The 144179-nt window shown below is 39.2% G+C and overlaps 4 protein-coding genes across 8 annotated transcripts; all 4 read left to right on the top strand.

The window, feature by feature from the left end:
• Nucleotides 1-17731: 17731 nt before the first annotated feature.
• LOC133831207 (protein SHOOT GRAVITROPISM 6) lies at nt 17732-96602 on the top strand. 4 transcript variants are annotated; one of them, XM_062261412.1, is made up of 51 exons: nt 17732-17878; nt 17978-18068; nt 18165-18219; nt 18317-18448; nt 19280-19351; nt 19605-19695; nt 19806-19901; nt 20308-20386; nt 20519-20582; nt 33127-33230; nt 33436-33541; nt 39235-39324; nt 41367-41444; nt 41585-41652; nt 41732-41831; nt 41914-42090; nt 42493-42582; nt 42693-42758; nt 43049-43147; nt 43242-43316; nt 43784-43843; nt 44372-44461; nt 44958-45079; nt 45336-45465; nt 45626-45705; nt 51959-52094; nt 52557-52638; nt 73143-73291; nt 73945-74025; nt 74124-74224; nt 82370-82608; nt 82706-82815; nt 82964-83092; nt 83281-83355; nt 83428-83561; nt 83693-83765; nt 83848-83979; nt 84323-84510; nt 84590-84712; nt 84830-84890; nt 85011-85106; nt 93456-93556; nt 93997-94102; nt 94386-94499; nt 94633-94707; nt 94800-94898; nt 95098-95169; nt 95251-95336; nt 95454-95547; nt 95705-95812; nt 96076-96602. In XM_062261412.1, the coding sequence occupies exons 1-51, from the start codon at nt 17839-17841 to the stop codon at nt 96235-96237; spliced, it is 5181 nt and encodes a 1726-aa protein (XP_062117396.1). In that variant the 5' UTR covers nt 17732-17838; the 3' UTR covers nt 96238-96602. The 4 variants fall into 4 exon arrangements, with proteins under 4 accessions (XP_062117396.1, XP_062117397.1, XP_062117398.1 ...); XM_062261413.1 differs by having other exon boundaries at nt 84389-84510; XM_062261414.1 differs by lacking the exons at nt 17732-17878; nt 17978-18068; nt 18165-18219 and having other exon boundaries at nt 18313-18448; nt 19218-19351.
• A 9315-nt stretch (nt 96603-105917) lies between these two features.
• LOC133831208 (UDP-glycosyltransferase 73C3-like) lies at nt 105918-108051 on the top strand. The gene has a single exon (XM_062261416.1). The coding sequence runs from the start codon at nt 106439-106441 to the stop codon at nt 107933-107935; it is 1497 nt and encodes a 498-aa protein (XP_062117400.1). The 5' UTR covers nt 105918-106438; the 3' UTR covers nt 107936-108051.
• A 233-nt stretch (nt 108052-108284) lies between these two features.
• LOC133831209 (UDP-glycosyltransferase 73C1-like) lies at nt 108285-110862 on the top strand. Of its 2 annotated transcripts, none has more exons than XR_009892440.1 (2): nt 108285-110331; nt 110445-110862. XR_009892440.1 is itself a non-coding variant. In XM_062261417.1 (2 exons), the coding sequence occupies exon 1, from the start codon at nt 108489-108491 to the stop codon at nt 109959-109961; it is 1473 nt and encodes a 490-aa protein (XP_062117401.1). In that variant the 5' UTR covers nt 108285-108488; the 3' UTR covers nt 109962-109966; nt 110095-110862. The 2 variants fall into 2 exon arrangements, 1 of the variants encoding a protein (XP_062117401.1); XM_062261417.1 differs by having other exon boundaries at nt 108285-109966; nt 110095-110862.
• A 1576-nt stretch (nt 110863-112438) lies between these two features.
• Nucleotides 112439-114198, top strand: LOC133831210 (UDP-glycosyltransferase 73C25-like). The gene has a single exon (XM_062261418.1). It carries the CDS (start codon nt 112501-112503, stop codon nt 113971-113973), a length of 1473 nt encoding a protein of 490 aa, XP_062117402.1. The 5' UTR covers nt 112439-112500; the 3' UTR covers nt 113974-114198.
• Nucleotides 114199-144179: the final 29981 nt, after the last annotated feature.

Below are 144179 nucleotides of genomic sequence, written 5' to 3' on the forward strand. Positions count from 1 at the left end.
TTATAGACCTGGTTGTAGGAATGTCTTCCCCCCAATTCAGGGAAGTTACAATCAAATAAATACCTGAATTAATAATACAAATTAAATGCATTAATTAAATAACAATCCCATAAAAATAGGGATTCATCACACGGTTTTAACGAATCCCAAAGAAATAGGGATTTCCTAACATTTTTTCCGTGTGGTAAACGCATCATCAAGCTTGAACATTGTCTCAGTGCGCATTCGAGATCGCTCATAGCTTCGAGCTCATCATTCCAGTTGTTGCCTCCTCCTCACTCGCTAAGTCGATCGAACTCGTCCCTCGGAGAAGGTCGGTATCCTCGAGCCTGCACCTCATGCTCGAACACTGATAGCAGATCTGGAACTGTTGGACAATTTATACAAGTGTACTACTAACACTTGTTATTCCTGAGCTTACTCTTTACGAGCCTACATTTCGAGGCTATTTATGCAATCTCGAAATTTTGGTGTAACATACACTTATATTGTAGTTAGTGTAATTGCAAGGGTCAATGTTTCATCTGCTTTTGCTTTTAATGAGGTTAGTACTTGATATCTGCATTTGTTTGTGGCTGGCTTTATTTATCTGGCACTATGGTTAGCATTCTTTAGAATTTTGATGCCATGGTCACGTGGATTGAGTACTCTAAGGATAAGAATCATATTCATTTTATTACATTTTATGCATTTTAGTAGTTTGTGATCTCTCTAAGTGGATTGTCAATTGACCTAATTAAGTTATCTCTGATATCTTTACGTGTTTATCTCTAATATCTTTGTGTGCTTATTGCTGTAATTTTATCTATAATATTAGGAGGAATTGGAAAGATTAAGGAAATTGGTTGTCGTATGTACACTTATGAACGCAGTGTTAGCAAGGTGTATTTTGCATAATTATCTCATGGGTATCGCTCATGATGAAAGTCTTATTGCAGAAATTGATAGACAACTTGATCAAGCAAATAGATAATCAATTGTTAACACATCAAGTTTAATAGATGAATGTAGTAGGGGAAAAATGTTAAGAGAGCAAATATCTGCTGATATGTGGAGAGATTATAGTTTAAATAATTAATGATCTAACTTTTTGGTATTTTTTTGTATGTTTAATAATTGTAAATTTTAATTTCGAATTATACATGTTTCTTATATAGATGGAAACTATTGAAGAGACAAATTAATATATGTATTTGATATTAAAAATGTGTTAGTTTCAATTAATTAGTTTAGAGATGATTTAATATTAATATTAATTGAAAATTAAAAAAAATATTTAAGATTTAACAAATTTTTTTTATCTAGCTTAAGATTATTTTTAGTGGAAAAAATATTTATTATTTTACAAATAATTTGTTTTAGAAAAAAATTAAAATAAGAAATTATATAAATATAAAATTTTTATTTGATAAATAATTCATTTTCCCCTTTAATTTTATCAAAAAATAAAACATGAAAAAAAAATTATAAGAAAATTATTTTTTTCCACACTTTTTTTCTTTCCTTACCAAACATAAGAAAATAGTTTTTTTTCTTTCTCACACCTTTTTTTTCCTCACTTTTTCCTTAGCTGTTTTTTTTCCTACCAAAATCTTAACTCCAAACAAGACCTTAGAGGTTGATTGGTATAGGATTTAAATATAATTTTATGTTTTTAAAATTTAAAAATTGTGGGACCTACAAAAAAAACTTGATTGGTTAAACATTTTTGAAAACAAATTCAATTTTATTGAAGAATTTAGAAAACGAAAATTTCACGTTTTCAGCATAATTCTAAAATTTCATGTTTTCAGTTTATTGCTACTTTTTTCTTATTCCAAAATTTCTTTTTTCATGTGTTTTTTTTTTCTTTCTACTTTTCTTTTCTTTTCTTACGATCTTACTTTGATTTATTTTTCATTTCATCATTTTTACAAGTCAATCTACTTATTTTTATAAAGTTATTTTGTATTTACTTCCATTTATAATTTATAGCCATCTATATAAATTTAGTAAAATAATTAATTATAAAATCATATAACAAATATAATTTGATTCTAATTTACAATATATTTGCTAAAGAAATTCATCGAAAAAGAAAAGTATTTGATCAAATAAAAATTACAACAAATAAATAAAAAAAATATTTCACTTCAATTATTATTATACTAAAAGTAAAAAATATATATAATTACATATTCAATTTTTAGATTTTCTACCAAACAATTATTCAATTTTATAAAAGTAAAAAATAGTTAGCTGACAATACAATCAATTACATTTTCAGAAACATATTTTCAGACACTATATCTAGATTTTTATTTCAAAATCATACTTTTTCAACATACAGTTTTTAAATCACTAACCAATCATGCCCTAAAAAAAAGTAACATTAATTTAGAAAAAAAATCAAAATTAATGACAATGCAATATTATTATGAATTTAATCAATGCACTATTATTAAATTTGAATTTATCAATATAATTAAATTTTACTTAATTAAATCTATTGATAAATCAAAATTTAATATTATACAACCTATGTATATAAATTATATAAAGTTAAAATAATATTCAGATTGAGCTGAACCAATCACGTATTCAGTTTCTATTATATTTTCAAATTTAACACCAATCACAGATTCAGTTTTTTAAAACTCAAAACCAGTTTACTGACATTAAACCAATCACATTTTCATAAACATGTTTTTAGTCACTAAATTCAAATTTTCATTTCAGAATCACACTTTTCAAAAATACAGTTTTCTAATCACGAACTAATCAGACCCTTAATGTTTGGAATAATGACAAATAAGATAAAAATACAAAAAATAAAGGAATATAAATATATGTCTATTGTACTAGTTCACAATTTCGTTACTAAAATAAAAATAGGAAAAAAAAAATAGAAAAAAGTTTGATAATAAAATAAAATTTGTCAAAAAATAAGGTGTTATGTGTTGACGCCGCTTTTCGTCAAACAGTGAAAGAAGAGTACGTAAACAATAACTGAAAATGGCCAATTGAAATAAAACAATGAAAACACACGATTTTTACGTGGTTCAGCAGTTAAATCTGCCTAGTCCACGAGTCTTTGTTATTAAACTCAAGATTATCTCTAGGAATTCTTCAAGAATGAATTATCCAGAGTTTTCTCTCAAGGTTCAGCATTTCAGTCCTTTACAATGGTGCATGCCTTCTCTATTTATAGAGAAGGCTGCAGAATACTATCCCACATATTTTGGGTAGTTACTCTTTTCGTATAAATAAAATTAATGGCTTTAAATGCCTATAATCAGATATAAAAGGAAACGTCTCCTGAAGATCAGGGGACGTATAACTGACCAAATAATATCCCATGATTCTAGGGGATTTACAATAATAAATGAGGGTTACATCTCATATTTATAACACTTGTAGATATTCAAGGTGGTTATCGCGTATCTCTAAGGCTTTAGCCTCCCAGGTTTCCCGTCATCTATCAAGCTAGAAACATCTCCCGTGGCCACATGGCTTTCGAGATCGTATGTGCGACGAGCTCGGGACCCCTGATCTGAAGTCGTCCCTGAAGATGAGTGTGTTCCCGGAGCTATCTTTCGAGATCATGAATACTTCGAGGTCACCATACTCGAGGTCGTCTACATCCTGTACGCTCGACATACAATCCTGGAGCATGATTCCATCCTTATGAGTCCGCTTATTTGCGAATCCAACTTTCGAGGTCATAATTTGCATAGCTCGAAATCTGGGTGTAACATCTTGCCCCCTCAAAAGTATTTGTTCGAATCCTGAGAGAAGGAACTTTTGAACTACTTTCTTTGAGAACTGTACCGTCATACACTCTTGAAAATGGACACGCGTCAATTGGGTATTGCTCATTTTTGGTACTTGAGTACCTTGGAAACACGTCCACGATCGTCCGTCTGACACCTTTTCAGCGCTATCTTGTCATTGATCCCTGACCATTGGATTTTGCAAGGATTTTGTTCAACGTTCCAGATTAACTCCTTTTTCCCACCTATATATACAAGACCCTACTCTTCGTCTTCATTTTTACCTTCGTTTACCAAAAGCAAGAGAAGAAAAAAAAAGAAACCAGAGACCTCATAACGTTTCTATTCTGTGCATGTTTTCTCGACCAAAGAAACAAAGAAATCCTGGTCTGTTCGAGTCAGTGAGTTCTTATTTGCAACCTCTTCTTCAATCGACAATCTCTCTGCAATCGCCATTATTGTGTAAGTAAGCAATCTTTGTTTTTCCATTTTGTCAGTTTTCATTCATGTTGTTCTTGCTGTGTATGTGTTTATGCTAGTTTACATCCTTAGCATAATACGATAGGAGGTTTTGATTCGATAGACTCTTATGCTTTTTAGACTTCCGTACTGGATTTACATCACTGGCTTATACCCAGTTTTCATATTTGAGTGAGGTTCCAATTTTCTGGGTTTTGAAAAAAAAATTTAGGCGACGTTTCTTGTACACTAAGTTTTCGGGTAAAAAACATGGGCCTTGATAAATGCACGAAACCCAAGCCTGCCTTTCCTGGTTAACCGCCACTCTCATTTCCCTTGATTTTCGGGATTTTCAAAATTATCCATGCTCCTTACTTTTTCGTGGAACGCACACCCTGACTCTTCAATAAGGGTCTTAATACTTAGCTTATTTCGCTCCTAAACCCCCGAGCTCGCAACTTTGAGCTCGGAACTCTTGCATGCATGGCCCTCACCATTTTTTCTTTCTCGCTAGATGTCACAGAATCTGGAAAGATGGTGGGGGTCATTGCTGGCAATCCCTTACGAGCCAAAATCTCCGAGCCCAGAATCGCTGTTTGCCCGGAATCAACGTCAGATAAGAGAATACGAGCTTGCGCGTGAGCAAGAGGACATTCGAGCTCACTACCGCCGTCAGATGGACGAAGTCATAGAGGGGAAGAGGAGAGTTCTTCGGGAGGCCATCTATCCAGAATTCAATTCAGGTCCTAGGCCGATTCCTCTCGATCCTGCTTTAAGGGTTACTGTCGCATACCACCCCGGAGAGCTCAAATTTTCACTAATGGGGGAACCTTCCTCCTCGCGGCCGGGGAGAGAAATGTTTGAGGCCAAGCACTACTGGAGCTCGGTCACCACAACTAGCCAGATAAGTGACATCCTGGCTTTCCACGACCTTAGCCTGTCAGGCTCGCTGAAGTGTCGACTTCCGGCCAACCTTGAACGAAGCTGCTTTGCCCCTGGGGGCCGCGATGCCAGTGTGAAATACGCGGCCTGGAGCCAGGAACAGGAACATATGAGGGCAGGAGCTCTGTTTCCCTTGAAGTCTTTTTTCAAGGACTTCACAGATTTCGTTGGGTTGGCTCCGTTCCAACTCAACACCAACTCTTACAGGGTATTGTCTGCCCTGAGGTCCTTGTACCACGAGATGGGGTGGACAGGACCTTCGCCTCAAGAGATCTTGTATCTCTTTTGTCTGAAAAGTAACCCCTCCCGAGCTCGGGGAGGGGATGGCTTTTATTACCTCTCGAGCTATCCCAACGAGAAGAAGGTCTTTGAAGATTTTCCCAATCATCCGCCCGATTTCAAAAGGGCCTTCTTCTGGACAGATGGTCTGTCCCCGTCTCGACACTATTCGTTCAGGCGGATATCTTTATTTCTGTGCTCGTGACCTTAGCTCTTAGATCCATACTTAATAGAAATATGTTGTCTTTCAGCCAATTTTCAGCGTCCCACTCCTAACGATACAATGAAGGAGCACAGAGAGACCCTGCTTCAACTCCCCCGTGGCAGGAGGTCTCTCCTATACCTTTTACACGAGGACAAACTCCGAAAGTGCGGACTTTTGGAGGAGGGCCAGTCCACCTTTGACTGGTCCAATGTAAAATATGAACACTGGGAGCAGGTGCCCCTACCCACAGGCGCCCTTCCTCAGAGGAGAGAAACGAGGCCACCTCTTCCAGTTCGCCCAAGGAGCCCGCTGTCTGGGAATGAGGCTAATGATGAAGCCTCGAGCTCGGATTCGGATGAAGGTAAAGTCCTTCCTACCTCGAGAATGTGGTCCCCGACCTTACTAAAACACAGGCCCAATAGGTTAGTCTCGTGTCCACAGGATAGATACCACTTCTACATATGGAGTTGGGTAGATGACTGCGTCCATAGGTTTGATAGTGGGCTCGGGAAATACGACACCATGTATACCTCGGACGAGATGTGGAACGGGATAGCCGTTCAGTATGGGACCAACGATTATAGGGACCTTTCGAGGTTATCGCCCACATATAGAGAAGGCACTCCCCCCGCCTCCTCCAAAGACGGGGGAATTTCCTGGTCCCCAAGTTCGAGCTCGGGGGAGAGTTCCAGTTAGATTTTTTCTTTACCTGGTTTCCCTCTCTTTGCAAACTTATTATCATTGTCTAACTTATTGGAACTGTGCAGGTGCCATGAATCCCGACCTCGACGCTGTGCTCTTTAGCGATGGGGGAGCTGGCGCCCAGAAGAGCAAACGTCCGAGAATACCACGGAGGTCCGACCGACCATCCAAGGTTCCCAGACGCCACGAGACGACCCCCACGGCCCAGACTAATGCGAGCACAGCCAAGGAACCGACTGTCCAGGTTGATGCGTCTAGCTCGACCGCGCCCATCTCGCTGCCTCCCACCGAAACCCAAATAGAAGTTGTTTGGCCCCCGAAGAAACCTTCTACCTCCAAGGTTCAGCTGCCAACGGCCCGAACTCATATTGAGGAATACGTACTTGCTGGCGCCGCTGGGACAGAAGGGGCTGTGCTCAGCTCGGATGTCCTTTCTCGAGTGGGTCAGAGCTTTTCTGGCTTCGGCGCCGACCACTGGGATCTCGTGCACAAGGCCTCGGACTGCAATACTCTTTATGATAAGAGTATCGAACTCACCGCCGCGGTAGCCTTCGTAACTCTATTTTAAGTATTTATGCCTCAGTTCGCAATTCTGATTCGTTCTTTGTGTTTCAAGCCCTTGTCGTTTCAGCACAGCTCAACTATAAACTGACCAACGAGGTGCAAACGAGCATGTCCCTGGCCCAGAAGTCGAAGGATCTCAAGCTTAAGATGGCTGACGAGCTCAAAGATTTGAAGTCTGAACTCGAGAAAATGAAGACCCGTCTCGAGGAGTTGGAGAAATCGAATGTCGAGCTGGAGCAGGCGAAGACTTGTCTCGAGAAGGCCAATGCCAAGCTCGAAGAGGAGAAATCTGCCACCTTCGACTTCATGGAAAGCGAGAAGGCCCGCCTCCTGGAAGAATATAAGGAGCAGAAGGAGAAAGCGGTCGACCAAGCCATGTACAAACTTTGGGCTGATAATGCCGACCTCGATACCAGCTTCCTGGGCCCTCTCGAGGCCACATATGTTGAGCGGTGGAATGCCCGTCTTGAGGCAAGTGAAGCTGCTCGAGAGGCGGCTCAGAAGGATAGCCATGCTATTCGTCCTGGAGGGTCCGGTGATACTGATGCTGAGAAGGCCATGGATACTCCTCTTCCTTAAATCTGATCTCGGGGAAATCATTTATTGGGGCTGCGTCCCCCTATTTTGTAACTATCTTAATTTATGCCCACGGGGCTGATACAATTTCTTTAAATATTACTTACATGTGCTTTACATTTCTTGGCTCGAAATATTTTACACATTTTCTGTTGATGAATTAGTTATGTTTATTTATTCATACAAACATAGTTTGGATTTTAGGCTCGAAGCTCGATGCATTCATGCATAGTTTGTTCGAATTATCCTCTTCTGACCTCGTTATTTATCAAGGTCGGATATTACTTTAACCATGAACCTGAAAGTACTTATATGGTATGTAACGTATATGATTTGGTTATATCTTTTGTTTAGTCACTTTTCCTCATCCTCAGTTTTTGCTCCAAGGTTAAGAGTTCGAAACTATTTTTCTTTAAGATATTCCAGCCGCGATCTCGACTCATCTCAAAGTAGGTTTAGGCTCCTACTTATTATCGATTAATTTTTTGGCTGGTTTGTTCCAAACCTGTTAGGTTTGCACCTCTGGTTAACTCCAAATGTTTTAGGTTTTTGATGGTTCGGTTATGTCCGAACTATCTAAGCTCGCGTATTTAGTTACATCCAAATACTTTATGTTTTTGATAATTCAGTTATGTCCGAACTATCTAAGCTCGTGTACTTGGTTACATCCAAATACTTTATGTTTTTGATAATTCGGTTATGTCCGAACTATCTAAGCTCGCGTACTTGGTTGCATCCAAATACTTTATATATATATATTTTTTATTTTTTTAAGCTGATGGTATATATACCAATGATGCCCCCTTAATATCCTATGAGTGTGACCATAGCTTATTAAATTAAGAGAGATTGCAAAAATAAAAAACAAAAAGAGATTACATAATGAACAAAATAGATCTTTTATTTGATGGAATTCAAAAACAGACAAGCTAATACATATAGAAAATCATGGTAACAGGCAACACACTTCCTACACTACTGATAGTAAGGTCTAAGGTGTTCGCCATTCCATGCTCGCGGTACTAGGCTCCCGTCCAATCTCGCAAGTTTGTATACGCCAGGTCGGATGACTGACTCTATCTGGTATGGTCCTTCCCAGTTCGGCCCGAGCACTCCAGCTGCTGGATCTCTGGTTGCTAAGAATACGCGTCTCATCACCAGATCTCCCATTCCGAACTTTCGATCTCGAACCCTCTTGTTGAAATATCTGATAGTGCGTTGCTGGTAAGCAGCATTTCTCAGCTGAGCCTCTTCTCTTTTTTCTTCGATCAAGTCTAGGGTTTCCTCGAGCTGAGTATGGTTTGAACTTTGGTCGTAGGCTTGAGTTTGGATCGTTGGGATTTCAACTTTGATGGGCAACATTGCCTCGCAGCCGTATGCTAAAGAGAACGGGGTATGTCCTGTTGATGTCCGAGCTGTGGTCCTATACCCCCAAAGGACTTGAGGCAATTCCTCGGGCCATCGTCCCTTTGCTTCTTCCAACTTTTTCTTTAGAGAACTCTTGAGAGTTTTGTTAACGGCTTTGACCTGACCATTCGCTTGAGGGTGGGCCACTGATGAAAAACTCTTTATTATACCGTTCTTCTCACAAAAACTGGTGAATAGGTCGCAATCGAACTGGGTTCCGTTGTCGGATACGATCTTCCTTGGTACTCCATATCGGCACACGATGCTCTTTACAACGAAATCAAGGATTTTTTTCGAAGTTATGGTCGCCAATGGTTCAGCCTCCGTCCATTTCGTGAAGTAATCAACGGCGACTACAACATATTTTACTCCGCCTTTGCCAGTCGGGAGAGAGCCTATGAGGTCGATGCTCCATACCGCGAAAGGCCATGGGGATGTCAACATGGTCAGTTCGGATGGCGGAGCTCGGGGTATCGTGGCGAATCTCTGGCATTTGTCGCACTACTTCACATACTCGAAAGAATCTGTTTTAATGGTTGGCCAGAAATATCTCTGGCGTATGATCTTCTTGGACAGGCTATGCTCCCCGGTGTGGTCTCCGCAGAACCCTTCATGAATTTCTTCAATGACTTTCTTAGCTTCGGGGGGGGGGGGGGGGGGTACACATCTAAGCAATGGCATGGAATATCCCATTCTGTATAGTTTTTCGTCTAAAATGGTGTACCGAGGAAGTTGATACATCAACTTTCGAGCCTGATTCCGATCTTTTGGAAGAATTCCGTTTTCGAGGTAATCGACTATCGGGGTCATCCAGGTTGGCTCTGTTTCGATCATACACACATCTTCCTCTTCCGGCTCACTAATGCTGGGTGTTGATAGGTGTTCTATGGGTATAACGTTTAGCTCTTCATTTTCGGCAGAGGTGGCGAGTCGAGCTAAGGCATCTGCATTTGAGTTTCGTTCTCGGGGAACCTATTCGATTGCATAAAACTCGAAATACTCTAATGCGGATTTTGCCTTCTCTAGATAAGCTGCCATTCTTGTGCCACGAGCCTGGTATTCTCCCAAAATTTGATTAACTACGAGCTGGGAGTCACTATAGCAATGTATAGCCTTAGCCTTGAGCTCTTTTGCTATTCGTAGTCCCGCGAGTAGAGCCTCCTACTCGGCCTCATTATTCGATGCTTTAAAGCCAAATCTTAAAGCGGAGTGAAATTTACTCCCTGCGGGGGTGATCAGAATAACCCCTGCCCCTGCCCCGTTTTCATTTGACGAGCCGTCGACGTAAAGTTTCCATAGCTCGTGGGCCGTGGTTATTACCTCGTCGTCGGCTATTCCAGTACATTCCACTATAAAGTCCGCCAATGCCTGTGCCTTAATGGTTGTCCTCGGATGGTAGGTGATCTCGAACTGTCCGAGCTCAACAGCCCATTTAAGAAGTCGACCTGAAGCTTCTGGTTTAGACAGGACCTGTCTAAGTGGTTGATCTGTCAGTACATGAATGGGATGTGCCTGAAAGTAGGGGCGGAGCTTACGAGATGAATGAATTAGACTAAGGGCGAGTTTCTCCATCAATGGATATCTTGACTCTGCCCCCAATAATCTTTTACTGATGTAGTAGACGGGTTTTTGCACCCTCTCTTCTTCTCGAACGAGCACCGCGCTTATCGCGTGTTCGGTGGTTGAGAGGTATAGGTACAATACTTCTCCCGTCTCAGGTTTTGACAGGATGGGTGGTTCAGCTAGGTGCTTTTTGAGCTCCTGAAAGGCCAGCTCACACTCCTCTGTCCATTCAAACTTCTTACTTCCTCTCAATAAGTTGAAGAATGGAAGGCCACGATCCGTTGATTTCGAGATGAATCTGCTTAGGGCTGCCATCCTGCCAGTCAAGCTTTGGACATCTTTATGCTTCCACGGTGAAGGCATGTCAATCAGGGCCTTGATCTTGTCAAGGTTAGCCTCAATTCCACGAGAATTCACAATAAAGCCCAGAAATTTTCCCGAAGATACCCCAAAAGTGCACTTCTGAGGATTTAGCTTCATGTTGTATTTTCTGAGTACGCCGAAGCACTCTTCGAGGTCACTTCTTACTTCCTCTCAATAAGTTGAAGAATGGAAGGCCACGATCCATTGATTTCGAGATGAATCTGCTTAGGGCTGCCATCCTGCCAGTCAAGCTTTGGACATCTTTATGCTTCCGCGGTGAAGGCATGTCAATCAGGGCCTTGATCTTGTCAAGGTTAGCCTCAATTCCACGAGAATTCACAATAAAGCCCAGAAATTTTCCCGAAGATACCCCAAAAGTGCACTTCTGAGGATTTAGCTTCATGTTGTATTTTCTGAGTACGCCGAAGCACTCTTCGAGGTCATCAATATGGTTCTTGTTAAGTTGAGTCTTGACAAGCATGTCATCAACATAAACCTCCATGTTGTTCCCAATTTGTTCCGAAAACATCATGTTTACGAGCCGCTGGTACGTGGCTCCAACATTCTTGAGTTCGAACGACATGACATTGTAGCAGTAGAGCCCTTTATCTGTGATGAAGCTCATATGTTCTTGGTCGGGGGCATGCATGGGAATCTGGTTATATCCAGAATAAGCATCCATGAATGACATCAGGCCATGCCCTGCCGTGGCTTCCACGAGCTGATCAATCCTTGGCAGCGGAAAACAGTCTTTTGGGCAAGCTTTGTTGAGATCCGAGTAGTCAATACAGGTTCTCCACGTCCCATTGGGCTTTGGGACCAACACCGGATTGGCCACCCAGTCAGGGTAAAAGGCATCCCTAATGAAATGGTTTGCTTTTAACCTGTCAACTTCCTCCTTTAATGCTTTCTTTCTGTCTACGTCCAGCTGTCTTCGTTTTTGTTTCTTCGGGGGGAAGCTTTTGTCTATGTTCAGTGCGTGGCTCGCTACATTTGGACTTATCCCCACCATGTCTGAGTGTGACCACGCGAAGACATCCTGGTTTTCCTTCAGAAAGCAAATTAATTGATATTTTGTCTTATCTGGGAGGTGTTTCCCGACCTTCACCTTTCTCAAGGGTTCAACTTCCTCAAGCTGAATTTCTTCGAGCTCCTCTAGAGGTTCGAGGTCAACTTTCTCCTCAATCCTTGGATCAATCTCCTCGTCGATTTCTAAGACCGTTCCATCTTTATTTTGTATGATAACAAGTGCTTGAGCACTCGTTTGCTTCTTTCCCCTCAAGGAGATGCTATAACATTCCCTCCCTTCCAGTTGGTCTCCTTTTAATGTCCCGATTCCGCTAGGGGTCGGGAACTTAAGGGCCAGATGCCTTACAGATGAAACTGCCCCCAGCCCGACCAGGGCGGGTCTCCCGAGCGGCACATTGTAGGCAGATGGTAAATCTACTACCACAAACTCCATTATCTTGGTCATCGAGACTGGGTAGTCTCCCAAGGTCACAGGGAGCTCAATGGATCCCATACAGGCAGTTCCTTCTCCTGAAAAGCCGTACAAAGTAGTTGCACACGCCTTCAGGTCGCGAAGGGAGAGTCCCATTTTCTCGAGGGTTGCTTTGTAAAGAATGTTGACTGAGCTCCCATTATCTATGAGAACTCGGCAGACTCTTTTGTTGGCGAGCTTAAGAGTAATAACCAGCGAATCATGATGTGGGAACTGAACATGGGAGGCGTCCTCCTCAGTGAAGGTTATGGGTTGTGTTTCAATCCTCTGGCTTTTAGGGGCCCTAGGTTCGGGTTCATAAGGAGACCCGTCCCCTGTCTTAAGCTCATTAACATATCTCTTTTGGGCATTCCTGCCCCCTTCTGCGAGATGAGGCCCTCCCGAGATGGTTATTACGTCCTCTCCATCTATCGGGGGAGGGGGGGGGGCTGTCCTCTTCCCGAGATCGGGAGTTATTATTTTGTGTCGTCGGAGGCGCGGCTACTCTCTGGCTTGCGGCCGTCTGACCAGTGTTCTGGTTTTTGACATACTGCCGGAAGTAGCCTCTCGAGATCAACCCTTCGATCTCGTCCTTCAGTTGTCGACATTCATCAGTTGTGTGTCCGGTGTCTCTGTGGAACCGGCAATACTTACTGGAATCCCTCTTAGATTTTTGATTTCTCATTGGGTCCGGACGCCTGAAGGGGACCTGGTTTTCATTAGCCAGGTATATGTTTTCTCGAGACTCATTGAGCTCGGTGTGCACTTTATAGATGGAGAAATACCTCTCTCCTTTCTTTTTCTTTCCTCCCTCAGCTTCGGGATTATTTCCTTCGTTCTTTTTCCTCTTGGAGGGATTCTCCGAGGTAGGCTGTGGAGCTGCTGGGTCAGCCGAGGTTGAGGCAGAGTTGATGTTTATTGTTGTAGTTTCGGTCTGCGAGGTCGCTTTGAGCGTAGACCTCGCCTCTTCTGCATTGACAAATCTCTGCGCACGTCTGTTAAACTCGGTTATCGACCTCACCGGTTTCCCTTGCATGTCATCCCAAAGGGAACTTCCGGGTAAAACACCGGCTCGGATAGCCATTAAGTGCCCACTGTCATCCACGTCCCGAGCTCGGGCGACTTCCAGATTAAATCTTGTCAGGTAACTTTTCAGTGTTTCGCCCGGCTGTTGTCGGACGTTAGTTAGGGTGGATGCCTCTGGTCTGACTCCCATCATAGCTCGGAACTGCTTCTTAAAGTCTCTAGACAACTGCTCCCATGAAGTTATTGAGTGTCTTTTATATTTTTCAAACCAACTTTTGGCAGGTCCTACCAATGATGTTGGAAACAACATGCACCTGAGCTCGTAACCCACGTTACTAGCTCTCATAATAGTGTTGAATGTGCTCAGGTGACTACATGGATCGGTCTTTCCTTCAAACGTTGGGACGTGAGGAATCCGAAACCCTTGAGGAAATTGAGTGTCAGAAATATGGGGAGCAAACGGTTCGAGCTCCTCATCTGAGTCCTCATATCGACTCAATCCTCGTTCATTCTTCAAAAGCCTAAAGGCTCTTTCGAGCTGATCGATTCTTTCTTGGACTGGGTCAGTAGGAGGTGCTGTCTGGAATTGACTGTCATTGATCGTGATTCCAAGCTCGCGTCTCCGCGAGGGATCTCTACGCCTATTCAAGCGATCCCTCAGGCCCGGATTTGTTTGATTTTCATTCCCCTGACTCTGATTCAGATGATTGCGTAGGTCGGGACGTTTCTTGCGATTTCCAGTATTCTTACAACCTCGGTCGTGTTTGCTTACGGACCTGGTCTCTCCGGATTCGTCACTGGTGAGACTCATTGCTCGGTTGTTTCGCGATGGATTCTTTCCACGTCGCCTTGTCTCCGCGGTGCGAGACCGAGACGTCTGACTTCTCTCAGATGGAGCGCCTCTCCACTCCTGGAAAGCCTCCCTGTTTCCTTTTCCATCCCCTGCACGCCCTTGATCCTGATCTCGAACAGGTTGAGCGTTTATGCGGGGTGGCGAAGGATATCTTATGGGTGACGGAGGGAACCGTATAGGCGACGGTGGCTGCCACCCTTGTCGCGGCCTAGAGGGTCCAGAATTTGCCCGAGATGGGTTAGTCGCGTTCGGTGCGCTCCCGGGTACCTGAGTCCGAGCCTTTGCGGGGGTTCGGTTATTCTCAGTTCCCGCAGGCACTTCCACAGGCGAGTTAGGTGGGACCCGAGCTCGGGTATTCCTCTGGGGCCTAGGAGGAGCAGATGGCTCTGCTAGCGCCGAGGGTTGAGTTGGTCTTCTTGTGGCAGCATCCTTTCGCGGACGCCCACGGGGCCTCCGGGGAGGAACATGCACGTCCCTTGGAGGAGGGACTTGGTTCTCGCGCGGAGGCGGGGGCTGAGCCACCTACGCCTCTGCGGCTATCCTAGTCAACTCCTTATTCCGTTTGTTGGCCTCTGCCAACAGCTATTTCAACTGCTGGTTTTCCAGTTCTACAATAGGAACGTAACGTTCAGGATTGTAGTACATATCCTCATCCCTTGGTGGAGGCAGTGGTCCCCGGGAATTAGAAGACCCACTCCTCTCCTCAACGTCCGGGTTCTCCATTGGTTGTTTTCCAGGACGTCTTGGGTAATTTCCTTCAGGGGTGTTCTGATTGTTTGTGGCCATGATTTTCTCAGGGATGAATGCTTAAGGCTCTCAATGAAAGCACCAAACTATTGACGCCGCTTTTCGTCAAACAGTGAAAGAAGATCACGTAAACAATAACTGAAAATGGCCAATTGAAATAAAACAATGAAAACACACGATTTTTACGTGGTTCGGCAGTTAAATCTGCCTAGTCCACGAGTCTTTGTTATTAAACTCAAGATTATCTCTAGGAATTCTATAAGAATGAATTCTCCAGAGTTTTCTCTCAAGGTTCAGCATTTCGGTCATTTACAATGGTGCATGCCTTCTCTATTTATAGAGAAGGCTGCAGAATACTATCCCACATATTTTGGGTAGTTACTCTTTTCGTATTAATAAAATTAATGGCTTTAAATGCCTATAATCAGATATAAAAGGAAACGTCTCCTGAAGATCAGGGGACGTATAACTGACCAAATAATATCCCATGATTCTAGGGGATTTACAATAATAAATGAGGGTTACATCTCATATTTATAACACTTGTAGATATTCAAGGTGGTTATCGCGTATCTCTAAGGCTTTAGCCTCCCAGGTTTCCCGTCATCTATCGAGCTAGAAACATCTCCCGTGGCCACATGGCTTTCGAGATCGTACGTGCGACGAGCTCGGGAACCCTGATCCGAAGTCGTTCCTGAAGATGAGTGTGTTCCCGGAGCTATCTTTCGAGATCATGAATACTTCGAGGTCACCATACTCGAGGTCGTCTACATCCTGTACGCTCGACATACAATCCTGGAGCATGATTCCATCCTTATGAGTCCGCTTATTTGCGAATCCAACTTTCGAGGTCATAATTTGCATAGCTCGAAATCTGGGTGTAACATTATGGACTCATGATTATCATTCTTAAATGATAAATTTTTAAAAATATGACTTTTATACTATTAATGTACAAAAAAATGAAAATTATACTTTTCTTAATTTGTGTGAGAAAATTTATTAAATAAAAAATTAAAGTATGAGAAATACAATTAGTAAGTAACTAAAATATGGAAATGCCATATTTTTTTTTTATCATAGTTATGTTTTCTTTGATTTTGAATGTAATTTTATTTTATTTTTTTCAATTTTTTATTTTTCCCTTCATTTTTTAATTATTTTTTTCAATTTTTTTTCTACCAATTTGTTCTTTCATCTTTTTTTTCTTTCCATTTTTCCATTCTTTTTATTCATTTTTTTTCTTTCATTTGTATTGTTTTATTTTTTTGTTCATATTTTTTCAGTTTTCTTTCATTTTTATTTTTATTTTTTTCTTTCTAGTTTTTCTTCATTTTCGTATTTATTATTTTATCCTTCCATTTTTTTTTTCTTTTTTCACACATTTGAGCTTTTTTTCTTTATTTTTTCTTCTTCCATTTTTTCATTTTTTTCTACCAAATTTTTCATTCATATTTTTTTTCTTTCCATTTTCCATTTTTCTTCTTCTTCTTCTTCTTCTTTTCATTTTTATTCATTCATCTATTTTTTTCCCTTTTTTTCTTCATTTTTTGTACTTATTCTTTTCTCATTCCATTTTTTTTTACACATATTTGAACATTACATAATTATTTTACTATTTTTTATTTTTTATATTTTATTATTGTAATTTTTTTTTATAGTTTTTCCCACTATATGTAAAAAATTCAAATCAATTTTTTTATCATTTTCTTTTTATTGTAACCCTTATAGGAACACCAAAATTTGGAAAGAAAACTAATAAAAATATGAAAACGTGAATGGGTAACCAGTTTCCCTGATGTGAACATTCAAATATAGAATAAAATTATATGAAGAAGATGAGAGAGAAGAAAAAGGGGATGGGTCTGATTTTTTTTCCTATCTTCAGATCTGTAATCAGATCTGTAGTAACTGGGTACCTTCCCGTTCTTTGTGTGTATATTTCTGGGGGTAACTGGTTATCTTCACGTTCTGATGTGTATGTATTTTTATGAGTTCTTTATGGTAACTGGTTACCTATGTTACTAAAATCATAGTTACTTATTCTTCAATTTTTAATAAAGTGTTATTCCTCTTTTTTCCTTCAAATTTGATGTTTCTTTTCATATTTAATATAGTAAGCTGTCACCATTCTTATAGTAACTAGTTACCCCTCTAATGGCAGAAAATTACTCATCTTAGGATAATTGGTTACCCCTTCTGGTACATGTTATTTAACTAGTTCTAGGATTTTTTTTTACATAAGTGTCAAAAATCAATTAAGTAATTAGTTACCTTACCTAGGATTTGAAAAAAGAAACGTATAATTTAAAAAGAAAGAAAAAAATGTTTATAATAAATAAAAATAAATTTAAACACAATTCATATTACAAAAAAAGTGCAAAATAACCAAAAAAAATTTAATATGAAATTAGTAATATAAAAAAACCAATCTAAAAAAATAATAATTAAATTACAAACATACCCTTCAAAATTAATACAACTTGATTAAGATTAAGACTATGACATAAACAAACTTTTATATAAAAATATGTGAAAATAAACCCATAAAAGTGAAAATTCTTATAAAAAGTCATAGTTTTTTTTGTTTGAAGAAAAGCCATATTTTTGTACACTAATAAAAATTCCATCTAAAATGTAATTTCCTCTTCTTAAAAAAATGTGTTATTTTTAGTTAGAAAAAGTTAATAAAATTGTGCTATATTTCAATAAAAGTGTTAAAAACTCCCAATATTCTTTAATCCTCCCAAAAATACTCCAGCCCAATTCTAATTAATCCTTGCTGGAAGTGACAGCAGGGATGGGGTGTCCAAGTGTCTCGTACTCGTAGAGTAGAGTCGTCTTCTTCCGTTCGTCTCTTTTCTTTTCTTCATGAAGTTTCGCTTTTTGATTGCTTTTTCTCTGTTTGAAATTTCCATCAATGGCGTCCTCAAGCTCGGGAAGTTCAATTCCTGCACCAGGTAAGCCCTTTCGAAATGTGATTCATCAATTATTGTTTGGTTTATTTTGTAACGCCGTCTGATCTCAGAATTGCGTGTTTCGGTGCACTTTTTTTACAGAGGCCCTTCAAGTTTTAGTGTCCTCTCTCGCAGATGAATCTCCTATGGTCAGAGACGCATCCATGGCGTCTCTCAATGAAATTGCTTCGCTGTACTTTCCTTTCTATCTCTTTTTGTACTCAGTATATGTAGGACGTTTTTATAATTGTAGTTTGGACATATGAATCTAATCAGTGTGCGATTATAGGAACCCTCTTTTAGTTCTCGACTGTTGCTGTTCAGTTTCTCGAGGAGGACGTCGGGTATTTTCAGTTTCTTTTTTTTTTCCTTGGAATTAGAATGGAAATTAGCATAATCTCTCATTTTTCTTGAGCGTGAATTGGTGTGTGAATGTTTCAGCGGTTTGGGAACATGGCTGGGGTTTTTCAAGTAATGGCATTTGGAGTACGGGCTTTGGACAAAAAAGACGTTGATCCTTCTTTCATGACTAAGCTCGCTAAGATTGCCACATCAGAGATGATTTCCTCAAAGGTGCGTGTTGTTTTCCATGTCCAACAATGTGTTTAGACCCATAGGCACTATATTTTTTTTTCTCTACAAATGATTTATTTGATGGTTTGATCAATTCAGATTTTAGCGTGTTAGAAAGAAAAATGGGAAATCTGTTTTTTTTTGGGGATTAGAAATGGGACTTGTGTAGTTGCCAAGTACTTCGGTGGGCCCTAGTATCATTTATGCGCATGCTTCTCACTTAGGCTGCACAACATTTTTTGTTATAGTACAAAGATTGATCATTGGTTATTTTGTATGTTTGGTCTAATCTAAGTACCAGCATGTGGAAGCTTGTGAACGGTGCTTGCTCGGATAAACAGCATTTTTATTTTAATTAAATTAGGATTAATTATTGGTTAGTTTTGTATAGCAATTTCAGCTTGGCGTAGTGAGCTCTGAGCTATATCACTTGCTAGTTTTGAAGTTACAAATAGATTTTTAGTGCTTTGTAAATTCTGTTATATTACTGGATTGCTAATAATTCTCTGATGCTATGATAAGAAGCTTGTTTCTTTTTAATTTTGTAACTTTTGGCTGTAGAGTTGAAGTAGTGGTGAGTTAATCATTTGAAATTTGTATCTTTTGAATTAGTAACATGTTGGCTGTAGGGTTAAAGTTGTGGTTGGATAGTGGATACTTCACTAGTTACCAGTTGGCACTTGGCTGGCCAACCTCATGAAGTAACTGTTTCTGTAGATTTTTATATTAGCTGCAAATAAATTCATGCAAGTTATATGCTTTATTGTAGATTTCATGTCTGTTGGCGAATTTGTGAAATCGTGCTTACGCTTCATTGAAATGCTCTTGTAGGAGCTTAATACTGACTGGCAAAGAGCTGCAGCTTGGTTGCTTGTTTCAATAGGCTCACATTTTCCTGATCTAGTAAGTGTGCTGATGAAACTTGTCTTGTCTACTTTCATAATGGGGTAGTTTTGAGCAGTGCCCGCACATTAAACTATAATGCTTATTGCTGTTTATTTTGCCTATTTGATGACACCTTGGCACATTGTTAGTTGTTGGCTTATCCTTTAATCTGTTATCTTTTAGTCCTCTCTAGCTATCCCTTCTTTATATTCTTCTTCGTCGAATTTCTTTGCCTTCTGTACAATAAACTCTGCTTCTTCTGAATTGGCAGATGATGGAAGAAATATTCCTTCATTTGTCAGGGCCAAGTTCAGCATTACCTGCTATGGTTCAGACCCTAGCCGAATTTGCCTCTGCTGATGGTTAATATTCATTTTCTTTCTTAGTGTTTTTTGATTGGGATGAAGGTTTTGTAATGCTTTTTGTCTTCTTAGACTGAAATGTCTACAATACCTTTCAAACTGTGTTGAAGCATTGCAGTTCACACCACGATTGAAGGGTGTACTATCACGAGTTTTGCCAATTCTGGGAAATGTTCGAGATATCCATAGGCCAATATTTGCTAATGGTGCGGTAAAATTCTCTGTGGACTTATTAGCAAAGTATGCTATTTTTGATGTTAGGTCAATAAAATGATTCCTTTCCATTTATGATCATGTATTTTTTTTAACAAACAGAACTGAGATATTGTAATTTTGTATGAATTGCTGTGTTTTGGCATATAATTGAAATCTGTGTTAACAATTTGTTTTCAATTTAGGGAAACATAGAACCATTCTTTAAATGTTTCAAACCTGTCAGATGTATGGGGGAAACGGGGGAGGGTAAGGGGGAGATGGAGTGATTTTTAATTCTATTTTTACATCACCGTGTTTGACAAAAGTTGGAACAACATGTTATGCATCGCAGTTTGTATTTCTCTTTTATCAGTAGATCTGTTAAATGGTTTTAGTAACTTTTCTTTTCTCTCTCAGCATTTAAGTGTTGGTGTCAAGCTGTTTGGCAATATAGCATGGACTTCCCTTCACACTCACCTCTAGATGGTGATGTCATGTGAGATCAATCATTTGTTGATGTCATCGTAGTTATTATTTTGTATTTTTGTTGTAGTTTCTTTTTTGATGCTCTTGAATATATAATTTCAAACCCGATTATGTTTAAAATGTTATTTATTTTTTACTGCAGGTCATTTTTGAATTCTGCGTTTGAGCTTTTACTGAAAGTTTGGGCATCTTCACGGGATCTAAAGGTTTAAATTTGTTCCTTCCTTCCTTCCTCCCTCACCTTTCTCTTTTTTGTATTCTTTAATTCTTAGCTTTCATGCTCTCATATTATAAACCTCAGGAAATAAATTTGCTGCCTTTCCCCCCTCCCCTTTTAAAAGCTAGCATTCTCCCATATTTTGAATGTGATAGAACAATCCTAGAGTAGAAAATTATCTATCACAGAATAGAACACAAGATACTGAAATCCCTCTCAGAAATTCTTTATTGAAGATGAAACAGTAGATACACCTAGCTTTTGAGAGGCTAGACTCTCCAATTACAACCTTTCGAGAGGGCTGCTCTCTTCTAGAGTACAATCTCCTCTATTTCCAAGCTGCCCTCCAAAATGAATCCCTCCCCTATTTATAGGTACCAGACAAATTTAAACTTAATTGCCAGCTAGGATTAATACAAACCAGACCTTTAGAACATTAAAAGAATAAACTAATTACAACTACTGTTAAATATAAAACAATCCTTATAGTTGTTTTGTGGCCTCCTAGAATATACTAAATTAATTGGAGGCTTATCATTACTCCCCCCAAACACCTTCACCTTGTCCTCAAGGTGAAAAGAAGGAAATTGCTCCAGGATAGCGTTGTATGACTCCCAGGTGGCTTCAAAACCAGGTAGATGCTACCATTTGATGAGGACTTCTGAAGGAGAGAGGGCACTAGCATTAGCAAATCGGAGATTCAGAACTGCTTCAGTTTCTGTTTGTAATTCGAGATCGGCTGTGAGTTGTGGCGGAATGGTGGGCGTGGCTGGTTCATTGCCAATAGCTCGACGAAGCTGAGAGACATGAAAAATTGGGTGAATTCTGGCGTGTTCAGGGAGCTGGAGCTTGTAAGCTACTGATCCGATGCGCTGAATGACAGGAAAAGGTCCGTAATATCGTGTTGAAAGTTTTTCGTTGGAGCGTTTAGCAAGAGAACATTGTCGGTAGGGTTGTAGCTTGAGGTAGACCATGTCTCCCACTGAAAATTCCAGCAATCTTCTCTTGGTGTTAGCTTGGAGCTTCATTTTGTGCTGGGCACGAAGAAGATGCATTCGAAGAGCATCTAAAATGGCATCTCTAGTATCCAGCAAGTCATCTATGGAAGATACCACTGCAGTCCCTTTTTTGTAAGGTATGTAGAGTTACAAAATTTAAAATAGAAATAGACACATTCAGTGTTGGAGAGAGGAGAGAGGAGAGAGAAAAAGAGAGAATTCTAAGAGTTTTTCCATGCACGTTAAGAACGGCCATGGTCTTTCCGGCCATGGTTGGCATCAAAACCCCACTGGTTTTGGGAAGAAAGAGGGCCACTACCCCACTGGTTTTGGCCTAAAAAAACAACCTGGATCCTCTGGTGACCAGGGGCAGCAAAGATACTGGAGCTTTCGTACCATGTATAAGGTGTTTATGCTCACCTTATCAAACGACGGGGGCTCTGTTAGAATATGCGAGAGGACTCGATTATCGGGTTATGAAATAGCTGTAACACTGGACGCAGCTTCATTGCTTATCGAATTGCTGGAAGAACTGCAGAACAAGGAGGAGAAGCATAGGGTGAACTTCAAGAGATCTTTTCGAAACAATTCAAATAGCTGTTTTTTGGAGAGCTTTCAAAATAGCAAGGGGGCGTTTATCAAGATATTGGTCCTGAAGAATAAAAGGATGTCCATGGTGATAATTCCGGAGGAAAGACAAGCTAGGGGGTGGAATGAGGTTGCAAGGTGTCTCAGGGGGGTTCTAAAAAGACAGCCTGCAGAAGAATGAGAAACAGAAATCAAATATGGAGGATAACGAGTCTGTTAGGACTGGTGCTTCGAGGCCTTCTTACCCGAACATAGTGAAACAGACAAAAGAAAAAACGAGAAACCAACCTGGTGGTAGATACAACGATTCAGATCATGGAGGAGGAATGAAGGCAAACGACGGGGGAATGAAGGCTAACGGCGGGAGGAGCAAACACGTAAAACAGAGTCATCATCTAGCAAATAACAGCTTCCACAAAATAATACAGAATCGGGGCACTAATAAGCTAAGGTGTTGGGACTTCTTACCAAAGGGGAATGGGAGCTTCAGACCAAGGAACAAGTTCCCGAGAGAGAGAATGAAACAGAAAAACTTTCACGAATTTTTACAAGCGGAAAACTGCGATAAGGACTGGAACAGGGCTCTAATAATGTTTAGAGATAATAGTAAGGTGGGATGGAGTGTTGTTTTCTATAATCTTTCTCGAGAGACTAAGAGGAAATTGGTGGCTAGCCAAATGTATGATGATCGAATCATAATCTGGTGTAAGAATGAAGAAGAGATGGAGAGTTTGCTGAAGCTTCACAAGAGTGTAATACCAGGTACGGGGGCCACGGAGATCTCTTTTAGTAGATGGTCCATTGAAGAACAAAACAGAGATATTAAAATAGACTGCAGGAGTTCTTGGATTGGTGTTGAAGGACTACCTCTGAATTTATGGAATATAAAGATCATGAGGAAAATTGGTGACATGTGTGGAGGCTTGCTAGATGTGGAGAAGGATACAGCAGAAAAAACTTAAATCATTTGAGACTCAAGATGGAAGGGGATGAAGAGGGTTTTGTACCTAAATATATTCGGCTCCAACATGATGGTTCTGAATTCTCCTTAAAATTATTCAGACTTAATGATTGGGGTTATAGATTTCATGGTTTTCTCAATACAATATGGCAGGAAGAGGGAGTTGTATTAGGAGTTGGATTGAACGGCGACTCTGGGGGGAGGAGGTCGTCGGACAACAGGTTCCAGTACCGTCTGTCGGTGGAGTGGATGTTGTTGATGGCAAGAATTCTGGCGAGGAGAAGATCGAAGGGCTCTGGAGTGCAGAAATCGAAGGTGACGGCGCAGAGGTCGAGGTCGGGTTACGAGAGACTCAGGATTTTGAGCCGCAATCATTAGCCATAAAGGGGAGGCGATTATTCCCAGTAGAATCGGGTGGGGGAATCGAGGCTGATTACAGCAAAGAGCCGCAAGCTTGCACGACTTCAGAGAAATTCAGGGAGGAGAATACGATTAGTCTTCACAGGGTTTTTAATCGTATTTATTGCTCACTCTTATTAAAGGAACCGGAGCCTAGGTTTTATTTAAAATTAAATATTAACCAGAAAGAGTTGGGCCAAAGGGGGTCTGGGCTTGGCGGGCCTTTATCTATTTTTCTGGAACCTAGGCAGGAGAGTTGGAGAATAGAGAAATGGGCCCTTAGGGGAATGAATTCATTTAAACTGAATAAAGAGCCAAGGAGGGAGATAAGGGGGAGCCAACGTGGCAGCTGGGAAAGGAAACTTCATGTCGCTGATGTGTCAAATGCAGAATGGTCCAATATTACCCAATTAAGAAGGGTTCAAAAAGAAAGGGAGCAGATGGATTTTGTGAGGGGCTTTTTTATTAACAACCTCAGGAAAGTTAGTCCGACGGCTAGGATAGCTTTTTCTAAGGCTGCAATAATTTTTTGGTCTGATTTTGTCAAGACAGCAAAGCAACAAAAGAATTCAGTCTTGTTAAAAGACGGAACAATTCTAGAAAATGAGGAGGAAAAGGTAGAAGGGCAGCTGATTGTTTATAGAAGGAAAAAGAAAGATAGTTCTAAGGGGGTTATGATGAATCCAGAAATAATGAAAAATAATATGGAAAGCAATATAGAAGAACTGGAAAGAATTGAAGATTTTCAAGAGGAAGGCATGAATGATGATAGCTCGGAGGGGTGTAGTTCAGAGGAGGAAGATGACAACTCTATAATTCCTACAGAGAGAGTAGAAGAGATTTTACCAGATATGAGAAAGCTATGGAATAGTGGAGATATGGAAGAGTTGGGGGATGATATATCCTTACAACACAGATCCTATAACGGATATATGAGTGGGGCATCAAGGAAAGAAAGTACGGAGAAAGGGGGAATGGAGCCAAGTCAGAGTCACGAGAATGATTGGAGTAAGGTATCTGAATCGTTGAGTGAATTGGGGATGACGGTGGTAATTCAGAAAACAAGGAGTAGGGAACTGAAAAACTTGGCACGTAACATAAATTATGATAACAAATCTAAGAAGAAAGGGGGGAAGGGGACTACAGATAAATGAAGATCTTGACATGGAATGTGAGGGGATGTGGGGCAGCTGAGAAACGAAAGAGTATTAAGGCTACAATATGCAAGATTAACCCGGATCTTATTGTGTTATAAGAAGTTAAAAGGGAGATGGTGGACAGAAAATTTGTTGGAAGCATTTGGAGGTCTAGATTTAAAGTATGGTTTCTACTACCAGCCATGGGGAGATCAGGAGGTACTTTAATTGTTTGGGATTCGAGAAACATTAAAGTGTTGGACTCTTTAGTAGGAGAGTTTTCTATATCGGTACTTATTGAAGCTGAGGGTAAAGAACCTTGGTGGTTTTTAGGAGTCTATGGACCCAGTAGATATGGTGAGAGATCTGATTTTTGGGATGAGATAGCAGGATTAAGTGCTATATGTGGGGATAAATGGTGTTTGGGGGGTGATTTTAATGTAGTTAGAAGGCTGGAAGAGAAGTTAAACAGTAGAACCGTGACTAAAAGCATGAAGCTTTTTGATGATCTAATAAGACAGTTGAGACTTGTTGATCCTTAGATGAATAATGGTCAATTTACATGGTTAGATTTTAAACAGCACCCAATTTGCTGTAGATTGGATAGATTCCTGTTTTCTAGCAGATGGAATGAGATATTCCCATTTATTAGGCAAGAGGTACATGTTAGAATTGTTTCAGACCATAACCCGGTTGTTTTGGACTCCAACCCACCAAAGTGGGGGCCAAGCCCCTTCCGCTTCGACAATATGTGGCTAGAACACAGTTCTTTTAAGAAGGAATTTGCAATATGGTGGAAGAATGCTAGAGCAAAGGGTTGGCCAGGATATACCTTTATGGAAAGACTAAAAATAATTAAAGGGAAGGTGAAGGAGTGGAGCAATAAGGAATTTGGAAGCAAAAAGATTCTAAAACAAACATTAGAAAGGAGAATCTCTGAGCTGGATAGATTGGAAGGAAGTGACTGCTGGAGCTTACAATTAATGGAAGAAAGGAGATCACTTAAGAAGGAATGGCAACAATTGCTTTTCGAAGAAGAGAGAGGAATTTGGCTGAAATCTAAATGCAAGTGGGCTAAAGATGGGGATGCAAATTCCAAGTTTTTCCATCGTTTGCTAAATGCCAGAAAGGCCAAAAACTTCATCTCCAGAATTGAAAGGGAGGATGGGGCAATATTGGAAAAAGAGAACGAGATAGTAGATGAAATCACTTCTTTTTACACTAATCTGTATAGTTCAGAACATCGAGAAGTGACTGGAATCGAGGGAATAGAGTGGAAGGCAGTCCCGGACTTCCTAGTTTCACATCTGGAAAGACCGTTTGAAGAAGAGGAAGTGAAAAAGGCAGTGTTTGAATGTGATGGGGACAAAGCTCCAGGTCCAGATGGCTTCTCAATGGCAATGTACTAGAGGAATTGGGATATCTTAAAAGGTGATGTGATGAGGGTGTTTAAAAGGTTTTCAGAAGATGGTATTATCCATGGGAATATGAATGAGACGTACATTTGCCTTATCCCCAAAAAACTGAATAGCTGTAAGGTGAAGGATTATAGGCCGATAAGCTTAATTACAAGCTTGTACAAGATAATTTCCAAAGTACTGGCTATTAGGCTACGAGGGGTATTGGATGACACTATTTCTGAAACTCAGTCTGCTTTCGTGGACAATAGACAGATTTTAGATTCGGTATTGGTGGCAAACGAGGCGGTGGAGGAATATAGAAGCAAAGGAATAAGTGGTATAGTTTTCAAAATAGATTTTGAGAAAGCTTATGACTATGTTGATTGGGAATTTTTAGACATGGTACTAGCAAAGAAAGGATTTGGCCATAAATGGAGGAAGTGGATAAAAGGTTGTGTATCCTCAGCATCTTACTCTATATTTATAAATGGAAGACCGAGAGGGAAGTTCTATGGGGCAAGGGGTCTAAGGCAAGGGGATCCGTTATCACCTTTTCTATTTAATTTGGTAGTGGACGTACTTGGAAGGATGGTAGACAAAGCTATTGAGTCCTCTCTTTATAATGGATTTCTTGTGGGGAGGGAGAAGGTATCGGTAAGTCATTTACAATTTGCGGATGATACGATATTCTTCATTAAAGATGAAGGTTCAGTTCAAAAGTTATTTGATATTCTAAAGACTTTTTGCTCTGCATCTGGGATGAAAGTCAACATGAGTAAAAGTCAAATTTTGGGTTTGAACATGGAGGAGGTGGTTGATTCTTTGGCGAGTTCGGTAGGGTGTGAGGTGGGTCAGTGGCCCTTGAAGTACTTAGGGCTGCCTTTGGGGGGGCAATCCTAAGAAACAAGCGTTCTGGGATCCAGTTCTAGCAAAATTTGCGAAAAGATTAGATGGGTGGTAGGGAGCGTATTTGTCTCGAGGGGGTAGATTAACTATTATTCAATCTGTTTTATCATCCCTACCAACATACTTCCTGTCATTGTTTAGAGCACCCAAAACTGTTATCAACGTCCTTGAAAAGATGATGAGGGATTTCCTTTGGGAAGGGGGTGATCTGGGTGGGTGTGAGCATCTGGTGGCTTGGGAAAATGTGTGTAAACCTCTTTTTCTAGGAGGGTTAGGTATTGGGCAGTTGGAAGCAAGAAACAAGGCTTTTTTGATGAAGTGGCTGTGGCGATACCCGTTGGAAGACAAGACCCTTTGGCATAAGGTGATCAAAAGTAGATATGGGAGAGCTAATAATTTTTGGAATACGAAAAGAGGGGATTCTTTGTCGTTTAGAGGTCCGTGGAAGAGTATTGCAGCATTGTATGATGTATTTCTGTCCAGGGTCTGGTTCAAGGTTGGTAATGGGAATAGAATCAGATTTTGGGAGGATGTTTGGGTGGGAGATGAATCCTTTATGAGACTATTTCCTGATCTTCTGCAGATTTCTAATGGGAGATAAAAAAGTATAAAAGAAATGGCGGGTGGGGGAGAAGGCTCGTCAATCTCTAACTCTGGATGGGACTTTCAGTTCAGAAGACACTTGAGAGATAGGGAAGTCCCTCATTTAGTAGGTCTGCTTCAGCTTCTTGAACAGATTTCAATTCTTGATGTGGTGGACGATTCTAGAATTTGGTCTCCAGGATCTAATGGTATTTTTTCTTGTAAAAGTGCCTTTCAAAGTTTAGCTTCAGACCAGTATATTACACAAGGAAATTGGGCTAAGACGCTGTGGAAATGTTGTGCTCCATCTAGAATCAAAGTGTTTGGTTGGCTGTTAGCTTTGCAAAAGGTAAATGTTCAAGTGGTAATGCAAAAGAGAAGGCCATACCAGGTGTTGTCTCCGGGCTAGTGTGTTTGCTGCAAGAATGCTGATGAATCTCTTTCACATCTATTTCTTGAGTGCCCATTTAGCCAATGTCTATGGAATAGATTATTGAGAGAATTTGGTTTAAGTTGGTGCATGCCAAAGAATTGTGTTGAGCTCTTGTCTTGTAAGATAGCTGGGGGGAAGAGGTCTGCTAGATTATGGACAGCTACAGTAATGGCTATCTTTTGGGCAGTATGGCTAGAAAGGAATGGCAGAATTTTTGACAATATAGAAAAGAAGAGTGAAGAAGTGCGGGATAAAGTTAAATTTTAGGTTGCAACATGGGTCTATAGGACAAAATTCTTTGAAAATCTTTCATTTCAAGATCTTCACAGAGACTGGGGCTGTATTTTGTCCTAGGAAATTTCCCAAGACTAGAATCTGATCTGATCTATGACTTGTATTTATTTTCTATGTAAAGGCTTTAATTCTGTAATGGTACTACGGTTTTCCTCCGCCTTAAGTGAGGGTCTTTAATGAAATTTGGGGGTCAATCACTGATTGACCTTGTCTCTTTTAAAAAAAAAAACATATAGAGCCTTGAATGGGGGTATTTTTTAGTGAGGAATGGTAGGATGTGTTATAGGAGTATTCAGCCCATGCCACCCATTTCGACCATTGCCTTGGCTGCTGGTATGTAAAGCACCTTAGATATGTTTCTAAACAGCAACTTAGCACCTTGGACTGCCCATTAGTTTGCGGGTGATAGGCAGTGCTTTTCTTCAAAGTAGTGCCTTGTAATTTGAACAGATGGCTCCAAAAAAGGCTTCGAAAAATTCTGTCTCTATCGGAAATGATGGACTGAGGAACACCGTGCAATCTAACTATTTCTTTCATGAAGGAATCAGCCACTGAAGGAGCAGAAAATGGATGCTTAAGTTTAATAAAGTGTGCATACTTAGATAGACGGCCAACCACCACCAATATAGTGTCCCACCCTTCTGACTTGGGTAACCCTTCTATGAAATCCATAGTGACCTCATCCCAAACTTGTGCCGGCAGTGCTAAGGGCTGCAACAAACCAGCTGGTGATGTAGTGAGAAGTTTGTTTTGCTGGAAAATGGAGCAGCTTTGAATGAATCGGTGGACATCCTCATGGAGGCCTTCCCAAAAGAGTTCGACAACCACTCGTTTGTAAGTTTAAGTTCCCCTGAATGGCCACTAAATGGGGTATTGTGGAATTCTGCCAATATTCGAGGAATTAATGTAGACTTCTTTGGGATAACCAAGCAATTTTTGTAGTGGAGAAGGTCGTTGTGCACTTGAAACCCATGATGAACCTTACTGCCTGTTTTGACATCATCCAACAATTGTTTCAGCACTAAATTTGCTGCTATTTCAGTTGCTAATTCGGGCAACAGGGTCCACTCCAAAGTGACCATATTATCGAGTGAAGCGATGTCCACCTGCCTAGATAAAGCATCAGCTACTTTGTTATGGGCATCTGGTCTATACTTAATCTCAAAATCCATCCCTATTAACTTGGAAACCCATTTTTGATATGCTGAACCTATGACTTGCTGCCTTAACAGAAGCCTTTAACTTTGTTGGTCTGTCCTCGCTATAAACTTGCGACCGAGCAAGTATGGATGCCATTTAGCCACTGCATAAAATATGGCCATCAATTTTTTTTTCATAGACCGGCTTCCTACGAGCTTGGGTGCCCAGAAATTGACTGATAAAAGCATGTGGTCTCTGATTTTGTAACAGTACAGCCCCTAATCCGTGTCCAGAAGCATCGGTTTCTATAACAAAGGGCTGAGAAAAATCAGGTAATGCCAATACTGGGACTTGAGTCATAGCTGTTTGGAGTTGGTGGAATGCTTGTTCAGTGATTGTTCCCCACGAGAACTGATCTTTTTTCAGCTGGTCAGTTAAGGGTTGAGCAATACGGCCACAGTTAGCAACAAATTTTCGGTAATATCTAGTCAGACCCAAAAATTCGCGGAGAGCTTTGATAGTTTTAGGTATTGGCCATTCTAGCATTGCCTTGATTTTGTCAGGATCAGCTGCAACTCCTTGCTGAGAAATAATATGACCGAGATACTCAACCTTGGGCTGGCCAAAAGTGCATTTCTTTTGATTAGCAAGAGTTGGTGCGTGCGCAAAAGAGCCAAGACCCGCTTCAAATGTTGTTGGTGTAGCTCTGTAGTCTTGCTGTATACTAGTATGTCATCGAAGAAAACCAGTACAAACTTGCGCAAATAAGGCCGGAAAACGTCATTCATAAGTGAATGAAAGGTGGTGGGAGCATTAGTCAAACCAAATGGCATGACTAGGAATTCGTAGTGGCCATCATGTGTTCGAAATGCTGTTTTATGTACATCTTCCTGCCGCACTCGTATTTGATGATAACCTGATTTTAAGTTCAATTTACAAAAAATGAGAGCACCATTTAGTTCATCAAGGAGCTCATCTATCACCGGAATTGGATACATATCTGGTATTGTAACCCAATTTAAGGCGCGGTAGTCGACGCAAAATCTCCACGATCCGTCTTTCTTTTTGACAAGAAGGACTGGACTTGAATAGGGACTAGAACTGGGCTGAATTACTCCTACTGGAAGCATCTCTTTAATCAGCTTTTCAATCTCAGCCTTTTGAGAGTAGGCATAATGGTATGGCCGCACGCTTACAGGGGCAGTTCCGGGTTGTAGGGTGATGGCATGTTCATGGGAACATTTCGGGGAAAGACCTTCAGGCATGGCAAACACATCAGAAAATTGAGTAAGAATTTTATCTAAAAAATCTTGTACCTGTCGTGCTGAATTGTTGGCTTGGCGTCAGGGCTGATGTAGTTGAACTCCAGGAGGATGCCTTGCTTCTCCATTTGAAGAGTTTTGGCCATTGTTTTGAGAGACACCATTGATCTGTCCAGCGAGGGATCCCCTTGAATTAAGACTTTCTGTTTTCCTAGCTGGAACTCCATTGTTTGTAGCTTCAAATCAATGTTGGTCATGCGAGGAGTAGCCAACCATTGTAACCCAAGAATGATATCAGCAACTGCCCAAAGGTAAGGGTAAGAAATCATCCCATACCTCCACACCTTGAAAATGTACATTCAGATTTTTGCAAATTCCTTCACACTTCAAAGAATCTCCATTTGCCAAAGTAAACCCCATACGATTTGGTGTCAGCTATCAAAATCTGTAATTGGGTGACCAGAGTTCTTGAAATAAAATTATGGGTGGCTCCCGAATCGATGAGAATTACCTCGTTCTTGGGCCCTATTGTACCCATAATTTTTATGGTGGAGTTTGTGGATAGTCCAGCCACGAATTGGAAAGATACTGCCACATTTTCCTGTACTTTAGTAGCATCTAATGCCATGTTTTCCTTGCTGTCCTCCTCGGATTCAAGGTCTGAGATGTTGTCATCAATCTCCGCAAGTCCCATGATCACTTGAAGCTCTCTTTTCTTGCAGCGATGGCCCGGAGACCACTTATCGTCACAGCGAAAACATAATCCTCTTTGTCGCTTAAGATGGATTTCAGCATTCGTAAGTTTGCGGACTGTTCTTGCAGCTGTGTCATGGAAACTTGGTCTGGTTGGATGAGCGTAGCGTTGTCTTGTAACTCTGTTCTTGTCCTCGATGTCTTGCACGATCTCCATGGCTTGGGTCGTAGGATTCGCAACTCAGCCCTTAAGGAAGGAATTAAGCTGTTCATGAATGTACTAAGTTGTACGGCTGGTTCCATAGTCCTCAATGGGACCAGCAACCGAATAAATTGTTTCTTGTAGTTCGAAACAGACCCATCTTGTTTAGCCGTTAGGAACTGATCATACAAAGAGCCCTCTTGAGTATCTTGGAAATGTCGTAGCATTAAACGCTTCATCTCATCCCAGCTATGGATGGCTCACTTGTTGCTCTCATATTGATACCAAAGGAGAGCATCTCCAGAAAAGGATATGAACGCAGCCTCAATCTTTTCTTCCTCTTCATAATTATGGCAAAGGAAAAAACGTTCTGCTTGTAGAATCCATCCATTCGGGTTCTCTCCATCAAAAGTTGGCATTTTGAGTTTCCTGAGACAATTCTCATGTCGAACACGAGTCTCATGCTGTCCTCTGTCACAAGATCCTCGTTCAGGGTGCCAATTCCCTTGAAATTCTGCCTTAGGAGATGTTCCCATCGATCGACGCCGGAATTCTGGTCTTTCCCCACTCTACCGAGGCTCCCATGGCATCTCCAATCCTTGGTTCTGAACTTGTTCATGGCTGCCAGAAGCGCCAGGGATCACTCCTCCTGATTCTTGGACATTTCTTGATCGTTCTTGCACGTGCAAAAGGGTCTTGAGTTGTTGCTGAAGGTTCTCTTGCAACTGCTGCTGAATCTTGCTTGCCAACTCTTGCATAGAAGTCTGTATGGACCCCTTGATTTCTGAGATCTCAGTCTTCAGTGCTTCGACATCTTCCTCTATTCCAGTCGAGTCACCCTTGTCCGCAGGTTTCTTAGGCGCCATGTCCGCAGCTCACTGCACCAAATTGATAGAACAATCCTAGATTATTGAAGATGAAACCGTAGATACACCTAGCTTTCAAGAGGCCAGACTCTCCAATTACAACCTTTCGAGAGGGCTGCTCTCTCCTAGAGTACAATCTCCTCTATTTCCAAGCTGCCCTCCAAAATGAATCCCTCCCCTATTTATAGGTACTGGACAAATTTAAACTTACTTGCCAGCTAGGATTAATACAAATCAGACCTTTAAAACGTTAAAAGAATAAACTAATTACAACTACTGTTAAATATAAAACAATCCTTATTTATAGTTGTTTCGTGGCCTCCTAGAATATCATAAATTAATTGGAGGCTTATCAGAATGTGTCTAAAAGTGTGAGTTTTTCTTTTTCCTGATTATCTTATGTGATGGCCATGTTTTCTATGAAATTCACCTGAAGTTTAAGATGAAAACAGCATGATTTATTGTATTATGGTGAATGACTTAAAATTTTGTGATTGTGAGTTTACAATCTACAAATAATGTCTGGAAAGTGATAATTATAAAAATACCTTGTTTCTGTATTAGCATAATGTCCTGTCTGAATATTATGTTTGTACTTCATGTTTCAAATTCTTTACTGATTTTTTGTGTGTCCAATTATTTTGGTATATAGTGATTTTTTTTTTTTTTAAAGATTCGACTATCATCTGTTGAAGCTCTGGGTCAGATGGTAGGTTTGATCACCAGAACACAATTGAAGACAGCTTTACCCAGACTTGTGCCCACAATATTGGAATTGTAAGTGATTTTAATTATAATGCCTCAAAAACTGTATGCATTTGTCATGCTGTACTGTTCACGTGTCTTGCTGCTCAATTTTTGATAATTGTTTGGATTGGAACTGCTTGTGTAGGTGGTCTTACCCTTTAACTAACATCGATACATCATTAAATTCATGCATGGAGAACGAATGTTTACAGTGCAGTTTTCTGTTTGTTCTCAGGTACAAAAAAGACCAAGATGTTGCTTTACTTGCCACGTGTAGTCTTCACAACCTCTTAACTGCCACTTTGTTGTCCGAAAGTGGTCCTCCTTTGCTTGATTTTGAGGTGATTGCATTTTGTATTCTGCTTGTTTTCATAACCAAGGTCTACCGTTTTTCTGTATTTAAAATCTCAATTATTTTGGTGGAAACAAATATCATTGTTAATGACAAAAACAACATAAAGAGTGATGTGGCATTTTCATAGTAAACTAAGGAGAGACCCACACCTGTTCTTCTTTTTATGAGAAAGTTCAATGCATTAAGCAAACTAGAAGCAAGCAGCTCGAAGATTGTTTTTTATTTTCTAATTTAATTTATTATTATTTATTATTTTTCTGGGGATGAGTTACTAGTATAGAATGAAGCTCCACTTTCTTTGATAAGTTGCTAGAATGGAGCTTTGTTATTGATGAAATATAGAGATGATTGATTGTGATGAAAACTTGATAATTTTATTTATTGAGATCACCGATTTATATAGGCTATACAAGAATAAAAAACATAAAGGCAGAATATACACAATTAACCAAAATATTCTAAGGAAAGAAAATAATACACAAATCTTCCAGCTATATCACACGGCAAGCCTTTGATTTCTTAGCTGTCAATACTCCCCCTCAAGCTTGACTGTAAGTATTGATAAGTCCAAGTTTGTTTATAAGGCAATCACATACTTTGTCAGATAATCCCTTGGTAAGAATATCTGCAAGTTATTGATTAGTGTACACATACTCAATTTAGATAATTCATCCATCAATTTTTTCTTAATAAAGTGACAGTCTACTTCCACGTGCTTCGTTCTGTTAGGATGGATTGGGTTGTGAGCAATACTAATAGTGGACTGGTTGTCACAGTACAGATGAACTGGAGCTTCATATTTAATCTTTAATTCTTCGAGTAGTCTTTTTATCCATATTGCCTCGCACACTCCATGAGCAATGGCTCTGTATTCATCTTCTGCACTACTTCTAGCAACAACTGTCTGTTTCTTACTTCGCCATGTTACCAAGTTGCCCCATGGTAAAGTACAATATTCTGATGTAGATTTTCTGTCATCAATTGGTCCGGCCCAGTTTGCATAAGTGAATACTTTGACTTTTCTCTCAAGAGTTTTCTCGAAAAATAACCCCTTGCCCAGAGTTTGCTTTAACTACATCAAAACTCGATACACAACATTTAGGTGACCTTGTTGTGGATTATGCATATATTGATTTATTAGACTCGTGACAAAAGCAATGTTTGGTCTAGTATGTGAGAGATAAATGAGCTTTCCAACTAATTGTTGATATCTTCCTTTGTCGACTAGTTCTCCTTTAAGGAGTCGGTCTTTGTTTCGTAGTTCGATTGGGGTTTTCTAGCCTTACAGTCTAGCATTCCAGTTTCTTTTAGGAGATCAAGTGTATACTTTCTTTGTAATACAGAAATACCTCGTTTGCTCTTAGCAATTTCCATACCCAGAATGTATCTCAGTGCTCCAAGGTCTTTGACTTCAAATTCTTTTGCCAATAATTCATTGATCCAATTCATCTCTTTGGTATTTTTGCCAGTGACTAATATATAATCAACATATACAATCAGGACAATCATCTCTTCTTTTCCCGAGTGTTTAGTAAATAGAGTGGTCCTGTGTGTAGCCAAGACCCTTGACTATCCTTGAAAAATGATTGAACTAGGCCCGAGGAGATTGTTTCAGGCCATAGAGAGATTTGTTGAGTTTGTAGACAATCTTAGGAGTTTTTTCTTCGAATGAAGGGGGTTGAACTATGTAGACCTCCTCTTCTAGTCCACCATTTAAGAAAGCATTTTTTTACATCTAGTTGATGTAACTCCCAATCTAGGTTAATAACTAATGAAAGTAAGACTTTGACAGTATTGAGTTTAGCAACAGGAGCGAAGGTTTCGGTGTAGTCAATTCCATAGGTTTGAGTAAACCTTTTTGCAACTAACCGTGCTTTGTATCTTTCGATAGATCCGTTCGCATTATACTTAACTGTAAATATCCATTTGTATCCTACCACTCTTTTATCAAGTGGTAATTCCACTTATTCTCAAGTTTCAGTTTTTTTAAGAGCTCTCATCTCTTCATGGACAACTGTTCTCCATTCAGGAATCTCGAGTGTTTCGTCAATATTCCTAGGAATAACAATGTCTGACAAGCTAGATGTAAAAACTTTAAATGAAGATGACAAATTTGAATAGGAAATAAACTTGAAGATAGGATATTTAGTGCACGACCTAGTTCCTTTTCTCAAAGCTATAGGAATGTCTAGATTAGAATTAGTGTTTGAGAGAGGATCACCTGACACATCTGGAAAAGGAGGATCTACCACCGGATTGGTCTCTTGACTGTGCTGAGGGTTCATGATTTGGTTATTTCTTTGTTGCCTAGATTAAACACGCAACTCTTGTTGTTGATTTTATGGATGTATATCTATTTCAACTGACTCAGAAGATGGAGCAAGATCTTGAGACTTTGAATCTGCTAAGGTTTGAGTCGAGTCAAAGTTTGGGTACTGTATAGAGGAATCGAGCGAAATTTCTAACCCCCATGACCATTGAGCTTTATTGTGATGAGCGTTGTTCTCCCCTTGAAGCGAAGTGGGAGAGAAGTATGGAGTATCTTCAAAGAAAGTGACATCTCAGGAGACATAAGATCTCTTTGTGAGAGGACAGTAGCACCTATAGCCTTTCTGAGTGGGAGAATAACCAAGGGAGATTGTTTTAACTACTCTTGGGTCAATTTTAGTACGATTTTGTGGATGAACATGAACAAAGGCTTACACCCAAAAGTTTTGACAGGTAGAGAGTTGGAAGAAATATGAGGATAGGAAGCAAGAAGAACAGAATGGGGTGTCTTAAAATGAAGAGGCCGACTAGGGAGGCGGCGGTAAGAATAGCATCGCCCCAAAAATACTTAGGAACGTGCACGGTGAAGATTAGGGCTCGGGCCACTTCTAAACGGTGAAGGTTTTTTCGTTCAGCCACACCATTCTATTGAGGGGTATCGACACAAACTTTGATGAATGATGCCTTTTTGGGAGAGATAGGGACCTAAGACAATTAAAATATTCTGAGTCATTGTCTGTGTCCGTACTATACAAATAGATGTTTGAAATTGTGTTTGAAGCAAATTATGGAAATTTTGAAATACACTGTGTATCAGACTTGTGTTTGAGTAGATAGACCCAAGTGAAGCGTGTGTGATCATTAATAAATGTAACCAACGATGTCCATAGGAAGTATTGACTTTGGAAGGTCCCCATAGATCACTTTGAATTAAAGAGAAAAGACATGTTGGTGTATAATATTTTTAAGGAAAGGCAGATCGAGTATGTTTAGCAAATTGACAAATATCACATTGGAAAGACTCAATTTTATTATTTAAAAATAATGCAGGAAACAAATATTTTAAATATGAAAAACTCGGGTGTCCGAGTCGATGATGCCATAACATAATTTTTTCTTTATTTGAAAGTAGAAACAAAATTGGATAAACTTGACAAACTAGGGAAACTAGGCTGTGGTTTTATTTGTTGATGATTTTTCAAAGAAATAAAGTCCATGAATCCTAGCACTGCCAATCGTCCTCCCCGAGGATAGTTCTTGAAATTGACAGGTATTGGAAAATTTTTTAGCAAGACAACTATTATAAGTAGTTAACTTACTAACAGAGATTATGCTGCATTTTAAAGATGGAACAAGAAGGAATGATTTTAGTATTAAGGTAGTCGACAATCTTATTTGACCAATACCTGCAATTAGAGAAGGAGTGCCATGGACAATCTTGACACTCGAATTATTTAAACATGGACAGTAAGATTCAAACAAGTGAAATAAACCAGTCATGTGATCAGAAGCACCTGAATCAATTATGTATGGTGTTTGAGAATTTTTTACAGTAGAAGAGAGATTACCAGAGTGTGCAACAGAGCAAGATGTAGTATGAGATCCAGAACCAAAAGGAGAATTGGGAGTTGAATGATTCATAAGAGTATATAAATGAGCAAGTTGTTCCTTACTGAATGGAAATTGAGTGGTGCCTTGAGTGATGTCGGATGAAGTATCATTGGTGCTCGATGTCTGAGTTTGGTATGCTCTTTTGTCATTGTGACGTCGAGGAGCCTAGTTGGCTGGTTTGCCATGAATTTCTCAGCAGGTAGAACGAGTATGTCCATGGCATTAACAATGGTCGCACCAAAGTCTCTCTCCCTTGCGGTTTGGCCTTGGATCAGGATTGAATTTCCATGGGAACCAGATTTGGCAGCAAGAGTTGATCCTTCTAGAGATTGGGAATCCAAAGCATTAAGCATGACTCGGCGTCGTGCCTCTTCACGACGAACCTCAGAAAAGGCTTCTTCAGTATCTGGGAGAGGGGAGCGACTGATTATGCGTCCTCGAACCTCATCAAGGTTGCTGTTCAACCTAGTAAGAAACTCATACTCTTTCCTTTTCTAATTGTTGTCACTGTATTATACTGCACGCAGTACATAGTGGTGTGGTCTCGAGATAGAAATCGAGTTCCTACCATAAATCTTGTAAATCTGAAAAATATCGAGTCACAGGTAGAGTAACTTGTTTGATTTCTTAAAGTTTGGTTCGAATCTCAAATATTTGAGAGGTATTCCCAAGGTCAGAATACATTTTTCTGGCAGCATCCCACACTTCTTTTGCAGTTTTGAAGAACAAATACCTGCGACTAATTTTTGTATCCATTGAATTTATTAGCCAAGCAAGAACAATGGAATTTTTAGCTTGCCATACCTTATAAGTTGGATCATCCAAGGGAGGAGCAAGGAGGTCGCCGGTAATGTAGCCAAGCTTGTCACGACCGCATATGACCATTTTGACTGATTGTGCCCATTCCAAATAGTTCTTACCTTCGAGCTTGAGTGTTGTAATCTGAATAGAACCATTGTCGTGGTTGTAGAGGGATCCCATGGAGCTGTTGGACTGAGTTAGGACCTGGGAAGTGGTATCCGAATTAGTGGAGTTGGTGGGGCTAGTGGTTTGGGACGTAACTTCTTTGCTGGTTGACATCACTTAAAAAAAACTTGTGGAGAAGTTAGATGATTGGGCTGGGCCTATGCAAGTTTCTCGGCTGGGCCAATACTAAGTTATGGACCTCCTGGAATAAAAAAAATTATGAAGCGATTGAAATCTTCTGGGTTTGCGATAGACCTTCGTGCGAGCGATTGATGGAGGTGCGACTTCGTAACCTCGTGACAGAGCTGGTGGAGTGTGTGGCGACTGGAACAATGAGATCGGAATGGAAGATGCCTGGAAGATGAGATCGAGATCGGACTGGAGTGTGCGACTGGAAGATCCCTGGTACACCGAGATCAGAGCCGAGTGATCCGGATGACTTCGTCGAGAGCCCAGAATAGAGAAAAAAAATAATGGGTTGGGTCGGAGATGGTGCGCTGGAGCCGGAGAGGGTGATCGGAGTTCGAACCAGAGGAAAAAATGGAGAAAAATGAACCTTAAAGCTTTGATATCATGATGAAATATCGGAAGAAAATATAGAGATGATTGACTGCAATGAAAACTTGATAATTTTATTCATTGAGATCATCGATTTATATAGGCTATACAAGAATCAAAAACATAAAGGCAGAATATACTCAATTAACTAAAATATTCTAACTAAGGAAAGAAAATAGTACACAAAATCTTCCAGCTATATCACACGGTAAGCCTTTGATTTCTTAGTTGTCAATAGTTATAACTACTTATTTTTTGTGGGTGTACACTGTACAGGAACTTACAGTTGTTTTGTCAACTCTCCTTCCGGTGGTTTGCATCAACAATGACAGCAAAGAGAATTCAACTTATTCAGTTGGACTGAAGGTGTGATTACCTTTGTCAAATGCATTTTTTAATACGTTCTGGTTGATAGTTTGGTTTGGTATCTATTTTATAATTATTTCTGGGCTTTTAACAATCTTAGAATGAGACTTTTGTGTTATTTTGGAAATGTAGTTTGAAATTTATGTTGTCTTATTCATTATTCGGTTCTCGTTAATTTCCTACATTATTTTATTTTTTGGATAAATGACATTTTCTCCATGAACTATTGCACTTTCTAGTTTTGTCGATTTTTGTTTGTTGTAAAAGTACTTCCTGAATTATTAATATTTTTTTTTAAAATGATCATTCCGTTATCTTTTTGTCTTTTTTTTTTTTGGAGGAATTACTAATGTGACTCATCATAAATATGATTATCATATTTTGAGTCATGTGAAGCATCTTCACCCCACTGCAACTATTAACCTCATGACAAATTGCAAACTACAAAATCAACCATTTACTGTTGAAGTGGTAGTTACTAACTGACAAACTTCACATTGAAAAATGTCTATTTCAAAACTACAAAGGAAACAAATTTTAAATATGAAAAAGTAAGATGTTCTATCTATGGTGCCATATCAATTTTTTTTTTTCAAAACAAAACCACAACTTGTATTATTATAAGAAATAGTATAAGCAAACATTAGGAAAAGACCTAATGATTAAGAACAACAGGACATTACAAAAGATATTACAAGAAAAGCCTAGTGGCCATAGGACATCTTTAAGCTCATCAACATTGAAAAGCCTAGTGGCCACCCAATGTCTAACTCTTTCCCATAAGAGTAATGATATGTGCACTCAAAATATACACCCAAACATTACACACAGTGATGTGGCAGTTTGGCCTAGCCAATCACATTTATTAAAATTGGGGCCCACTGTTTTTTAAAAAGCAGTCACACGTCACTGTGTGTAATGTTTGGCTGCATATTTTGGGTGCACATATCATTACTCTTCCCATAAAACCTCTGCGCATACTTCAGCATCTTCAAATATTCTTTTGTTTCTTTCCAACCATATTGCTCACCAAATAGCCACTACCCCAATCCTTCATAACACTTTCTTTGCTATTGCCTGGAACAAAATGAATAAATAAACTGCTACAATTGTTTTTTTTTCTTTCAGATCTTGTTCAGAATTGGCAGTGCATTTTGTAACATGTTTTTGTAGCTTTCTCTTTTCAAAGTTTGCCTTTGACAGTTCTCTGTTGTATTTCTTTTAGGAAATTTTGCCTTTATTATCCTATTTTTGTTATTTTTGAGTAGTATGTTTCTGTACTCCAAGCTACTCCTTGTATTATTTTTTCTATATCCATAATACAAATAGTTTGTTTTGTTTTCAAAAAGAAGAAAAAAAAGAGAGGAATAAACAGAAATAAGAGAATCTTTGAAGACTGAAAACTTTGAGAAGATGCTGTAAAAAATTACGGCATTAGGCCATTGGTATGATGAATTCAAAATTATATATTTTATATTTTCGAAACATAACATCGAACTTGAATTAATTGGAGAGAAAATATGGTTAGGTGCATGGTCCCAAATTCGATCCCCCACCCCCCAATGTCACTATTTGATGCCATTGGGGGCAGATTCCTGCATCTGTGCACCAAGGGCCCATGGGATTAGTCGAGGTCTGTGCAAGCTGGCCCGAACACCCACAGTTCTCAAATAAAAAAAATTGGAGAGAAAATACAGAGAATAAAAAGTGACTGAAATTAGCCACTAACAAGCTACACACTTAAAATACAGATAGGAGGAGAAAACTTAATAAGTACAAAGATAGCTTCTATCTCTGAGAAAGCCAGAGAAAGGATTCCTTCAAACTCTTTTACATTATACAACCTAAGGACAACCCAGCGTCTAATATTATCCCATCAGCACTTTTTTTTTTTTTGCGTTGGGAGCCCATAAACACACTTTGTTTCTTATTGTAGGTATTCAAATATTCTTTTGTTTCTAATTTTTGTGTCTGATACGTCATCTTTGATATACTTAACCCTTGGTGAATATTGGTGGTTATTAACTTTTGTTATTGTGCAGACATATAATGAAGTTCAACATTGTTTTCTGACAGTTGGCTTGGTATACTCAGAGGATTTGTTTATGTTTCTTCTGAATGTGAGTATTTTATAATATTTCATGATTATTCCTAGATCTAAGCATTGCCTATCTATTATAATGGTTGTAATCTTATTGATTGATGTTGTGACTAATTCTAATTTTATCGTGGTCTTTTCTTTTTGTATTTCTGCAACCAGAAATGCAGGTTGAAAGAAGAACCTTTGACTTATGGTGCCCTATGTGTTTTAAAGCATCTCTTGCCCAGGTTTCTTCTGCTTCCCACATTTGTAATTATTATTATGATTCTCATACAGGATCTGACTTTATCGTGATTTTATTTGGAGGTTGTCTGAAGCTTGGCACAATAAGAGACCTTTACTTGTTGAAACTGTAAAGTTCTTGCTGGATGAGCAAAACTTAGGGGTCCAAAAAGCACTTTCAGAGGTATTTTCTTTATCAGCTGATAGTGATACGGGTTTCTAGCAATATCAGTAGAGGAACACTGACTTGTGTTGCTCTGGTGTAGTTGATTGTGGTTATGGCTTCGCATTGCTACTTGGTTGGTCTATCTGGTGAGTTGTTTGTAGAATACCTTGTGCGGCATTGTGCTCTAACAGATCAGGATAACAATGATCATCAGAGATTTAAGGAAGTCTCAGTATCAGGCAAAGCTTATGTTCCTTTACAGCGCAAGAGATTGGAGGTTTTTATCTGAGTTGTATATGTTTATATATCTATATATATACATACGTCTTTTTTGTAAAAGAAACGGAAACTTGTATTAAATGAGTAAATAATTCAAGGATAGTGAGTTGTTTATATCAGGAGTTATAAAACTTGATTGTTGACCTAATATAATTGGGATTATAAACTTTTGTTTAAGAGGTCCAAAATTTTTGGCGATTCAGCAACAAAAAGATTCTTGGTAATATTTTGTCTTGAAAATATGTTTTAAGCTAAATCTTACATTACAGATATGTAAAACTTCCCATTATTCCATCAGATTTGTAGATGAGATGCCATATGTTGCTTAATGAATTTTTTTTCTTTCTTAATTTTTTTTTTACATTTGTAGCGATTTCTGATACAATATTGTTTTTGTTAGGTGAAAATTGGGTCAGTTTGTTTGATAGAGTTGAGAGCAATCTGTGAGAAAGGTCTTCTATTGCTCACTATTACTATCCCTGAAATGGAGGTATATCAGTTCAATGCTACATTTAAATATAAAATTCTGATTTCATTTTCATTAACTGAAGGTACATGTGAGCAAATTAATTAAAAGTCTAATGATAAACTATTCTGCAGCATATTCTTTGGCCCTTTCTGTTAAAGATGATTATTCTACGAGTTTATACTGGAGCTGTTGCTACAGTAAGTTTTATTCTACGACCTCATTTCCTATTGCTTTTTCTGTGGAAATTATTTTGACTCATGTTTATACTGGTGCATTGTCAACTATGAGTTTTTTTTTTTTGTGTGTGTGGAGCTAAACCAGTTTTTTTTTTCCTGGGTATGACATCATACATGTGAAGCTTTATTAAAAGCAACCACTGTCTTACTCCTTGGATCTGCATTTGGCTTGTTTTAGAGTATATAGATATATGTACTCTGTTCCATCATCGTGATATATTTGTATTGCAAATTTTGTACTTCTTTTACAGGTTTGTAGATGCATTTCAGAGTTGTTCAGGCATCAATCTTTGAATGGTAATGCCATGCTTAATGAGTGTAAAGCTCGTGCTGATTTACCAAATCCCGAGGTAAAACTTAAATATGTTTTTAATCCATCATTATGTAGTCCTTGTTCAAAATCACCAAATATCTCATCTTTATAATTGGCGTGCTTGTGATCAGGAGCTCTTTGCCCGCTTATTGGTACTCTTGCATGATCCTTTGGCCCGGGATCATCTGGCAACTCAAATTCTGACAGTAAGATTGGTTTTCCCTGCTTGACTTTTGTTTACTATTTACATGTATAGAGTTTTTTAAATTGAGCTGGAATGGAAGTTTCTTCTACAAGACCTGAATACTAACAGAAATGATCTGAATTCAGTGTGTACTACTCTTAAGGTATGTTTGGTTGGGGGTAATGAAATGGAAATGAATTTATTTTCATTCTATTTCTTTGTTTGGTTGCAATTTAAAGCATTGGAATCCATTCTAATGAAATGACTTTTCCACTATTTTGGTGGAATAGTTATTCCTTGCAGAAATGGGAGGAAAGTCCATTCTAATGTACAATGAAAAAAAATGCATATTAAATTTTATTTCATTCCTATTCCCAAATTCCATTACTCCCAATTACATTCCACTAATTCATGGGAATTTTGTGTCTTGTGCATGGATGTATTGCATTTCTCTATGTTAATCTCTCTCTTACTGGTATTGCTCTGCAGGTCCTTTGTTACCTAGCACCGCTTTTTCCAAAAAATATTAACTTGTTTTGGCAAGATGAGGTACAGTGTAGTCAATATTGATTTGAACTTCGAAGGTTCATGTTTGAGTTCATTTTCTAATGCATTTGGACCTCTGATGGTGGTTGAGTTAGATGATGTCAGTTCTAGACGTAAATATATCAAATGCAACAATTACTTTATGGATATATGCAACTCAGTTTCAAATAGTTTTGTATGAGTTTTTCTTGAGGTCATGTAGGCATTGCGTGGCTATATGGATGTTCAATGCTGAAATGCTTAGAATTTTTAGGCTTTTTTTTTTGTTTCTTCATGCTATATAATGATTGGTCATTCTGGAAGTACTTTGATACTTGAGCTTTTCTTTTCTGTATTAAATCATGAATAGCTTACAAAAAATAAAGATACATTGAGTGAAAAAGGGTGCATTAGCTCTGATTCAATATATCATCTCTAATAGCACCCTCATCATGCTTCAGCAAATGTTGTATTTCAATTTGACCCTTTCTTTATCAGTTACAAGTAACATAAGATAGTACCTTATTCATTTTTTTCTTTGGTAAGCTCTAGATTCCAAAGATGAAGGCCTATGTCAGTGACACTGAAGATCTAAAGCAGGATCCTATGTATCAAGAGACTTGGGATGACATGATAATAAATGTGAGTATTATTGATGTTCAGCTTTGATATATTTTTCTCCTCGCTATTTTTAATTATGACTTAAATTTTATGGTTTGCTTACTTATCACATTTGGTATCACTATCATAAAAACTGTGAGGGATTGGGAATGTTTTATGTCGTTTTAAAGTTTGTTTTTGTTTTGTAAATTTGGTTTTATGTGCTTCAGTTTCTGATCGCGAGTCAGTTTGTAAGCTGTGGCTGTGTGCGTCTGGCTTTAGGCACAGTTTCTTAGTTGTTTTCCATTGATAATAAGATTTATTATTAATAAAATAGTTCCCATTTCTTAGCCAATTTTTTTAAGCTTTCCTCTTTCTTAGTAAACTAGGCACATTGTTAGACGACTAATCTTCAAGTTTTCCAGCTCAAATTAAGTTGATCCATAAAAATCTTTCTTTTAAGACATAATAGTGTGTAAAACTAAGGCCCTTCGAAGGGAGAAAGATTACTAATGTGTTTCTTTGATTTTGAGTACAGTTTCTTGCAGAATCTTTAGATGTTATTCAAGATGCTGAGTGGGTGATATCCCTTGGGAATGCTTTTACCAGACAATATGAGCTTTATACTTCTGATGATGAACATTCTGCAGTTCTCCATAGGTATTTATACTTCAATGTTGAATTATTTGTGTTAATTAGTAATCATGCCTGAAAGTGAGCACTCTACATTCTGCACTAGTATTTATGTTTTGTCATCCATGCAGCTATATTAGATTCAAGGTAGTAATGTTATGTGCTATATACTTTATTATGTTCCTTTAAAGGGACTTTCTTTTCCCTCATCGTGATTGTATATTGGTTTATGATGGTTTTAAACTTGATAGTCTGGGTCAATAATACAATCTTTCTCTTGCAGGTGCTTTGGCATGCTGCTCCAAAAAGTTAGTGACAGGGGTTATGTTCGCAATAAGATTGACTGGATGTACAGACAAGCTAACATCACCATTCCAACAAACAGGCTTGGTTTGGCAAAAGCTTTTGGATTGGTAAGTATGGTTTGGGGTATACTGACCATTTTCTCCATTTCATGTTGTAAATATGCTTGGTTTGGCAAAAGCTTTTGGATTGGTAAGTATGGTTTGGAGTATACTGAACATTTTCTCCATTTCATGTTGTAAATATGACATTACTTCTTATTGCCTCCAGGTAGCAGCATCTCACTTAGACACTGTCTTGGATAAGCTGAAAGACATTCTAGATAATGTCGGCCAGAGTATCTTTCAGAGGTACCTATCCTTTTGGAGATTTTCTCTCCTCATTTCTTTTTTTTTTGAAAAAGAGATGGAGGCCTTTGTCTTAGACTGATCTCCTCTCAAATAGATTGAGAGCCATATGGCGGAGGAAAACCGTGGTAACACATGCCAACAAAAGTAAGGAAAAAACACAAAAAAACAACCAAGACACCAAAACAACCACCAAAAGCCCCAAAGCCCGCAAACACTAGAGCCATAAGTTACCTCATTCCCTACAAAGATCCAAAATGGAGACCACCTCAAAACATTTAGATCTATTCACCCAAGTTGCAACCCAGTTTTACCTAGCAAAAGACATCATCAAATATTCTAATGTTGCTTTCAAGCCAAATAGCCCAAAGAGTTGCCAACAAGGTGCTCTGCCACAGCCGAGACACTCTCTTGCCTCCCTCTGACCGGCACAAAAACAATTGAGAGCAAGAAGGGGGCATACACCAAGAGACCCCAAACTCAACAAGCACCTTACCCCACACCTCCCTAGAAAAACAACACTCCAGGAATAAATGTCTAGCCGACTCTTCTGCATTCTTACAACAAACGCATTGGTTAGGAGATAAGCTTTGAAAAGGTCTTCTCTGCAGGTTATCGTGCACATTTAATCTATTAGTGAAGACCAACCAACCAAACACTTTAACTTTTGAGGGAGAAACACTCTTCCACAACTTCTTTGCCCACTTCTCTTCTGGACCCAAATGGGTGCAACTCAACCTCCAAAAGGCCGACTTACAAGAGAACAACTCGCTAGAGTCTGGAAGCCACACCCTCCTATCCTCCAGAATCGTCGTTATAGCAACATGCTCTAACAACTGAAGCAGCTGAGCAAGACTAGAAGCCTCCCTATCAAACAGATTTCTCCTGAAACGTAAGTCCCAACAAGGCCTCCTAAAGTCTCCTCACCCCCAAAGGCAACCAAATCCTTGATCAAATCGTTATCAGCCTTGGACAACATGAATAAATCAGGAAATTGAGATTTTAAAGGAGCATCATTGATCCAACCGTCCTTCCAAAAGTGAATCTTATCCCCTGTCCCCACCTTGAATCTGACCAACTAGCTATATTCCTCATACATAGCCGAAATATCTTTCCAAGGACCCCAAACAGACAACCTCAACCCTCTACCAATATCCCAAAAGCCTCCATCGACTCTATACCTGCTCTTCACCACCCTATGCCACAAGGCCTCACTTTCCAAAGGAAATCTCCACAACCATTTCATAAGAAACGCCTTATCAACGTCCTTGAAAAGATGATGAGGGATTTCCTTTGGGAAGGGGGTGATCTGGGTGGGTGTGAGCATCTGGTGGCTTGGGAAAAGGTGTGTAAACCTCTTTTTCTAGGAGGGTTAGGTATTGGGCAGTTGGAAGCAAGAAACAAGGCTTTTTTGATGAGGTGGCTGTGGCGATTCCCGTTGGAAGACAAGACCCTTTGGCATAAGGTGATCAAAAGTAGATATGGGAGAGCTGATAATTTCTGGGATCCGAAAAGAGGGGATTCTTTGTCGTTTAGAGGTCCGTGGAGGAGTATTGCAGCATTGTATGATGTATTTCTGTCTAGGGTCCGGTTCAAGGTTGGTAATGGGAATAGAATCAGATTTTGGGAGGATGTTTGGGTGGGAGATGAATCCTTTATGAGACTATTTCCTGATCTTCTGCAGATTTCTAATGGGAGACAAAAAAGTATAAAAGAAATGGCGGGTGGGGGAGAAGGCTCGTCAATCTCTAACTCTAGATGGGACTTTCAGTTCAGAAGACACTTGAGAGATAGGGAGGTCCCTCATTTAGTAGGTCTGCTTCAGCTTCTTGAACAGAAATCAATTCTTGATGTGGTGGACGATTCTAGAATTTGGTCTCCAGGATCTAATGGTATTTTTTCTTGTAAAAGTGCCTTTCAAAGTTTAGCTTCAGACCAGTATATTACACAAGGAAATTGGGCTAAGACGCTGTGGCAATGTTGTGCTCCATCTAGAATCAAAGTGTTTGGTTGGCTGTTAGCTTTGCAAAAGGTAAATGTTCAGGAGGTAATGTAAAAGAGAAGGCCATACCAGGTGTTGTCTCCGGGCTGGTGTGTTTGCTGCAAGAATGCTGATGAATCTCTTTCACATCTATTTCTTGAGTGTCCATTTAGCCAATGTATATGGAATAGATTATTGAGAGAATTTGGTTTAAGTTGGTGCATGCCAAAGAATTGTGCTGAGCTCTTGTCTTGTAAGATAGCTGGGGGAAGAGGTCTGCTAGATTATGGACTGCTACAGTAATGGCTATCTTTTGGGCAGTATGGCTAGAAAGGAATGGCAGAATTTTTGACAATATAGAAAAGAAGAGTGAAGAGGTGTGGGATAAAGTTAAATTTTGGGTTGCAACATGGGTCTATAGGCAAAATTCTTTGAAAATCTTTCATTTCAAGATCTTCACAGAGACTGGGGCTGTATTTTGTCCTAGGAAATTTCCCAAGACTAGAATCTGATCTGATCTATGACTTGTATTTATTTTCTATGTAAAGGCTTTAATTCTGTAATGGTACTACGGTTTTCCTTCGCCTTAAGTGAGGGTCTTTAATGAAATTTGGGGGTCAATCACTGATTGACCTTATCTCATTTAAAAAAAAAAAAGAAACGCCTTGTTTCTCAAGTCGTAGTTACCAATACCTAGACCACCATGACCTCGCGATTTACAAACATCCCTGGTCAGAACCTGATTTAGCCGCACCCTCCCACAAAAAATCATGCATTAATTTCTCCTAAACCCCCATTACACCCTTAGGAATACGAAAAAGAGAAATAATACACTGGAATAGAAGATAGAATTGATTGAATGAGAGTCATCCTTCCACCCCTAGACAAGAAAGCATACTTCCACCCATCTAGACGTTTGGCACACCTAGAAATAACGGGCCCCCAAAATCCCTTGGAAAGAGGGGATGCGCCCAAAGATAGTCCCAAATACTTCATAGGCCAATGATCCACCTCACACCCGATTCCCCTAGCTCGAATATCCACTGTCTCCTCATCCAGGTTAATCCCCAACAACTGACACTTCTGCAAATTAATAGACAGCCCAGAGACCACTAAAAACCTTCAAAATATCAAGAAGAACTGGCAAGGACTCCTCATCATTCACTAAGATCGTATCATCAGCGAACTGAAGGTGACTGACCTCCACATTATCCTTGCCAAATGTAAACCCTCTAAAGGCTGCAACACTCTTAGCCTTATCCACCATCCTACCCAAGACGTCAACCACCAAAGTAAACAAGAAATGTGACAGAGAATCCCCTTGGCTGAGACCCTTGGATCCCTTAAATTTCCCCTCGGTCTCCCATTTAAGCCATATAAGAACACGGAGAAGGATGTAGAGCAAAAACACTCATTCATCCACTTCCTCCAAATTTCACCAAACCCTTTCTTTTCTAGGACAAAGTCCAAAAAACCCCAGTCCACACAATCGTAAGCTTTCGTAAAATCAATTTTGAACACCCACCCTTTTTTTCCTTTATTGCGATACTCCTCCACTGCCTTATTAGCCACCAAAACCGTGTCCAAAATTTGCCTCCCCTCCACAAAGGCTTCTTGAGTCTTAGATATCGTGTCAGAAAGAACTCCTCGAAGTCTAAATGGCAACACTTTCGAGATGATTTTGTACAAACTAGTGACCAAACTAATAGGTCTGTAGTCCCGAACGCGACAACTATCGATCTTCTTTGGAATAAGACAGATATAGGTCTCATTGGCCCTTATGTGAATAACTCCATCCTTGAAGAAGCAGTCGAAGACTACCATAAGATCACTTTTCACAACGTCCCATAAACCACCATAGAAAACCCATCAGGACCCAGGGCCTTAGATCCATCACACATCGAACGCCTTATCTCCTTAGAGAAAGGCCTCTCAATGAGAGAAGCCAAGAAAGAAGGAATAGGCTCCCAAGAGATACCATCCACTCCTCTCCAGTCCCGTAGGCCGAAGAGTAGAAGCCCACAATAGCCTCTTCAATTTCAGCATCTTTGTCTAGGATAAAACCATCCTCTTTTCTCATTTCTAGAGATAAAATTCCTTGCTTTACGAGCACTAAGAATATTATGAAAAAGTTTGGAATTAGACTTAAGCCAAACACCTCTCTCCTCTTCAAAAACAATTTGTTGTCATTCTTTCTTGATCTTACATCCTTCCAAATGAGATTGCTTGTTCCACAGGCCCCCCTCCTTTATTCTATCCAGCTTGAATATCCATCTTTCCAAGGATTGTTTAAGCAATGCTCTCGATCCAAAAACCTCCCGACTCCACCCCTTGACTTTGTCTCTAATCAACGATAATTTGCTCATGAACCCATACTTCGGCCAACCCACCATCTTAGTTGAATTCCACCAAATCGGAAAAAGGCTAGAGAAATCTTTGTGCTCGAGCCAAGAGTTGTCAAATCTGAATGGGCTTGGCCCCACGATGCAGGTTTAGAGTCTAACACAATAGACTATGATCTGACACTATACGAACCACCACCTCCTGACGAACGAAAGGATAAAAATCTATCCATTAAGAAGTGAACGAAAATCTGTCAAGTCCACAACAGATAGGTCTCTGTCTGGAGTTCGACCACGTAAATCAGCCATTATGGAGTTTGGGATCCATCAGTTTCAGCTCTCTAATCAGCTCATCAAACATCTACATGTTACTTGTGTTAGACACACTTAAGTTTTTCATCACCCCTTCTAACCACATTAAAGTCACCCCCCACACACCAATGATTTCCACAAATAACACTCAATCGAGCTAATTCATCCCATAATATATCCCTATCTCCGTACGCCACAGGCCTGTAGACATTAAGCCACCAGGGATCCTTCCCTTCGGCCTCAATGAGGATAGAAATCGTAAAGTCCCCCACCAAGGAATCAATAACATTAATCCTTCGAGTGTCCCAAGCCACTAAAGTACCTCCTGATCTCCCTGAAGCCTAATGATAAATCCAAGCTCTAAATCTGGAACGCCAAATGCTACCCACAAGCCTCCTATCTACTGTTGCTTTTTTCACCTCTTGAAGAACGAATAAGTCTGGGTTCACTTTACAAATGGTCTCCTTAATCAGCTTCCGTTTTCCTTTATTACCGCATCCCTCACGCTCCAAGAAATAATCTTCATGAGAAACTTCGACACCCCTTACCTTTCTTCTTTCCTTTCTCTTAATTGACATTAAACTTCAACTTCCTTAGTTCTCGATGGTTTCTCTTAGATAGAAGTATAAAGCTGCCTACCTCTTTGTCCCCTTGACCATTAGCTAATAACATGATGCCCAAAGATTCCATGACCTTGTGAAGCCTGGACAAATCTTCTGCCTTATCTCCTTCCAAGTGCGAAGACAAGCCAAAACCCTTATCCCCTACTTCTTTATCAATATCCTCCTTCCCTTTTGGGGACTCTTCATGACCCACTACCTGACCCTCGTCAATCCCCAAACTTACATCGCAGGCCTCTACCCCTTCCTCGTTTCCTTCCTCCCACAACCTTCTAGCATGTACCACAATATCTTCCATTTCCTCCCTATCATCCTCAGACTCCTCATCTTCCGAACTACAAGATTCAGATTGACCATCTACCACAGGATAAATAAAATCTTCCTCTTCCAATTCTTGTTCGGTCAACTTCAGCCCCTCTCCTTGTCCTTCCAAGAGAAAATCACTTTCTGCATCTGTACATTTTGGCTTTCGGTAGTACACCTTCAAGCTTGTAATTGCTGCTTTTAGATCTGACCCATCCTCTCCCAAACTTTGAAGTAAAACGCACCGTTTCCTATCTCTCCTCCTTTCTTTATTATATATATGTATATTTATATATTTTCATTTATCTGTAGTTTTCTTTATACTCCCAGAACAGGAGACTGGTTTTTATTTATTTATTATGTAGCTTTCTGGAAGCTTTTCAGTTGCAGTGCAACATATACTTATAGCTCCTGAAGAAATTTATATAATTTAAATTTTAAATGAAAAGGTCAATATCTAACTTTAAGAATTCATTTCATAAGATAGGAAGAGGCTTAATGCTAAACATTTATTTGCTTTGGCCTTTGATCCTGGATGACTGCTGTAAAAATTCCAGAGTTAGCTTTCAAGCTCTTTCTTTTCATATTATTATGATTATCGTTGTCATTATGATGATGTGATTTTTATATGCTTTTTAAGAAAGTTTATATCCTATAAAGTCGTAACAATCCTCTTCTTGATTTGAAATTTGTTGCAGATTCTTGTCTTTCTTCTCTGATAGTTTTAAACCAGAAGAGTCTGATGATATACATGCTGGTTTGGCTTTAATGTATGGATATGCTGCTAAATATGCTCCATCAACAGTTATAGAGGCCAGAATAGATGCGCTTGTTGTATGTCATCTTGTCCTCTCTCTTTGTTTACAACAATTGGTATATCATATAAGAGCCAAATTTTCGTTTTGCCTAAAAGATATGCTCCATAGTTTGAGCTCCCGTGCTTAATTAATTGCTCAGACAAAATTGATACTTTATGCTGGTGGTGTAGTGAACTCAATGGTATCAATATTAACAATTTGTATGTTTTTTATTTGTTGAAACTAAATCTAAATTATATTTTTTTAAATCTCATGTGCATCTTAGTATTAGTTTAAAAAAGTTAACATTAAGTCAATTAAAGTTACATTGAATAATAAAACAGTGGTAAAAAGGTATTACTCAATATAATTTGTTCAAAATTAGGTGAGAGTTAATTTTGATAGGTTTTGTAGAATGGAGGATAATTATTGGAATTTTTAAAATAGAAAGTAAAGTATGATATCAAAACTTTTACATTGATATGAATTTCTCTTGTAGGGGACTAATATGCTTTCAAGGCTTCTTCATGTGCGTCACCCAACCGCAAAGCAGGCAGTTATCACTGCTATTGATTTGTTAGGTCGGTTTAAATTATTACGATTTTCTTTACTTTGTACTCTAGGTTTGTTTTACTTAATCACATCCAATATATTTGAAATAACCAAGAGGGGTAGTTCAGATGGTCAGGTATGTGGTTTGCTTTCACAAAGTCTAATGTTCGAGTTGCTCTTGGGTACCTACATTGCAATTGTTATAGTTTCTTGGTCCCCAAATATTGTAGGGTTAGGCGGGGAGTCTAGTTTAAATAAAATAATATATTTGAAATAGTTTACTTTGCCCCTTTTTATAATTTATTAGGCTCTACTTGTATGTTAAATAAAATAATATATTTGAAATAGTTTACTTTGCCACTACATTTCCGTTAAGAAATGCATTCTTTACATCAAGTTGGAATAAAGGTCATTATTTGTTTACTGCAATCAACAAGAGAACTCGGATTGTGTTCAGCTTAGCAACAGGAGCAAACGTCTCTTGGTAATCAATGCCATAGGATTGAGTGAATCCTTTGGCCACTAAGCTGGCCTTGAATCTTTCAATGCTTCCATCGGCCTTATGCTTGACTGAGAAGATCCATTTGCAATCAACTGTGTTTGCCAAGAGGTAGATTTGTGAGGATCCATGTTTCATTCTTTTCAAGTGCTCTAAGTTCTTCCATTGTGGCTGTCATCCAATCAAGAATCTATAGGGCTTTCTGGACCGATGTGGGAATCTGAACTTGGTCCAAGGAGGTGATAAAGGCTTTATATGTAGGAGATAGGCTTGAGTAACTCAGATAATTGTGAATAGGATGTTGAGTGCAAGAGCATACCCTTTTTCTGTGAGCAATGGGGATGTTTTGTTCATCTGACACATTTTCTTCCATAATAGGTTCAGTTCTAGCGTCTTCTTGTGTTTTTCCAAGGATGAATGCGATCGGGTATGCTTGACCTTGCTGAGTTTGTGTAGTGGCTTGTTCAATGCTTGCTAGTTGTTTCTTTCTCCTTGAGTAAGGCTGGATCTCTTTGCTTGGGATGGGGACAGACTTGAAGAGATTGAATGAGGAGTTCTTGGCTCATTTGATTTGGCTGAATAATGAGGCTGGACCTCTTTGCTTGGAATGTGGATAGGACTTGAAGAGATTGGATGAGAATTTCTTGGCTCATGTGATTCAACTGAATAGTTTGGAGTATGGGCAACGGAAGGTGTAACGCCCTACTACTCAGGGACTGTTATACTGTCTTTTAAATAGTGCTAAACTCGTTAAATGTGTCATTTGGTCATAATCGTGTAACTAAATGTGATTTAATGGTTTAGGGTTAAAATTTTTTGGTCAAGGATACAAACGTTTCACTAAAACGTTTACTGTATGCATTGAGATAAAAAAATACGTTTAAAAGGTTAATTACAATAAAAGGTTTATAACCAGCGAACCTAAGCCGCAAAATAGGATTTAACTTTAGTTCCTCTTTAAACTCTCGGCTGTGGTGGTCGAGCAGTCGCATATGTACACATCGTTACCTAAGCTCTCCAACTCAAGAATGGTCAAGCTTTCTTTTACCTTTACTTGCACCACATAGCACCCGTGAGCCGAGACTCAGCAAGAAAACTCAAACATGTTCATAAGCAGATAATATGTCACTAAATCATAATAAGCATGCCTAGCAGTAACAACTCTATTCATGCATGCAGGCAAGTACAAATAAATGATTATGGGGTCTTGCACTCGGAGTAGATGACTATTAAGTCAATCTGGGGTCCTGTGCCCTGAATAGATGACTATTAAGTCAATTTGGGGTCTTGCGCCCTGAATAGATGATTATTAATTCAATCTGGAGTCCTGGTCCCTAAGCCATGTGACGTTCTAGTCACCTGTGCCCTTTTAGCCCTGGCTCCGAGTAACTAGCCAAGCGCTTTAGTTTTCTTTGACCAATAGGTCGATCGAGCATATAATGCTCTTGTTGATTAGATCTAATCATTTCGGCCCGCATTCAATATGCTATTGACTCATAAGTCAATTCCATACAACCAGCACTCAGTACTATTGCCGATCATGACTGAAAAGTCAGAGCTTCACGATCAGTACTAAACACCATTGTTGTTTCTGACTAATAAGTCAGTGCCATTCACAAGTAAGCAATGCTGACAGACATTTACAATGCAATCAATGTCCATATATAGAGCACTCAACATGCCTTATCAATAATCATGTATGTCACATACTGGGTTTAGTTTTCTTACCTTTGGTCCAAGCACAGGTTACCAATAAACGACCCTCAAGCGCGATCCTGTTTCCAAGCCCCTAGCGGCAACCTAGTCACAACCATAATATAGAGTCCCATCAAAAACTAGTAAATCAAGACTTCTGGACCAAGTCCTAGCCTCCGGGACGTCGAATTCTACCAAACTGGGTGGTAGGATCGATCCCAAACTCTTAAGAGTTAAGTTCTAACGACTAAAACCAAATTTGGTAAAAAATGCACAGGCGGGTCGCGGCACGTCTCCCTGACAGAGAGCCCTCTGCCTGGGCTTAAGGGTGCTGGCCGCGACCCCTCCTGGTTCTGGGTTCACTCAGGTCGCGACTTCCTAGAACAAGGTCGCGACCCGACTACGAACCCAACTACTTTCTTTGTCTTCTCCCATTTAAAACCTTCCAAAATCTTATCCAAACATATTCAAATCTCAAATCAAAGCTTTCAAACATACCAATGGCCCAAAACCATCAAAATCTAAGTCTCAAACAACTCGAAAACCCATCAAAACATAAAATCCAATTAAAGCTTAGAAACTTGAAAACTCAAAACTTAAAAATTAGATTACCTCTGATTGAGTCGTTTCCCAATTAAATCCCCCAGTTAATAAGCTTCTAATCTTCCCTAGAATCGCTATGCCTCGATCCTTGCCTGAATCCGAGTTCTAAAACTCGAGTTTCCTTCGAAAATGCAAATGATGTCTAAAAGGGAATGGGAGAGAGAAAGAGAACGTTTTGAACGTTCTTTTTATTTCTGACAGCTTACTTTGAGCTTAAGTAACCTCAAGCAAATCCTAATGCTCGGGGTCCCAAAAACGCTCATAGGGTAAAATAGTCAAAATTTTCAAAATTCCCTGTTGATTACACTAACTCTCAATATATCAAATAATCATTCCCATTACCCAATATCCCAATAATGTGCTAAATACCCTATATCCCGAGTCAAGTATGGGTCCCATTATGACTTTCCCCCTAGCTTGCTCCCTAGGATCGTCTTGTGCCGAGTAACTCAAACATATCCACGTAGTAATGAAGTACCATACAAATATCACATATATGCCAAATATACCCATAATGGGCCAAATTACAACAATTGTCCAATTAAACAGAAATGAGCTCACATGCATATTTAATACAGCTAAACATGCATATCAAGTCATACTATAATATAACTCACATAATTACATAATAATGCACATAAATATCATATAATCACATAATTTCATAATTTGTCACCCTGACCCCCTAATCAAGGCCCTAAGCCTTATTAGGAAATTTGAGACGTTACAGAAGGAATTGGTGATGTTCTTGGAAGAATTGTGTTTTGAGAAGTATTCGAAGGAGAATCAATTGTATTGTCAATGAGAGAAACAAAGTCCCAATTTTGCAATTCCTGACTATGGTTCTCTCCCAAAATTGTAGAATTGGTGTAATAAGGCTGGTCTTCAAAGAAAGTGACATCCATGGAGTGGAACAACTTTTTGGAAACTGAACAGTAGCATATGTAGCCTTTTTTATTGGACGAGTAGCCAAGAATGATACATTTGGTGGCGCGGGCATGAGTTTGCTTCGGTTTGAGGAGTGAACATGGACAAATGCAACACAGCCAAAGACATGAAGGGGAATTTGAGACACAAGATGTGAGTGAGGATGTGATTCAAGAAGGATTTGTAGTGGAGTTTTGAACTTTAGGACTTGAGGTGGCATTCTATTTATGAGATAGGTGGCTGTGAGGACAACTTCACCTAACAATCTTTTTAGAACATGAGATGATAAAAGTAAGGATCGAGCTACCTCAAGTAAATGGTGATTTTTGTGTTTGGCCACACTATTTTGTTGTGGTGTGTCGACGCATGAACTTTGATGAACAATCCCATGCGAATGCCAATATGATCTAAGGACAGAATTGAAGAAGTCACGAACATTGTCAGTTTTTATTACCTAAATATGTGTTTGAAATTGGGTTTGAATCATTTTGTGTGAGTTTTGGAAAATCTGATTTGTTTCAGACTTTTCTTTTATGAGGAATGTCCAACTTAAGCAGCTATGATCGTCAAAAAGTAACAAGAACCAACATGTCCCATTGATATTCTGTATTTTGGATGGTCCCCAAATTTCCTCGTGAATGTGTGAGAAGGGATGAGATGATTGATGAGGTCTTGGGGCAAAAGAGTGACGAGAGTGCTTAGAAAATTGACAAATATCACTCTGGAGAGACTGAGGGTTTATTTTGACAAATAGGGATGGGAATATGTGTTTTAAGTACACGAAATTTGGATGACCTATACGGTAATGCCATAATATGATTGTACTGATTTTATTGGACTAGTTGACTGATGTAAGAGATTGACACTGACAAAGACAACAATGATTTCCATGGTTAGACTCGGGAGTTATGATTTTTAGCAAATACAAGCCCTTACTGAACTTTTCCTAGCCAATCATCATCCCTGATTCCACATCCTGAAAAACCCAAAAATTAGCAGTAAACTTAGTGTAGAAATATTAGAATAGAAAGCTTCGTTAGGATACCGAAATTAATGATAGGAATATTGTATTTGTATTTCTTTTCTTGCATAGATATTTTATTATTTATTGTCCTAGTTTTTAGGATATTCTGTTCACACTAAAATTTGAGGATCGAGTCTTTTCTTTCCTTCTGTATATATTCACAGCTTGTAAACTGTTTCAATATCAAGTAAAAAAATTATTCAGAAAATTCTATATGGTATCAGAGCTTGCATCTGAACCCTAGTCTCTTCTCTGCCATTTTCTTCATCAATCCCGCTCAATTTCAATGCCCTCTCCTACTGACTCCACTCCAGTCGAATTTGTGTCCTCAGAAAATCAATCCAAATCAGATCCCAGTGCCATCACTACTCCAAATCCTTCCCATGTCTTTGATAGTTCTCCTCTCCCGATTACTTGTCACAAACTCAGTAGGAAAAGCTACCTTCAATGGTCTCAATCTGTCATCATGTATATCTCCGACAGAGGGAAAGATGAATATATTACTGGTGAAATCGTAGAACCCAAGGAAACAGATCCTACTTATTGACAATTGAAAACCGAGAACAAGTTAATCAACTCCATGCTTCCTGAGATTGGAGAGAGTTTTCTTCTCTATCGGATTGCTCCAACTCTTTGGGAGGCAACCCGTGACACCTACTCAAGTTCTGAAAACACTTATGAACTTTTTGAAACAGAAACTAAACTGTTTGAACTTAAATAGGGAGACACTAATGTGACACAATATTATAATACCATCAAATGTTTTTGGCAGCAACTTGATATGTTTGAAGTGTATTCTTGGAAGTGCCCTAATGATGTTGCCTCATACAAAGAGATTGTCGAGAAAAAGAGAACTTACATATTTTTATTAGGGCTGAATAAGGACATCGATCAGGTCAGAGGGAGAATTATGAGTCTCAAACCTTGCCCATCCATCTGTGAAGCTTTTTCTGAAGTCTAAAGTGAGGAAAGTCGCTTGAAGTTGATGATATCGGACTCAACAGTGCACTCTGATGGATCTGCAATGCTCTCTCATTCCTCCTCTCAAGATGATAGAACTCGGAAGGACAGACCTTGGTGTGACCACTGCAAACGACGTGGCCATGTTTGTAACACTTGCCGGAAGATTCACGGCAAGCCAGCAGATTGGAAACCTTGATCCCGACCAGATCAAGGGCGTGCTAATGTGGCTACCACTGCTAAAGGCGCATCTAGTGAGGTCAGTTCTATCTTCAAGGATCAACTTGATGCACTGCAGAAGCTTCTTGGGCATATGACTCAGCAAAAGCAATCTACTTAACCTTCAGCCGAAGCTAATGTCAGCCTGATGAGTCCACAAGGTACAACCTCTCATGCATTTGCTGCTCACTCCAACTCATGTCCTTGGATAGTTGATTCTGGGGCATCTGATCACATGATAGGTGATTTACAAGTCTTCACCACCTTCAAACCATGTACTCAATCTCATACAATCATAATTGTTGATGGATCTCTTTCAAAAGTTTTAGGGACCGGATCTATAAAATTATCAGATGACCTTCTTTCATCTGTTCTCTTTGTCCCTAAATTACATTGCAATCTTCTATCCATTAGCAAACTCACTAGAGATCTTAAATGTGACTAAATTTTATCTTACCATTTGTGAATTTCAGGAGCTCGGGGAAGGTGATTGGCATTGCTGAATTGCATGATGGTCTCTACCTTCTCAAGGACAATTCTACAAATAAACAAGTTTGCAAGTTCAGTTGTGTTTCTAATTCTGTTTCCAAGCCTGTTTTTAATTTTGTTTCTATTCCTAGTGAAAGTCTTGTTATGTTAGGGCATTTACGCCTTGGACATCCAAACTTTGATTATCTTCAAAAACGATTACCTCATTTATTTATCAATAAAAGGTCAAAAAAATTTCATTGTGAGGTGTGCCAACGTGCAAAACATACTCGAAATATTTTTTCCAGCACTTCATATAAACATTCACAACCTTTTTCAATGATACGAAGTGACATTTGGGGACCCTCACGGGTTAAATATATTAACGGCTCTAAATGTTTTGTATCCTTCATTGATGATCACGCTTGAACAACATGGACTTTTCTCATGAAAGAAAAATCGGAAACTGATCTATTTTTAAAATATTCCATCCCATGATTCAAAATCAATTCAAACAAAAAATTAAAGTTTCGAAAACTGACAATGGGAAGGAACATTTTAACTCCATCCTTGGGCCATACTTGTTGGATCAAGGAATCATTCATATTAGTTCATGTGTTGATATTCCACAACAAAATGGAGTAGCCGAGAGGAAGAATAGACATCTTCTTGATGTTTCACGAGCTATTATGTTTTCAAAAAATGTCCCAATTTTTTTTTTTTGGAGGAAGCATTACTTACTGCTACCTACCTAATTAATCGTATGCCCAGCCGTGTGTTACAATTTAATACCCCAAGAAATGTGTTTTCCTTATATCCTCATTTCTTAGCCTTCTCCTCAGAGTTACCACTTAAAGTCTTTGGCTGTCCTTTTGTCCATCTCTACGATCACGCAAGATCAAAACTTGATCCCAAGTCTCTCAAATGTATCTTTATTGGGTATTCCAATGTTCGGAAGGGATACAAGTGTTACTCTCCAGTTACCAAGAGTCTACAACACTGGATGTTACATTTTTTGAACATCAGTCTTTCTTTCCAAGGGCTGATATTCAGGGGGAGAATTCAAGGGAATATCGGATCTGGGAAACTCTTCAAGATAATCAAGCTGTTTTTTCACAGCCTAATATCGTGACACATGAGCATCCTACTGTTCCCAAATCAACTGATCTCTTTCCCTCTTCAAAGCCGGATCCTCCTGGGCACAACCAACAAAGTCCCAGTCCAAATAGTGTTGTCAACTCGTCTACCTCTCCTTTCACAAGCAATCCTTCAGTCAGTCATCCATCAGTCAATCCTCCTTCAGAAAATACCAACAATCTTTTAAATTCATCACCCTTTCAAAATCAAGCACAACTTGCGTAGGAAATAAAGAACTTCATGTTTATACAAGTAGAAAAGTTGGGAATATAGAGGTCAACATGCAAAACAAGGACTGTTCAGACACACATCCGAGCTCTCTTGACTTTGAAAACACTGAAGGTATGGATTCCATAACTCATGAGTTAGTTTCTCCTATTGATAACGATCTTGATTTACCTATTGCTCATCGGAAAGGTGTTAGATCTTGCACTCGTCATCTTATTGAAAAATATGTTGCTTATGGGAAACTGACTCCTATGTATTGAGCTTTTGTATCTTCTCTTGATCATGTTCAGATTCCTGCAAACATCTATGAGGCCTTGAAAGATCCAAAATGGAAAATTGCAGTCGATGAGGAGATTAAAGCACTTGAGAAAAATGGTACATGGGTTCTCACTGAGTTGCCTCACGAAAAGCAGGCAGTTGGGTGCAAGTAGATTTTTACAGTTAAATAGAACTCAGATGGGAGCATTAACAGATTCAATGCTCGGTTGGTTGCTAAGGGGTTCACTCAATCATACGGTGTTGACTATTAGGAGACTTTTGCTCCTGTTGCTAAGCTTAACTCAGTAAGAGTTTTGTTATCACTTGCTGTGAATTGTGACTAGCCTTTATATTAGTTGGATGTTAAAAATGACTTTCTAAACGGAGAATTGGAAGAACTCTAAATGGAGGTTCCACCAAGACTAAAAAAACACTCCAAAGGTCGGGTAGTGTGCAAACTTCTCAAATCTCTTTATGGCTTGAAGCAGTCACCTCGAGCATGGTTCGATAAATTTGCAAAGTCAATTGTAAAGATTGGATACACACAACACTAAGCTGATCATACCTTGTTTGTAAAGTTTTCTCCAACAGGGAAGCTGGCAATTCTCATTGTTTATGTAGATGACATTATCCTAGTTGGAGATGAATCAGGTGAAATTTTGAATCTCAAAAGACTTTGGTAGAGTCACCTGCACAAGGGTTAGTAAAAACAGGAAAATATATGAAGAAATGGTGAGTTTCTGTATTGATTTAGCTAGGAATTTGAGAGCCTAGATCTCACCCACAAGGGGTTACACCCTACCAATTACAACATATTCCCTACTGAACTCCTCTCCTAACTTTTATCCTCATTCCACTATACAACTCTGCACCCTCACACACACTAACATTACCCTCATAACAGATTAGCTAACGTCTCAACTAACTATCCTTTACAGACACCTTACTGTTGCCTTTCCTGTTCCTGCGTGTGTATACAAAGGTCACTGGTAGTCTATCAATACTGCCGGCCACAAGTCTCTCCTTGTCCTCAAGGTGAAATTCAAGAAATTGGTTTCGGATTACCTGAAAATCCTCCCAAGTTGCCTCAAATTCTGGTAGGTTCGCCCATTTTATAAGAGCTTGTGGTGCTGCCTTATGAGTGCCTGGTCTTAATGCCAGCACCTTCTCTGGTTCCAAAATTCATTCCAGCTCCGCAGATAGCCCTGGAGGCAAGTCAGCAGCATGTTGATGCAGACCCAATGCGGCCTTGAGCATGGAGACGTGAAAAACTGGATGGATGGATGCATCAGGTGGGAGCTGGAGCTTATATGCTGTCGTACCTATTCGGGCAGTAATGGGAAAAGGACCAAAGTATCGTGGAGCCAATTTTCATTCAGCCTCTTTGCTACTGTCCGTTGCCTGTACAGTCTCAGTTTTACATAAACCATGTCTCCTACTCCAAACTGAACATCTTTTCTCTTCCTATTTGCTTGGACTTTCATTTTCTGTTGGGCTCGATGAAGATTCTGTATTAACAACTTCAGTATGTCATCCTGAGCCAGCAAGTTCTGCTCCACTGCCGACACTCGAGTGCTCTTTGGTTCAAAGCGTATAAGGGGTGGAGGGTCACGGTGATACAATGCTCTAAATGGTGTCATTCCAGCTGAAGAGTGGAAGGCTATATTGTACTAATATTCCGCCCAAGGAAGCCATTTGGACCATTGATTTGGCTTGGAGCTCACAAGACAACGGAGATAAGTTTCCAAGCATCGATTAACCACCTCTGTTTGCCCATAGGATTGAAGATGGTAAGCTGTGCTATGCTTGAGCTTAGTGCCTTGCAAACGAAACAACTCCTTCCAGAAAAGACTCAAAAAATTTGTCTCTGTCTGAGACGATGGATCGAGGGATTCCATGTAATTTGACAATCTCGTGGACAAATATAGCAGCTATCGAAATGGCAGTAAAAGGATGTCGCAGCCAAACAAAATGACTATACTTAAACGATCGACCACCACCAATATCGAGTCAAAGCCATTTGAAATCGGTAATCCTTCAATAAAGTCGAGCGATATATCTTCCCAAACCTGTTCTGGAATCGGCAATGGTTGCAACAAACCAGCAGGAGATTGAGCGATATACTTGCTCTGTTGACACATTGCGCACTCAGCGACAAATTTTTGGACATCTCTTCACATTCCCGACCAGTACAAGTCACTTGCAAGCCTCTGAAAAGTTTTAAAACCCCCCGAATGGCCCCCCATACTACTGCTGTGATATTCCTGAAGGAGTAGGGGTATAAACGGCGATGTGGCTGGTAGTACCAAACGTCCGTTGAACTTGAGGCAGCCTTGAACCAAGGAGTATCCCCGCTGTCCCGACCCTCTTTTAGGTCCTGCACTACCTTAGATAGAGTCGGATGTGAAGCAATATGTGCTTGCAAGTTCGGTATCGACAGCACATTAGGAACCGAAATTGCAGCCAACGAAATTTCAGTATGCATTCTTAATAAGGCATCGCCTTATTTTCTAGCCCAGGCCTGAACTGAATCTCAAAGTCATAACCGAGTAGCTTGGTTAACCATTTTTGGTGCTCCGTTGCTACCAATCTTTGCTCCAACAAGTACTTGAGGCTTCGCTGATTCGTCCTAACCAGAAACTTACGTCCCAAGAGGTATGGTCTCCATTTTTGTATTGCTAATACAATCGCCATTAACTCCCGCTCATAAATCGACTTAGTTTGCGCTCTTGGAGACAAGACTTGACTGTAAAAAGCTATGGGCCGTTGGTTTTGCATTCGCACTGCTCCCAATCCCGACCCCGAGGCATTGGCTTCCAAAACAAAAGGGGTTGTAAAGTCAGGTAATGCCAATACAGGCACTGTGCACATGGCATTTTTGAGCTGAGCAAAGGCCTCTTGAGCGGCTGGGGTCCAACTAAAAGCGTCGTTGAGTTGATCCGTTAAGGGCCGAGCAATGTGCCCATAACCTTTTACAAATTTGCGATAATACCCCGTTAGGCCTAAGAATCCCCTTAGCTCTTTGATCGATTTCGGTGTTGGCCAATTCACCATTGCCTCCACTTTACTCGGGTCCGCTGCCACCCCATTGGCCGAGATAACATGACCAAGATATTCTACACTTGCTTGAGCGAATAAGCATTTTTTTCTATTCGCATACAAACAGTGATGAGCCAACTTATCTAAAACCAGCTCTAAATGGCATAAATGGTCTTCCAACGATGAACTATAGATCAAGATGTCGTAAAAAAAAACCAACACAAATTTTCGCAAAATCTCCCGGAACACCTCATTCATGAGCCCTTGGAACGTTGCAGGTGCGTTAGTGATGCCAAAGGGCATGACCAGAAATTCGTAATGGCCTTCATGTGTACAAAATGCCGTCTTCTCAATATCTCGCGCTGCCACCCGAATTTGATGGTACCCGGACTTCAAGTCCAACTTAGAGAATACTTGTGCTCGGTGCAACTCATCCAACAATTCGTCAATCACCGGAATAGGAAACTTGTCAGCCACCGTCTCACTATTCAGAGCCTGATAATCCACATAAAATCTCCAACTTCCATCCTTTTTCTTGACTAATAACACCGGGCTCGAGAATGGGCTTGTACTCGGCCTAATGATCCCCGCTTGAATCATCTCCAACACCAATCTTTCTATTTCATCTTTTTGCACTTGAGCATATCTATAAGGGCGCTCCGAGACTGGCCTCACTCCTCGCAAGTTAATGGTATGTTCTCGTGCTCTACTTGGAGGCAAACCAGCTGGCATATAGAAAACCTTACTGTAGCGCTGAAGAAGGTGTGCTACCGCTGGTGGAAGCTCCTGATGACTCCCTACAGCCGCAATCTGTAGCGTTCCCATATGAACCCAAAATCCCATTCCCTCATGTTCCACCGTATGTATCATCGCCTTCAAAGAGATAGGCGATTTACATAAACTCGGGTCTCCTTGTAGTGTTACCCAAACCCCGTCCATCTCAAAACGCATCACCATTGTTCTCCAATTTACTTGCATATTCCCCAAAGTCTCTTTATACCCAAAATAACATCTGCACCTCCTAGTTCCAGTGGAAGAAAATCCGTGACCACTCTCAATGCTCCCAAGTCCAACTCGAGTTGAGCACATATACCCTCGGTACGCACCTTTCCCCCAGTCCCCAAAAGGATGCCATAACATGTTGTTGGAGTGATCGGAATGCTTGCTGCATTCACTACTTCCATGGAAATGAAGCTGTGGGTTGCTCCACTGTCAATAAGCACCGTTACGGGTTGCTGCCCAATGCGACCAGCCAACTTCATCGTATGAGCAGATGAAATACCCACCAAAGAATTTAAGGACAGTGTAGCCAATGTCTCCTCCGACCCCATTGCCTCCTCCGAATTTGGTGTTGGGGGTGGTGATTCCGATGGAGATATAAGCTCCTCCTCATCCAAGGTCAATAAAACCTGTAAGAACTTTTGCTCACACTCATGACCCCTATGGACCTTCTTATCACATTTAAAATAGACCTCCCTTGCCTTCTTATCTTGGTACTCTGCTTCTGACAACCGACGGGTAGGATGGGAATTCGTATTCTTAGAGACACTCGAAGTAGAACTCGGAGGGGAAGGTGTGTTACTCAGCGAAGTTGGGTTCAAGGATCTGGCACCGAATGTGTTCATGACTGCTCGGTATGGTGTGATTGGGCTGAGATTTGGTCTGGCTACTGGGACCCTAGAGCCCTGGCCTGGTGCAAAAAACTGGTGCCCTTCTTCAACCCTTTGGGCTGTCTCCATAATCTGGGCCAAGGCCACGGGTTGCAAGATATGCAGAGCCCCTTTAATTTCTTCCTTCAGCCCCTTCACAAAACTTCCCTCCAAAATATGTTCAGGGACGTCCGGCACTCGTGAAGCTAAGGCTTCCCATTTCAGACGATAGTCCTGGACGCTGGTCGTCTGCACCAGGGACATGAATTCCTCTGAAGGAGACCCAACTGGAACCGCTCGGAATCGCAGAGGATTCTCTATTTCAGCGTAGCCCAAGACGTCACCGGCCTCCTCTGATTTTCCCATTGAAACCAAGTCAATGCATCACCCTCCAACCCCACCACTGCTGCTTCCAACATCTGAGCTTCCGACAATCGGGTCAACAAAAAATATCTCTCAGCTCTATATATCCACCCATCTGGATTATCCCCCGAGAACAATGGAAGTTCCATCCTAGGCGGTCGAAAATCCATACCCAGAGCTTTGGTTGTGTACAGCGAGTCGATAGGAGTCGACGACACCGTTGGAGTTTGGCCCAACGCCGATGGAGTCGAACTCATTGGCGGAATCGGAACCGTTGGTGAAATCGGAGTAGTATTCGATGAAATATCGCCGTCCACAGCTCGTTGGTTCTGGTCTGCACTTGCCGCCGTCGAATCCGTCGTCGACTTCCCCATAGCTTGCCACATCTGAGCAAGGTGAGTAACGATAAAGTCCATCTTCTTCTCTATGGTCGGCAGGTGTTGGACTTCTGATTTGAGGAATTCAATCTCCTTAGGCAGCTGTTGGAACTCCATACGAACCTCCGACAACCCGCGGATGAACTCCGACTGAACCACCTCCAATTTCTCGTCAAAAACTTCCATCTGCAATTGTGGCTTCGGTCCCATCAGGATGCTGGCTCTGATACCACTTTGGTAGAGTCACCTGCACAGGGGTTAGTAAAAACAGGAAAATATATGAAGAAATGGTGAGTTTTTGTATTGATTTAGCTAGGAATTTGATAGGCCACCGTTGACCTTTGTGTACGCGCGTAGAGGCAAGGGCAGTAACAGTGAGGGTACTGAGCTGGCATAGTTTGTTATATGAGAGATGCTAGTGTATGGGAGGGTACAGGGTACTTGGCTAGGGAAGGTATATGTGTTTCGGGCACCAAGGGAAAAGGGAGTTATTGATTGATTGAGTGTGTAATCAAAGGGAGAGAACTAGGCTCTCGAACATCCTAGCTATTCAATGCAGACAATCATTCATTTTTCTGGCCATTTGCATTCTTTCTGGGTTCTGTTTCTAATTTTCTGTGCAGGAGACTCTACCAAAGTGGTATCAGAGCCACCGAGACCATGGGACCGAAGAAGGATTCACAACTTGAGCTGGTGGAGGATCGCTTGGAGGCCGTTTAATCGGAATTTACCCGGAGTTTGGAGGAGGTCCGATCTGAATTCCAGCAGCTTCCGAAGGAGATTGACTTGCTGAAATCAGAGGTTCAGCAATTACCGGAGATCGAGAAGAAAATGGATTTCATACTTCTGAAATTGGCACAGTGGTTACCTCAGTCGGAGAAGATGACTTCGCATTCGACCGCAGCAAGCATCGATCGTGATCGACAAGCAGTAGAGGGCGACGTTACATCGACCAAGCATCCGAGCTCACCTCCGTCGACTGTTTCACCGATCGCACACCCGGAAGCTCCACCGTCCACGGCCGTTCCAGACACATTGCTTCCGACCCAGAATTTCGGAACCGACTACAGACCTCCACGAATGGAGCTTCCACTTTTTTCGGGGGATAATCCAGAAGGCTGGATCTGCAGAGCGGAGAGATATCTTTTGTTAACGAGGTTAGCGGAACCTCAGATGCTAGAAGCTGCCATTGTTGGGCTGGAAGGTGATGCCCTAACCTGGTTTCAGTGGGAAAACCAGCGGAGACCCATTCGTTCATGGGCAAGTTTGAAGCATCAATTATTGCTTCGGTTCCGCGCAGTTCCCGTCGGAACGGTGTCGGAGGAGTTCATGTCAGTTACCCAGACGTCCACAGTTCGTGATTATCGCCTCCGTTGGGAAGCTTTGGCCTCACGAGTTCCCGACGTGCCGGAGCATATCCTCGAAGGCAGCTTCGTCAAAGGTCTGAAGGAAGAAATTAAGGGGGCTCTGCATATTTTGCAACCAGTTGGGCTGGCCCAGATCATGGACACGGCCCAGAGTGGAGGAGGGCCACCAACTGTTCACAACGGGCCAAACACCGAGAGCTTCAACACCCAGGCCCAATCTAAGTCCGATTGTTCCCTCTCGGCCACCCATGCACTACGCATTCCCGAAACCAGCACCCACTACCGTTCAACAACCTTCATCATCTTCATTTGGTGCGACTCAAGCTTCTGTAAAAACTGCAAGAAACCCACCAATCCGCCGGTTGACAGAAGCTGAATACCAAGAAAAAAAGGCACGGGGAATATGTTTCAGATGCGACAAAAAATATCACCGCGGGCACGAATGCGACCAGAAGCTTCTTCAAGTGATGTTGATTATGGATGAAGAGGAGCCAGTTCACCATCCGACTCTCCTCCCCCAACACCTGATTCTGAAGAAATCTTAGTTTCTGAGGAAACATTAGCCACCCTTTCATTAAATTCTTTGGTGGGAATAACATCAGCCCATACCATGAAATTGGCGGGACACATTGGGCAGCAGGCAGTGACGGTCCTTATTGACAGTGGAGCAGCCCACAACTTCTTATCGACGGACGTGGTAACGGCAGCTGGTATTCCGATTACACCCACCACCTGTTATGGCATTTTACTGGGTACCGGTGGCAAAGTTCGAAGGGAGGGAATATGTTCTCAAGTAGCTTTGGATTTGGGCGTTGTGCGCGTTGTCGCTGATTTTTTACCGCTGGATTTAGGGGGGGGCGGATGTCATATTGGGCATAAAATGGTTAGAAACCTTGGGTAATATGGAGGTGAATTGGAAAACGATGGTGATGCGCTTTGAAATGGCTAGAGTTTGGGTAACATTGCAAGGGGATCCGAGTTTGTGTAAATCTCCCATCTCTTTGAAAGCGATGATTCAGACAGTAGAGCACGATGGCATTGGGTTTTGGGTTCAGCTGGGTAATTTGGCAGCGGAGGTAATCGACGAACAGCCACAAACGCCACTACCAGTGGCCCAATTACTCAGTCGTTTTGAGCTGGTTTTTTCTATGCCATCCGGACTTCCACCTCCACGAGCAAGGGAACATTCGATTTTGTTGAAGGAAGGGGTGGGGCCTATTTCGGTGAGGCCTTATAGGTACGCTCAAGCGCAAAAAGATGAAATAGAGCGGCTGGTTGTGGAAATGATGCAAGCAGGAATTATTCAACCAAGCACCAGTCCGTTTTCTAGTCCCGTGCTACTTGTGAAGAAAAAAGACGGCAGCTGGAGGTTCTGCGTCGATTACCGTGCTTTGAATAGGGAAAAGGTGGCTGATAAGTTCCCTATTCCTGTGATAGACGAGCTCTTAGATGAGTTACATGGAGCCACGGTCTTTTCCAAGTTAGACTTGAAGTCGGGATATCATCAAATAAGGGTGGCAGCAAAGGATGTGGAGAAGACTGCTTTTCGCACTCACGAGGGACACTATGAGTTCCTAGTTATGCCTTTCGGCCTTAGCAACGCCCCAGCCACATTTCAAGGCCTAATGAATGAGGTGTTTCGTACTTTCTTGCGAAAATTTGTATTAGTATTTTTTGATGATATACTTGTGTATAGCAGATCACTTGAGGAACATTTGGGTCACCTTGAGATAGTGCTGGAACAACTAAGGGTGCATTGTTTATATGCAAACAAGAAAAAGTGTTTATTTGCTCAACCAAGTGTGGAATATTTAGGGCACATCATATCAGCTGAGGGCGTGGCAGCAGACCCTAAGAAAATTGAGGCAATGCAAAGCTGGCAGGTTCCTACATCATTGAAGGCGTTAAGAGGATTTTTGGGACTGACGGGCTATTACAGAAAGTTTATACGTGGGTATGGGCAGATTGCAAAACCGTTAACTGACCAGCTGAAAAAGGATGCTTTTGGATGGAATATGGAAGCCGAGGAAGCATTCAAGACCCTCAAAGCAGCTATGTGTACAGCCCCTGTGTTAGCACTTCCAGGTTTTACAGCCCCATTCATTATAGAGACAGATGCGTCTGGGACAGGATTGGGTGCGGTTTTGATGCAAAACCAGCGACCCATAGCTTTTTTCAGCCAGGTACTCTCAGTTCGGGCTAGTACAAAATCTGTTTATGAGCGAGAATTAATGGCAATCGTGCTAGCAATACAAAAATGGAGACCGTACTTGTTGGGAAGGAAGTTTATTGTGAGAACAGATCAAAAAAGCCTAAGGTATTTGTTGGAACAAAGATTAGTGGCAACTGAACATCAAAAGTGGTTAACTAAATTGCTGGGTTATGATTTCGAAATACAGTACAGGCCGGGGTCAGAAAATCGTGCGGCTGATGCATTATCTAGGCAGCACAGTGAGATAACTTTCGCTGCCATTTCGATACCCAGCATTGTATCCATACCTGATTTAAAGGCACACGTAGTTTCAGACCCAACTCTTTGCAAGATAATGCAGGATTTGAAGCAAGGGAAGGATTGCGGTGGTTACTCGCTGGTTGGGGACTGTTTGAAGTTTAAAGGACGCGTGGTACTGCCCGTGTCATCACCATTTATTCCTCTTTTACTGCAAGAGTATCACAGCGACAATATAGGGGGACATTCTGGTGTTTTTAAAACGTTCCAGCGGCTGGCAGCTGATTTTTACTGGGCTGGGATGCGGTCTGCGGTTCAAAAATTTGTGGCTGAATGCAGTATTTGTCAAAAAAATAAATATGTGGCCCAATCCCTTGCTGGGTTACTTCAACCACTGCCTGTTCCAGACCAAATATGGGAAGATATATCGCTGGATTTTATTGAGGGACTACCCATGTCGAATGGTTTTGATTCAATATTGGTAGTGGTGGATCGCCTAAGCAAATATGGGCATTTCATAGCACTTCAGCACCCTTTCACGGCAGTAACGGTGGCTGCTGTTTTTGTCAGAGACATTGTCAAACTTCATGGAATTCCTCGTTCAATTGTGTCTGACAGGGACAAAATCTTCATCAACATTTTTTGGAAGGAACTTTTCCGCCTACAAGGGACATTGTTGAAGAGGAGCACAACATATCATCCACAAACAGATGACCAAACAGAAGTGGTGAATAGATGTCTCGAAACATACCTCTGATGTTTTGTAAGCTCTAAACCGAGCCAGTGGTCGAAGTGGTTGCCGTGGTCAGAATATTGGTATAACACAGCCTATCATTTAGCTGCTGGAATGACCCCTTTCAAGGCTGTTTATGGTCGCGACCCGCCACCTCTAGTCCGATATGAACCAGCCAGCACGCGGGTATCAGCGGTGGATTAAAATCTGCAATTGAGAGACGAAATTCTGGGGTTGTTGAAGCAGAATTTATTGCGGGCTCAACAAAAAATGAAGGCACAGGCGGATAGAAAGAGAAGGGATGTCCAGTTTGAGGTAGGAGACCTCGTTTACATTAAATTGCGGCCCTATAGGCAAAGAAATGTTGCCAAACGACTTTTTGGCCCTTTTCCTGTTACAGAAAAGATCGGGAGTGCCGCTTATCGTTTACAGCTTCCACCAGATGCATCAATTCACCCAGTCTTCCATGTTTCGCTGCTGAAAGCTGCTTTGGGACCTAATCAACAAGCCACCAAGCTTCCACCAGGTCTGACCGCTGATTTAGAATGGATTCTGGAACCCGAGGAGGTGCTGGATTTTCGGCCAGGCACCCACAAAGCACCACCTCAGGCGCTCATTAAGTGGGCAAACATTCCTGCATTTGAGGCCACTTGGGAGGATTTTCGAGTAATCCAAGACCAGTTTCCCAGCTTTCACCTTGAGGACAAGGTGCGACTTCGAGGGGGTGGTATTGATAGGCCACCGTTGACCTTTGTGTACGCGCGTAGAGGCAAGGGCAGTAACAGTGAGGGTACTGAGCTGGCATAGTTTGTTATATGAGAGATGCTAGTGTATGGGAGGGTACAGGGTACTTGGCTAGGGAAGGTACATGTGTATCAGGCACCAAGGGAAAAGGGAGTTATTGATTGATTGAGTGTGTAATCAAAGGGAGAGAACTAGGCTCTCGAACATCCTAGCTATTCAATACAGACAGTCATTCATTTTTCTGGCCATTTGCATTCTTTCTGGGTTCTGTTTCTAATTTTCTGTGCAGGAGACTCTACCAGAATTCGAGAGCCTAGATCTCTCCCACAAGGGGTTACACCCTACCAATTACAACATATTCCCTACTGAACTCCTCTCCTAACTTTTATCCTCATTCCACTATACAACTCTGCACCCTCACACACACTAACATTACCCTCATAACATATTAGCTAACCTATCAACTATCCTCTATAGACACCTTACTGTTGCCTTTCCTGTTTCTGCGTGTGTATACAAAGGTCACTGGTGGTCTATCAGACTTCTTACCTAGATAAAAGATCTAGGACAACTCAAATACTTTCTTTGAATGGAGGTAGCCCGATTTAGAGATGGAATTATTATATCTCAAAGAAAGTATATTCTAGATCTTCTAAAGAAAACTGGAATGATTGGGAGCAAACCTGCAGACACTCCAATGGATCCAAACTTGAGAACCAACTGAAGTGGGGAATCAATTCTAGTAGAGAGGGGGAGTTATCAAACATTAGTAGAAAAACTGATCTATCTCTCTCATATTAGGCCTGATATCGCTTTCTTTGTCAGTGTAGTCAGTCAACATATGCATAGTCCTTGTGAGGAGCACTTGGAAGCCGTTTATCGAATTCTAAGGTATTTAAAGATGACTCTAGGTCTTGGTTTGCACTTCAAAAGGCACAACAATCGAGACTTAGAGACTTACACAGATTCCAGTTGGGTTGGAGAACTAATTGATAGACGATCAACTAGTGGCTACTGCACCTATGTTTGGGGTAATCTTGTTACCTGGCGAAGCAAAAAACAGTCTATTGTTTCAAGAAGTAGTGCAGTCAGAATATCGTGCATTGACCCTAGGTATATGTGAAGGGATGTGGATTAAAAGATTGATGGAAAGGAACTATGTGTTGTATATATTCATAGCAAGCAACATCAGGCTAACTTACTAACTAATGGGCTATCTACAGTGAGTTTCAACGAGTTAGGTTGCATGCTGGGTATGTGGAAACTCTATGCCCCAACTTGAGGGAGGGTGTAGAAAATATTGTATATTAAGTATTTACTCAGTATCTTCCTAATAAGGAAACCAAGCTGAATTATTAGAAAGTATTTAGAATTAAGCTAATTGATTTACCCTAGAATATTTGGTATTAAATACCAGATTTGTTTGTATTTGTTTATACCTGTAAAGTGCCTATTTAAAGGTCTTATTCTCTATCAATAAAGATTATCAAAGGCTAATTTTTCACAATAATATGTAGGGTCCCTTTCACTAGTGTACTTTTTCCCCTCCTGAATAACATCAGTTTTCTCACTAGTGTACTTAGGACATTGGTTAATGGTCACCTTTGACATCATGCAAATAAGAAAATGTGGTGTTGCATCAGGACATCTGCTACTTGTCCTTTGCACTAAAATATATACTGGTAGTCTGCTTTTTGTGTGGGAACAGTGCCCTGACTTGAATTTCACAAAATTTATATTTGTATAATTGTATTGTATTTAATGTAATATAGAATTACAATGTTAATCATGTAGGTCGTGCTGTCATAAATGCTGCTGATAACGGTGCATCATTTCCACTGAAAAGAAGAGATCAAATGCTTGACTACATATTAACTTTGATGGGTCGTGATGACAATAATGAAGACTTTGCTGATTCTTCTCTTGAACTTCTGCGTACTCAGGTTTCTTAATTGCTTTCGAGTTTGAAAGATCCAATTTTATAGTATTTACCAAATATTTAATTAAATTGTTTTTGTAATTATTCAAGTTGCTGAACAAAAGCTGTTCTGGTTATTACAATTGGAATTGTGAGTTGCAATAATAAGGGTTATCGGTTGTAACATGAAATGCAGAAATAATAGCATTTTTAATGTGGTGCAGTTTCACTTAGTCTATGTGGCGCCCATAGATTAAACTCATTAATGACTGTATAATCCATTGCAAACATCAATAGGCTTCAATAATAAAAAACTTCTTCTTTAACATTGTTGCAACAGGTTGAATCACTTCACAAATATCTATACTATTAAAAATCACATTCATATTGTATTCAATCATAATTAGGAGAATATCAATCAATAAGGAAAATGATTCCCTAAAATATCTACTCTAACTTGTGCTGCACGAAGTAGTAGTTATTGCAATAGTTTTTAAGATTTTGTTGTAACAGAGCAATAAAACCAGATTACACTTGAGTTGTTTGAGTTTTGATAAAAATTGCCATTGAATTTCAGTTTTGGAATTTTAGAGCTGTTTCTCAGCTTAATTGTACATCTTCTAGTTAGCTTATAGTGGAATTATTTTTTACTCTTTCTTCTCTACATGTATATTGAAGGCCCTTGCTTTAAGTGCATGTACAACATTGGTTTCTGTGGAGCCAAAACTAACTATCGAAACCAGAAACCATGTACTGAAGGTATTATTTAATATTCTTCTGTTTTTTCTTTTCCATATGTATTGAAATTCTTTGTTTACTTTTCCTCTTCCCCAGCTGAATTTTCTTACTAATGACAGGCCACCCTAGGGTTCTTTGCTTTACCGAATGATCCACTGGATGTTGTGAATCCTCTCATAGACAACCTTATTACTCTTTTATGTGCAATTCTTCTTACAAGGTATGACAAATATAACTTTATCGTAATCATGCACATAGCATTGTTTCTCGAATCTGATTTCGTTCCTTTATCCTTGTCAATGTTTTTTATTGGGTGTTTTTACCAACATTTGCTTATTTTAATTCCACCATCGTTAATATAAGGTTGTGTTTTAAAAAAGAAAAAAATACCTTATTTGATGAAGAAAGACAGTTCAATAGTCTAGGGAGACTATTGGGTTTTCAATTCTCATTTCTCACCCTTTACAGGATTGGAAACAAAATAAAATAGCATCTTATTGAATTACACTACATAATAAACTAAATAAGAAAATTAGAACTAAAAATGAAGCAAGATATCATAGCTGTGATACTTACATGTCTGATCTTTCATTAATCATTTCCCAGCTTGTCTACTGTATCTCCAAAGTTTTTTTCTTGGCTGGGCTTTTGTAAAAAATGTATAAACTACTTGCTGCTTTGTTGAAACACAAGTTACAAAAATGATTCCACTTTTGATTTTCTCCTTGAATGTCAATCAACTTGTGCATGTATAATTTGATCTTGGTGAACATTATTGTGATTATGCCAATATTTTGCTTTCTACTTTTCCATGTACCAAACTTTCCCCAAGCGTAGTTCAGTAACTAAATATGAACTATCTTCATTTGAAATAGCCCATTCTGCACGAGTGTGTAGGCTTTCATTCTTCTTCTTTCATCCTTAATAGAATACAATTCTTTTACTACTGTCTCCAAGTGTCTCAAAATTCAATTCATTGCCTCAAGGTGTTCTTCAATTGGAGAGTGCATGTATTGAAGGACTAGGCTCACTGCAAAAACTGTAATAGGTATTTTATGTGAGAAATAAAAATAGTCTCCCAACTAATCCTTGATATCTTCCCTTGTTTATTGGATCTCCTTATTTTTCATTTTCTTCCTTTAACATAAGTGATTCTGCTAGTTTGTACCTAACATCCTATTTCTTTTAAAAGTTTAGTGGTGTACTTCTTTTGAGAGGTGGAGATTCCTTTCCTAGATCTGGCGATTTCAACTTCCAAGAACTATCGTATCTGCCTCATATCTTTTAGCTTCAATTTTTTTTTCCAAGAAACTTTATTTCTCCAAGACCTTCAAAGTCATCACATGTCAAAATTATGTCATCCACAAACTATTAGAATAGCAACTTTTCTTTGAGTGTGTAGTGTGTGATTTGCTTGACCTTGTTGTATCTCTGCCTTTTAAAATACTCAACTGAAATGATCAAACAAGACTCTTGGTGATTGCTTCAACCATTGAGAGTGTTTTTTAGTCTACATTTTTTTAAGTCACATCTTCCTTTGAAAGTAGGGGGCAACTTCATACAAAATTCTTTATCTAAAGGTCCAAGAAAAAACATTATTGATGTTCATCTCATCTATTGTAATGGTCAATCAAGATTGATAGTAAGAGATAATAGAACACATGTTGTGTTTAATTTTTCCAATGGAGTGAAGGTCTTTGTGTAGTCAATCTTGAAGGTCTAAATAAATCTCTAAGCCACTTGGTTTCTTTCTTAAGAGTTCACCTTTCCTCAAGAACTACTGTCTTGCTTGTGTATAACGTACATATAGCTGTATATCTGATTCTTAGGGATTAGTTTCCTATTTTAGTGATATTATATATCTGACAGTTGTGGGTATTATCTAGAGCTTGAGTTTTAGGAGATATTCTACGGGATTTTGTATCTGACTTTTCTATATATGCTTGTATATCTTTACGATTGAAATAAGAGAAAAGTTTATCCCAAAACTCAGAAAACTACATGGTATCAGAGTTGTGACAATCTGATAATCTCGCTCTGGTTGCCTTCTCCGGCGTCGGCTACTCTAGTCCTTTGACGACTTCTCTGCCTATTCATTCCGATTAGTCGCCCATCCTCCATCCTCTTCTGATCTGAAATCCCTTCATGGAAGAAACCGAGCAAACCTCCAGGGAGTCATCCACGACTAATCCCTCTTCTGCTGCACCTATAACCTCTCAGCTACCTCCACCTACTACTGAAAGCAATTTTGTCCCCATATTAGAATTTTATTATCATTTTAATTTCAATATAATTCATAAATAAATATTTATTATGTTTATTAATTTAAAATTATTGGGCTTTGTTAGCTATATATATTAGTTGTTTGTATTAACTGAAAATTAGCTATAAATTTAGACTAATTAATTTCTTATTCTCTCATAGTTTCGTAAAATAGCTTCCCTAGTTTGTATATAAATATATGTTTATTTCTCATTGAAATATAAGTGAATACAATTCTCTTCACCTCGTGTTACATGGTATCAGAGCATTAGTCCGTAAAATTCGAATTTTGCTACAAAATTAGGGTTTTTTTTCTTTTGGGGTTTTCCATAAATACAAATTAGGGTTTAATCTATTCTAGGGTTTATTTCAGAAACCCTAGTTCTGTTGGTTTGCTATTCTCACCGCCCACACCAAAGGATTCCCCAGCCGTCGATCTCCATTCCCCAGAAGTTCGGCCGCTAGAACCCCTGCACATGGGCCCCACGCGCTGCCGCAAGTCGCAACAACACCTCCCACGCGCCGGCGCGTGAGAGCGCGTGGCATCGTCTCCGGCGACCATTTTTGTTCCGTTTGGTCTCCACTGCGTTATCGGTTGATCAGTGCTTCGTTTTTGCACACCTAGTTTCCGTAGTTGCGACTGTCAAGGTTTGTTCTAGGATCTTTGTTGTGATTCTACATTGGTTTTTCGTGTTTGCTATTGTGTTTCTTTAAGGAGATATGGCTGAGAATAAATTAGAGACGAAATCCGTGGTTTCATATGATGTGGTTCCTGTGATGTCTAAAATCACAGACCATAAACTAATTGGTTCAAATTATTTGGAGTGGTGCAAGACTGTTTGGCTTTATCTACGAAGTATTAACAAAGATGACCACTTGACTGATGATCCTCCTAAAGAAAAAGATGATTCAAGACAGACGTGGCTCAGGGAGGATGTTCACTTATTCCTTCAAATCTGAAATTCTATTGATAGTGAGGTAATTGGTTTGATCAATCATTGTGAGTTTGTTAAAGAACTAATGGATTATTTTGAATTTTTGTATTCTGGAAAAGGCAATCTCTCCCGTATGTATGAGGTGTGCAAAGCATTCTACCGTGTGGAGAAACAAGATTAGTCCCTTATGAACTACTTTATGTCCTTTAAGAAGACGTATGAGGAGCTTAATATGTTGCTGCCATTTAGCCCTGATGTGAAGGTTCAACAACGCCAGCGAGAGCAGATGTCTATTATGAGCTTTCTAGCAGGGCTCTCACCTGAATTTGATTCTGCAAAAGCACAGGTTCTTTCTGGTTCTGATGTTTCCTCACAATGTCTTTAGTCGTATTCTTCGCACGAAAATTACTCTTTTTGTTCCTCTTAGTAGTGCTTTGGTAAGTCGTGATAATTATGCGCCTAGGAAATCTTCTATTCCAACTGGGCATAAAGGAGGCCGTTCACAAGGAGTTGAAACTCGAACACTGGATTCTGGAGGCATTATTTGCAACTACTGTAAAAAGCCAGGCCACACCAAGTTTGAGTGTAGAAAGCTACAGTTTAAAAATCAGCAACAACACTCTGTTAATGTTGCAAATACTACTGATGCCACTGATAAATCCGTCCTTATATCTAGAGATGAATTTGCCAAGTTCTCACGATATCAGGAATCACTCGTCGTCATCTCCTTCTGTCACTGCTATTGCCGATTCAGGTAAATCTAATACGTGTCTTCTCTCTTCATCCTCCAAATGGGTCATTGATTGTGGTGCCACAGATCACATGATAAGTAATTACCGTCTCTTTTCCACTTTTCATTCTCACACTTCAACTTCTACTATTACCTTAGCTGATGGGTCACCATCTTGTGTTCGTGGGTCTGGCACTATTACTCCTACACCCGCTTACTTTGTCATCTGTCTTACATTTACCTAGTTTATCCTTCAATTTGTGGGTCTTTGTTAGTCAACTCACTCGTAATCTTAATTGTTGCATCTCATTCTTTCCTGATCATTGTTTATTTCAGGATCTTATGACGAAGAAGATTATTGGTAAAGGACAGTAATCTGGAGGCCTCTATGTTCTTGACATACCGCTAACTTCTTTTGCTTGTTCGAGTGTCACTTCCGCTTTCGAGGCTCATTGTTGATTGGGTCATCCATCTCTTCCTTTGCTCAATAAACTTTGTCCGCAATATAGTAAGGTATCTTTATTAGATTGTGAGTCGTGTCAATTTGCCAAACACCATCATCTTGGTTCGAGTCCACGAGTCAATAAACGTGCTAGTGTTCTTTTTGAATTAGTTCATTCTGATGTTTGGGGTCCTCCTATTTTGTCTAAACCTGGATTCAAGTATTTTGTAACTTTTGTCGATGATTATTCTCGTGTAACTTGGTTATATTTAATGAAAAATCATTCTGCATCGTTTTCTATATTTTGTACATTTTGTGCTGAGATTAAAAATCAATTTAATGTTTCTATTCGTACTTTGCGAAGTGATAATGCCAAAGAATATACATTTGCTTTATTTCATTCTTATATGGTCTCTAATGGCATGCTTCATGAAACCTCTTCCATTGATATTGCATCCCAAAATGGTGTAGCAGAACGTAAAAACAGACATCTTCTTTAAACTACACGAGCCCTCTTATTTCAAATGCATGTTCCTAAACATTTTTGGGCCAATGCCATTTCTACAACATGTTTTCTTATCAATCGTATGCCATCTTCTGTTCTTAATGGTAAGATCCTGTATAAAATTCTTTTTCCCGGCAAGTTATTATTTCTTGTTAATCCTAGGATATTTGGTAGTACTTGTTTTGCTCGAGATGTTCGTCCAAATGTCACCAAATTAGATTCTAAGTCATTGAAGTGTGTATTCCTTGGCTATTCTCGTCTTCAGAAAGGGTATAGGTGTTATTGTCCAAATCTGAACAAGTATCTTGTCTCCATTGATGTTACCTTCATGGAAAACACACCCTATTTTTCATCTTCCTCTATTCCTACTCGTCAAGGGGAGGATGATGATGATTTGTTGGTATATTTTATCACTTCTTTTGCCCCTAACCCACTTCTCGAGGAATCTCCTATTTCTGAACCTATCTCACACTACTCACGATGAGTCTCCTATTACTCACCCAGTCTCAGCCACAGCTCTTGACATGCCTCCGCCTCCTATTAAAGTGTACACTAGGCGTCTGCCTCTTGTTTCATGTCCTGCACCTGCTTCTTCGTTATCAGATCCGGTTCCAAGCGATGATCTTCCCATTGCGCTACGCAAAGGTAAACGTCAGTGCACTTATCCTATTTATTCTCTTGTTTCTTATAATCACTTGTCATCTTCTTCTTGCTCTTTTATTGCTTCCCTTGATTCTATTTCGATTCCTAATACTGTTTGTGAAGCCATATCGCATCCTGGTTAGCTTGATGCAATGATAGAAGAGATGAATGCTTTAGATGACAATGGTACTTGGGACTTGCTCGATTTACCTTCAGGAAAACGGGCCATAGGGTGCAAATGGGTATTCACTGTTAAGCTCAATCCAGATGGATCAATTTCTTGATTAAAGGTCCGTCTTGTTGCCAAGGATTATGCTCAAACTTATGGAGTGGACCATTGTGATACTTTTTCTCTTGTTGCTAAGTTGACATCTGTTCGAATGTTTATTTCAATGGCAGCTACTCATCATTGGCCTCTACATCAGTTAGATATCAAGAATGCTTTTCTTCATGGAGATCTTCAGGAGGAGGTGTACATGGAGCAACCTCCTAGTTTTGTTGCTCAAGGGAGTCACGGCGAGTCTGTTGTCTTCGAAAATCTTTATATGATTTGAAGCAAAGTCCTCGTGTTTGGTTTGGTAAATTTAGTCAGGCTGTTGAGAAATTCGGTATGCTGAAAAGTAAGTTCGATCATTTTGTGTTTTATAAACGATCAACTGCTTCGGTATGCTGAAAAGTAAGTTCGATCATTTTGTGTTTTATAAACGATCAACTGCCGGTATCATTTTATTGGTTGTGTATGTGGATGATATTGTTATTACTTGAAATGATACTAGAGGAATCTCATCTCTTAAGTCCTTCATTCATACTCAGTTTTACACGAAGGATTTGGGGGTGCTCAAGTATTTCTTGGAAGTTGAGGTAACTCAGAGTAAACAATGTATTTTTCTATCTCAAAGAAAGTATGTCGTTGATTTGTTGACTGGATTGGAAAATTGGGAGCAAAGCCTTGTAGCACTCCAATAAGTCCTACTGTGCACCTTACAAAAGATGGGGAACCATTTAAAGATCCTGAAAGATATCGCAAGTTGGTTGGAAAGTTGAATTATCTTACCGTGACTCGTCCAGACATTGCATTCTCAGTTAGTGTTGTCAGTCAGTTCATGTCATCTCCAACAATTCATCATTGGGCAGCGTTAGAGCAAATTTTGTGTTACTTGAAAGGAGCACCAGAACGAGGTATCCTGTATGCAAATCATGGGCACACTCATATTGAGTGTTTCTCAGATGCAGATTGGGCAGGTTCTAAAGTGGATAGAAGATCTACTTCAGATTATTGTATTTTTGTTGGAGGGAATTTGGTCTCTTGGAAGAATAAGAAGCAAAATGTTGTGTCACGATCAAGCGCAGAGTCAGAATATAGGGCTATAGCACAGTCTGTGTGTGAGGTAATGTGGATCTATCAGCTATTGACTGAAGTAGGACTTAAGACTTCAGTACCAGCAAAATTATGGTGTGATAACCAAGCTGCTCTTCATATTGCATCTAATCTTGTGTTCCATGAGTGGACTAAGCACATCGAAATTGATTGTCATTTTGTTCGTTAGAAAATTCAGCAAGGCTTGATCTCCACAGGATATGTGAAGACTGACAAACAACTAGGGGATATCTTTACAAAAGCATTAAATGGGGTGCGGGTTGATTATTTTTGTAACAAGTTGGGCATGATTAACATATATGCTCTAATTTGAGGGGGAGTGTTAGCTATATATATTAGTTGTTCATATTAACTGTAAATTAGCTATAAATTAGGATTAATTAGTTTCCTATTCTCTCATAGTTTCCTAGAATAGCTTCCCTTATTTGTATATAAATATATGTTTATTTCTCATTGAAATATAAGTGAATACAATTCTCTTCACCTCTTGTTACAGGCTTAATTAGTGCCTTTTACAATGTCGTGTCTTTGGGCTAATTGGTTCCTACTTTCATGCTTGATATCTAGGCCTGGCACAGCCCGCAACATTGTGCCTAGCCCAAGCCCATATTTTTCGCACCACGCAGTACTCGTACGTTCTAAACTCGTGTCGTGCTAAAAAGCCTGACCCACATTTACAGCTCTTCTAACGTGATACGGAATCACAAGTTTAGAGATCCAAATATTATAAAAATTAGTTTGAGGACCTCATATGCTATTTACTCTATAGAAAATGGAAATAATTTGTTTTAAGTATGAGAAATTTGGATTTTAATCTTTATCCTTTTCTAATCTTTTTAGAGATTGGAATCTCTGGATGTGTTATATTGATGCCCTTTTATTCTCTCTAGCTGCTGATGGTATATTATCATCGCCTGCGGTTCTCATTTGCTTTATAAAAAAATGAATATGTTTTGGAATCTAAAAAGGCTAGCTCAGATGGTCAAGCATGTGGTTTGCTCCCAGTCTAAGGTTCTACTCCCCCTTGGCACCTGCATAACAATGCTATAGCTTCTTAGTCTCCAAGTATTGTAGGGTTAGATGAGGAGCCTTGTTTCTAAAAATGAATACGTTTTGGACAGATACAATGAAACAAACAGAAACTCCCTAGATAGATTATTAGTGAGACTTTTTTTCCTTGTTCAATCCTGTAGAAATCTCAAGGTCCCGAGGAATGATAAGAAAAACATTAAAAGAAAAAAGGAGGAAATGAATACAAAGTTTTTTCTTGGATATGCAAGTAAGTTGTCGGTGTTAATGTTGATACTATTGTAGCTTTGCACATTTTCTGGAGATGTTTTCCTTATATGTACATATATACATTTTTTTCTTCTTAATGGACATTGTTCTTTTATATGTTTAACTCCTACGTTGTTCTGTGTCAATTTAGACATTGTTGTTTCCTATTCTAATTAATGTCACTACAATTTAGTGGAGAAGATGGGAGAAGTCGAGCAGAGCAGTTACTGCATATTTTGAGACAAATTGATTTGTACGTATCTTCATCTGTGGAATATCAAAGAAGAAGAGGTTGCTTTGCAGTGCATGAGATGCTTCTCAAGTTTCGCATGATGTGTATCAGTGGATATTGTGCTTTGGGCTGCCAAGGAAGTTGTACACACAGCAAGCAAATTGATCGCACTTTGCATGGAAACTTTTCCAATTTACCATGTAATTCTCCCCAATCATAACTTTTTTAAATATACATATTCTTTATATCTTCTATATACTTTCCTTATTTATTTTAATTTGTTTTTCAAAATTCCAGCCGCATTTGTATTGCCAAGTCGTGCTGCTTTGTGCTTGGGGGATAGGGTCATTACATATCTTCCACGTTGTGCAGACACTAATTCTGAAGTTAGAAAAGTTTCGGCTCAGGTATGCTTTGCCATATCTGATTTTCCATAATTCTCCAATGTGGACTCTAGTCCCTTGAATAAGATTATATAGATTTGTTTTTTCTTGTTAATAATAAATCTTTGTATTGTTTCTTTTTTCACTAACACAGCATATTATTTATGGATAGATTCTTGATCAACTCTTTAGCATCTCCCTTTCACTTCCAAGACCGTCAGCTTCTAAATTTAGTCCAGATATAGAATTGTCCTACAGTGCTTTGTCCTCTTTGGAGGATGTAATAGCTATTTTGAGGAGTGTAAGCATCCTTCTTCTTTTATATATATATATATATATATATGAACCTCCTTCGTCTTATACATTTACACACACACATATAAATATAATGATTTCCTTATCTTATCCTGTTGTATATATTTATGCTTGTTTGAAGACCTGTAAAGACAATTATGAATCTGTCATAATTCTGGTTTCCTATTTTTTCAGGATGCTTCTATCGATCCATCTGAGGTTTTCAACAGAATTGTTTCATCTGTTTGTATTTTATTGACCAAGGACGAGGTAGGTATCTTGTTAGGCAGCTCTATATATACTTGTAGCAGATCAATTTTTTATTTTGTTAATTGCTTGCAGCTTGTAGCTACCCTGCATGGTTGTACTGCAGCTATCTGTGATAAAAGTAAGCAATCAGCTGAAGGGACCATTCAGGCAGTTATTGAGTTTGTTACTAAGAGAGGGATTGAGCTAACTGAAATTGATGTCTCAAGGTTTACCCTTCAATAAAATTGTGAATAACTAAAAATATTTTGAAAAATACAACTTGAATGGTCTTTCTTTTGATAAAAAGAAGGATATAATTTCCTTATAAGTAACTCTGTTGATGTATATATGCCTACAGGACAGCCCAATCTTTGCTCGCTGCTACAAATCATGTAACTGATAAGCATTTACGTTTGGAGACACTTGGCGCTGTATCCTTTTTTTTCCCTCTTTTTTATAGAAGGGGTATTGGATCTCTTTTGTTTCTTACCTTAACTCCTTAACTCCCTGAAGATATCTTCTCTGGCTGAAAACACCAGCACTAAAGTTGTTTTTAATGATGTACTGGCTATGGCTGGAAAGGATATAGTGACAAAGGATATATCCCGACTGCGGGGTGGATGGCCAATGCAGGATGCATTTCATGTGAGTTCTATTTTTCTTTTTAATTGAACACTTCTTTGAGTAAATTTCTTGGACTATAATATTTCATTAAATCTTGATTCCCTCGAGTAAATCATAATTTTACTAATTCCATCGAAGCTCGTTTTCATTGGTTGGATCAGTTGCTATTGGAAGAGAAATCTTTATTCATGTATTTATCTATTTAAAAAAAAAAAATCATCACTGAACTACACAGGGTGTTGGAGGAGAGTGCATTATTCGAAATTGCATCAAAAGAGTTGTTGACACACTTTTATTCTTCTGATAGGTTTTAGATATGAAAATAGAAGCATCATTTTGTTTTTCTTCTTTCGGTGTCCTTTAGGCATTTTCCCAACATACAGCACTTTCAATTTTGTTTCTCGAGCACGTGATCTGCGTCCTTAAACAGATTCCAGTCCTTAGAGCTAGAGGTGATTCAGAGAAATCAGACAACTCTAGTCAACTTGTTGATGGTCAAATAGATGGTAACATCCTGCAGGCTGCTATTATTGCTCTTACTGCCTTTTTCAGGTAACTATAATCAATTGATATTTCACGCTTGAGCTCTATAATACAGCCCATGGTTTAATGCGTTTCAATTTCATTGCAGAGGTGGTGGTAAAGTAGGAAAGAAAGCTGTTGAACAAAACTATGCTTCTGTTCTTGCTGAACTTACTTTACAATTGGGGAGTTGTCATGTCCTAGCAAGTTCTGGTCAGCTTGAACCTTTAAAGTAAGCTATAAAAAGTCTTCATATATCTTGAAAAGCACATCCTCATATAATGTTTTTATCAATTCGCCGAGTTTTATCAATCAGTCAAGCATACTTGTACCACTTTTCATTTTGTAGGGCTCTTTTGACTGCATTTCAGGCATTCTGTGAATGTGTTGGAGACCTTGAAATGGGAAAGGTAGAAAAACACACAGGCCAGAATTACTAGTGTAGTGGAGTTTTCATCAAGTTTTGTAGCATGAATTAAAAGTGGTTTTAATTTATTATTATTATTAATTTTTTTTTGTGTTGTTTGTAGATTTTGGCTAGAGAGGGGGAGCAAAATGAAAATGAGAAGTGGATCAATCTTCTTGGAGAAATAGCAGGCTGCATCTCTATAAAGAGACCAAAAGAGGTATTATAATTCATGTGTTACACTCTTTTGCTCATTATTTTTTCTTTAAATCTAAGTTTTCATTTTCGGCAATTAATACAATTAGGAGTTTCATTATATTTCATATAGTAGAGAGGTATTCCCAGGTATATAATTCTAACTGTTTTACTTAAGCATGCCCATGCATGATTTGTAAAAATATTATGAGAGAATAATTCTTGTATGTTGATTTTGAGAAAAAATAGTGTACATTTATATGTTAAACAATATAAAAGATATATATACAAAATAAACTAAATCCTATAAAAAAAGGAAAGTATACATGTATATAAAGATCCTACAGCTGTAATCAAATCATAATGATTTGATTTTTATTCTGATTTGATTTCCTAAATAAATCTGTCTACAATCCCCCTCAAGCTTGACTGTGGATGTTGATGAGTCCAAGCTTGTCAAATAGGAAATCAAACACTTGCTCTGTCAATCCCTTTGTAAGTATGTCAGTTAACTCTTGATTAGTAGGCACATACTTGATACAGATAATCGCTCCATCGATCTTCTCTTTAATGAAGTGACAATCCACTTCTAAATGCTTTGTTTTGTCATGGTGAACAGGATTATGAGCTATACTGATGGTGTACTTATTGTCACAATAGAGTTGAATGGGATGTTCATACTTTCTCTTCTACTCTTCAAGTAGTCTTTTTTTCCAAATGACTTCACACACTCCATGGGTCATAGCCCTGCACCCTGCTTCTGCACTGCTGCTTGCAACAATAGACTTTTTTTTACTTCGCCATGTTACCAAGTTACCCCATAAGAGAGTACAATAACCTGATGTGGATTTTCTGTCGTCGATTGCTCCAGCCCAATCAACGTCAGTGAAAATTTTGACTTTTCGATCACTCGTTTTTTTTAAATATAGCCATTTTCCTGGTATTTGCTTTAAGTATCTCAAAATTATAGACACCATTCCGATGTCCTTCACAAGGACTATGCATATACTGACTTACAAGACTAACAGCGAAGACAATGTCTGGTCGAGTGTGTGAGAGATAGATAAGCTTGCCAACCAGCTGCTGGTATCTTCCTTTGTCAACCAGATCTCCTTCGAACATTTTTGTTTTGTTCCCAAGTTCAATAGGAGTTTTACTAGGCTTGCTTCCTAGCATTCCTGTTTCCTTTAAGAGGTCAAGAGTGTATTTCCTTTGAGACATGAAAATACCCTTTTTGCTCTTTGCAAATTCCATACCCAGAAAATACTCTAATGCACCAAGGTCCTTAACTTCAAACAACTTTGCCATCAATTTCTTGATAAGATTCATTTTTCCAATATCATCACCAGTAACAATAAGATCATCAACATAAACTATTAAGATAGTTACTTTCCCTTTCATCAAGAGTAGCATGTTTCCCGTCATTGTTGCTAAGAGCTTCTTCAATATTAGTAGGAATCTCTATTATTGACAGATTTGTCACCAATCTTTCATTGGTTTAGAAAGATGAGTGTAGCCAAGAAACTTCAAGATTGGGTGTTGCGTGCAACTGCGGGTTCCTTTTCTTAAAGCAATTGGCATGTCATTAGCAATTTCATTAGTATCTAAATTAGTACCTTTTTTCGGATCAAGCACTGGGTGTGGTGGCTGCTCCTGGTTACTAGGGATGTGTGTAAGCGGTCTCCTGGTGTAAGTAATCGAAAATGGTACAATTTTTTTAATAGTTTTTTGGTGAGGTTTGAGAATTTTGTGGAACTGAAATATCAAGATTTTGTGCCGCTGGACTTGGATTTGCCGAATTCATAGGAGAATTTGTAGGACACAAAATAGGTAACTGGGAGGAAGTTGGCAGATTTGAATTTGATTGCCAAAAATACTCCCAGTTAAAATTTAAATGTGAATTTAAATCTGATTTATCTAATGTAATAGATTTATCCCACAAATTTGAATCATCTATAAAATTCTCCCCCGAGACAAATTGTGGGGAAAAAAGATTGGTTTTCAAGAATGTTACATCTTTAGATATAAACTATTTTTTCAAAGTAGTTGAGTAACATCGATATCCTTTTTGTAAAGAAGAATACCCCAAAAATACACATTTGTGAGCTCTTGCATCTAATTTTCCACGATTTTGTGCATGAATATGAACAAAAACTGAGCATCCAAACACACGAAGATCCAGTTCAGAAAAAGTATGAGAATCTAGAAATTTTTTTTGCAATTTTTTTTTAAATTTGAGAACTTTTAATGGCATTCTATTAATTAAAAAACATGTTGTTAAAAGTGCATCTGCCCAAAAACACTTTGGAACATGAGAACCAAATAAGAGGGACCTAGTGACCTCTAAAAGATGACCATTCTTGCATTCTGAAACCCCATTTTGTTGAGGAGTTTGAACGCAAGAACTCTGATGAAGCATACCATGTTTGAGAAGAAAATTTCCAAGAACAAAATTAAAATACTCAGTTCAATATTGGTATTATATTGAGTTTTAATCATAGCATGAAAATTTTCAAAAATAGTAGAAACTTCGGATTTTTCTTTCAATAAATAAACCCAAGTAACATGCGTATGATCATCAATAAAAGAAGCAAATCACCTTTTATTAGAAATAGAGGAGACACGTGAAGGCCCCCATAAGTCACTATGAATTAGTGAAAATGGTTTTGAAGGTCTATAAGGTTGAATAGGAAAGGAAACACGAGTGTGTTTAGCAAGTAAACAAGTTTCACAAGAAAAAAACTCGTGCTTATTAAACAATTTTGGAAATAAACGACGTAAATACAAGAAACTAGGATGACTAAGACGGTAGTGAAGGAGCATCACTTTCTGCCTTCATGAAGAAGAAACTAAGACAGACAAACATGACTTATTCGGAGGCCGGTCACACACAAAATAGTAGAGTCCGGAAACAACCTTAGCATTCCCAATCGTCCGACTCGAAGTTTGGTCCTGAAAAAGACAAAGAATGTGTGAAATTGACGACACAACAAAGATTAGTTGTTACCTTTGCTAATAGAAAGGAGATTACACGACAAACTCAGTACATGAAGATCATTTGATAGAAAAAAAAATTCAATAAGTCTTACTGTACCAACACCTGCGACATGGATAAAAGATCCATCCGCAATCTTGACGAGCTGATTTTCGAAATATGGTGAATGTTTGGAGAAAAGAGAGTGATTACCCGCCATGTGGTCAGAGGCACCTGAGTCAATAATCCAAGGTGTTGACTGAGAAGACGATGCAGACGATGCAGTGATAGTGGAGAGGGTAGTGCCACTAGCCATCAAAGAAGTCGAAGATCCAAAAATAATTTTTGTGAGTTGATCGATTTGAGTCTTGGAGAAAGGCAGATCTGTTCCAGTGGTGATTGAAGGAGTGGAGGAGGCTTGAAGACTCTTACCATGAAGCTTCCAACAATTGGCTTTCGTGTGATAAAGACACTGACAATGATCACAATATTGAGCGGGCTTCTTTCCATTACGACGGTTGAAATTACGAACTACCAATGCAGAAGAAATTACCGAGGGTGGTGAAGGCAGCATCACAAGTTTTCGACTCTCCTCGCGACGCATCTCAGAAAATATAGAATCTAGAGACGGTCGTGGTTTAATACTGAGGATACGTCCACAGACGTCGTCAAGACGACTATCAAGTCCAGCAAGAAAGTCATAGGTCCGATCACAAGTGAGAATTTGACGATAAATTTCAACATCTTTAGCATCATGCCAAGTCTGAGGAGAAAATAAATCTAACTCTTGTCAGAGTTTTGTTAGCTTATTAAAATACTGAGTAACAGAAGATTCACCTTGACGAAGAGATCGGGACTGAGTTCAAAGATGGAACATTGGCGAAGAATCTTTGAGATCCGAGTATGCTAAAGAGACTGCCTCCCAAATAGCCCAAGTTGTAGGATAAAGAAGGTAAATTTTGGCAATCGAATTTTCCATGGAGTGTATTAGCCAGGACATCACCATGGAATTATTGATATCCCAAGCAGCAAAAGCAGGGTCGTAGATAGCAGGCTGAGCCAGGGATCCATCAATATATCCTAACTTGCCCTTGCCTTTGATGACTAACTGTACTAACGAGACCAACTGAGAATTTTTTTTTCACAATTTGAATGAAGAAATTTGCAGAGTTAAAGAATTCTCAGAGGAAGGTGGTCTTATTGCTGGAACAGGGACTGTGGGAGTAATTGTGGAGGACTATGGGACAGCATCTATACATGTGTCCACATCAGCGTCTCTGCTTACTCCATTGTTATCCATATCTCCCTCAACTGAAATATACTTTCAATGCTCTGATACCATAAAAGTATAAATCAAGAAGAAGAAAGATAAAAGCACAGTATGATTGAGATAAAATACTCTCTGATATATTTTCTAATAATTATACTTTTACAACTCTCATATCGTATATAAATACTATTTACATGATAAAATAATAATAACAAATAATCCTACTAAGTAGGAAAATATCTTAACAAATCCTAACAACCTTGACCACGTCTACACATTTCTTCTAGTGTAGACACGTAGCTCTTGCTGTCGTTGATTCAACTCAGGAAGACTTGTCCTTGTTTCCATGATTGGATCAGGTTACTGTTTGGAGTGAGAGTAGATGGAGCTATAGTAGAACCAGGAACGACTGAACCATTAGGAAGAGGAGTTGGAGTAGAAACAAGGACAATTGAAACATTCGGACGAGAAGGAGATGGAGATGGAGTTAGAGTAGGAAGATCTAGCAGTAACCCTAACTGTAGGGTGTCCCACTACCACTGAGCTTCTTGCTCTGGATGAGTCTGCTCCCCATGAAGCGAGGGGGAGGAAAATATGGAGTATCTTAAAAGAAAATGACATCGCACGAGACATATTTTTATTGAGAGGACAGATAACACTGATAACCTTTTTGAGTGGAAGAATAGTCAATAAAAATTGTCTTAATAGCCCTAGGGTCAAGTTTACTACGATCATGAGCATGGATATGGACAAAAGCCACACAACCAAAGGTCTTTACAGGAAGAGTATTGGTGGAAATATGGGGATAAGAAAGATTAAGTACCGAGTGTGGTGTTTGAAACTGAAGGGGCCGACTAGGTAGACGATTGATAAGATATGTGACTGTTAAGATAGCATCTCCCCAAAGATACTTTGGAACATTCATGGTAAACATAAGAGCACGTGCTACTTCCAACTAGTGACGATTTTCTGTTCTGCAACACCATTCTGTTGAGGGATATCAACACACGAACTTTGATGAAGAAACCCATTTTGTAAAAGGTATGGACCTAAAGTGGAATTAAAATATTCGGTTCCATTATCCGTACGTAGTATATAGATTTTGGTCTGAATCATACGGTGAAAATTCTAAAAGACTTGAAATGCCTCATATTTGTGTTGAAGGAGATATACCCAAGTGATACATGTGCGATCATCAATGAAAGTTGTGAACCCATATGAAGTAGTAACTTTGGAGGTCCCCATATATCACTATGGATTAGGGAGAATGTAGTCGTTGGAGTATAGGGTCTTGGAGAAAAAGAGGTATGTGTGTGTTTAGCAAGTGGACAAATATCACATCGAAAAGAAACAGAACTTTGATTAGTGAATAAGGATGGAAACAAACGTTGTAAGTAAGGAAAACTTGGGTGACCAAGTCTATAATGCCACAATATTATTTTGCTAGAATTAGAAACAGAAGCAAAACTAGATATATGAGATTGGTGTCTTATAGAATATTGAGTCTAAAAGAAATAAAGTCCATCATGAATACTAGCACTGCCAATTGTCCTCCCCGGTGTTTGTTCCTGAAATTGACAAGAATTGTACAATCTTAGCAACATAGTGATTATCAAAAGTCGGTTTGCTAACAGAAATCAAATTACACGTCAATAAAGGAACATGAAGAAATGATTTAAGGAGAAGACTAGTAGATCATCTAATGGTGCATATGAATGCAATAGAAGATAAAGTATCATCGGAAATACGAACAATAAATTTATTAGAACACGGAGTGTAAGAATCAAATAAATGATGAAAACCTGTCATATGGTTGGAAGCACCTGAATCAATTATCCATGGTACTTGAGAGCCTACTGAAGAGATTAGGGTAGAATAGAGATTACCAGAATGTGCAACAGAACATGAACCTAGATTGTTCCCAAAGGGTGCAGGTGATAGATTAAGAAGGTTGTATGAGGACAAAGAAGATTCTCTGTCGTCGTGGCGGCGAATAGGTTGGCCTTCAATGATTGTTGGTGGCGGACGATGGGTGTAACGTGCCGACCTTGATGGCACGTTACAAGCTAGGATGGCGCTCGGTCAGATGCGCACGCGAGGGTGCAGGCTGGTGAGCATGTTGATGCCTAGTTTGTACGGCAGTGGCATTTTCGTAAATATCTTCAATATTGCACGGAAATGGACGGGACTTGGTAGGTTCCATATTGAAGGGTCAATGAACGCAATGGTATGATCGGATTTGGGAGATTCGGAGAATTGGCGAGCTGGAAGCCAAATATGTCTCCCAAGCGAAAATCATATATGTTTCTGGCAGAAGGCTAAAAGCTCAGAAGGCTCTTTGTAGGGGGAGCACCTGGTGTCAGCTCTCCACCACCCCCTGGCGCAGGTGCGTCAAGTGAGCTACTACTAGTGGGGAGGACTAGTAGGGCAGGCATATGAGGACCACGAGGGGACTCATATGTCTCCATGAGTAGGAGTACTCATGGGCATTACCGGGCCACCCCGGTAGTGCGTCGAAGTGTGCTGCCAGAGGTTTAAGGGTACGGTTCCCTTGGCTTGCCGGGATGCCGCTTGCATGGAACGTGGCCCAAACCTTCGAGAGATGTCGTGGTGCGCCATGGCCACGAATCTCGACACGAGATGGCATGGGAAGTCATTCGTGGGACTTGTTAGCATGCAAGCATTGGAGGGTGCACTATGCTTGAGTAGGACAGAGGTCCAGTGTATGCTACTAGTCTGGCAGCTAGTCTCGAGGCCCTGCCAACATGCATGATGGTATGGTGCCTTGAGGATTGGACCATGGACGTATGGGAGTCCTTGTTCTGTGACGTGAGCTAATCGGATAGTATCGAATGGGGCATGACGAGAGGTGTTGGCTCTTGGCCACACATGCTACCTTGACTTGCGAATGTCTGGGTGAGCATCGATGTTGGGATTTGCCTTGCCATAGTGAGAACCTATGGACAGTGTGAGTGTCTTGGCTAGATAGCCTTGATGCATGATTGCACTCATAGATGCTTGAGAGCATGACTCAGCGAGAGTTGTTCAAGAGACGGAAGTGTGCAGAGGCACACGGTCGCGCGAAAAATTTGCCCATTGTTATTCGAATGGCTGGAAGGCTGACCTTGGCTCAGAGGAGTTAAGGTGCCGCACGGGCATTTCCGCTGTCAAAATGTCAGCCCGTGACAATGGGGCTCGCCAATGGAAACTGAGTATTGCTTAGCACGGCAAGCTCCGGTGAGTCCTAGCAGCGGCGACAACAAAGACGAGAAGATATCCTGAGCATCAGGCAGAGGACTGCGATTGCATCTGAGGTTTGAAGAGAGCCAAGGGGCTCACTGGACTGAGAGGAGGCTGCGTTCCTAGTGGTCATTGCTGGAGAAGAAGAACAAGGCAGCGTATGAAAAAGAAAAGAAAAAAAGAGAACCTTATGGCTATCATACCATGTAAAAATATTATGAGAAAATAAAAGACATAAATACAAAATAAACTAAATCCTGTGGAAAAAAACAAAGTATATATGTATATCAAGATCCTACAGCTGTAATCAAATCATAATGATTTGATTTCTTTAATAATTCTGTTTACATGTTTAATTAAAATATTGTCTCTTAGTCATTACAAATGGTATTAAATTGTCTTTTCAGAAGTTATGTACAACAGGTTAGTGACAAGAAAAATGCTTTACTGTTTGTGTGCTGTATATGTAATAAAGGCTGAGATTGTCGTGTGTTTGAGGTTTATAATTGCTCTAGATTATATATTAGAGAATCCAAGAGTTGGTGACTAAAAGATCCTACAGCATGCCGAACACAGTTCAAATTCATGATTTTTTTTTTGGTTAGCTTTTAGTTAGAGTTTACTGGCATCTGACCTACCGGGGTAAATCTATTTGATTGCCCATTAATGCCAATGATCATTTGTGAACTCAAGTGCACAGCATCCCTTGGGTTTGGCCAGTTCTTTTCTAGACTTTTACAACCTTTTTTCCCCGCTTGAAATGATTGCCAATCTTTGAATGTTGGAGAAGATGCGATTAGATCCATGTGATAGCGAATAAATATTTTAAAATTATGCAAATATATTGCTTACTTCTCTCTTCTTTTTCCCTGCTTGTTTGTCTTTTATAGGTTCAAACTATATGTTTACTTTTGAGTAAATCTTTAAATCGACAACAAAAATATCAGAGAGAAGCTGCAGCTGCTGCATCGTCCGAGTTTGTCCGGTACAGGTACTTGTAGGGAGAAAAATGGTTGAGGGGGCTATTTAAAAAGTTAATGTTTTAGGGGGGGTTTTGGATGCTATTTTTATCAAATTTAGGGGTATCTTATTTTTTCCACAATAAAAATAATATATTTTATTTATAAAATAAAAAATTTAGAGTGCTGAAGTCCCCTGTTTTAGGGGGGGCTCCATGATTGCTTAGGAGTATACTTCACTTAGTGTTATTTGAATGTGTTTTAGACATGGGAGGCCTTCATCCTTTCACGCCTATGACTTTAGTCAACATATTATTACCATAGTTAATGTGCGAGCTTCTTAATGGTTTCTATTATTTATGTATTTCTTAACTAGCAATATTGTGCTCTTTTTTTTTTTCCCCTCCCGATTTTAATTAATTTTGAGTTTTTTTAAGTTCAAGTTCTTTATTGGCTTTTCTCAATACTGCAGTGGTGGATTTGGTTCCCTGTTGGAGCAAATGGTGGAGGTGCTGTGTCAGCATGTATCAGACGAGTCTCCAACTGTTAGACGATTGTGCTTGAGAGGGCTAGTTCAGGTCTTCAAATGCTTGCATTGAATTTTTACAGCCGAACTTTTAGTTTGTAGTTTTTGTTTCAATTTTCAGTTCTTTCAAAAGTGCGAGCTTCAATTTTTCATAAATACATGCCCAGACATGTTTTCCCAGTCACACTTAATATCTGCATGCAATTCACTCCCTTCTGGGAATGTAGGAATGAGTGCTTGAAGATGAATTGAGTATCTCATTGTTTATTTTCTCAAATGTTTTTCATGTTTTTTCATTTTCGAAGAAATAATATGTTCAAATTTCTTAAATGCAGATACCTTCTATTCATATTCTGCGCTATACAGCTCAAGTACTGGGAGTAATATTAGCATTACTCGATGACTCAGATGAATCTGTGCAGTTGACTGCAGTTTCTTGCTTACTCACGGTGGGCCTCCTTTGCAGTGCATATTAAATAATTTAATGAAGCAATGTGTTTTTTTTTTCTCTCTTCAATGGATTACAGATTATTGATTTGACACTGCTCATTCTTTCTTCTTTTGTTTATTAAACTTGCTTAGATACTTGAATCAGCACCAAGTGATGCCGTTGAACCTGTTCTAATTAATCTTTCTGTGAGACTTCGTAATCTTCAGGTGCGAGAAGTTAGGTTATTGGAATAAGGACAAATTTTGTATTTTTTGTAACTTATCAGAACTTATATGTTGACTTGCTGTATTTTGAATAGGTGTGTATGAACTCAAAGATGCGAGCTAATGCTTATGCAGCTTTTGGAGTACTTAGCAACTTTGGAGTTGGTGTACAACATGACCCATTTCTTGAGCAGGTATCTTCTTGAAGCTGCTCTTACCCTGGAATTTTCACAAATGTCTCCTATTTCAATCTTGTTGGAATTCTGAGTTCCTAACAAGGGATAGTTGCTCTATTTTTTTCACTGACAACTTGCTTGCTTTTCAAAATTATATACTCTACTTTTAACTTGATATATGGTATGATACATGCTTCTCCCCTTTTTTGATAACCAGATACATATAGCTCTTCCCCGCCTGGTTCTGCACCTGCATGATGATGATGTTGGTGTTCGACAGGCTTGTCGGGTATTTTCTTACAACCTCTTTTATTTTTGTTTTGTTATTGGAAGTAATAATTACACTCGTTTTTCATTCTCTTGTGAACAGAATACACTAAAACAAATTGCCCCCTTGTTGGAAATGGAAGGATTAAGTGTGTTGCTCAGCTCGCATTGTTTCAATTCTGATCATAGGTTGTCCTTGACCTTTTATAATGCCTAGTTACTTCACAGGACGATAACTAAAATGATGGCTTTAGCCCCTTTTTTTACAGCGATGGAAAAAACTAATTCTACCTTATCTTTTTTCAGAAGTGACTATGAAGACTTTGTTAGAGAATTCTCAAAGCAATTTGTTCAGCATCTTCCTTCTAGAGTTGATACTTGCATGGCATCAATTATAAAGGTTCTTAGCAATTATTGTTAATACGACTATTGCTTTTGTGTCATCTGGAAAGAAAGACCTTGGGGACATTGTTCCTTGAGAATCTCAGATCAAACACTATTGTGTTCTCTTCTGCCACTGCAAGCTTAATTTGACTGGTATGATTTCGATGTGGCAGGTTTTCGATGCCCCTTGGCCAGTGATCCAAGCAAATGCTATATACTTTTCTAGCAGTATGCTATCCTTTTCAGATGATCAACACATTTTGGCTCTTCATTTTACGCAGGTATTTTTCAGATGAGTAATGCTAGACACACAAAAATTACACACTTTTTACACAGTGAAGTGTATTCAATTTAAGCCATACATATTATAAAGTAGGGACCACATCACTTATAATTGTGTGGTTGAGATTAATTACACTTCATTGTAAATAATGTGTGCAATTTGTGTGTCACAATCATTACTCTTTTCAGATTGATGTTGTGTCATTGATTATTATGTAGGTAAACCTAGATAGCAGTTTCAAAAGTTCATCTCTTGTTTTAGGTGTTTGGAGTGTTGGTGGGTAAAATGAGCCGCTCATTAGATGCAGTTGTTAGAGCAACATGCTCTTCTGCAATTGGTTTGCTGTTGAAATCCACTAATTCAATCTCGTGGAGAGCTGATCGACTTGATCGTGTGGATTCAAATCGGAGGGTGAATGATTAATGAGTTCGGCTGTTGAGTCTTGTTCTGCCTCTCGATACAAAAATAAAATCTCTCGTCTATTAGGCGCTGCTATTCAAGGGTTTTCAAAAAGCAGGAAGGAGTGATGGACCGTGTCCGGTATGTTAATTTAAGTTGAATGTTAAAAGGCTTTCTATTGTTAAAAAATTGTACAGTTGCTGGGGAGTAATTTACTCTATTACGTGTCAATTGTTGTAAATTATGTGAGCACGACTTTGTTAGAATCATTTTTTTTTGTCTAGAGTAGTTGTATACCTACCTAGTTTGTTTATAAATGTAATAGCGATGTTGTACAATAAAGTAGAATATAAACAATCCAGTCTCGTGAGGTTGTGGCTTTTTCTTTACGTGATAGGTTTATATTCGTTTATAGTTTATATTATCATTAGAAGACAATATTTAAAAGGTGTTAGAAAGCAGGTTTTTTCTCGTTGACGTCCTTTCATATTAAAAATAAGCTAGCAAGTGGTTAAAAAGGTGTAAGCATTTTGCTACTATTTGCAGAGTGGAATGTGACTGTAAATCACGTGCCTTACTGTTTCATTAAACCACAGAATTTTGACTTCGAAATAGATTCATTCGAGTGCAACTTCAGGTGGTATTTCCAAAAGGGTGTGAGAATTTTGACACAACTTAACCTTTGATTTACTTCAACGCGATCATTATGCAACTAGAACAAGTATAGAATAATATGTGGAAGAGCTTAAACCCAAGCCAGATTGCTTTTTTTTTTTTGGGACTAGTCTTTTATATATCAATGTCCCAAAAAAAAGGAACCTTTTCAAGCATCAAGTTGTACTATTGTCATGAAAGAAAAATAATTGCTCTTTAAGACCATGTTGAATAGCGCATACCCTTGTGGTAGCAACAGCGGCTAAATTTCCAACAGAATGGTAAAATAATAATATACTTATAGGACCGGCTTCACTATGCAACAAAGATGAGTTGGACTTGGACAAGTTGTCTATACTTTATTTATTGACGCTTCTGTTATTTTGATGCGACTATTCCATGCTCATTGTCAGGCTATTCTAGTTGAAGTTGAACTTCTCTGTTTGAAAACTGTAGACATGTTTATTTTCTATAACATTTATTCGAATACTTGCTCATAACACATATTAGACACGGAAAGTATAATCCTAATTTACTCGTATCTTTTCTGATATGGAAGAATCCAAGGAAAAGAACGCCATTTATAATTTTCATATTTATGGTCCCCAGTAAAATGTATACAATTGGCTCCTTTGTCGGTTTGTAAGATTCCAGGGATGCAGAACAGTTTTCGCGTTCTTGTACTGAAAACAGGGATTATGACGAGGACCTGATAAAGACTTCAGAATATATAAAAAAAATCATCAAATGGGTGAAAGAAATCTAGTTATTCTTCCTATATTTTCTTACTGCTTAAGGTTCTCAGTACTAAAATGGTTGCATGCGAATATCATTACACCTAGCATAGCATATATGTTATACTACATAGATTTCAGGTGTCATAATATATGAGAGAGAAATTACATAGAAAAACCAACGTACCCAGGTAACCAAATAGGAGTCGACTATAGATGTTAAATTTATTCATTTATTTGTCTTTTTTCTTTGAAATCAATGGCCGTGACAAAACGGATGTCTCAAGTTTATCAAAAAAAATAGTAATGGAAACAAATTAGAAAAACCAGCACAGGTAATAGCCATATGGAAGTGGACTAGAAATGTTAATTTTATTCATTTATTTGTCTTTTTCTTTGAATACAATTCCTGTGACAAAATTAATGTCTGAAGCTTATCAAAAAAACAGCAATGGAAACAAATTAGAGCATCTATAGAAACAATATTGAATTTGGATGTTTAGCTGAATTTTGCTCAATTTAGGTTTTTTTTTTTTTTAATTTAAAAAAAAAATAAAAAATTAGTAAGAAATAAAATAAAATAAAAATTGATGGGGACTTCAACTATTGCCGATACATTGGTTCTGTACGTGATGGAAATTGATTTATTGCAAGTTGGAGATAGTCTTAGTAAAATACACTAAAACTCTTGACCATACACCCATATTAAATAAACTTGAATGATAAATATCAAAACTTTTAATAAGACACCATCCTATACCCCTGAATAATTAGAGACCACTTAAGTGACTCTTGAATTGACTAAGGGTGCATTTGTTACTCTTGTGTTATACTCTGTATTGTATAGCATATTTTTATATAATAATATATTTGGTATTGACTGTTATTAACATGATGTATATTTATATATGAAAACAAGTATACAATACAGAGTATCAAAGGCACCCTAAGAAAAAAAAACTTCCATTAACAAATAAAAGCTAATTGGTAATTGAGGAAGGGGAGCTGCATATTTCTGTACCACTAGTTACTTATTCATTGTGTTTAACCATATAATGGCTATTCTATGTTGTGATTAGATCCAAAGTGCAATGATTTATCTGAAACTATCCATTATCCGATTTCAGATTAAAGATTTGACTACTTGCTTACAAAAATGGAAAAGTAGTTAAAAAAAACAAAAACAAAATCAAAAACTTGAATGGTTAGTGTGTGAAAGTATTTTTTTCTCCAAAAAAAAAATCCAACTACTATGGAGTGAAGATAGTGGTAGACTTGCAAAGCTGTGGTGTGGCCCCATTATAGGGAAATAAAATTCATGGTAGTGATGATTTTCATGCAATACTAGAACAAGAAGGATGTCGTACATTATGGATCTAAGCCGTCTAAACATGTTTATATATATTTTTAAAGGACAAAAAAGAATAAAATTAGATTAATTAATAATATCTTTTATAATAAAAAATATGACAAAATGTTTTTTCCCCAAATTATAGCCCTCGTAGATTTTTGCCCCCATAATTTTTTTGCTTGTCAAAAATACCCCTTGAACTATACAATTTGTGGACTTTTCCTCGTTTGGTCCAAAATAATAACGGTTTGCTGACGTGACAGTTAAAAAATATTAAAAAATAATTTTTATTAATTAATTTATTTTAAATTAGAAAAAATAATTAAAATAAAAATTGATTTTTAAATTTATTAAATTATATCAAATCCAATAAATAAAAATATAATAAACATAAATAAGTTTTAATCCAAATATAATTTAAAAAAAAACTAAAATCAATTTTAAACTAAATTATACTTTGAACTAAACTAAACTAAAATTTTATTTTTTGCTATTTTTTTTTCTAAATTCGTTTGATTATCTACGTTTGAAATATAGATTTGATTGAGTTTTTAATTTAATTTAGTTTAGAAATATTGATTTTAGTTTTTTCAAAATTATATTTGGATTAAAAAAAATTTATGTTTATTAATTTTATAGGATTTTATATAATTTCATAAATTTAAAAATCAGTTTTTATTAATTTTTTATTTTTTAAAATGATTTTTATTTATTTTTTCTAATTTAAAATCAATTAATTAATAAAAAAATTATTTTAAATATTTTTTTAACTGCCACGTCAGCAAATCGTTACTATTTTGGACGGAATGAGTAAAAATCTACAAGTGCTATAGTTCAGGGGTATTTTTGCCAAAAAAAAATCGGGAGGTAAAAATCCATAAGTACTATAATTCAAGGGGAAAATAACATTTTGTCCAAAAGAATAATATTGGATTAATTAGTTCTATCAATTATAATAAAGAATAATGTTATGTGGTGCTAATCACTATACTAATACAACTATGAGTGATGAGTCCTATATGATAAGGGAAATTTCAATTTTTATACATACTAATGGGGACAATTACATAACAATTCTAACACTAATTACAATTTCAAATTGATGCTAAACATTCCCCTATTTCCCAAAATACCCCTCTCATTTTTCCACACCAAAAAAAATCAGTATCTCACTTCTCTCTCGGTTTATCTCTCTCTCTCCCACTCTCACAAAAAACTCAGAGACGTTCAACTCCCACCTCTATCGAGCCCACCTCCATTGAGCCCCCACCTTTGTCGAGCCCACCTCCGTCGAGCCCACCTCCGTCGAGCCACCATCTCCGTCGAGCCCACCTCAGTTGAAACCAAGACCCACGGCGAAACTAAGACCCGCTCTTTCATATCTCCATCAGAACCGAGACCCACGACGATCACGAGACCCACGTCGACCCATTTCCTCCAAAGTTTGACAATCAAAGGTAAAATCTCGAACCCATTTCAATTTTTGATAGAGCATATTGTTGAATCTGTGATTTGTGGATTGTGTTCATCATTTTTTGGGGATTTTTATTTCTGGGTTTGCACCAGTAGCTCGATAGGTTCGACACATGTTCGATAATGGCTCGAGTGATCTTTGGTAATAGATAAAACAAGCTCGATAGGCTCAATTATGGTTCGATAGGAGCTCGATAGTGTAGGTAGAATGGTTCGATACTTGCTCGATATAAGCTCGATAGTGTAGGTTGAATGGTTCGATACTTCCTCGATATGAGCTCGATAGGGTAGTTGAATGGTTGAATGGTTTGATAGTAGGCTTGATATAGTTAGGCTCGATGGAAGCTCGACATTAACTCGATATAAGATTGATGGTATACTAAAGATTAGGTTTAATAGTGGCTCGATAGAAGTTCGATAGAGGTTTGATGAATAGATCGATTAAGCTCGACATGGATCGATAGGGCTCGATAACAGCCCAATATAAGCTCGATGGCAGTGTTTATTTCGGTTTTTGATGATTTTTTTTTTTTAAATTTCCATATTCTATTTGACAATTTGTTTTCTTACCAAAATTTTTTCATGTGTTGTTTCAAATGCCTAAGTTGCTTGTTCCGTTCAGTGATCACTTTCTTGGTCGAGTGACATATTGGGGTAGTAGCACTTTAAATCACATTAAGACTAGGTTTGTGGAGCTCAGGCTGCTTGAAAGGGCTAAGGAATCCCCTTTCAAGCAATTCTTTTTTGCTTCGGAGTTTAATTTCTCCGGAGTCTTGGTGCATCAACTGTTGTTGAGGAAAATTGCCAGTAACAACGAAGATGAGGTCAATTTCTTCTTGGAGTCGAAGTCTTGTAGATTCATCATGGGAGAGTTTGCCCTAGTGATGGGGTTGAATTTCAGTACCTTCCCGTCACCAGAAGAGTTGGAAAGAGCGTAATCTCAGCGACCGGTTGATAAAGGAGTATTTCAATGATGCTGAGAAAGTAAAGCTCTCACAGGTGGAGCATGCTTTCAAGACTTGTACTGTTGTGGAAGATGTGTACAAGCTTGGTCTATGTTTGTTGGTTGAGGTGGTTCTGAATTCCATAGAGGGCAAGTTGCACATATGGCGAGATATTCTGAAAATTGTTGAGGATGTAGAGTACATCTTCAGCTATCCATGGGGTAAGTACTCTTATAGGAGGCTTGATGGACCCAAAACGGGTATGTTTTAAATATTTATAAATCGCAAGCGCACGAATCGTTCATATAGAATAGTGATCGTGTAAGCAAGGATGTCGAACCCAAAGGAGTTGTCTAAAATAAAAAAGAAAACTATTTTAAACCAAAATTAATAAATTCTAACCTAGCTCCAAATATTGATGAGAATTTGTAACAAGAAAATCAAATAAGAGACAATAATAAAGAAATTTAAGACAATAAATAAAAATAATTTAAAAGTAGAAATCAAGATAGTAAAAGAAAGATTATTAAGATACTAGAATCCACAAAATGTAAGTTTAATAATATTTTTTAGTATATTGATTCCTAAGTTTTAGTGATAGTTAAAATAAATCAAACTATCATTTTCTAAATAGATTTATAATTTTAAGCACAAATTGCTTTTAAAAAGATAGGATTTTTCTTCACTTTTCAAAAAGTATAATTTCCAAGTATTTAATGTGAATCAACCTAATGAAACAACAAAAAAGAAAATAACATTATTTATAAGGCAAAACATAATATTTTTGTTCTAAGCATTGGATGTGTATAATTTAATGACACATCTTACACAAAGAATATTATGTTTTGCAAAATGAAGAACAAAGTGATATTATCTAACAGTCCAAAATATGAGATATTAAAGATCAAATACATTTATGAAGAAGAAAAATTCATAAACTTTGTTGCATTACAAGGGAAATCAATATACAACATAAATATTATCTAGTTACAAGTTGCTTCATCATGATCTTAATAATCTTATGAAAAAGATTAGAAGCACATAACTAGAATAAAAAATACAAACAAAAAAATTACAAACATAACTTAGGAAAATTTGGAGGAAAACCCCCAAATTGTTCCTCTAAAAATACATAGAAAATTAACCAAAAAGAAGAAGAAGATGAAGAGAATAGAAATATTTGAAAGTGTAGAAACTTTGTGGTATGACCTCTCCCAAAATTAAGCACACCCAAATGGTCTTGGAAATTCTCTATTTATAGCCAAAATGTTGTTTAAAATAATCAATTTAAATTAAATTTGAAATAAAGAATAATAAGAAAAGTAGGGGTAAATTTTAGGTGTAATGATGATTTTGAGGTAAAATGTGTAGAAAAGTTTAAGTAAAAAAAGTTTGTATTTTAGGGAGAAAAGGGGACAAGGGGACAAAGGGATGTTGGGCTCAAGAAAAAGTGGCATTGGTGGTTGTTGTGTTGGGCTGGAGGCAGGCCAGGCGTGGTGGAGGAAGGGAGTAGCTGCTGCTGGGCCTGGGCAAGGCCAGGAGCTGGGAGGCTGGACGGACTGGGCCGTGGGTGCAGCTGGGCCCAAAGTTGATGGAGCATCTCTGTTGAATGGAGGCAGTGTTGGATGGCTTGGCTGTAGGCGTGGGGCAGCTGCTGGGTGAGATGCCTGGAAGAGCTGAAGGCAGGAGCAGCTTAGTGTCTTCGGTGGGCTCTGGCTGGAGAGAGGAAGGTCCAGGCGTGGGGTAGGCGGCCCAAAGGCTGAAGGTGTTTCAAAAATGTCATTTTCCACTTCTTTTTCATCTTTTTATCATTTTTTCCAAACACAAAAATACCACAAATTCCCTAATAAAATAAACATAAAATAAATCATAATAAAATATTTTCACTATAAAATAAATCAAGTTAATTCTTTGAAAATATTAATTATAACTTAATTTATATTTAACATTTAAGTTCAATAATACAACATTTTTTTACCTCAAACTAAATAATAATAATTCAACTAATTAACTACAACTTTTTACAACAAAATAATTATAAAAACACACAAAAATATAGAAAATCAAAATAAACCTAATAAATTCAAAATTACTTAAGAACTTAATAAATCAATTAAAAACTCAAAGACTAAACAACAATTAGCACATAAAAAGTGGTAAAATAACTCTATTTTGTAGAGTTATCAATGATATTGCAGTCTTGTAAGAAGGACATGGTGAAGCAAAATGCCAACTATGACAACAAGAAGGATGCCAAGGTGCAGCAAGAGTCCAAGTACAGTATGTATGGTTATGCCTCGACCTTACAGTACTTGGCATATGAGGCTATCCAGCAGCTTGCGACGGAGTTTGTTATGAGCTCGAGAAACATGGTCTCGAGGATGCTTAGTTGGTCGCATCGGAGGAATAAGGATTTCACCAAGTTTGTCATCTCATCGATGTTATCGAAGAAGAATGTAAGTTATATTTGATTGACATTAAACAATTATTTTTTATATATATGGTTATCTTTTATGATTATTTGAGTTGACCAAATATTTTATATTGTTTGTAGTTGATCGTCCTTCCGATGTTGAAGCTTCGACCAGCAGAAAAAGACTATTATTTATCGTTGACAGAGGGAGATCTTCCCCTTTATCCTGGGCTTGGCCAGGATCCCTCGGAGGCTGATGAGAAGGAGGATGCAACTTTTGAGAAAATTGCGGAGATAGTTTCTCAGGCAGCCAAGATATTTGATGATGCTGCCCCAGAGGAGGAGGTTGCAGGTTCCACCCCTCTTGTTGCCCCAGCCTCAGCCCCAACACCAGCCCCAGCCCCAGCCTCAGCCTCAGCCCCAACCCCAGCCCCTGGGCTCACCGACTTTATTGAGTGGTTGGACAGAGTCGAGGGTCGATAGGAGACCCTACTAAAGAACCAGTCAATGATCCTGGACGCAGTCAGTCAGATCCTGACGTTTATTAAGGAGAAATCGAGGGGCTCCAAGGAAGATTCAGACTCAGAGTCACTGGATATTCCTTTGGACTATGTTGATGATCCAACCACGCCTCCTATCATCATTGTGACACTTGATACTACGACTCTGGGAGTCGTGATTGTCAACCCTGAGGATGTTGCGGGGGTTTAGTTTAAGAGGACTAGACGCTAAAGACGCAAGCTGGATTGGTTTGAGGACTACACCGATCCCACGAGGAAAAGACCTCGCACTGATGTAGCTGCACCAGAAGAGGAGGCTACACATGTGCTGGACCCTCTCAAGAAGCCCGATCACAATGACAATCTTTTTAACAAGAGTGACACACAAGGCCAACCTTTCTTTAGATGTTACTCCTAAGAGTGAACTGACACCAAGATCACTTTCAACATGAATGGGTGTAAACGGTTGGTCTCCGCATGTGTAAAGAACCTCCAATTTCAACCCATACATCTGTTTATCAACTTTAAGTTCCTTGTGCAATATGTCAAGAAGTTGCAAGTTCGTTACAGTGTCCTCCATCGGCATCACCATGCATTGAGGATCCTTGAAAATCCACTTACTCCCTTGTAATTCCCAAACACCATTGTAGGATACAAAAACGTAGACAATAGAAATTGTATTGGAAAAAAACATTGAAATTATCAAGAAAACTGTAATTTTTTCATAAATTCATGAAAAAAGAACATTATCAAACTTTATCGAGCTATCATCGAATTTTATCGAGTTAGCATCGAGCCCATAATCGAGCTCTTATTGAGTTAGTATCGAGCTACCATTTCATAAATCGAACATAAAACCTAACCAAAACCTTCATCGAACCCTATCGAGCTCCTATTGAGCACATATCAAGAAAACAACTACACTAAATATTCTAGGGTCCAATCGAACCCTTATCGAGTTGTCATCGAGCACAATCGAGCAACAAAACCTAAACCTATCGAGCTACAATCGAACTATATCGAGAAACATCGAGCTCATAAAAGACCTTATTCTACATACCATCGAGCTCGTATCGAACCGTTATCGAGCTCCTATCGAGCAAACAAGTTGTAGAAAACCCAGAAAAATGCAGATCGCGGAATCTCTCTAAAAAACCCCAAAACACACACCAATATAGGCTCATATCTGTTCAAAATAGCCAAAAAAAATGTAAACAAATAATACCTAACACATGGGTTTTGAAAAATTACTTTTTGGACCCTATGTTTTGTAAAATTGTTAAAATAGAACCCTAAACCCAATTTTGGTCAATGTTTTCTCAACTAAACTTACAAATAATTTACCAAACTAACAATTCAGAATAAAAATAAAATCATTCTGCTTAAAAACTGTGTTGTTATATTCAATTTTTTCTTTATCAAAATTGAGTTTAGGGTTCTACTTTAATCATTTTATAAAACATAGGGTCCAAAAAATAATTTATCAAAACACATGGTCGAAACAGATAATGAGACAAATCACATGGTCAAAAAATATATAAACATTTAAAAAAATTTAAAACAGAAAGTAAGTCAAAATATTTAACTAAAAGCGGTGAATAAGAATAATATTTTTCCTATATTTATATATGTTTCTCTAACTCTCCAACTGACTGGAACACTCCTTAGCACTTCGTCTTTTGCTTTTTTTTTTTTAATATTTTGTTCTTGTTCTTTTTTTGTTTTTGTTTTGTTTCTTTAAAAAGAAACCATTTGAAGCTCAAAGCTGGTCTTGATCATAATAGTTTTCAAGTTACAAATTCTTTGTTTTAGCTCTTTCTTGTTTATCTCATACTCCATTCTGTACTGGTTTTTTGTTTGAAGCTAAACAAACAACTGATCCTCATCATCACAGTTTTTGTTTGAGAATTCATTTTGATTTGGATTTCCTTTTTTTATTCCTTAAAGAACAAACACCCCTTTGAAGCTCTGATCAATACTACAATACTAAGTTGCCTTGTTTTTGTTTTTCATTTTTACTTGGGTTAACTCTGTTTTTTCCCCTGAAACTGTTGTAATCAAGCTTCTGGCTCTTTGGTTTGCTTGTCCTTTCCGTATAATAATTAACCTCTTTATTTTCTTTCATCAGAAAGCTATTTTTGATTAAGGTACCATCCATGGATTTTGGACTCAATCAGCTTCATTTTGTTATGATACCCTTAATGTCTCCAGGCCACCTCATACCAATGATGGACATGGCTAGACTATTAGCTCAACATGGAACCATGGTTACCATTGTCACAACACCCCTCAATGCCATCAAATTCAACTCCATGGTCGATAGAGCAAGAAAGTCCAATCTGCAAATCCAGATTCTCACTCTCTCATTCCCAACTTTGGAGGCTGGCTTGCCAGAAGGGTGTGAAAACATGTCCCAACTATCCACACGTAACTTGATCAAGAACTTTTATGAAGCCACTAACATGTTGCAGCAACCATTTGAGAACTTGCTTCGAAGCTTGGACCCTCCAGCGAGTTGCATAGTGTCCGGTAAGAATCTTGGATGGACAGTTGAAACATCTCGAATGTTTAAGATTCCAAGGATCTTTTTCGATGGGATGGGATGTTTTTCTTTCTCATGCACGCATAGATTAGAGAATAGCACAGTACTTGAGGCTGTTTCTAGTTCAGATCCCTTTTTGATTCCTGGATTGCCTCATAGAGTGGAGTTGACTAAAGCCAAGCTACCTGAGAATCTTCATCCAGGATCAGCAGACTTGACCGATGCTCGAAACAAAATGAGAGCAGCTGAAGTTGTATCGGATGGAATTGTTGTGAATACTTTTCAAGAGTTGGAAGGAGACTATTATGTCAACGAGTATAAGAGGGTGAAAGGAGGCAACATATGGTGTATTGGACCGGTTTCAGGTTATAACAAGTCAGAGTTAAACAAGGTTGAGAGAGGTGAAATGGCTTCCATTGATGTGAACCAGCTCTTGAAATGGCTGGACTCATGGGAACCAAGCTCAGTCATTTATGCTTGCCTTGGTAGCATTTGTGGCCTCAAACCAAGGCAGCTTAAAGAGCTTGGTTTAGGCTTAGAAGCATCAAATAGGCCATTCATTTGGGTGATAAGAGGAGGTGAGAAATCAGAAGACTTGGAGAAATGGATTTTGGAGGATGGATTTGAGGAGAGGACAAAAGGGAGAGGCCTTGTAATCCATGGTTGGGCACCACAGTTACTGATATTGTCTCATCCTGCAATTGGAGGCTTCTTGACACATTGTGGTTGGAATTCAACACTGGAAGGCGTAGGAGCCGGTGTGCCATTGCTAACATGTCCATTGTTTGCCGAGCAATTCTTCAATGAGAAATTGGTTGTGGAGGTGTTGGGGAGTGGTGTGAGTGTAGGTGTTGAGGCTGCTGTGACATGGGGTTTGGAGGACAAGTCCGGGTTGGTAATGAAAAGAGAGAATGTGAAGAAAGCTATAGACAAAGTAATGGATAAAGGAAAAGAAGGTGAGGAAAGAAGAAAGAAAGCAAGGGAGCTTGGTGAAATGGCAAAACGAGCAATAGAAGAAGGTGGATCTTCTTACCTTAACATGGAAATATTAATCCAATATGTGAAAAAACAACAATTGCTTAGGCTTGAAAATGCCATCAAATCTAGTTGATATGCGGAAGATAAACTATAAACTCCTTGTAATTTATTTCTATCTTTTTGTTACTTTAATGTTTTATGTATTCTTCCAATATGGATATATATAAATATATATTTATATTTATATAATCCTAGTTATCACTTTTTCTAGGAAAGCTTATTAAAATTTGAAATATGCTCGTTGTGGTATTTGTAATATCATTTTCTATTCAAATAGAATAAATTTAGTCCTTAAAAATTAGAAGGAAAAAAAATAATGAACTTCATTCTTGTTTTGTGTACAATTAAAGGAAAGAAACTTAAACATCAGTGCGAAGCTCTAGAAAGAGTGAAGATATGGATTGATGTAGAGATAAGGGAAACACTGTCCACACAAAGTCTGTTCTGGCTGTGAGTGAAGCACTACATCTTACGGTAATCCAAATTGCATACGTATGGGCTTACAACACCAAAAAAAGCACCGTTTGACAGTAGCTTGGAGCTAGCTATTTATAATAATTTGAGAAAGAAACACATCTTATACTAAGATTTCTCTTTTTTATTTAATTTTTTTTTTTGAAATTTCAATGGCTTCCCAAGATACACAGCTTCACTTTCTCATGTTTCCTCTTATGGCACAAGGTCACATGATTCCAATGGTAGACATAGCCAGAATGATGGCAGAACGTGGTGCCAAGATCACCATAGTCACCACACCAGGCAACGCAGCCCGTTTCGAAAGAGTTCTTGCTCGTGCCATTGAAAACGGGCTAAGTATCCATTTAGTCCAACTGAGGTTTCCTTCAAAAGAAGCAGGATTACCTGAAGAGTGTGAGAATTTCGATACAATGCCTTCTCTAGGTTGTGCCTCAAAACTCTTTCACGCAGCCTCTATGATGCAACAGCCAGCAGAGAAAAGGTTTGAAGAGCTTATGCCTAGGCCAAATTGCATAATATCTGACATGAGTTTGCCTTGGACAATAAACATAGCTCGAAAGTTCAACATTCCAAGGATATCATTCCCTGGAATATGCTGCTTCTGCATGTTATGCTTGTACAATGTGCACAGTTCTAAGGTTCTTGACAATATAAGTTCTGAAACAGAGCGCTTTGTTCTCCCTGATTTGTCAGACCGGATTGAGATTACCAAAGCTCAGCTACCACTTACTGCAACGAGTTCAGATCTGAAAGAATTTCATGACCAAAGAATGAAAGCTGAGATAGAGTCTTATGGAGTAATCATTAATAGTTTTGAAGAGTTGGAGCATGCATATGTCCAAGACTACAAGAAGGTGAGGAATGGTAAAGTTTGGTGTATTGGCCCGGTTTCCTTATGCAACAAAGATGAATTGGACAAGGCTGAAAGAGGTAACAAGTCTTCTGTTGATGAACATCAGTGTCTAAAGTGGCTTGATTTGTGGAAACCCGCCTCTGTAGTTTATGTTTGCCTAGGAAGCTTATGTAATTTGGTAACTTCACAGTTTATAGAACTTGGACTAGGCTTGGAGGCTTCAAACAAATCGTTTATTTGGGTTATAAGAGGAGGGACTAGTACTTCAGATGAGGTAGAGAAGTGGATCAAAGAAGATGGGTTTGAAAAAAGGACCAAGGAAAGAGGGCTGGTCATCCGCGGTTGGGCTCCACAAGTACTAATCTTCTCACACCCTGCAGTTGGAGTGTTCTTAACTCACTGTGGATGGAATTCAACTCTTGAAGGAATATGTGCAGGGGTTCCCTTGGTTACCTGGCCGCTATTTGGTGACCAGTTTCTTAATGAGAAACTGGTTGCACAAGTTTTGAAGATAGCTGTAACTCTGGGGTTGGAAGAGCCAATGAAATGGGGAGAGGAAGAGAAAAGTGGAGTCAACGTGAAGAGGGAAACTATTAAGAGTGCTTTAGAGGAAGTGTTGGGTGAAGGAGAAGAAAGCAAGGAGAGAAGGGAAAGAGCTAGAAAGCTTGGGGAAATGGCAAAGAGAGCCGTTGAAGAAGGTGGGTCTTCACACCTCAATATGGCATTGTTTTTAGAAGACATCGTACATTTAGAAGGCAATAATCAGTAGCAAGAGTAAGAAAAGAGCTAGAAGCGCTGTACTTTCTTGTTTTTTAGGAAAAATTGTTTTGAATGTTATTTGTTGATTCAAAAGTTCTACTTTATATGCATAATTTTGTTTTTCTTTGATGATCTATCAAAAGTATTTCATAAGCAGAGATGTTGTGTTCGGGGAAGACAGTTTATAAGGGCCTATTTTGAGAGAACAACCTGTGAAATCAAATCAGGAGGCCAGCAATAAAGTACAGTTTAAGGTGGAGACTGATGATGAGAATTCTAAGGAGCAATAGGAAATGGTTACTACAGATGAAACAGGAGAAGAAATCTTGGATGATGATGAGCACTACATATAACAGAGGGTGAAGTTGATCAAAATCCAGGTATTCAAGGGTATCAATTGACTAGGGTTAGAGAAAAAAGAATATCTAAGGCCCCTTAAAGATTTTGGTTTTGTTGACATTGTCATTAAGTTGTAAATGTTGGGTGATAATAGGAGTTGAGGCTGCTGTGACATGGGGTTTGGAGGACATATCCGGGTTGGTAATGAAAAGAGAGAGTGAATAAAGCTATAGACAAGGTAATGGAGAAAGGAAAAGAAGCTGAGGAAAGAAGAAAGAAAGTAAGGGAGCTTGATAAAAAGAGCAATAGGAGAAGGTGGATCTTCTCACCTTACCATGGAAATTTTTAATCCAATATGTGAAAAAACAACAATTGCTTAGGCTTGAAAAATGACATCAAATCTAGTTGATGTATGGAAGATAAGCTAGAAAATCCTTTTAATTTATTTCTATCTTTTTGTTACTATTGGAGGATTTTATACATCCTCCTATATGGAAGTATATAATCCCAGTTATATCTTTTTCTGGGAAAGCTTATTAATATTTGAAATATGCTCGTTTTGTTATCTGTAATTTTTGTTTCTTCTCAAATAGATTAAATCCATCTTTTTTTCCCACTTTTATCCCTCTGTTATGTCACCGTCACCATCGCTCTCTCTCTCTCTAGAATTTTGCTATCCCTTTCTTCACTTACCCTCACTCACACGAATCATTTGGCCATATGCAAATATATACATTATATATAAAAAATATATAATTGACTCAATATTATCAGGTGTTCTACAATTTGTCACATAACTTAGAATCTACAACTAGAAGTGAGCTTCTTATTCATATATGTAGATTAATCTTTCTCCAGTACACTTGGTTCGGCGATATTTTTTTTACTCATATGCGCTTTCAATTATATAATTGTTCTTGCAATTATTTTTTTTAAAATTAAAGGTGGGTGGCATTCATACCATTAAATTTGTATTAAAATGTATTACTTGATTTTTTAGATATTATGAATTTACCATATATAACATAGTTTGTTTTCTAAAAACTCATATTATACGCAACTTATAAAACATATTTTTACCAAACAACAAAGTAGACATACTATTGAAATTTTAGTCAAATAATGCTACTAAAATACTTAAGATACTAAATATTATCTCTTTTTACTTCATGTACGTTAAATATTATGTGGATATGTTTCTTTGGTCTGTTTTTGTTGCTTTTCTCTACTTATGTCTATATGTTTTCTGACTTTTCTTTTGTCACGTTAATACACTATTACTACAAGATAATTGACCATGCCACAACAAGTTTATTTTAAGTTTCTGTCATACAATTTCTAAAACTGGCCCTTGTTCTATGTGTAACTATGATCCTTGCCTTTTGGAGTATGAGAGAGAGAGAGAGAGAGAGAGAGAGAGAGAGAGAGGCTTTGTATGTTTCACATATATACACACACTACTCATGACGATGGCCTTTTCTCTTTTCTGACAAGAAAATTTAGGGTCTGGTAAGATTTCTCCAAGTATTATTTGGCCAGTAAAGAAAGGGATTTTTGGTCACTTTTTCGGCTAGGTGTTTCTTGGTGATGTCAAATGTACATCAGATTTATGCATTGGTTTTTTTTTGGTCTTTATTTAACTAAAATGATACAATAATTTTCTGGTTATATATATGACCATGACTCCCAAATGTTCACATGACATTTAGTACTTGAATTTGATGTTCATCTTAAAATTAATCCTCTGTTTGTGTTGTAGTATTTAGAATGCCTATAAAATTTTAAATTGTCAGCAAGCTCGTGCTACTTTCCCTACTTCATTCTTATTTTGTGTATAATTGGAAGAAAAGAAACGTAAAGGAATTCTTGTGTTGTGTACAATTGGATGAAAAGATACGTAACATTCCTTTCAAAACAAAAAAACGTAAACATCAGTGTTAAACTTTAGACAGAGAGAAGTAAAAATGTTATGGATAGAGATGTTGAAATTAATAAGGGAAACACTGTCCACAAAAAGTCTGTTGACTGCTCTGGCTGAGTGAAGCATTACATCTTAAGGGAATCCAAATTGCATACGCAAGGGCTTACAAAAGCAAACAATGTACCGTTTGACAGCAGCTTAGAGCCAGCTATTTATATAAATTTGAGAAAGAAACACATCTCGTACTAAGATTTCCCTTTTATAATTTTTTTCTTCTTTTGAAATTTCAATGGCTTCCCAAGATAAACAGCTTCACTTTCTCATGTTCCCTCTTATGGCACAAGGCCACATGATCCCAATGGTAGACATAGCCAGAATGTTGGCTGAACGTGGTGCCAAGATCACCATAGTCACCACACCAGGCAACGCATCCCGTTTCGAGAGAGTTCTTGCTCGAGCCGTTGAAACCGGGTTAAATATTAATTTAATCCAACTGAGGTTTCCTTCAAAAGAAGTAGGATTACCTGAAGAGTGTGAGAATTTTGACACGATGCCTTCCTTAGCTTGTGCCTCAAAACTCTTACTCGCAGCCTCTATGATGCAACAGCCGGCAGAGAAAAGGTTTGAAGAGCTTAAGCCTAGGCCAAATTGCATAATATCTGACATGTGTTTGCCGTGGACAATCAACATAGCTCGAAAGTTCAACATTCCAAGGATATCATTCCTTGGAGTATGCTGCTTCTGCATGTTATGCTTGTACAATGTGCATAGTTCCAAGGCTCTTGACCATATAAGTTCTGAAACAGAGCGCTTTCTTCTCCCTGATTTGCCAGACCGGATTGAGATTACCAAAGCTCAGCTACCACATATTGCAACGAGTTCAGATCTGAAAGAATTTCATGAGCAAAGGATGAAGGCTGAGATTGAGTCTTATGGAGTAATCATTAATAGTTTTGAAGAGTTGGAGCCCGCATATGTCCAGGACTACAAGAAGGTGAGGAGCGATAAAGTTTGGTGTATTGGCCCAGTTTCCTTATGCAACAAAGATGAATGGGATAAGGCTGAGAGAGGTAACAAGTCTTCTGTTGATGAACATCAGTGTCTCAAGTGGCTTGATTTGTGGAAACCAACATCTGTAGCTTATGTTTGCCTAGGAAGCTTATGTAATTTAGTACCTTCACAGTTGATAGAACTTGGACTAGGCTTGGAAGCATCAAACAAACCGTTCATTTGGGTTATAAGAGGGGGGGCTAGTACTTCAGAAGAAGTAGATAAATGGATCAAAGAAGATGGGTTTGAAGAAAGGACCAAGGGAAGAGGGTTGGTCATCCGGGGTTGGGCACCACAAATACTAATATTATCACACCCTGCTGTTGGGGTGTTCTTAACTCACTGTGGATGGAATTCAACTCTTGAAGGAATAAGTGCTGGGGTCCCCATGGTTACTTGGCCGCTATTTGCTGACCAGTTTCTTAATGAGAAACTGGCTGTGCAAGTTTTGAATGTAGCAGTAACTCTGGGGTTGGAAGAGCCAATGAAATGGGGAGAGGAAGAGAGAGTTGGGGTTAAGGTGAAGAGGGAAACTATTAAGAGAGCTTTAGAGGAAGTGTTGGATGAAGGAGAAGAAAGCTTGGAGAGAAGGAAAAGAGCTAGAAAGCTTGGGGAGATGGCAAAGAGAGCCGTTGAAGAAGGTGGGTCTTCACACCTTAATATGACATTGTTTTTAGAAGACATCGTGCAATTAGAAGGCAGTAATCAGTAGCAAGAGTAAGAAGAGCTAAAAGCAATGTACTTTCTTGTTTGTTAGGAAAAATTGCTTTGAATGTTCCTTGTTGATTCAAATGCTCTTCAGCATTAGGTTGTTTCTTTTAAGTACACGAATGGGGATAGATGGCGGTGCATATAGTGTGTTAGAGAATAATACATTTGAGGGAAGAGGATTACAATAAAATAATTTATAATAATAATAATAGGATTGAGATTACATGATTGGAACTCTTTCAAGAAGGGAAGAAGAATACAAATTCTATGCAAAATAATCCAAGAGACTTTCACAACGAAAGAGAGGAAGTAAAAATAATTAAAGGTTTTTAAACATTGTTCTAAAAGCTATTTTCTTTCTCGTAAGAATACTTTCGACATTTTATAAATGATTCTAAGGATTTATCAAACCTGCTCATACTTATAAATATAAGTATATCATCACAAATATTTTTCTTCAAGTGACCGAATAATCTTTTTTTATAGAGTTTACACTCTTCTTTGAATTTGAAACTCATCCACCAACCCTACAATATTATTAGTAGGGGTTACAACTACACAATATCTATCATCAAATTCAAATGAATATGTAACTTTTTTTTATGTTTTAAGAGCATGTTTACGTGAGAGTTATGATTATCATTTTTTTTTAAATTGTAACTCCACACTATGTTACAAAAGTTTTGATCATTATTCCTCAAAATTGTACCTCTATATTATATGTTGCATATAACAAAATATAATTTTGCACACCTTATTATTTATTACGAAGTTATTTAATCAATACATTATATTATTTATAAAATAATATAACATAGTCTTGGAATATATTATAAAGAAAAACTTAGAATTACAGCTGTAAATAAATAAACAAAAAATAGGTTTGCGTAATGTTGTGATTCTAAGACAATCTCCAACCTAAATCCTCCTTTACTTTACGCATGTTTTATTATTTTTATACTATTTATACTGTATCTTTATTTTGATCTCCATCCTAATATTTTAAATATCACACTAAAATATATAATCTCTTAAAAGTATATATTAAAGTCTCTTTATTTTATTTATTAAATACAAACAATAATTGAGAATTTACAAATAAATATTAATTAATTATATGTAATATTAATAATAATATAAAGAAAAATAATATTTAAAAATAATACACATGACTAAAATATCATCATTAATATGTGAATTAAACATTACATTACAACTAAATAAGTATTAATTAAATTGAATTAGAATAGTTCAAAGCTAAAATTACATATCAATCTATAGTAATTATCTGAACTAACATATTCATCGTACAAATACTTAATCAATGCATTTTAAAGGGGAAATTTGATTTTTAATGCAATAAGTCACACTCTGTTTGAAAAATCTCTTATCCCTATAAGTCTCTTGTTTTGGTCCTACTAATGCCGTTACTACCCAAAATACCCCTGGCATAATTTTCCCTCTCTTTTTCTCATAGTCTTCACTCTCTATCTCTTATTTCCCTCTTTATCTCTCAAACTCTCGTACACACAAAAAAAGCCAGCCACCATTAATTTGCATTTCGGATCTAGAGGCAAGTTGTGAGTCATTTCAAGTCAAGAAACTTCATTTTGGATTTCGGATCTAAGGGAAAAAATCGTATGGGTAAGTATATATTTGTTATATGTAGTGAGGAAACTTGTCTGGTTACATTACTTGTCTTATTTCGAACAGATCTGTGTATGCCTTCATGTTTTATTGCAATTTTTCATGGAATGAATTTTGGATACTTCGTGCGTTTTTTTCTGGATTTTTTTCCTGCCTCAATGAGTTTCGATGAAACTCGATAGGTCTCGATGTGTTGCATGCATGCTGGCTCGATGGACCTCGACGACCTCGATAGTGTTAGGATGTTAGTACCTCGATGGTACTCGATAAAACTCGATACGTGTAGTATAAGAGTTTAATTGGAATTAATAACTCGATGGTACTCGATTGTACTCGATAAAACTCGATACGTGTAGTATAAGAGTTTAATTGGAATTAATAACTTGATGGTACTCGATTGTACTCGATAAAATTCGATAGGTGTATAAGAGTTTAATTGGATTGTTTGCCTCGATTGTACTCGATAAAACTCGATAGGTGTATAAGAGTTTAATTGGATTGCTTGCCTCGATAGTCATCGACTGTACTCGATAAAACTCGATATGTGTGACCTCGATAGGACTCGACATATATCGATAGAAATCGATATTTTCTATTTTATGTTGTAGTTTAACTTTTTGACCTTTTTTGTTTTTTTGCAGATTCGACTATTTCCGTATTTGTTGCATTCAATGGTGTTTGGGAACTCGAAAATAGGGATTGGATTTTCATAGATGCTGAAAATCAAGTTCTGCCCGTGGACAAGGGTGTGACATATGAGCAACTACTTGACATTCTGTATGATGAGCTTGAAGTGGATAAATGTGTGCATGACTTGAAAATTGAGGTCCCGTACACATGCCTATCACAATCCGTCAAACCTACCATTATAAAAAATGATAGGCATGTGCGTGCATTCATTGGGTTAGCATCGAAATCTGTAGAGAAGCTCATTCCTCTATGTGTCACATTGATTAAGAAGGGAGGTGTAAGAAATGCATCGACTTCTGCCAGCGTTAATAAAGAAGTTCGATTTGAAGAGAACATTTCTCCTCCATGTCATGGTTTCAAAGGAACTCAAGGTGATGTTGGAACATGTGTTCTCGAGAAAAATCCAGATGTCATAGTCCATGATGATATCTCGGTTAGAGATCCTTCATATGTGCATGACACGGCGGAGTACGATCCCTATGGCTACGAACCTTATGTCAACGACGTTCCTGTTGCTGATGCAATAGATCTTGGTGGGCCAGATGTTAGGGAAGATTTTCCAACACAGAGTTCAGATGTTATGGTAGATGAAGAGCGCAGAATAGAAGATCGGCAAACACCTGGGACCAGCAGTAGTCGTCCAGATCCAAGTAGAACCGATGATAGTTTTAGATGGAGTTCTCCATTGGACTTAGGTGAAGATCGTAGAACATGGAGTGCTCCCATGTTCACCAAAGAGGATATAGAGGCCTCACATCAACATCATTCCTCAACCAGCAAAGCTTCAAGAGAATTTCACCTTGGGAAGTTCTTTCAGAACAAGCTTGAATTGAAAACCAAAGCATCCATATTTGCGATGAAGAATAATTTTGAGTTTATGGTGAAGAAATCTGGGACTGATGTGTGGTACATTACATGCAAGGATCCTGATTGTGGTTGGAGATTGAGGGGTAAGAAAAAAATGCGATCTGAAATGTTCGAGATTACTGTATACAATGAAGTACACACTTGCTCACAAGAAATTCGAGATAAGGACCACCATCAAGCATCACCGTGGGTTGTTGGGCACCTAATCAAGATGAAATGTGCTACCGATAGTACTCGATACATGGTAAACAACATAAGGGAGGACATGAAGCACCATTTTGGGGGTTGAAATGAGCTATGAGAAGGCGTGGAGATGCAGAGAAAAGGCTCTTATGTATGTCAGAGGGACACCTGAGGAATCATACTCCAAGTTACCTGGATACCTGTGTCAGTTGGAGCATAAGATCCCAGGTACAATTACTGATTTTGTAGCAGAAGATGGTCGTTTCTTGTATTGCTTATTTTCCCTCGGTGTTTCTAGGTGTGGTTTCCAGTACTGTCATCCTGTAATTTGTGTGGATGGCACATTCTTGAAGAATAAGTATGGTGGCCACATGCTCTGTGCTGTTGCGTTGGATGCAAACAACCAGTTGTTTCCAATTGCGTTTGCATTGGTGGACAGTGAGAACCATAACTCTTGGACTTATTTCATGAGAAAATTGAAGGAAGCCATAGGGGACGTTGAGAACCTTGCTTTTGTATCGGACAGGCATAAAAGCATTAATCATGCTTTGGAGCTTGTGTTCCTAGATGTGTATCATGGTGCATGTTACCATCATATCTGTATGAATGTTGTGGCAAAATTCAAAACTGACCACGTGCAAGACATCATGGGGTGTGCAGCGTACACATTTCGAAGAACGGAATTTCACAAGTTCTTTGACAAGATTAAGGTAATTGATCCGCCCATTGCTCAATATCTAGAGGGAATTGGCTTTGAAAGGTGGAGTAGTGCTTATTTTCCTGGTAACCGATACAATATCATGACGAGTAACTACGCAGAAAGCTTTAACAATAAGACCAAGGAGGCAAGGAGCTTTCTAGTCGCCACGTTTCTTGAATTCATAAGATTCACTCTTCAGTCTTGGTTTGCAGATAGACGTGAAAGAGCTGCAAAAGCAACAACAGTGTTATCACCTGAGATGGAAAATGATTTGAAGCAAATAGGTGATAAAGCAATCTTTTTAGATGTCCAAGTCCTTGCCCATCATGAATTTCTTATGGTCGATGGTAATGGTGATGGTGAGGTGAACTTGGCCACAAAATCATGCTCTTGTAGCATGTTCCAAACCATTGGGATACCCTGTGTACATGCTTTTGCTGCAGCCAGAAAAAGAAGCATAAACATTTACTCATTGTGTTCCCCTTACTATAGAATCGAGGCATTGAAGGACACTTATAAAGATACTATTTACCCTGTTGGGAACGAGGATGAATGGGTAATCCCTGATCACATCAGAGATACGGTTGTCGGCGTCCCCGCTGAGAAAACCCTTGTAGGAAGGCCTAGGAAACAGAAAGTGGGTAGGCGAAAGACAAATCACTATGCTTCACGCTGGGAAAAGATTGTCAAGCCACGTAAGTGTAGCAGATGTGGTGGTAGTGGACACAATAGGAAGTCATGTAAGGCTAGGATTTAAAATATTGTGTTATGTAATTATTTAATTGATTTTGTTGCATTTATCATATGGAATACTTCGTCTAATACTTTGTGTGTTTGGATGTCGAGGCAGACACATTATGTGAATTTAATATATTTTTATTTAATAACTTTTTCAAAAAATATTGTTTGGAAAAAAATAATATACAAAACTAACTATATGGTATACTATACAAGATGTGTAAGACAAAAATGTAAAGAGCATCACGGGGCCAAATTTTGATAGAACAGGTCAACACACCACTTGGTCCTGAAATGCTGGATGTTCTCATCGATAACAGTATCGAGTGGTAGCTGGCAGCTAGATGCTCAATATGTTTGATGGCAAACATACCACAATCCCCACAGCATAGAATTGATTTTGTGTCAATAAAAGATAAAAATAACTTTAGTTTTCAAATTTCAAAATCCACTAATTAAATAGGGGAATACCTTGTCTTAGTCTGAGGACACTCCTCTGGAGGAATGCGACAATATGAGAAAGGCTTTGCATTCTGCTCAGGATATACCTGGAGGTCCTCGTGGTCGTCAAACATGCCAGAACACCATAACAACGAAGGCAACAATAAGCACCAAGGCTTGATCGCTTCCTCCATCAGAGCGGGACCAAGCACGCTATGGTTGGAATCATAAACGTTGATGCACCACGTTGGAATGAAGACTTCAATGGTGATCTAATGTGCGGCTTTCTCGACGTGCAAGGAAAAATATACTTCGCTCACATTTTGCCTGATACAAGGAATTGATTATCATCGCCCTTCAACATTCTCAGCACATCGTCGTCCCATGTATACTTAGTGCCGGTCTCTCTGAAATGATTCCAACAACCTAGGCACACCTGGGGGAAGGTGGTGTTCATGATCGCAGCATCCTGCCAAAAGGCAGCATGGTAAAAGTGGCGTCGACGACGTAGCATGTGCAAAGCGGCATCAATATGCTAAAAAAACATAAAAATTCGTTAGTACCATCAATATATTTTAAGATTGAATTGAAAACATGAATGTAATTTACATACTGAATCCCAAAGCCAAGTCTGGACTGTGTGCAACTGTAAGAACCATGCCACACCGTGCGTCCCAGTATACACGTTGCGGTCTCTCTTATTGTCGATCTTCCCGACGATCCACCTATGGAAGCTCTTCTCCTGTTATGGGTCACACTTCCTTAGTGGTTCAGCAACTAGCCCCTGTTTATCTAGTCTGACCTTCTTTGTTGGGTCGGTGAAGTCATCAAAACGCTTGGGCCTGGGTTTCTTCCTGATAACTTCAAGGCCAGCTGCCTCCTCGGGTTGCAGTACTCGTACACTGGGACTGTTAGCATCACTGGGAGCTACAGATGTCTGGGCCTGTGGAGTGGAGGGTTGATCACTGCGCTCGTAGTCTGCAGGCAAGATATCAGACTCTGTATCTGATTTTACGTCGGTGGATCGACCTGAGACCAGTGAAAGCACCTGCGCAAACTGAGCCATGATCGTGGTATGATGAGCCATGATCGTGGTCTGATTCTATAGTAAGGTTGCCTGGCCCTCCTCAACCCTCTGCAGAAGTTGCTCATAATTAGGTTGGGCAACCTGACTAGATGAAGCTGCACAGGCCTGTGAAGTGCGCTCATCAACCCTCGGGACATCCTCATAAAAAATGGAGGCTTCCTTTGCAACTTCTGCTAGCTTCTCTGCCTCCTTCTCAGGTACCACTACTTCATCCACTGCAGTACCAGCCTCCAACTCAGGGAATAACCTGGAATCAACTTCTGGGAGGCTATTGTAGTAGACTACCTCACTGGGACGTGGCTTCAGCATGGAAAATACCACTAACTGCATAGTTGAATAACATGTGTCAGAAAACTTTAATAAAATAAATTGTTAATCAATTAATTTGTGACCTTTAACAAGATAAAATGGAACTTACTCGACGATTGGCGAATATAGGAGCCAACAGAGCTGTCGAAATAGTGATATCAGTCTTCGTAGCCCAGCTGAGCATCCTGGGAATCTGATTCCCACTGTTCTCACCGAACTTACTCCCGAGAGAAGGCATGGCCTCAAAAGCCCAGTAAAAAAGCGTGGGTGCATAGCAAGTGAAACAATACTTCGCCTCCTTCTGTTTTTTGCTTGACCCCTCTTTCTTCTTCTCCTCATAGTGTTTCAATTGCTTCTTCATGTCCTTTTGAAGGCCTTTGCTAACCTTCTTAAATGACAACTTCCCCCAAGGATACTTGAAAAAGTAATCAATATCCTCAACCATCCTCAGGGAATCTCCCCATATCTTTGTTGTCTTCTCTGGGGCATTCAGTACCCCCTCTATCAAATAGCACAAACCCAGCTTAAATGCATCTTCTGGGTTTGTGGAGGCCTTCAATGCATCTTCCAACTGACCAAAACTAACCTTCGAATCACCATTAAAATATTCCTGGATGATCCGATCACTTGAAAGATGCTCTTTCAATTCATCTGGGGACGGTGATTTCCCAAAATTTAGCCCGGTAACTAGGGCAAACTCTGCAATACCAAATCTACACAGAGTGTTGCCCAGGAAGAACTGACCCTCTTCAGGCTTCTTACTTTCTACCTTACGCAACATTAGCTGATGCAGCAGAACCCCAGAAAAACTAAACGGTTTTGCCTTAAAGAACTGTCCCAACGGGCATGCCTGTGCCCTTTCAATAAGACCATGCCTCTTAAACTGCTCTATAAGGGTATCCAAGTAGGCACTACCCCTATAAGTGACACGACCAGGAAAGTGTTTCTCCAACGACACAATAAGTTCAGGCATCTGGAAAAAAAAACAAAGAAAATGTTAAAAAAAATGTTAAAAATGTAAAACAATCTGGTAAGGCAGTTACTATCGAGGCAGAAACAATCGAGTTCTATCGAGTCCTATCGATGCCTATCGAGGTGGGTTCCAAAATCACAAAGAATAATATAATCGGGTTACTATCGAGTCTTATTGAGGCCTATCGAGGTAAGGCAAAAAAACCAAAGTCTAGTCATATCGAGTCCTATCGAGGCCTATCGAGGCCTATCGATTCCTATCGAGGTGGGTCCTAAAAATCCCAAAGTCGTGTATCATCGAGTCCTATCGATTCATATCGAGTTATGTTCTAAAATTCGCAAAGCCTTGTATCATCGAGTCCTATCGAGGTAGGTTCTAAAAATTCCCAAAGTCGTGTATCATCGAGTCCATATCGATTCCTATCGAGGTAGGTTCTATAAATTCCCAAAGCCGTGTATCATCGAGTCCTCTATCGAGTCCTATCAATTCCTATCGATTCCTATCGAGGTAGGTTCTAAAAATTCCCAAAGCCGTGTGTCATCGAGTCCTATCGAGGTAGGTTCTAAAAATTCCCAAAGTCGTGTGTCATCGAGTCCTATCGAGTCCCATCAATTCCTATCGAGCACAGTCTAATCCATTCCTCATCCTATACTATCGAGTCCTATCGATTCCTGTCGATGTCTATCGAGTTTCATGAAAATATCGAAAAAAAACCCAGATTTCTTCATTGCTAGCCCCGATCTATCCTATGAACAAAAATCAACAAAAAAAACCAGGCACATACACATATTGTAGATTAAAAATGAAATCCCTCACCTTCTCTTTCTTTGAGGTTGTTTCCTAAAAATTTGGTTGCCTTGTTCGACGTTTTCTCCTTCCCCTTCTCCGATCGTCAAGTCCGACCTTTGGGAGCCCTTGTTCGTGTTTATGGAAGACAATAAAGGTTGGGTTCTACGGATTCAATCGAGGCCTATCGATTTCAAAGTTTGCTTGGTTCGAGTATTTTGGGAGAGAATACGGAGAGTTTGAGAAAATTATGCCAGGGGTATTTTGGGTAGTAACGACATTAGTAGGACCAAAACGAGAGACTTATAGGGATAGGGTATTTTTCAAACGAAGTGTCACTTATTGCATTAAAAATCAAATTTCCCTTTTAAAATACAATGTGAACATCTTAATCTTTGATTTTTTTATATCAACCAAGAATGTTTTGAAATCGAACATTGTCATCTAACATCATTTCAACTTCTGGAATTGGCACTTCCAAGTACTCTCCCTCCTATCGAAGTAGGCAGTAAACACAGTTACAGAATTAGAATTAGGTAGTACAACTGCACAAACACTAGACTAAGACACCATTCTTAATACACAATAAAACACCTCTCAAGAAAAACAATGAGATACAAAGAATAAGGAATCGAAGGGATGAAGATTTTTGGTTGCTTGGACTGCTATTTAAAGCTAAAGGACGTCTAAAGTTGACCCATGAAATATGCAAGCAATTATTAAAAGATCTGCAACATTCCTTGAATAAAAAAATTTGCTATCAAGATAGATACACAAGCTGTTCAAACAAATGACAGTGAATAAAGACACTACGCAAGACTAGATTCATTGTGATGATACAAGTCATGTCTCAATTAGGATCCAAATCCTTTTCAAATCAACCCGTACTATGCATTTAAAGATCGAATAACAATATGCAGACTTTCCTTAAAAGAAATGATTATGTCAATTTGCATGTACAAGTTGTATGAGCAACTAAGCTAGCCACTAGTAACAAGATGAGGATGAAGAGGAGACCATAGCAAAATCTGAAAAAGGGGATCGAAGAGAAGGAAATAACATCACATTGACACCTTCATAAGGAAAATTAGAGGGGAAAAAGGTTGGAGAGAATGAGCATGAGCAGAGATTTTTTAGAATGAGCTAAAAAAAGGAGAGCAAGCGCAAGAGTGAGAATGAAATGAGAGATGGGAAAGAAAATTTATCAAAGTATTCTTTGTAACTTTTAGAAGTATTTTTGTTCATTTAGGTCTTCAAAGAATACTTTTCAAATGTTCCAAAATAAAAGCATAACATTTAGATATATTATCTCATTAAGTATGGAACCTCAAATTTCTCTTTTATTTTTCTAATACAGTGATGACCAGGGACGAACCCACTTTAGGCTCAAAGGTGGCTAAGCCCCCATTGAAGGAAAAACAAAATTACACATGGCATTGCTATTTGAACCTTATTCACACAAATATCGACCCTAACTGTAACGCCCTACTTCCTTAGAGCTATTACTAAGTGAGTTTAAAAACATGCATACAACTCGCTAATCGAGGTTTTAAGTCAAACAGTGTAATTAAACCATAAACAGAGGAAAAACTTTAGAAATAACTTCATTGCATTGAAAATCATAAAAGTTTAACACTTGGGATCCCAAAATACAGTTTGGAAACATTTACAACATATAAATTGAACCAAGTCGACTAAACGACAAAATCTAGGTTTATTTACAAACATCTCCCAAAATCCACTGGCTGTGGCAGCCAGGCTGGCCCAACATGTACATGCTGCCTCACGCCTACCACACTCATGGTCGGTTGGCTTTCTCCTTACCCTTACCTGCACCACAGAGCATCTATGAGCTAAAGCCCAGCAAGAAAACCCACAAACAGATAACATATGCAACACATATATCAAGCATATAAACAGGCCACCAATGGGCTAAACACACACGGCCTAGCCGTCCCAGGCGTTTACCAAGCCTTGGGTTTGCGGACCACGCCGTGAGGATATCCCAGGTATCCTTTTAGGGACTCGCCCTAGCAACTCGCACTCCACGTGCTCAACGCTGCTCCCGGCCCCTTGCTGTACTCAGCCTTGCACTCAACGTGCCTAACGCCATTCCCGGCCCTTTGCCGTTCCCGGCTCCCTACCGACCTCGGCCTACACCGTTCCCAGCTCTTGCCGATCATTCACATAATAGCATTCATAGCATAATAAGCAAATACAAAATTCTAGCAAATTCAGTCAAAGGGCTATTCCCTGTAGTTCAAACACATTGGGCTCAGCCCTACATACAAGCTCTATGGAAACAAGGGTTTTCTTACCTGAGTCCCGAGCTCTCCGAGCACCGATGTTCTGAGCACAGTCCTCTAACTTGAGCCTCACCGAAACCCTAGTCACAACACATTAACAACATCCATCCATCAAGTTCTAATCCAATAGATAACTTTGAGCCATAACCCTAACCTCCGGGACCTTGAATTCTATCAATCCGGGTGATAAAATCCATCCCGAGCCTTAACCATTGAGTTCCCAAGCCTAAACACCCTTGAAAACATAAACTAGCACTAAGAGCCGCGGCCCTACCCACAAGCACCGCGGCTAGCCTCGAAACAGAGGCTAGCACCTCATTGACCCCCACACGGGCCGCGGCGCGCACACCAAGCGCCACGACACGCATGAACTTCTCGGCCTCCCATGGCCGCGCACGCACATGGGTTGCGGCGCGCCCTTCACCTCCAAACCCAGAATTTTCATCATCTTCCCTGCATTTTTCCTCAAACTAACTCACCCAAAGCTTATCTAACAGACCCAGATAAACAACACAAACATCCAGCTCAGTATCAACATCAAAACCCATCAAAATCTGCTCCAAAACTCAGCTAGAATACCCAAAACAGATAAAGCTTAACTAACATGCAACCTCTAGCAAACCAGCAACAATTCTAAACATAATATTTATAATTAAAGCTTACCTTTGCAGAGCTTAGTCCCTGCGTTTGATCCTTAATCCTCAAGCTTTTAGCTCCTAAGTTTTCTCAACCCAATTCCTTGCTTTAGCTAGCTTACACCAGAATTTCCTTGAGTTTGTCTTAGGGAGTGAAAGAGAGAAAGGGATAAGAACTACCTTCAGCTAGGAGGAAATAAGTGTCGGTTCCTTAAGTTTCTAAATGTTTCCTTCCTTTGTTTTATTTAACTTAATCTATGTGGTTACCTCAAGGCACGGGGTACCAAAACGTCCCCGAGGGCAAAATGGTAATTTTTCCCAATATTCCCTCCTAGACATTCTATCCTCAAATATATCTTCAAATATTTATTTCCATATCCCGATAACCCCATAATTCATCTAATACCCAAATTACCCCTCGACTCAACCCGAGTCAGAATCTCAACCCCGTTGTGACTTTCAGGCTAACCGCTCCCCAGGGCTATCTCAGATCGTGCTGCACAGACATATCACATAAATATAACATTTATCACATTTATACCCCTAATATCCAGATGCGGCCCACATGCACATTTAACTCAGCTAAACATGCATCATTATCATATACACATAAATCCACATATTAGCACATTAAATCATTTATTGCCTTCCAGGCACACTAATCAAGGTCCTAAGCCCGATTAGCAAATTCGGGTCGTTACACTAACTTTAATTAAAAAAAAAAGATATTTGCGGCATAAGTACCCAACATTTGGGTAAAATACTCGACAAAGACCCAATCTTTTTTTTAGCAACATCCTAAAATTGTAATTTCGTCCAATTCCTTCAATAGGGTCTCCGTTAGTGGGTCATACTAGACACGTGTAGGCCCCAGATTATACCTAGGTTTAATTTTAAAAAACTAAAATTTTAATTTCAAGTTAGAAAATTAATTAAAAAGTATTCTAAACCCTAAACTAAAAACTAAAGCTAATTAGAAAGAGAGAAAAAGTTCTTCCTCCCCTTCTTTCTTCTTCTTCCACTGTCGTGCCCTCCCCGACCTCCCTCGCCAACGTTCTTAGCTACCCAGGTCCACTGCACCTTCGCCGGTCTCCCTCGCCGATGTCCTTCGCTACCCAGGTCCGTCGTGCCCTCCCCAACCTCCCCCGACATCGACCCAGTGTCGCTCGGAAGGATTTCAGGTGTCCAACGCCTGCCAGAGCTTCTCTCTATAGTTGACGCCCCAGTCTGCGGTGCGACAGGGACGAGGCGCAACTCCTCCTCCTCCTTTTTTTGTTTTTTTAATTTTTGAATGTGGGCAGTTTATGAAACTTGTTGTGTTTGGGTGGGTTTTGGCAGCAAAGATGCTACTGTGTTTGACATATGTGGGCTTTTTCTGTTAAAGGAGAAATGTGATTTTGTTGGAATCTAGAAATTGTTTGACAATGTTATTTCAAATGGTGAAGGAGAAGAAAAAGACGGGAGGATTTTAGTTTAGGGATTGGTTTTTAAATTTAGTTTTAGTTTTATTAATTTATTTTTTTAGTTTTTGAAACATTTTAGAAGTAAAAGATTTTATTTTTCTTTAAGGATTAATTTTGGTTTATTTTAATTATATATATATATTTTAATTATTTTGATTATTAAATCAGTTTTAGGATTTTAAAAATAAATAAAATTAATTTATGAAATTAGTTTTAAAAACAAAATTATTAAAATGTTTTAAAAATAAATATAAGTGGTATTAATCTCGGCCTTACACGTGTACCCAGAAACACACTAACAGAACCTTAAGTAACAGAATTGGAAGAAATTACAGTTTAAGGATGTTTGGGTACTTTACCTGCTAAAAAAAATATTGGGTCCATGCCGGGTATTCTACCCAAACATTGGGTACTTATGCCGCAAATATCCCTTAAAAAAATAACGAATTGTTCTTACAGAAATAATTCAAAAAAAAATTATCTAACCAAATGCTCCACTTTTTTGGGCTGCAACTTCCTTTCTTCTTTGTTTCATTTTTTTCTTCTTCACACACACACACAAAGTTGCTTCCATGTGATGAATGTCGATTGTTGGGCCTCCACTGGTCATACGCGACATCCCCAATGTCACCACCCAAAGTGCATCGCCAAACATTGCTAGATAATAGCTCACGAATAGGACAAAGTCATTGGTGGTGTGACTTTGACTAGATTTTATAACCAGCTCTGACCACTCCAAGGTTAGAGGTGGTACCATTGAAACCAACATTTTAAGAGAAACAAAATCCAACCACATATTCCCTATATTGTTGCCATTTTTCAGCAAGTTTGTGGGTAAATTTGCCACTTTAAAAGTTTTTTCCGACTACACCACTAGTTGTTTGGGCTTAAAAAAGTGGTACAATCGCGTCATAATCTTCTAGGGAGGTCATTTGGTATAAGGGAAGTATAAGTTTATTGCCTTTGTCGAATAAAATGATTTAAATGAACCAGTAACTTTGTAGTCACTTTACTATTTGGTTAACCAAAAATTAACTTCAATGAGTAAACCAACATGTTTTTTTGTTGTTGCTATGATTCAAAAGAAACATTCAAGTTATTTTTCTACTTTGTTATTAAAAAATTAACTATAATTCAAATGTAAATTGCACGAGTTACCAAAAAAGTGTATTCTTATTTTACATTTAAAAGTTTCTAATTACCATATAGTTACTGTTGACCCTGATTTTGGCCAACTGACACAGAGTCAAATTTGCTTGATGTGGACAAACACGTTGAAAAGAATGTGATGACGAAATAATAAAGAAGACAAGAGTTTATAGTGGTTCGGCCCCAGAATCTGGTAATAACCTACGTCCACTTGAATTATTATTGATATAGGATTCAAAGGAGTGATCAAAGAACTAGGGTTCAATGAGTTTCAACAACCTCAGAAGAACAATGAAATGTATCAAGTAGGATAACTCTAATCTCTAGTGACCCGAAAGCAAGAAAGAAGAAAAAGAAGATCCTTTTTCCTTGAGCCCTCCTTCTCTATTTATAGGCTCCAGGAGGATTTACATCAATTTGTTACAGTTATTATTTCCTAAATAATCGGATACTTAGGAAATCATGGGAGATAATTTCGGATACTATCATAACTGTATAAGATCTTTTCCGCGTATATCATTCGTACGACCAGACTGGTCGTATGAAGAGATCGAACGCCGTGACACTGGATGTCTTACTGGTCGATAGTCGAGCACGAATTCTGCCAGATGTTAGCCACGTGTACTAAATGTTTGCCATGTCATCCCTGCTTGTTTTTTGGATAACATTTGCCCCCCAAGTTTGTTTAGTGCGACCAGCAATAAAGAAACTTTAAGGAAGCAACCGTTCATATCCCCACGATGCCTGTTAGAATCCCCGTGCGTTTTTTAAAATCGTGACATAATTATGTCTAATCAAGCCCTTTCAGTTTCCAAGAAAAAAATTGACGGCTTATACACTTCCCCGAGTTTCAAGAATTAAAAATAATGATTGTTACTTTTTGGCCATACCTCGGTCTCCATAAATACCTCCTTTTTCTTCTCAAAAAGGTTTTTCTTACCGTCTTTATCAAGAACTCCAAGAACTTTGCCTTCAGAGCTTCGAAACCAGACAGTCGCCCAACTGAGGATCTTCCTGAATTGAACTTTTTCATTCTCTTCCGAACCTCCATCTTCGCCCAGGTAATCATTGTCTTTCTAAATTTTTCATTATGCCATGCACGCCGTTTCTATGCCCTGTGATTTCTGTGTTCTCGAATATGGTTTTATGAGGATTTTTCTTTTGCATAAACCTTCCATTGCTAGGTAATATGGCATCTTTATGCTTTTTATAGGTTAGGACTTAGTTTGATAGTAAGGATCATAGGCTTAGGGCGTAAGATCGACGTAAAAATTCAATCTTTAAGCTAGGTGAAAAACTGGGTATTTTCCCGCCCTTTAGGAGTCGAAACAGTTCTTTTTTAGAAAGCGGTTTTTTCTCCCTTCCTGATCCGTTTTTCAAACCGTTAATGCCGAACTTAGCGTAGGAGTAGGATGTTGTTGGTTTTTTAGGCGCGAGCAACGTTATCCCAATCTTCCACACTACTTCGCAAACTGTGTCTTATCTCCTCCATTGTCTATTTGCAGTTCTTATGCAAGACCCTTGGGGAGGAGAAAGACCCATCGAAAATGACCTCTTGGCCCAACTCCTTGAAGGCGAAGAGAACCCATCTACTTTGATACCAGATATCCCCTTTTCTCGCCCTAGCTCAAACCGTTCTCCAGTCCCCAACCAAAGAATGGCCCGAACCAAAACAAAAGCTCGAAGAAGGAATAACCCTAGCTCTTCAGGCCAGCCTTCTGTAGCCCCCTCGACTAGTGGTCGAGGCGAATTTTCTCCAGAGACCGATGTCCAAAGGCGTGCCCCCGCCATGTCGACCAGCCAGACGTGGCGTGGCACGTCGCTCCTCAAAGTATGGTGACACTGCGGATGATTGCCAACTATTTGAACAGATACAATCTGACGGGTGTGACCTTAGTCAAACCATCTATCGACCAGTGCGCCAACCTGCCAGGCGGGGCATACAGCGCCTGGTCGAGGTTCCACATTGAGGCAGGTGCCACCCTGCCTTTCCACTCGTTTTTTCAGGGGGTGGCTAATTACTTCGGAGTAGCCCCCTTTCAAATCACCCCAAACGGATATAGAATGCTGGCCGCACTCTATATCCTTTATAAGCTCAAAAAATGGCCAGTACCTTCCCCCCACGAGGTCAATTTTCTTTTTGACCTTAAGTCCAATCCCAACCAAGACGGTACGGAGTTCTTTCACTTCTGCCACCAGGAATCCGGACGTACCTTTTTGTCCGACACCACCCATATCTCCAATGTGGGGAAGTATCACCAAGAATACTTCCTCACACCTGACCTTGCTGCGGACAACCTGGCTTTCACCCGAGGAGGTAAATTTTTTTTACGCGAGTAGCTTCTTTACTTAGTGTCTTTCTGTCATAATATCTTGACATCCGTCATGTTCTAGACCCGTGGCTACGTCCAACCCCTACTCCAGGAATGGAGTCAAGGGCAACACTCTTAGCCAGCATGCCAAATGCTGATAAGAGTGTAAAAAACTTAGTCAACGAGGCCAACCTTAGACTGGTTGACCTTTGGGGCTCTTAATCTGCGACGAACGAACCTTCGGTGGGCGATGTCCAAGACGACGTGGTACACGAATAGGAGCCCGAGCAGCAACCTCAGGCGCCTCCTCGGAGGCGGCCAACTGGGGTTATGATCAGGGAACCTGCTGTCCTCCCCCGAGCGGAGGAACCTTCAGTCCCCAAGGGCAAGGGAAAATAAAAGGCAGTTGAGCCTACCAAACTTTCTGACGATTCGTCGGATGTAAACGGTACAACAATCTTGCTTTTAAATAATTGGCCAATTCCCTCTCATCTATTTGATGGGTACGGCAACTTTAGGAATGCTCCCTCTTTAAACTCAGATTTCTTCCAGGAACTAGGTAGTTCAGTAAATATTGCTACGACCAGTAGTTGTAGCTCAGGTACTTTGCTTGTAATCCTTCTACTTTTATCTCTGTTCTCCCTACAACCACTTAATCTCACTGCTCGAGTTGTTTCCCTTTGTCCAGGTATGGACTCTGGAGACTTCTTCGCTCATTACGATGCCGCCGCTGCCTCTTCTGTCCCGAAGAAGGATAACAAGAGGAATCGAGGGGAAAGCAGCAAGACCCCCTCGAAGAAGGCTCGAACAGAAGATACTCCAACCGCCATCCCTTCTAAGGAAAACATGACACCTCCGCCCCCCACCGAACAGTCGACGTCCATGCCTGTGAATCCATAGCCCTCCTCTAGGGCCGCTGGTAAGGAGACTTTGGACAACCTGTCCGAAGGCTCCCTGTCCAGCCTCGTGGTCGGGTCAGCCAGGGAGAGGATATACAAGCTCTCGAAGCACAGACGTAGCCAGACCACCATCAACGAAACTGCCTCAATGGAGGTCGGCCAAATCATCAACAGAGGGTTGAATGAGATAGTCAGCGTAAGTTATCTTCTGCTACTTCATCATTTATGTCAGACTTCTATTCCTTACTTTCTCATTTTTTGTCTTCAAGGGCTGCTGTCTCTAACTGCTAGCTGGCGCCGTGCTGGGGCGTTGGTTTCTCACGAACAGAACTTCGACTCCAGGCTTGCCCAGGCTAAGCAAGCACTTGAGGATGAGAAGAACAAGCTGCTCGAGGAGAACAAGGAGCTGTCCAAGCTGAATGAATAACTGTGTGAGGACCAAGCCACTCTCACCAAGGAGCTTCAGGACAGCCAAGGGGCCTTGAAGAGAGCCAACGAGGAGCGGCACAAATGGAGGGAAAGTTCTGTACTTAATACCCAAGAGTGTAAACAACTCAAACTCGATCTATCCACCAGCAGGGATGAGGTGAAGAACCTTGAAGAGCGGGTGCAGGAGCTCAAGGGGCGAGTGCAGGAGGTTGAGGAGGAAGGGGTCATGAACTTGAAGAAGTATAAGGAGGCCACCCTCCTCTGCTTTTATGACTTCTAGAAGCACAACCGGGAGGCCAACTTCAACTATCTTTCCGAGCGGTTAAAGAGATCTTTGATGGCGCAGTGCGCCACCCGGTTGGAGGAAGAGGAGAAGGCTAAGGCTAAGGCTCCCGCTGCCAATGCTGAAGCTGGTCCTCCTGCCGACCAGGGCACTCCCCCAAATCCTCAAGATCCTCCTGCCCAGTAAATTTTTTTCTTTTATTTTGTTTTTATGGCCCACGGGTCTGTTTGTAAAGACAATTCATTTTTATTGCTGCAAGGGTAGCTTTTTTACTTATAACTGAACAATTGAATTCGAGCAATAATGCTCGCGGTGCAAAAGCTTTTTACTTTTAATAGAACAATTACATCCGAGCAATACTGCTCGCGGTGTAAAAGATTGCTATATTGATATTATAATGTTTCTTTTATTATAATATCTGTTCGCATGACCGAACTTAGCATAGTACTTTGGTTTGATTTAACAAAACATAAATTTTGAAAAATACTCTAAGTACCGTAGCATGCTTTCACTCATTTTGTTCATGTGTTTACATACTCTTTGGTATGCTTTGCTATCGATGTACCTTATGTGCCCCCCAAGTGATTGAGGAGCTTTAGGTCCTTGGTCACTTACCTTGACCACGACCTGCGCGAACACTACTGCTCGATAGTAAACATATCACGCAATACAGCAAAACAACACACGCAATGAACAAATACTTGTAAAATAAATTTACAAAGGTTGACAAGAATCACTGGCTTCGCACAGTCCCTTATAATCTCATATTAAAAATGGACTAATCATGTCTTTATGAGTGATCTTAAAAAGATCTTACATTATAAGCGATTATCCATACAACGTGGCTAACCCTTTTTCGAAACTTGTAAAAAGTAAAAATTAATACAAGCCAGTCCTTTAGGAAGGACTGTTCACTGATAATACTTGCGCAGGTGTTCTCCATTCCAATAGCATGGAGCAAGATCTCCATTTAAGCGTGCAAGTTTGTAGGTGCTCGGATGAAAGACTTCTTCAATCTGGTAAGGTCCTTCCCAGTTTGGTCCGAGTACTCCAGCAGTGGGGTCGCAGGTATTTAAGAAAACTCATCGTAGCACCAGGTCACCGACGTTGAATTTCCTTTCTTTCACTTTTGAGTTAAAATACCGGGCGACCTTTTGCTGGTACGCAGCAACTCGGAGTTGGGCTCTTTCTCGTATTTCTTCAATTGAGCCTAGGGACTCCATCATTAGTTGGTTATTCTGGCTTTGGTCGTATGTAATGCGTCGATGTGATTCGACAGGTAACATGGCTTCATATCCGTAGGCTAAGGAAAATGGGGTATGACCTGTCGCTGTTCGATGAGAAGTTCTATACGACCAGAGGACTTCAGGTAGCTGTTCTGGCCATGCTCCTTTAGCGTCTTCAAGCCTTTTCTTCAGGGTGTCCTTGAGCGTTTTATTCACTGCTTCGACCTGCCCATTTTCTTGTGGATGCGCGACTGAAGAAAAGCTTTTGATAATCCCGTGCCTTTCACAGAAGTCGATGAATAAGTCACTGTCAAATTGGGTTCCGTTGTCTTAGAGAATCTTTCGAGGAAAACGATATTGGCAAACAATGTTTTTGATGACAAAGTCAAGAACTTTCTTGGTCGTTATGGTAGCGAGTGGTTCAGCTTCGGCCCATTTGGTGAAGTAGTCGACCGCTACAACTGCATACTTCACTTCACCTTTTCCCGTTGGTAGGGACCCAATCAAGTCTATACCCCATACTGCGAAAGGCCAAGGACTCTGCATCTGTTTTAACTCGTTTGGAGCTGCGCGTGGGATTTTGGAAAATCTCTGACACTTATCGCACTTTCGCACAAACTCCATTGAATCTTCATTCATAGTCGGCCAGAAATAGCCCTGTCTTAGAATCTTTTTCGCCAAACTTTGCCCCCTAGCGTGATCCCCACAGAAGCCTTCATGTACTTCCTTCATCAGCTCCTTAGCTTTCTCTGGTGTAATGCATCTGAGCAATGACATGGAGTATCCTCTCCGGTATAGAACACCATCGACCAGTATATACCTAGCAGATTGCCTTTGAAGAGTTCTGGCCTTGTTTCTATCTGCTGGTAGTACACCATTTTTCAGATACTCCAAGTAAGGCGCCATCCATGTATCTTCCATTCGGATCTCCGTACTGGCTTCCTTTGCTCGTATGCTTGGTTCGCTCAATCTTTCCACTGGCACAATATTCAAAGTGTCAGCATCTTTCGCGCTCGCGAGTTTGGCTAAGGCATCTGCATTTGAATTCTGATCCCGAGGTATTTGTTGGAGGGTATACTTCGTGAACTGGGCTAACAGGTCCTTAGTTTTGTTCAAGTAGGCCCCCATTTTCAGGCCTCGTGCTTGATATTCCCCTAGAACTTGATTCACTACCAGCTGTGAATCACTGTAAATATCCAGCACCTTTATACTCATGTCTTTTGCCATCCTTAATCCAGCGAGGAGTGCTTCGTATTCGGCTTCATTATTTGACGCGGTGAAGTCGAATCTAATGGCGCAGTGAAATCGATGCCCTTCTGGCATTATCAAGACCACTCCTGCTCATGCGTGAGATTTGTTTGACAACCCATCTGTGAATAACTTCCACAAAGGAGCTTCATCTTGAGGCTCAGACGCACTAGAATTTTCGCACTGCTCGCTGTTCGGGAGTTCGGTGAACTTTGCAATAAGATCAGCCAAGACTTGTCCTTTTACTGCTGCTCGCGGTGAATATGTAATATCGAACTGCCCCAGTTCGACTGCCCATTTTAATAAACGCCCAGCTGCCTCTGGTTTTTGGAGGACTTGTCGAAGGGGCTGGTCAGTTAAGACTGTAATGGGATGGGCTTGGAAGTAAGGACGTAGCTTTCTCGAGGCCAAGATTAAACAGTATGCTAACCTCTCGATGGGAGGATACCTCAGTTCTGCTCCGATTAGCCTCTTGCTTACATAGTAAACCTCTTTTTGTACGCCTTCTTCCTCTCGTACTAGTACCGCACTAGCAGCAACTTCAGTGATCGCCAGGTAAATGAACAAAGTTTCTCCTTCGATGGGCTTTGATAAAATAGGAGGCTGTGCCATATGGTTTTTCAAGGCCTGAAAAGCTTGTTCACAGTCTCCTGTCCATTCAAATTTCTTGTTGCCCCTAAGTAGATTGAAGAAAGGGACGCACTTATCCATTGACTTTGAAATAAATCTACTTAGGGCTGCAATCCTCCCAGTTAAACTTTGTACATCTTTGATCCTCTCTGGAAATTTCATGTCGATCAGGGCTTTCATCTTGTCGGGGTTGGCCTCGATTCCTCTTGAATTAACAATGAACCCCAAAAACTTCCCTGATCCAACTCCGAAGGAACATTTGAGAGGATTTAGTTTCATCTAGTACTTGTTCAATACATCGAAACACTCTTGCAAATCCTTCACATGTCCTTCTAATTTTTTCAACTTTACCAGCATGTCATCCACGTATACCTCCATGTTTACTCCGATCAATTCTTTAAACATGTGGTTAACCAACCGCTGGTAAGTTGCACCTGCGTTTTTCAGTCCGAAGGGCATTACTTTATAACAGTATAATCCTATATCGGTCCGAAAGCTGGTGTGATCCTCGTCAGGGGGATGCATGCTGATCTGATTGTAGCCTGAGTATGCATCCATGAAAGAGAGGATCTCGTGTCCTGCAGTAGCATCGACCAACTGGTCGATCCTTGGGAGTGGGAAGCAATCCTTTGGGCAGGCTTTATTGAGATCTGTAAAATCCACACAGGTTCGCCATTTGTCGTTAGGCTTAGGAACCAGTACTGGATTAGAGACCCACGATGGATAAAACGCCACCCTGATGAACCCATTCTCCTCTAATCTCTCAACTTCTTCTTTTAAGGCTCTTGATCGATCCTTATCGAGCAGCCTTCTTTTCTGTTGCACGGGTGGAAAACTCTTGTCTATGTTCAGGACATGGCTGATAACTGTAGGATCTATCCCAGCCATGTCTCTGTGTGACCAGGCAAAGACTTCCTGGTTTTTCCGTAAAAACTCCACCAGTGGATGCTTCGTGGTTGGTTCTAAGTTTTTCCCGACCTTTACGACTCTGGTCGGGTCTTTCTCGTCAAGTTGGACCTCTTCCAGGTCCTCGACGGGTTCAACGTTTTCTTCAAAATCCCTAAAGCGAGGATCTAAATCTCTATCCTCACTTTGGGCAACACCCTATTTGGTGACTTCATCACCGGATTGGGCTTGTATATCAATTGCCATCTGCAACCTATCTGGGGGAGTGCTCTTTGATGTTCCTTTCTTCGCCTTCATGACTGAGGCATTGTAGCACTCCCTAGCCTCCCTCTGGTTTCCCATCACGCGTCCTACCCCTACGTCTGTTGGGAATTTCATGGCTAAGTGCCACATAAAGGTGACGACCCATAGATCAACCAGTATAGGCCTCCCAATGACGGCATTGTACGCCGAAGGACAATCAACTACTATGAAAGTAGCGAGTAATGTCCTGGTAGCAGGCGCTGTACCTGCTGTCACTGGTAGTCTGATTGACCCTGCGGGGGCGAGTCCCTCACTAGAGAAGCCGTATATTGTTTGGTTGCAGGGTTCCAGGTCCTTAACCGACAACTTCATGCGTTCTAGCGAAGACTTATACAGGATTTTCACCGAACTTCTTGTATCAACTAGCACTCTCTTCACCATCATGTTGGCCATTTGAATATCCACGACCAGCGGATTGGAATGTGGGAACCGGACATGTTGGGCATTGCTATCAGAGAAGGTTATTTTGCCCTCTTCTGACCGAGCCTTTTTTGGTGCGCGGTCATCCACAGTCATCATCTTGATGTACTGGTCGTGGCGCAGAGTCCGAGCATATCGTTCTCTTGCCTTTCCACTGTTTCCCGCGAGGTGCGGGCCTCCACAGATGGTTAACAATGTAACGATGGACTCTTTGATTCCTTAACTATAGCGATTACCTAGTCATAACCAAATATAACCTCCATTAATGAAAATCAACCATAAAAGGGTCTTGACCTAAACCTCATTCCTGGGACCCCGAATTGTACCCAAACGGTGAGTAGATTCGATCCCGAGCCTTAGGAATTGAAACCCTGAGCCAAAAACCCTAAAAAATGGCCATAACAGGAATCTGGAAAAGCAGGGTAGCACTACAGCGCTACCCCCCTAGCGCCCCAGTGCTATTGGAAGAGTGAAAGGGCGCCTGGTTAGCGCTGTAGCGCCCATGAATGGGCTCTGTAGCGCTACAACCAGGGTTTTCAACCCTGGTTTTTCCCTCCTACGACACCACCATTTCCAACCTGAAAAACAAGCTTCCAAACCTCATTTAAACTCCTAAATGAACCCAAAAACCATGTACACAAGTCCTAGGCATCATAACCCAAGTAACCTTTGCCAAAAACTCCCATAAATTCCCATTATCCAACTCAAAAATCCAACTGAAAACCAAATGAAAAACAGGGCAAGAAACAAAGTTTTAATGGCTAGAAACTTACCTCAAGCTCAATTTAGAACCCTCTTCAATGGTGGAACACAATCGTAAGCCCTCAAGGTCCACTTCCCTAGCTTGGTTCCTCAAAGGAAGCTAAAAAATCCAAGAAGAAAATGAGGAGAAAAGATCATAGGAGAAGAAAGAAGCTTACTATGTTTTTGGCAAGGTTCTACAGCCTTCAATGGCTAATATATATCCTTAGGGTGAAAAGACTATTTTGCCCCTAGGTCATTTAAAATCCTTTAAAGGTTCCCAAGGGTAAAACCGTCCTTTCACGCCTATTTCGTTAATCATAATTAACACCCTCCAATTCCCGTTATTCCCAATATTCTCAATTACCAATAAATCATATTCCATTACCCTTTAATTCCCGGTAACTTTCTAATCACCAAATTACCCCGAGACTCAGTTCGAGCCCCAAACTTAATCCAGTTATGACCAAACTGCTAACTTGCACTCAAAGATTGTTTCATGCCGAATGGCTCGAACAAATCCACATTATAATGTGGCCTCAACAATAGTTCACCAACATGCATACAAATATACAATTATGCCCTCAACGGGCCAAATTACCAAAATGCCCCTATGATCAAATGTGGACCCACATGCATGCATTTAACATCATATTATAATATAATTCACATAAACATGCACATAATCATTTAATGGCATAATAAAGCAATTATGGCCCTCCCGGCTTACTTAACCTAACCATTAAACCCCATTAGGGATTTTGGGGCATTACATACTGTTATCCAGATTTCCAGATAGCGTTTAGATGGATAGCCTCGGGGAAGCAGAATTATCAAAGTCTTTCACGAAAGGTGACCAGAGCTCGCGGATGGACAGAAAGGCTTCGCCTCTCCCGTTTAGTGTCAAGCTTACTCTTTCAAGCAACCGAAGGTCACGGAGGCTCGTCAATTCTCCCGGACTCCCGAAGGGATATCCTTCGGGGAAGGTTTTTCCAGGAGAAGCTCTTCAGGCTACCTTCGCGGATACAGTCCCGTGCCTCGCACGAAAGAAGACCAAGCGGCCGAGTCATGGAGGAGGCATAGTTGGAATGATCTCCACCTGACACAGGATCCCGCCTGACACGCCTGACAGGTCGAGGCCGCACACATCCCAGCACGCCTAAAAGTACCACTTCGCCTACTGTTCCGCTGACAGCCTGGAAAAGACAGCTGCCTTTGTGCATTCCCCATACTTTCATGTAAATATACCCACATAGAGCCTGGTAGCCAGGCGACTACGGTAATTGTATCCCCTATTTATGGCTGGTGTAATTAAGGCTCAGGGGGGTAGAGTGAAACCCTAATCCAAAACCCTAGCTATAAAGACCCCTTCATTTTACGATAGAGGGGACGGCCAAAAAAAAGATTACATAGCAAGAACTCTGCTGAAATCTCTCTAGCTTCATCTTCTTCAAGAGAACCCGAGAGAAACATTGTGAGTTTGTGAGGGTCTTATACACCAGCCATTTCACTGTAATCCACTACAAGTATAATAACATCGACTCGTGGACTAGGGCTCGTTAACGCCTGAACCACGTAAAAAACCTGTTTGTTTATTTATATTTCCGCACTTCTACAGTTTTTATCTTTTTATTATTTTGCTTGTATTCGTTTCTGAAAAACTCGGTAAACACATACATTCTCGCAGATAAACTCTAGCACTTACTGATCCACTTTGCCTTTGAGCTTACCTACAACACGAAACAACTAGGTAAGCGAAACGCTTAGTAAGAACAACTTAACAAACATAACCACATAAAGAGAGCAAGAACTTAACTAATTGTAACTAGGCAGATAATCAACCAAGAATAGGATTCTAATGAAACCGAATCCTAACATAAAATTTAAGAACGTACGAACGTAATGTCAAACTTATGGTCATGCCCCATCACCAGAATTTATAACCTGAAAGAACACCTGCACGCAGAATATCCCAGAGCAAGCATATAGTCTTGACTGGTAACATACATACTTAGTCATTCGTATCATAACACACATACTTACTTAGGGTTCTGGAGGAACCTTCAACATAGATTAACATATCTCAACATAGCTTAACATATCTTAGCATAGCTTAACATATCTTAGCACACCTTAACATATCTTACCATATCTTCGACGGGTGTAAACTAGTTACACCGGTTACCCAGACTTCTAGAGGAATTCAACATACTTTCTTAGCCATAAAAATTTGATTCCGGAATTAACTTACTTACGGGTCACGGAGTTTAACCGAACTGTTATGTCACGGGTGTTAAGCCGGACTTCTTACATATTGCGGTAGCCAACCGACCTTAGTCACACAGACATCGATGGCGAACCAGTTTCTCACATAGTTCCCTGTTGGCTAGCCAGAGTTCATAGTTGTCATGGTAGCTAGTCGGACTCGCAATCAACCTACTTATGTGTCCCAGAGTTTAACCGGACTCTTATGTCACGAGTGTTAAGCCAGACTTCTTACATATTGTGATGGCCAACCGACCTTAGTCACACAGACATCGGTGGCGAACCAGTTTCTCACATAGTTCCTCGGTGGCTAGCTGGAGTTCATAGTTGTCACGGTAGCTAGTCGGACTTCTTACATATTGCGGTGGCCAACCGACCTTCGTCACATAAAAATTGGTGGCAAAATGGTTTCGCACATAGTTCCACGGTGTCTAGCCGAAGCTCATAGTTGTCACAGTAGCTAGCCAGACTGCTTACCTTAGTCATGAGTATGTGAACCATCTAGGACCACGGTCTTGAGTAAACGGTCTAGGAATAGTTCAAATTATTAGCTTATAGCTTAGTTATCTAAACTAGTCATTATCATGTTGTAGCCAAACATATCATAAGTTGTCTTACCTGGATTCCTTAGCGCTTGCTTGTGAAACCTTCTATTCAGAAGCGATCCTTTACGCTTCGATAACACTGTAGTGAAACCACACAGTGACTCGGATTAAACTATGGCATATTCTTATAGTTAATATTCCACATAGCTACATTCAATAAAGTTCTCTTAGAGACTCTATACAGACATTTCTCTTATACACTTTACAGTGTATAAGACCAGATTCTGCTTTAAATAAATTTACGATTTTATAAAACCTAACTCCCATTTTTTTACCATCTTTGAATCCATAACCTAGGATCTCTATTACGTCATTTTTGAAAAGAAAGGGCAATTGGACCCCAAGTTTAGAAAATGGTAAAAATAAATTCTCAATAACCTTAAACTAATTTGGGATTTGTAAGATATCCAAAACTTTAGCTATTTTTGAAAACAACTTCATTTCCAATTCTGAATGTAACTTTTTCACTATTTATTTTAACGTGATAAAAATCTCGCTTTTAAGCTCATAATCAATGTTAGGTTCTCTAACCACAACCCTTTAAAAATCCCACTCATGTATTATGCATCCTAATGACAGGAACTAAGCGAAAGCTTACATCAAAAATTCAATTTAGGTTAGGAGAACTAACCTCCCAAAATTCATATTTTGCTAAGGTTTGAAAATACTATTTTTCCTCGTTTTTAGGTAACTTAGAAGAATTACTACTCTTAAACCGTGACATGTTTTAATCTAAAATTTTACCAGAGCCTTAATACCTATCTTCAAAATGTTCTCACCAAGTTTCAAAATTTTTGGGAAGGCAAAACCCCATTAAACCATTTAAAGAAATCTGGGCAGTGCCTGCTGCCCAAGAGTTTTTCTCAGATCTTTAGGGTTCTTAGAAAAATTATTTCTCTTACATCGTAGCCCAGTTTTATCTAAATTTTTACCAGAATATTTAATCATATCTAGTTTAGTTTATCTCAAAACTTCATAATTTTAAGGATATGGAAACCCATTAAAAATTGTAAGACAATCTGGGCAGTGTTTGCTGCCCAGAAATTTTGTTTTCAGATTATTAAGGAAAACTTTGAATAACCATTACAATTTAACCATTTTGCATTTTCCTCTAAAATTTATCTATGATCCTTATACATATTTAAACTAACAGTTTACCAAATATCATGGTCTTTGGCTCAGTAAAACATGTTCAATATTCAAAACAATCTGGGCAGTGCATGCTGCCCAGAAATTTTCCAGATTGCATCAAGATGCCAAAAAGTTCATAACTTCGGTTTGAAAATACATTTTTTTCGTTTTCAAAAGCCTAAACTCAAGTACTCATCTAGAAATATGCAAACATATAAATTATTTCCACAAATAGAGGTAGTAGGGTACGATCTGACCTGTTGGAAGTCAGACCATGAAAACTTGGCAGCATGCATTTTTACACATTCTAGCAAAATTAAATACAACTAGCAAAACCGTAGCCACATGCATGCATGTAAATCAACAATTCAACCAATCTAACCCTCAAGCATAAAATAAACTTCAAAAATCAACAAAACAACCTATACAACCAGATCTATCATCAATAACCAAAAAAAAAAAAAAAACAACTCAAAACCAACCAAAGATCTACCTTTGATGATTCTAGCTTGGAGATGATAGTCCTTAGCTTGTCCAAACTTCCTTCTTGGATTCTATACTCTCAAGCCGAGCCCATAGGTTTCACATGTAGATTTTTAGAGAGTGTTAGGATAGAAAATCGAGATGAGTGGAAAAAAAGAACTTAACCAAACCCTAAAATATTACCTTGATTCTCACTAAAGCACCAAAGAGCTTCCAAACCTTGAAATCTCCTTAGAACCACTTTCCTTTTTCCCTAGAACACAAGATCCATGCCATGTATGGCCATTAGAACCATATGAATGCACAGAAAATCCCCTTAGGGTTTCAGATTTGAAAGAAAGAAAAAAAGAGAAGGAAGAGCTATGATCCGAAATTTACAATGTTAGAACTCTTGAAGATCTCCTTCCTTCAATGGAGGTGAGTGGGCAAGCTTGAAGAGAGGAAAAAAGGCAGAAATGGGAGAGTGTGAGTAAGGGGTTTTAGGTTTGGGGAGTGAGAGTGGAAGAGAGAGTTTTTGTGTTTCTATTTTTGAGAGAATAAAATTTGAGGAAAATGTGAGAAATGGGAATAGCCCTTAACTTGTAGGGTAAGTGAAACTCTTGCTCTCCCCTAGGGTATGTGTCATAAGTCACTTGATTGCATAGGCATAGCCTAGTAGCCCACATTTCTCTCTCCTCCCTTGTGAAAAGACTTTTATGCCCTTACCAAATTTATCACACTTTAAGGTATTCAATGACCCTTTGGTAATTTCACTTTTAATTTTTAACCAAAATTTCACCCTATAGTTTTTAAATATCCCAATAAAAAATTAATTAAATAAATGTGACCAAAAATAAATTTTGTCGCATAATACATAATTTTGGTAATTTAATCAAATTGATCAAAATTTCCTTAGGGGCTCGGGCAAGAATTTCCATTCTTTAACCCGGTAAATTGGAATTAAATCCTCAATAAATTTTTCCTAAATTTATTGGCTCGACTATAAAGTCTCAATGTCAGACAAAATTAATATTTTTATGCCATAGTATTTTAATCCAAGATTTTTACCCGATTAGGGTTTTTGACCTGGTCCACGACCAAAGGTCTCGGTTTTAAAAAAAAACGCACTTACCACAACATGGCAAGCATTCACACATCACAACTTCTTGTAACATAAAATGTTCACCTAACATAATACATAATAGAGGGGATTAAAATACTCGAACTAGGGTTTTACCCGGTACCCTAAACGCGGGGCATTACAATACCTACAATTTATACAAGTTTCGTCCTCAAAACTTAGAACAACTGCAGGTATAACTCTCTCATCTGGTCTTCGGGTTCCCATGTTGCTTCTTCTACCCCATGGTTACACCAATGCACCTTAACCAAGGGTATAGCCTTATTACACAACACCTTATCCTTACGATCCCGAATCCTCACCGGTTTCTCCTCGTAACACAGTTTCGGATCCACTTCCAACTGTTCGTAACTAAGTACATGGCTCGGGTCTTCAACATATTTTCTCAGCATAGATACATGGAATACCTCATGTACTCGAGTCAACGCAAGTGGGTGATCGTGAAAATATGATACGCAAGTGCACGCAATCGATTCAAGTAATATAGATGATAGATAGACTATCGTTCCCACGAAGACTATTTTCCAATTACCAACAATTGTTCTTTTAATTTCTATTAGGCAAACAAAGTTTAGAGGAATGAATTTTAATTTTAAAATTATAAATAATTATGAACAAAATTAACTAAATATGAAAATCAATATTAAAAAGACCTAGAGTGTTAATTTCATCAACTTTTCATTCTACTAATTTTATTAATCAGTTCTAAATTTCTTTCTTCCTATTCTAATAGCAAGTTAACATAAATCGATTCCTATTCTTATTCAAGATATAAGATCTCAACCTATATGTAGGTTTTCTATATCTTTGTGATAAACTTAAACATATAGAAGACATTAAGCATGGAAACCTAATTACTACACAAGTCATACAAGTACTTTCTGTTGGGGTTTTATGCCCTAATTAAAACTCAAATTCTTTGTAATCTCATTTTATTATCAATAAAAGAATAGAAATATATTTTTTTATTAGGTCAATCACTTTGCTCAGATGTCTAATTTTCATGATTATTTGTTTAATATAAACTTCTATTAAATCCCGAGTATATAGCTAATCGTATTTATAGTGACGTAATCACAGTGGACTATAAATATAATTATATGTTCATGTAACGACCTAACTATTCTAGACCTTGGACCATTAATAACTACTATACTAATCTTAAGAAAACGTACATATGAAATAACCATAACTTTATTTAAAAAACTGTAAAGTAAAGGTTAAATACACAA

The sequence above is a fragment of the Humulus lupulus genome, chromosome 4 (assembly GCF_963169125.1).
Source record: "Humulus lupulus chromosome 4, drHumLupu1.1, whole genome shotgun sequence".
Lineage (NCBI taxonomy): Eukaryota > Viridiplantae > Streptophyta > Magnoliopsida > Rosales > Cannabaceae > Humulus > Humulus lupulus.

Excerpts from the sequence above, each read along its gene's own strand:
- LOC133831207 (XM_062261412.1), top strand. The coding sequence starts at position 17,839 with ATGGCGTCCTCAAGCTCGGGAAGTTCAATTCCTGCACCAG. Across the intron at positions 18,449-19,279 it reads CAGAGATGATTTCCTCAAAG|GAGCTTAATACTGACTGGCA; the intron begins GTGCGTGTTGTT and ends ATGCTCTTGTAG. Across the intron at positions 52,095-52,556 it reads CCAGAATAGATGCGCTTGTT|GGGACTAATATGCTTTCAAG; the intron begins GTATGTCATCTT and ends TTTCTCTTGTAG.
- LOC133831208 (XM_062261416.1), top strand. The coding sequence starts at position 106,439 with ATGGATTTTGGACTCAATCAGCTTCATTTTGTTATGATACCCTTAATG.
- LOC133831209 (XM_062261417.1), top strand. The coding sequence starts at position 108,489 with ATGGCTTCCCAAGATACACAGCTTCACTTTCTCATGTTTCCTCTTATG.
- LOC133831210 (XM_062261418.1), top strand. The coding sequence starts at position 112,501 with ATGGCTTCCCAAGATAAACAGCTTCACTTTCTCATGTTCCCTCTTATG.